The sequence below is a fragment of the Bombus huntii genome, unplaced genomic scaffold (genome assembly GCF_024542735.1).
Source record: "Bombus huntii isolate Logan2020A unplaced genomic scaffold, iyBomHunt1.1 ctg00000146.1, whole genome shotgun sequence".
NCBI classification, from domain to species: Eukaryota; Metazoa; Arthropoda; class Insecta; order Hymenoptera; family Apidae; genus Bombus; species Bombus huntii.
In genome coordinates, this window is record NW_026099391.1 from 1 (window position 1) to 118,300 (window position 118,300).

The 118,300-nt window shown below is 35.5% G+C and overlaps 3 protein-coding genes across 8 annotated transcripts; all 3 read left to right on the forward strand.

Annotated features, from left to right (window-relative positions):
* Positions 1-9,516: 9,516 nt before the first annotated feature.
* On the forward strand, positions 9,517-12,917 carry LOC126877336 (venom serine protease Bi-VSP-like). The gene is made up of 7 exons (XM_050640150.1): positions 9,517-9,575; positions 10,870-10,921; positions 10,993-11,190; positions 11,361-11,456; positions 11,528-11,682; positions 12,011-12,352; positions 12,763-12,917. Exons 2-6 carry the CDS (start codon positions 10,903-10,905, stop codon positions 12,164-12,166), a joined length of 624 nt encoding a protein of 207 aa, XP_050496107.1. The 5' UTR covers positions 9,517-9,575; positions 10,870-10,902; the 3' UTR covers positions 12,167-12,352; positions 12,763-12,917.
* A 24,621-nt stretch (positions 12,918-37,538) lies between these two features.
* Positions 37,539-100,923, forward strand: LOC126877335 (venom serine protease Bi-VSP-like). 6 transcript variants are annotated; one of them, XM_050640147.1, is made up of 6 exons: positions 37,539-37,674; positions 39,092-39,289; positions 39,460-39,555; positions 39,627-39,781; positions 40,110-40,451; positions 100,906-100,923. In XM_050640147.1, exons 1-5 carry the CDS (start codon positions 37,572-37,574, stop codon positions 40,263-40,265), a joined length of 708 nt encoding a protein of 235 aa, XP_050496104.1. In that variant the 5' UTR covers positions 37,539-37,571; the 3' UTR covers positions 40,266-40,451; positions 100,906-100,923. The 6 variants fall into 6 exon arrangements, with proteins under 6 accessions (XP_050496104.1, XP_050496102.1, XP_050496106.1 ...); XM_050640145.1 differs by lacking the exon at positions 100,906-100,923 and adding an exon at positions 99,949-100,072; XM_050640149.1 differs by lacking the exon at positions 100,906-100,923 and adding an exon at positions 69,941-69,956.
* On the forward strand, positions 45,922-69,099 carry LOC126877334 (venom serine protease Bi-VSP-like). The gene is made up of 7 exons (XM_050640143.1): positions 45,922-46,003; positions 66,416-66,706; positions 67,214-67,411; positions 67,582-67,677; positions 67,749-67,903; positions 68,232-68,573; positions 68,984-69,099. Exons 1-6 carry the CDS (start codon positions 45,922-45,924, stop codon positions 68,385-68,387), a joined length of 978 nt encoding a protein of 325 aa, XP_050496100.1. The 3' UTR covers positions 68,388-68,573; positions 68,984-69,099.
* Positions 100,924-118,300: the final 17,377 nt, after the last annotated feature.

The following is a 118,300-nucleotide window of genomic DNA, read 5'->3' on the forward strand; positions in this document are numbered from 1 at the left end:
TTACAGAGTTACAGATTATATTAATTTTATATAGAATATATTTAAGAAAGATATTTTAATTTTTTGCTAGTTAAGTATTGATCGATTAAGTTACTGTACCTTTGTTCCGATAAATGCGTGCCATTTCCTCGAATCTAATATCATAGCAAATGCCAATACCTATTTTGCAGCCCTTCACATCGAACGTCGTTAGGGAGTTACCAGGACTGAGTGAATCACTCTCTCGAAAAGTAATCTTATTAGGAATGTCGATGTCGAATAGATGTACCTAATAACATAAAAATGTGGTCGCTAATTCTATTGCTGCAACTTTTGTAATTTAATATCAAAGTTACCAACTCCTAAACTTTAATTATTTTTTATTTAATAACTGACAGCGTTTTTATCACTTTCTTTGTTAAAAAATCTTATCATTTAATAATGTTTAAAAAGGAGAAAAAATAAGTATAATAATATTTTAAGTATGTGAAAAATTTATACAACAACAAACACATTACAACAAAAATGGGCGTTTCCCGTATCATAACGTATTTTATAAACCGTAAATTATAGAATTGGTTATAGTATACGTATGTACATATGTATATTCCTAAATTATTCCTAGATAGAGTCACTTTCTTCACCCCAATATTTTCAAATTCAAAGCCATAAAGGAATATATTACTTACCTTTCGGTGTTTTGCTATCAAAGTTCCATCGGGACCCCAAATAGTACAGGTATTGTACAATTTAGCGCCCTCTATTTTCAGGCATCGTACCACCAACTACATAGATGTTGTTTTCTTTAGCTGCGTTTCGATGAAGCAACGCTCGTTTCACCATCAGGAATACTCTCGGCGTATTTTGGAAAGTACTCTGCATTGCAATATTTCAATTAATGAAGAATAACTGTCTTTTGTTCCAACCATAAATTAAATTGAAATGTTTGTCAGTTTTTTATTTTTTAAATTATTAAAATAACTAAGTTTTATATTTCGACTTAATTAAATATGCAATTACTTAGCTAATAGTATATATAATAAATTGTTTCTACAGGTTCAAAATGAAAAATGAATATTTAGAAATATTTAATTACGACAATGCTATTTGTGTTAGCATCAGTGGCTTGTTACTCAACGACTTTGCTAGTACTTTTTGAAACATAAAGTTAGTTTTTCAATTAACACTTATACTAGAGGCGGAATTATAAATGCAAAATAATTGATAATACTAATTTATAAGTACCTAATTATTAGTATCTTAAAAAATATATTTATACAAAATCACGATAATCATGAAAATGGGGAAATCCTATATTCTCGAATCAATTCACAATTTATTTTGTATATTAATTAGATTCCGCGCTCATCAGTACGTACTCACTGGCGACATCGAGAAAATGTATCGGCAATTCCTCGTACGACCAGAGGATCGGAAATATCAAAGGATATTATGGCGCAGCGCGAGTGGAGAAACAGAAACATATGAGCTTAACACCGTAATACTCTTATCATAGAAATAGAAGCAGTCCTCAATTCATATAGATATACATGTATATGTGACGAAATATACTAAAGCAATATTGACCCTTTGTCGCTGAAAGTATCAAAACTACAAAACTTCCTTTCAATTTTCAGAATAAGGAAATCAGGATCATGATAAATAATTGGAACATAATTAAAAATAATATATCTTCTCTATAAGATAATGAATACATTGGTTCATTTAATTTTTATGGGATATTCAAACGCTTCTGTGAAATAAAACGTCAAGATTATAGAGTATAAAATTCATAGCTATGAAATAACTAAAACTCTGATGTATTATTAAAAATATACGTTAGGTTGTATGTAGTGATACATACAAAGATTACATGTACAAACCCATAATTAACACAATGCTGACCGCAACCATTCTGCAATCTACCTTGCCCAAAACACTCTTCCAGTCACCTCCAAACTCTTCAATTCTCTCCACCTAACCACCCACAAACCATTCACAAACATGCAATTCCCGACAAAAGAAGAACTTATCGTCAGTTGTCCTTAACATCTCGTTCATTCATTTGGTCCCTATCCCCCTATTTCCTCCCACTGCGATGATCGCACTACATTTTTCCACGTCTCTATTCTATTCTCTGGATGACCTGAATTCTCGAGCAGTCGAGTGACGATTGATCTGTACAATTGATCGATTTCTTTTTACTACAGCCATGCAGAAAATTTCGCCTTGGAAAAGAATGTTGTGATTTCGAATGTCTGGATCACCTGAAGAACGTTACCGGAACTGGTAAAGTTTATGTCGTTGATGATAATAATTCCTCCACGACTCAGCAACAAAAGCTACTCTGGGTGATGAGCTTAATGGTGCTGTTGCGGCTAGTTTAATTTTTCAACAGGGATCCAGATGGCGCCGTTGACGAAATTCTTTCACTATAAACGTCAACGATCACATCAGCCATCAGGGAACGAAGAAGGTACGCTGTAACGTGTCTGAGTAATTATACCTCGAGGAGTACATACAGTTATGTAATGAAGATTCGTATGTGAGTGTTTGTTTTCTTATTTCTTTTCCCTTTGTTTCATTTGAATGGATTTTTGTACTCAAAGAGCGAGGTAAGATTACGTCAGATACGTTTTTACATATGCTAAAAAAATGGAAAATGATGATGATGAATCAATGACACGTAGAAAATAATAATCTATTGTATTGCTGTTATCTAATGGTGTTGTAGTTGACTGTATGGTGGATGTATCTAATGGTGCTGTAGTTGACTGTATGTTGTTCAATATTGCTATGAAGCTCTTCTGATTTATTGTCACTTATACGAAGGATGGAAGTATACGAAATTGATAAAATTATTAATAATATTTACGAAGAGAAAGTAAACTGTTGGATATATGACAAAATAATTCTATTTTTAAATAAGAGGCTGGTCAGCGTGGTTATTTAGTTTACAAAATCAAACGAATTTAATGAATGTAATGGTAAGGAAGTAACTATAAGTGGCTGTTAAACTATTTTTATGCTTGAAAAGTAATTCGCAAAGTAATGTAAAGCAGTACTACTGAGTTGTACATAACCTCTTTCAGAATTTGTTCTTAACCTCTTGCTTCATAGCTTCCTTAATTATACTCCTCAAACTTATTGACTACTTCGATGTTGTTACGAACAGAAACTGATAAAATATTAATCTTAAATATAGATTGAAATGAAAGCTTGTCACGTAAATGTGTGTGTGTGTGTGTGTGTGTGTGTGTGTGTGTGTGTGTGTGTGTGTGTGTGTGTGTGTGTGTGTACTGCTTACTCAAACTATGGATCACATAACCTATACAAAAAAAAAAAAAAAAAAAAAATTATTGTACACTATAAAGCAAGAGGTTAAATCTTTAATCTGTTAAGAATTAAATTTTTTATTGTAACTGCGAAAATTATAAAAGTACCAAGCGAAGCAAGTACGGAATATAGGGATATAGGAAGCGATGGGGAACAGCAAGTAACTCCAACATCGAAATACTACAACGATTCCAATCGAAACGCTAAGAGCCTTAATAGACGCACCTTGGTATGTTACCAAACGAAACCATCCATCGCGACCTCAAGATACCTACAGTCAAAGAGGAAATAGCAAAATATAGCGACAGATATAGCAAAAGAGTCAAGAAACACCGAAACCCCCTAATCACTGGACTACTCGATACGACGACCAGATTCGCAGGCTGAAGAGGCACTACCCGCTAGACCTAAACGTTAGATTCATTTAATTATCCAAATTAAGCTAATGCACTTACTTATAATACTTATAAATTATACCTATCTATAATAAGTATTAACTTATTGTAAATAAACAGCCATGTCACTGCGCCACGCCAGAAAAATTACTGAAAATTCTCAACGCGAGAATTGATTGTAATTCCAACAAATAAATAAAAAAAAAAAAAAGCTGTTGCTGTCCCCAAGCGCCAAAATACGTTCTGACTACTATTTTATGTATCTCACAGAGTATGTCTTCATTCATCATCTCCCATGCCATCCACCAACGTGTTCTTAACATGTTATCTCCTAGTAAAATATTGATATTGAGTCAGATATCCAACTGAATAATCTTTTCGGTGGTCTACTATAAGACATTTAAAAACCAAGGCTCGTACACACGTGTGCTTATACGTCAGATGTAATACTTAACACGAAACCTGCTTATATTAATATTAAATTTATGCATAGTAGGATGTTCGACCTTTGTAAAAATGAAATTATAATACATACAGTTTCACCGTGGAAAAGTGAATCTTTCTAGCATGTCCACGCAAATGCAGCGGAGGGGAGGACTGTGCATGCACCAAACAACTTTACGTTCGTAATTTTTCACACAAATGTACAACTGTAGGGAAATAATTATCTCTGATTTTTCGGATGTTAGGAATCGACAATATCGCATAACGGAATGCTGTGTTCTACGTATTCTATTTTTGTTACGAAAGTGGTACAAACGAAGTCCACGTAAGAATAGTACAACAAAAATCGGTTGAGGTTAGGTTATCGTGCAGATATCGCGGCTTTTGCATTGGAAATCACGCAACTGCCAGTCTCGTCGTTCCTTGTAAACGAAAGAAAGGTATTGTAATCGGTCGGAATTAACATAAAACTCGTCGCATGCGACCATATGGCCTGAATGTTGAATAAACGAGAGTAGAGCGCGAGCTATGTGATTCTAACCGTTTAGCGCGGAAACTAATGATTGTAACCAGAGCCGAGATATATGCCAATATTACTTTGCTCGACAAAGCGTATAAGATGAGGAGAGAATCGCGATAAAGGTAGAACAAGAGACAGATATTCTCTACGTAAAGCAAGTCTGTCAACTAGATTGAAATCCTATAGCTATAACTACAGTGAATCCATATTCTGGCGAATTGTCTTTTCACAAATGAAGCTTCTGAAGAACGGAATTGATACAATAACTACTGTTCATTCATAACTACTGTTGTAAGAATCTATATATTTGTCTATCTATATCTATATATATCGATCTATATATATTTGTCAGAATGTCATTTTATCAAAAAACCCATCCTCTGTAATCATAGTTTAACGAAGCATAATTAATAGAAGAGGTAGAGCGTTAAGTGGAGATGATTTAATCACAGTTAAGTAGATAAATCTCTATATTAGTCTCTTTAATTAAAATGTCCTACGTTTTATTTGCGTCATTTTTTTTCTTCATCCAATTTAAAATGTTTAAATAACAATAGCCTATACAATATAATTTATGTAAAAAAATTGATTATACCATGTTTATTACAGATATTTAACATTTTTGTGTACATACAAAATTTAGATTATACCTCGCTTGAGAACAAAAATTCTATTTGTTTTCCTAACATGTACTAATAATTATTGATCAAACTAGAAAAAGCTGGAGGAGATTACTTAGGAAGATTACTTAGCATCTTATATTCCTGGCAAGAGAAAATGAAAAATTCGTTTCTTCTCTTTGCTTCCCTGTTCCTTCTTTCCTCCTTTTTCCCTTTTTACATCGCGTTGTTTTACATCGCAATTTACATTTATTTGTAAAGTTTGAATCTTCTCGATATTGAAGATGTTGAAGCTGCAAGTATGTATTTCATTTTAATCCATTCGAGACCGAGATTTAATTGTAAGACGATACCTAGGTGTCGGTACGATCTGAATGTTTAGTTAGAATGATTCTGTGTTTTACTCTCTCCAGGGTATCCTTTTCATACTTTGATTTTAAATCGATGACAATCTTAAATAGTATGCCTCATATTTTTAAAATATAAAATTATATACTATGTTATTCTATAATGTATTATGTACAGTCATATATATATATAATAATTCTATATTGAAAAAAATATGAAATTAACATGATATATACATTACTACATAAGTTATATATAAAATATGTATACTATACCCTTGCCTACTGACTGATATGAATTTCTTTCGGTCTCGAATGCGTTAAAAGAGAGCGCAAAGAAGGCGAAATTACTTATTGTAATTAGTAAAACGACCTGAGAGGCAGACAGATACAAGAAAGAAGGAATATTATATTAGCGGCATTATCATGTTTTTGCTCTCTTTAAGTCTTTCATCGAGACAGACAATCTACAGGTATTAATCGACCAATTTCTCCAAGCTGATAACTTCGAATTGATGTTTATATATAAGAAGTGTTATGTGTTAATCTGTCTAAATGTTTAAAAGGTGTTATAAATTAAATGTTGTTAAACGATACGTAATTGCCTTTTGATCGTAAATTTTACTATCAAGGGGTCTTTTATGTATGCGTAATCATTGTGAATTATAACAATTTATGTGATCGATATTAAAGGTGTTTAAAAGCATGTAGTTTTTTTCTATATTACTATTCTCCTATATTATTATCCTATATTATTATAGCATTCCTATATTATTATAATATCCAATTACATGTTGATACACAAGATATACAGATTATTATTTATAACGTTTTGGTTTTCTTAATTGAGTCATTCATTTAGTACAAATGATAAGAAATTAGTAATAATTCACAAAAAAAGGATATCGTAGTAGAAATATTATAAAAAAACATTTTCTGTTTTAGTGTAGAGTTACTCCTTCTTACAGACAGTGTCGTACAAATCTGTACGTCTCTGAGAAAATGTAGGTATCTGAGCCCTTACTTCCTCAACAACTTTTAGATCTGATAGAAAAAAGAAACATACGAAGTAATAAGTAATGCTTACTAATAAATTCAACAAATACAGAGGAAGATGGCTAAATCGATAAATTAACGAGACTAAAAATTAATTACATCATGGATCTCTCGCTTTTAATTTTAAGCTGTAAATTACCGATATCGGTGACTGCCATATTCTCTTGAGTTTCCAAATCGTAAAGAATCTTTCCCCAGGGATTGGTCAACTGTGTATGTCCCCATGCGACGTAACTTGCTTAAGGAACACGAGCCGGTGATATGCAGGCAACGTATAATTGATTATCATTCGCTCTGAAACGCTGAAGTAATGACCAGTGCAGTGGTCCAGTGGTCATATTGAATGCCGCTGGATATATCAGCATTTGGCAACCTAACCCAGAGAAGCAGGAAATATGAAGCCACCGAATACCAATTAACTTCGTAGTTGCACGGTTCACATTCCATCATTTCTGAATATGCGAGGACAGTCCTCTTATTGTGCTTTTAATTCTTTTATTTGTTTCATTTTCAGCAAATATACTGGTTTTTTTAAATTAAGCTTCTTTTTATACAGAGTTACAGATTATATTAATTTTATATAGAATATATTTAAGAAAGATATTTAATTTTTTGCTAGTTAAGTATTGATCGATTAAGTTACTGTACCTTTGTTCCGATAAATGCGTGCCATTTCCTCGAATCTAATATCATAGCAAATGCCAATACCTATTTTGCAGCCCTTCACATCGAACGTCGTTAGGGAGTTACCAGGACTGAGTGAATCACTCTCTCGAAAAGTAATCTTATTAGGAATGTCGATGTCGAATAGATGTACCTAATAACATAAAAATGTGGTCGCTAATTCTATTGCTGCAACTTTTGTAATTTAATATCAAAGTTACCAACTCCTAAACTTTAATTATTTTTTATTTAATAACTGACAGCGTTTTTATCACTTTCTTTTATTAAAAAATCTTATCATTTAATAATGTTTAAAAAGGAGAAAAAATAAGTATAATAATATTTTAAGTATGTGAAAAATTTATACAACAACAAACACATTACAACAAAAATGGGCGTTTCCCGTATCATAACGTATTTTATAAACCGTAAATTATAGAATTGGTTATAGTATACGTATGTACATATGTATATTCCTAAATTATTCCTAGATAGAGTCACTTTCTTCACCCCAATATTTTCAAATTCAAAGCCATAAAGGAATATATTACTTACCTTTCGGTGTTTTGCTATCAAAGTTCCATCGGGACCCCAAATAGTACAGGTATTGTACAATTTAGCGCCCTCTATTTCAGGCATCGTACCACCAACTACATAGATGTTGTTTTCTTTAGCTGCGTTCGATGAAGCAACGCTCGTTTCACCATCAGGAATACTCTCGGCGTATTTTGGAAAGTACTCTGCATTGCAATATTTCAATTAATGAAGAATAACTGTCTTTTGTTCCAACCATAAATTAAATTGAAATGTTTGTCAGTTTTTTATTTTTTAAATTATTAAAATAACTAAGTTTTATATTTCGACTTAATTAAATATGCAATTACTTAGCTAATAGTATATATAATAAATTGTTTCTACAGGTTCAAAATGAAAAATGAATATTTAGAAATATTTAATTACGACAATGCTATTTGTGTTAGCATCAGTGGCTTGTTACTCAACGACTTTGCTAGTACTTTTTGAAACATAAAGTTAGTTTTCAATTAACACTTATACTAGAGGCGGAATTATAAATGCAAAATAATTGATAATACTAATTTATAAGTACCTAATTATTAGTATCTTAAAAAATATATTTATACAAAAATCACGATAATCATGAAAATGGGGAAATCCTATATTCTCGAATCAATTCACAATTTATTTTGTATATTAATTAGATTCCGCGCTCATCAGTACGTACTCACTGGCGACATCGAGAAAATGTATCGGCAATTCCTCGTACGACCAGAGGATCGGAAATATCAAAGGATATTATGGCGCAGCGCGAGTGGAGAAACAGAAACATATGAGCTTAACACCGTAATACTCTTATCATAGAAATAGAAGCAGTCCTCAATTCCCGCCCGCTAACTCCTATCTCCACCGATCCAAATGATCTCCTAGCCCTCACTCCCGGACATTTCCTCATTGGCGATTCATTAATGTGCTTACGTGATCGAGATTTCAGAGACATTCCATCGAACCGACTCTCCAAATGGCAGCATATCCAACAGCTTAAACAACATTTTTGGAACCGCTGGCATAAGGAGTATTTGAACGAGCTAACCAACCGCAATAAATGGAGCAAGGGTGGACACAGCATCCAAAAGGGCACAATCGTCATCCTCAGAGAGGACAACGTTCCCTCCATGCATTGGCTTCTGGGCCGAGTTATCAAGGTTCATCCAGGCGCCGATGGTGTCATCCGGACAGCTACAGTTCAGACGGCAAAGAGCATTTTGGATCGGGGCGTCAAAAGGCTTGTCCCACTGCCAATTCAACCCGATCTCGAGAAACCCGAACAACTAGCCATCGAGACGAAATAAGATGGGAACCTCAACCACACCTCGCTAGTTTGATCGGTACCCTCTCAACGGGGGGAGAATGTTACGCCATGCGGCTTACCATAGGTCATATTCTTAACTATCGATCGCGGCACTATAATGTCGCAGACGGATCGTCGCGTCTGCCCGGCAAACAAACATTGTAGTGGCAAGCGCATGGTTCATTAAGCAGGGCGACTTCCAGAAACGTCGACTCGTGGCCCGTATTTTACCTCGCTGTAAAAGAATGTGGCGTGATCCGAACGTAGTGGGGGTCGCCTTCCAGAAAAAACGAAAAAAATCGAAAGGCGTTCAGAACTTTTCGAGAAGTCGAACCGTCAACACATGTGGTATGTCGCGCATTACTTATCAACCAAAACGCAGTTACATTTTTTTTGTTCCATTTATATCTTTCTAGTTAATAAGTTGTTGAAATAAACATTAATTTATTTGTGTTAATTCTGTGGAATTTCATTGAACTACCCTTATTATCATAATCGAAATAAGGGGATCGATCAGTTCGTGGCGTCGATTATTTAATCGTAATGGGAACTTACAACTCTCGTTGACGTGCTATCTCGCGATCGCGTCTCTCCGCGAACGGTCGAAACAAAATGATTCACTAAAAACTGTCCTGAATTCCTAAGAATTTATTTACCGAAAAACTGACAAAGTGTTTATTTAAAAAATGAGGTTGAAGGTAGTCCTTTTCTTTCATTTCATTCATTTTCATTTTCTTTCTTAAGTATGGCTAACACAATATCTAATCAATTAAAATTTTATATTTTCACGTGAAAAGTTTCTTTAGATAATTATTATCAACATGATGACTCACTCTTACGGATTAATACGTGTCTGTAGGGCAATCCGGTGGACTTGATCGGCTTTTTACTTCGAAAGTTGAGTAATCGGTGTCGCTTTCTTACGCATCTTTGAACTGTATAAATGTTTTAAAATTGTTTGATCCAGAATGTACCACACCGGACAATCAAGAAGGCAGGTGCCTTGACTACAGAAAATGTAAACCTCTGCAAGAAATATGGCAGATACAGTACCGTACAGCCACCGATTTTTATAGACGATCAGTGTGCAGATACCAGGGCAATGTTACGATCGTTTGCTGTCCGAACGATCCAAACAAAGAGAAGAGAGAAATTTTAATAAAAACTGTGTATAAGTATAAGGCTTTGCGACCACCATACTGTGGTTTTAGCAACGTCTCTCATACCAGGGTGGTCGATGGTAAACCAGCTGAACTTGGTACGTTTTATGTCTTTCTTTCCGATTAATAATAAGCCATTTACTGCAAAGAATGAACTTTAAAGGCATTAAACAGCACATCAATGTACATTTCAATTAGACTAAATAATAATGCTATGATTTTATCGGTAGTAACTTTACTTATTAACTTGAATTATTTCTTTCTTTTACTTCATGTTAGGAAGAGTATCTTTTTGCTTGAAATAAAAAATTGATATAGGAGTAATAATATGGATAGAGATCAAAAACTGTTAGGGCAGAAATTACACGTTTGAACTTTATAGTTCAGTATAGTTCAAATAGAAATTATATAGAATTATTTAATAATTTGTATTCCACTGGAATAAAAATTTAATTTCTGTCTTTATCAAATCTCTATTTCAGAGTATTTGTACGTATGTACTTATCGTCTGCTGTATGATCGAATATCGAATAGGTAATAATCGTTGTTACCCGTTATGTGAGAAAAAATTATGTATATTCACAACTATGACTATTGCATTTTAGGCGCTTGGCCATGGATCGCTGCATTAGGTTTTCGTAATCCCCGAAACCCAGACAAACCACTATGGAAGTGCGGAGGTTCCCTGATATCGGCTAGGCATGTTTTGACCGCAGCACATTGTGCACATATGGATGGAATAGAAAACATACACAATCATAATATTGTCATTCTTAGATTGGTGGAGGAGGTGCCATTTTCGAGTAAGTCCTCAAATATATATATATATATATATGCTATTGAGTATTACTGAAGTATCATATCCTGAAATTTCTTACTGTACACATATATTGTGTCATAAAGCGTGTATAATTCTTTCTCATACTTTTGGTCATTCGTTTCCTGCATTTTCATTTATTTTTTTATTTTTCAGGGTACGTATATCCCATTTGTACGAAAGAGCCCCTACGAAAGAGCAACTTCGTCGGCTATAACCCCCTTGTTGCTGGATGGGGAGCATTAAGATATAGTAAGTGATATCAATTTTATAATAAAATTAAATAGTTCCAGTCTTAAATATCTTTCTTATTTTCTTCGTAGGACGACCACGACGTAATGCATTAATGGAAGTACAAATGCCAGTGATTAAGAACGCCGAATGCAAAATAGCTTATTCCAAATTTCCTAATGCACCTGATATCACTGATGGTATAATATGCGCCGAACATGCTCAGGGTGGAGAGGATTCTTGTACGGTAATTAAGTTACAGAGTTACTACAAACTATACGGTATCTGAAGACACGTCGATTCGAATTAACATCAAATCGACGTCTTAAACATTAAAAATAATAGATAAACACAATTTAATAGTTTTGCCCACTTCTCACACCTCGTTATGGTATTTAATCTAATTTCCTTCTAATCTTAGTTTTGCTCAAAATACATATAACATGTACGTTATAAATTGGAGTATTTCAATACACAAATCAATAGAAGATTATTACTGTATATAAGTATAATTTCAATACAATTCGATCGATATATTTCAGTGTCTTTGATTAAAAATTTAACGATCCTTTCAGGCTGACCGCGGCGGACCACTGCTGATACAACATGAATTAACCTCGTATTTAATAGGTATTGTGTCTTATGCTTATAAGTGCGGCACAGCTGGGTATCCCAGCGTTTACACTAGGGTCACATCGTACCTTGACTTCATTCTCCAAGCGATGCAATAATATGATATTACTGTTCCATAAATATCATTGTGTAAAAAACGTAAAGTTGGATTTTCTTATTGTGGAGATAAGAAACAGCTCAAATTTACATTGTTTTGTACGTTACAAATTATAGGCTTAAAATGTACGAAATGTAACTTTGAAACGACACTAATTTTTTACGCACGATAAACCTCCACGACTTAGGTATGTAAAGATGATAAACGTGTATTAATTCTATTAATTTGGTAATAATAAACCAACTTTCTGAGAAGTTCTGTAAATTTCGTTTCTGTTGTATCAAGAGAATAATGGAATATTCCACTTAGATCGTATACTTCTTGTACGTACGTACAAAATTTTCCGGCTAATCTAAAACACTTCATAAGATAGAGAGCTTCTGGAAATTCGGACACAGAGAGTGCATAAAATACAAGATAAGTCTCGTGTCTTTCAAAATTATTTTTTATTCGCTAAAAACGTCCTGTGTACTCATGCAATCACATGCAACCTCGAAACTTCACTTATTTTTTATCACTTTCCAATTCAATACACAGTTTCAGCATTTTTGACTATATGTAAGAGAAATTTCCATTCAGCCAAAGGTGTACTTACAGATTATAGATTCCTATACGACTCTCAGTAAAAATTTATCCGCACTCCAGATAGTTAAAACTTCTGTCGACCGTATTGATCCATCTGCACTCTTCGTATGACGTCAATATCTGTTCAGTGCTGCTGCGCAGGTTTCTTTGTGTTACGTCAATTCGTTTGTGACCGTTGCGCGAGTAATGGCGCTTTGCAATGGTGATTTGCAGGAAAACAGTGCAGGATGCTGTGATTCGTTTCTTGTGGTCGGAGGTTATGTTTGATGCCTATATTTATCAAAGATTTAATGCACATTATGGAGAAAGTGTTTTGTCACGAAGTGTGTTTGAATGGGCACAAAAGTTCAAAGAAGATCGCACGAGTGTTATGAAAAAACAGCTGGACGCCCGTCCACATCCACGATGACAACATTGAACGTGCTCATGAACTTATGCTCTATGGAATAGACGAGTGACACTGGATAATGTGGCAAATCATTTGCAAATCAGCCACGGCTCTGCTTATGCAATAGTGCACGACAGATTTGGATTTTAAAAAGTTTGTGCGAGATGGATGCCGAAAAAGCTGATGAAAAGGTGAAGACGACGATGCATTCGTGGTTCGCAGCTCAGCCCAAAACATTTTTTAATGAGAAAATACAAAGGTCCTTCGGCAAATGGACAAAGTGTATACAGAAATCGAGTGATTATGTCAAAAAATGATGTATGTCTTTTTTGACAATTGCTTAAAATAAATTCTACACCGACAGAGCGGGTAACTTTTTACTCACCCTCGTAAGACACTTAAATTTCCAATCTATTATGATGAATAAAAGAGCTTATACTATTAAATCTAATTGTATTTTGTTGCATGAGAGTACACGTGTATGTGATGTACATTACCTTTATATCCCCTTGAACGCTTCAATATTGCGCATATATACTATATTTTGTACAGCTTCTATAAAATTTCGTATGTTTGTTTAGGCTGTTAATCTAGAGGCTGGAGTACAAAGAAGTGGCACAATGATGTGGGCTGATGACATTTATAATTATCAAGGAATCACCCCTACATTCGCTCAGGTATATATCGTTGACTATAACGTATTTAACATATATGATTGTTAGAATATTAATAATTAATTTTTAATTCTATCAGAATTTTAATGAAACTGTCCCTTGGGAAGGAAGAACTGATACCTTGATATCACGGTTTGTACATCCTATATATACGACAAATTTTAGAACATTATATAACGAAGAACCAGATCGTCGTGGCCATGTGATGTGAATAAAAGGACTTGAATTTGATGATATTTTTATAATGTTAGATAACATAACTAAGTATCTTCACAGTAAGATAGGATGACATGGTTTACATGATCTTAATGTTGTTCACTCGAGTGATGATATTATAAGGAAAAGCGTAATATCACAGGTAGGATGATTCATAATTTAGAACTACTAACTCATGTATGTATTAAAAATTAAAGAAATATATTAAATTTTATAGGATATTTATGTTTAGTAACCAGTAATTCAGAGATTGGTATTCATGGTTACTATAACGAGGCTGTAGAAACGCACCCTTTCTTCTTTGCAAATGGTCCTGTATTTATGTCTAAGCCGAAACTGGAACCTCTGAATAATTTAGATTTATTCTTGTTATTTTCTAAAATACTTATCTACAGTATACCATAAGGAATGATACCGTATCGCACCTAATCAAGTGCCTTAAGAAACATCAACAGGATATCACAGTAAGTAATCCCTTATCGACAGAAGTGTAAGTAAAAGTTATGTGTCATTGTTATACACAATTATGTGTTAGTGTTATACACAGTTATTTATCATTTTCTATTAATTCAGTTGTAGCCACTACAATATCTATGACACTGGTAGTAATTATAAGAACAATAATGATGTTCTATAAGAGGAAATGATGATTAGGAACAAAAACTTACAGGTAAGTCAAAGTATATGTTATTTGCCATTTGAAAAGAAAGTTACTAACTTGGAATTTTTTGATAAATAATAATTGTGCAAAATATATTGGATTTCAAATTTGTCAAAAATTGAAATTTAAGAAGCATTGTAATAATATAACATTAATATTTTGATTTTTCAGGAGATATCATGCGGTGGATGGATAATATGTAAAAAATATTAAGCAGTATATGAATTTTCATATTGCGTAGAGATAACAAAATGAATTTTAAAAAATGTCGACACGGTAATAAGAAATAGCATCGTGACAAAGAATATATAAAGACAGTTTCATTTTTTATAAATAAAAATTTGTTGTTCCAGATTTTGAAATACAGTGAAACGTTTAATTAGTATCTTAATATCTTTAAATAATTATTATTTTAGAATCAATTGTAATTGTATCATACGTACTTTTGAATTCGTGCAAGAACATATGTAATTTTGAAGTAGTTATTATTAGGAAACTGTTAGACGCGAACAGTATGCGAAAAGTTAGTATGCAGTGTAATAATTATCAATCAAAACACAAGAATTAAATTCTTGAGGAAAAAATTTCCGGAATTTCTTATTTACATGATTATAAAGAAATCCATAATAAAAAGGAGCTGCTTTCTAATACTTCTCTTCCTTGTAATGCCTACGTTAACAATAACGAGGTTCGACTTTTTGTTTTTAGAGGGATACTGGAAAATTTGAAAGTACAGTACCATTGGGAAGAAAATCACGATATTGAAAACGATATTTGCAAGTAAATTTCCAAAAAATCTGTTTTCAAATTTTCGCTTTCTATTTCACATTAAAAGAAAGGGAGGGCTGCCTTCTTTTTCTGCAAGACAAAACAAACATTCTGAATCTCGTATCAATGAATGATGTCAATAAGTTATTTTTCTTTTCAGATTGAACAATATTCCAGATTTATTCATAATTTCATACTACGCGAAGAATAGACTTTCATAGGTATATAAAGGAAATATTAAGTATAGGAAAACTCTTTTTCGTTGTAGGTGACATATGCTTCACGGTTGAACACATGTATTTTTGAACACATATAAATGAAAAAGTACTCTTATGGAGAAAAAGAATTGATACCTTCGATTGACATTAGATAATGTATATAAACTTATGAACAATCACTATCACTATCAGTTTGTATTTTAGGTGCACACGCAGATTTGTTGGAGTTCTTATAAAATGTACTTCCTGTACGAACGTTTTATTCTTCCAAATTTTACGATACTATGTCTCATATGATAACTATATGGATTAAACGTAATATAAATGATCCGAAAATAGACTCGAACGACATTAATTGTCTTTCTATTTATACCAATATCGAAAATACAAGTAAAGCTGGAGCAATAGTATGCAAGAATGGACTATTTATTATTTTAAACCAAATCATAGCATATTCAGAATGCACAGTATTATCATGAAATGTAAATGAATCAGTTGTAAACGAACGATTTTACTGTAAAATCGTTGCCGCCTTTTTTTCATCTGAAATATAGCAGCAATGAGTACATTCTTTTAATATATAATAAAACGAGATATCTTTATAAAGTTACATATGTCATCACTGGTAACTGTTATCTCGTATGACGCCAAATATACCGTTAGTATGGAATGATATTTTTATGAAGATATACTTTAATGATAGATTTTATGAATGAAACGTTATATAAGAAAAATTATCTCTTGTTATTCTATGAAGTGTAGTAGCTAATGAAGATTAATTTTACGAAGTATTAGAGCAAAAGAGAATTAAAAAATTAAAAAGATCTAAATAAGATTGTTCGTGTGGCTTAATTATCTCAATTCTGGTACACCACTTGTTACATTCTAACTAATTAGCGCTAAACAATAACTTGCAAATATTAAAGATATTAACACCTAAAGGTTTTCAGGAAATTTTATAATATTTGATTATTGTATATCTAGTCATTGATTGATAAAATTTCTTGTATAAGCATAGATCGAGGTTGACGTCATACGCAGATTGCATATCATTGACAGGTATCGTTTTAATTTATTTTATGGCTAGAATCGTTTGAATATTATACGAATAATTATTTCCATTCGAACGATTAATAAATCACGTACCTATAAAAGATATATTACGAAAAAGAGGTGACGAAACAAAAAAATATTGGAAATTCCGTTGTCATTAGATCAATTACTTTTGCAATGATTTTTATTTCCATGTAATTACATATGAAATGGGTAATTCATTAACATCTCCTCGAATCGAATATAATTCGTTACACTTCACAACGATTCAAATAATGGACGGGAAATATATAATAACTTTCCTGTCCTTGCGTTAAAATAGTACTGTACAAATCAGATGATACAACCTAACCCCAACCTAACCCCAAAAAACCCAATTACATCCACATTGCATGACAGCACACTTGCAATGGATTTTTGTGATTTCAATGTCACAGACAATGACACAACTAATCAGAACACGTTCGAGGCTATAGACATTGAAATTACCGCGTGTTTAATACGTTTAAAGCATAAATCTAAATTTCACGCGATTATTTCTTTGTACATTGTGAAACTCTTAAATTATCTTAATCGAATAAATAATCCTAATGTAATAAAACATCTTGAAATAGACCTAGATATCTGAAACAGAAACTCGAAGGATAAGAAATCCTAAAAGGTACTAATCCTAAAATAACAAACTCCTAAATAATAAACAAGTGATAAAACCTGTTATAAATAATAAACCTTACCTGGAATAATCAAATCCTAACTAATCGAAAATAAAATAAGGCAAGCAATTCTTAATCTTTCAAGTAATTTTTCCGAAAACACAGAAAGATAGAGAAATTAAAAAGACGCAGCACAAATTGCAGCACAATGAAAGTTTCGGAGCGATGAATACGATCGTATTAAACTAAATAATTTTCAAAAGTGAAATTACACTGAAACGTATATCGATGATATTTGTCATTTCTACGATCTGTTTCGCTTGGTCGTGCTTCTTTTCTGATGTAAATTCAATTTATAATACGAACTAAGTTTCCTTTATTATTATTAGTCCTGCGTCTTTTTAATTCGTCACTTCTTTTATTTCAGAACAATGACGGGCTCCAAGATGCTGTTCGGATGTTTGGCGTTAATTGCTTTTCTGCATCCATTAGTTCACGTTTGTACTTCGAGTAGTACAGCTCAAGGTTTGTACTTCGAGTTGTCTTTTTCCATGCACTTCAAATTCCAATACGATCTGGTCACGTGGCCTTCGTACAATTTCGAAATTTTACCTGTTTGGTAATCGTCAATGAAAAAAGAAGTTATGCGTGACCTCAACACATTGAAACAATTTTTATGATTTTTTATTTGCCGGTTGGTCAGCAAGTTAATGGAAAAATTTCACTTAACTATTCGCGTTAATCTCTTCGGTTTAACTTTTGGGAAATGCTTCGTTAGCTTCGGGAATATTCCAACGATTCGTTTTACGTACAAAATAAGCATGATAAATATTACATCACGGTAATGTAATATCGGAATATATTAAAGGTGTAATTTTGTTCGATTAATTATAATTTATTAATAATGGATTGAAAATACAGATATTAGTTAGACAGAGAAACGATGTTTGATTAACAGGAAAACTAAATGCAACGCTCGTATTTACAACAAATAACTTGACAACTATTTGGTAACTCTCTCTCTCTCTCTCTCTCTCTCTCTCTCTCTCTCTCTCTCACTAGCAACTCTAACACTCGACAACACTCGCAACTCAATTCTAACGACTCTATGCTTCGACGTCTCGATCAACTCTGATTCTCGCAACACGCACACTTTTCGATTCGCCTTGAATAGCGAAACCGTCCTTCTTCTAACGTTGTCTATTGTTTCCCTCATACCTATGTAAGAACTACCAACTACGTGCCTTTAGTCACGTAGGCACTCTTAAATGTAAACGAACCACAGAAACACGACGTACACGGTTTTTCTATTTTCAGCCGATCTCCAATCAAAGCTATTCTACGATATTACAATCGGCCTTTCCTGACAATCACATCTGCCCTCAGATGTGCTCATCATCGCCGCTCGCACTTACATCACTATCGTCAGCATTCCACCATTTCATGTGATCGGCTGCCGTGGAAGTTGTACGTGGCCCTTCGTGCTCCCCCTCTCGCTGCACTATGCATCGGTCATTTCGCAGGACTTTTATCACCCGATACGGTCCAAGAAACTTCGGATGCAGCTTTAGCCCGGGACCCCTCTGCATCCTCTCGATTGCCACTAGATCTCCCGTCCTGTATGCTGTCGCCTTCTTGCGTCTCCTGTTATACGCCCGCTTGTTTCGGATTTGGATCTCCTCAATCCGTCTCTTTGCGTCCGCACGCAGCTGATCTCGTTCCTCTTGGAACACCGCGGCCTGTTCGTCCTCGATGCTACTGCTCCTCTTTCGCTCTTCCTCTATCTTCCTCTCCGTTGTTTGTTTACCCATTTCACTCTTGTCAGGGGCTTTGATCGTCGTGGCAGCATCGTGACATTTTCGTAGGCTCGGTTCGTACATGGAAGACGTTAACAACTTACCATCTACCGAGACTATGATCTCTTCTTTTTCGAAGGTCTTCACGTTCATCGTGTCCTCGACAATCCCATCGTCGTCCTCGTCATCCACATCCTCTGTATATCGATATTATTGGAGGGATTCCGCACGTGCGACTTCCCTTGTCTTTTCGTTCGCCTTGCATTCACTCTCTTCGAGTCTATCCGAAAACTTGAAACAACCCTCACATCCGCAACGCTATCCTTCTCAGTAAATTCGCAAATATCATCAACAACATCCTGTTGCTGTTGTTTAGCCAGATTCTTCCTCCTCGTGATGTTCGCTAAGTCCTCCTGCTGGCCGCAAGAATCCGACGAGGACACCATCTCGTGGTCCACTTTACCAATCACCACGTGTCTTGCCACTATTCTCCGTTCCTCCGACACTTGCTGCACAGCTGCCCGATACTTCTTCAAAACTTCTGCTAACTCTTCTTTATTTTCTTCCAATTGCGACAGTAGCTCAGTTCGTTCGCGACTAGCTACATTAACACGATCTTCTGCTTCGGAACGTTGCCGCAGTACTTCCTGCAACGAAGCCTGCGTCTCATTCGGTTCTTGCTCCAGTGCCTGTTTCGCTTTAACTGCAACTGCTCTAGCGCATTCTGCATCTTCTAACTGGTTCTTCAGCTGTCGTAAAGCTGCTTTACCCGTCGAGTCACCTTTCGATCTCTCCAGCATCGTTTGAGCGTCTCTTAGCAATGCTTTGGTTCTCTTCAAATCTCTTTTTAGCCTATGTTGCATGTCCTTAACGTGTGACAAATCTATCTCACTCGCCTGTGTCTCTACATCTATCTTGAGGACTTCCGGACACTCATCGGGATTTTCGTCCTTTATTCTACTAATAAAAGATTCTCCCCTTTTATACTTATTTCAACAGTGTCCAAAAAGTCTGCGCCAATAATAAGCGAATGTTGCATCACTGTGTCTGGAACTACGTGTATGGTTATACAGTACGACTCATTGTCTATAATAATGTTCGTGGAAAATTTCCCGAGCGTAAAATTCCTTCCGGAACCGACACCGCCAAATCCAACGATTTCCCGACTTAATCTGGGCGCTCCGATTTTCACATGCTGATCTGCTCGCATTAGAGTCAGCTCACTACCGGTGTCTATCAACGCGCTCAATTTGAAATTTTCCATCTTAACATCCTTACCACGCCTTGTTTGTAACGACCGAAACACGCTGTAAACTTTTTTTGAGGGCTCACCCAAATTGTCGCAACTTGATGCGATGTGTCCGTACTCCCTACATTTGAAGCAATTGTAGCATCGCGTCTTCCTCGCATCTCCAGATCGACCGGGTTCCTTGTTCCTCTCGGTTTCGGACAGCTTCGCCACCGGCTTTACCCTGTTACTCTTCGGCTCCTCAAATTTCGTCCTCATCTCCATATCTCTTTTTATCGCTTCGTAGCGCCTGAAACGCTCTTTTAATTGCTCGATATTCCTGGCTCCGTATAGCACAGTCTTGTTCGCGACCTCGTCGGGAATGCCTTGAATAATGTAGTCTATCAAGGATTGCGTATCAACCCTTCCTTGTTTTGCAATCCCGCACATGTGATACATATATTGTTGCAGACTCTCATCTGCTTTCTTCTTTCTATGGGATAACTCGCCATGTATCTGTTGGTCGCTTACTACATTTTCAAACTCATTCCTCAACGCCTTTTTTAGCTTTGCCCAGGACTTCGCGCATCGTTTTTGTCGTACGAAGGCCTGAGCGGAGCCTGCGAGTAATTTCTTAGCATAGGCCACCATGTGGGCGTCTGACCAACCCCACACTTCTGCCATTTCCTCGAAGTCTTCCACCCACTGATTTACCCTCAGCAGATCATCCCCGCTGAATTTCTCTAATGAGTCTTCCACGTCTTTAAGACTCAACATCGAACCGACGCATACCTTCTGCTGCTACTCATCGCGGTCCTGATACACCGCTCGCGTGCCTCTCCTGTATTCTCGCGCGCCTTGTTTATCGTCCTCGCCTTCACTTTCGTCGGAGCTCTCTTCTTCCGACGATACATCGTCTCCTTCTAGGGCCGCCTGTAGCCGCGCGCGTAGTTCGGATTTTCTTCCCGTTACCTTCAACCCCAAGCTAACGAGACGCGCTCTCAGCTCTTTCGTCCTCAGCTTCTCGAGGTCTTCCTCTCCCTCTTGACTGCGTTCGGCTCTCTGCTTGCTTCTTAGATCTCGCTGGTTTGTTGGTTCTTCGCCACGCTTCGAATCCTTAGGAGTAGATCGACCAGGTTTGCACGCTCTGTTCAACCTGGCAACCAGCACTGATCTCGCACCGGATATAGGCAGATTCATCTGTGCGAGCTTACTCCTCAGCTCCTCCAGCGTCAAATCCTCTTCACCCGACAATCGTTCGTCTTCAACGTTTGCCATTTTATTCTATTCTTTTCTACTCCCGCAGAAATAGCTCCGTTAAATCGTATCGTTTCTCTGTCTTATTCAATCCCGGACGAGCCCCCACTTGTAATATCGGAATATATTAATAATGGATTGAAAATACAGATATTAGTTAGACAGAGAAACGATGTTTGATTAACAGGAAAACTAAATGCAACGCTCGTATTTACAACAAATAACTTGACAACTATTTGGTAACTCTCTCTCTCTCTCTCTCTCTCTCTCTCTCTCTCTCACTAGCAACTCTAACACTCGACAACACTCGCAACTCAATTCTAACGACTCTATGCTTCGACGTCTCGATCAACTCTGATTCTCGCAACACGCACACTTTTCGATTCGCCTTGGATAGCGAAACCGTCCTTCTTCTAACGCGTTTTTAATACGCGATGGCGCTATCACTTTCTAAAAGCGTCGTCTTTACATTTCCGATGGCCACGGGCACATCCGACTGCCAGATATACAATGTGTTATAAGAGTATCATTACCATACTTTTCATGAAAAGAGCAATTTTTCTTGATAACTATACTCTGTAACATAGATTGAAGTCGCTGATTTGATCCCTCTGATATCGTTGTCTTATGAGAGTCTCGTCTGGTCTTGATTGGTTCTGTTGACTCTTATCGTTGTGAAAAATCGATTCGTTGTGTACCTTTTTTGTATAGAGAATTATTTTGTGGTAGAATATAATGTTGTAATATTTGTGGTCTTTACTTTACTAATTTTGTCACTGAGCCGCTCTTTGGTTAGTTGAGCGATTCATATTCCGCATATATTCCGTACTTGCTTCGCTTGGTACTTTTATAATTTTCGCAGTTACAATAAAAAATTTAATTCTTAACAGATTAAAGATTTAACCTCTTGCTTTATAGTGTACAATAATTTTTTTTTTTTTTTTTTTTTGTATAGGTTATGTGATCCATAGTTTGAGTGAGTAGTACATATATATATATATATATATATATATATCCCCATATATATATATATTTAAGATTAATATTTTATCAGTTTCTGTTCGTAACAACATCGAAGTAGTCAATAAGTTTGAAGAGTATAATTAAGGAAGTTATGAAGCAAGAGGTTAAGAACAAATTCTGAAAGAGGTTATGTACAACTCAGTAGTACTGCTTTACATTACTTTGCGAATTACTTTTCAAGCATAAAAATAGTTTAACAGCCACTTATAGTTACTTCCTTACCATTACATTCATTAAATTCGTTTGATTTTGTAAACAAAATAACCACGCTGACCAGTCTCTTATTTAAAATAGAATTATTTTGTCATATATCCAACAGTTTACTTTCTCTTCGCTTTGTCTCGTATTACGACTTTATAACGGTGTTTCTTTAAACTTTAAACGATCGTAATAAATGTATTTACGGACGATGACTGATATCTGGTCTGTCTTAAAGTTGCAACTAATTAGTACCCCGTTACTTTGGACGTTATGAAATGTTGTATAACCAAAGACTTATCTTCTCTTTTGGTAGTTGCATAAGAGAAGACTGAGCCGTTGAAACGCTCGAATAGATTAGCTGATTCGCTTAACGTATTTTTACTTCCGACGAGCTAAACACAAGAGCAGAAAGCACATAAGGAATAATACAGAAACGTCAAACGTATACAGAAATATATTTCGTAAAAGCATTAGTACGTAACATGTCTTTATAATTCTATTTATGTATAGTAAAATGGCTTGTATCCATTTTCATGAATTATAACTGACATTTCAAAGCATTCATGTAGATATGTAACTCTCGTTAATTAATAATTTAACAATGCGTCATGAAACGTATCATTTTCGTTTCTTCCTTTGTTTCGTTATACACAGGAACGAATTTGTAAATAAAGATGTATAATCAACGATAACATATGACAGCGAGTATAATAACTGTCAGCAAAGGAAGAGGTCGGTAAAATGATTGTGGTTGATTTCAGTGTATCGGTAAATAAGCTTTGACAGACGTTGCCGGGGGACTCGGTGTCGGTGAAACCGCGTCGATGAAATGATTGTCAGTAATTTAAAGATAACCCAATTTATTGATCTGTCTCCCCTTCATGGCGTTGTACGTCTCTCTATAAAACATATTCTACCTCGGAGGGCTGAAAAATTTAACTTGGTCTCACTGGACTGGACTGTAAGTAAGAAAATTGAAATGCAAAATCCACGTGTGAGCGCAACGGTTTAGATGGAAAGTTCGATAGGACAATTATGTATATTAGCCTGAAAGAAAGCTCGTGGCTTCGCACGCAACACGTAATTTCCCTCTCTGAAATAATCCTATTACAACGATACGATTTAAAATTTTCCTTAACAGACCTCGCAATGTAATTCTTCATCTACAATTTTTTATTCGGCCTGAAACAAGAGACTTTCGAAGCCTTATAGAGTCTCGCGAATCTAAAAGTCAGGTTTCAACGTATTTTCGCGTCTTATTCTATAATACTGAAGACATTAAAGGTGTTAACGATTATTGTCTCACTATGTACGTACATCAAACGAGTACTTACGTAAGAGACGAATGGAAATGGAAACAGCCGAGAATAATTGAAGATAATTTGAATACGTTCCAGGCTATAATACAATTTCTCGTGAACCGTAATTGATTCGCAGAAGGGAATTGCTGCTTCTCACGACTAGCAAAGTGTTTCGCAAAAAAAGAAAAAAAAGAAAAATGGTATCGGAAGGATAGAAAAAAAGCGGTGGCCTACATCAAGCAATCTTCATGCCGATAATGCATTTATTATTCAGTTCGTTCATTTTCTATCGCGTAACAGACACTGGGATAACTGACAGAACGAGCGTATAAATCTTGCATCTCTCAACCTGACTTCTCCCAATTCGCATACTTCCATCCTTCGTATAAGTGACAATGAATCAGAAGAGTTTCATAGCAATATTGAACAACATACAGTCAACTACAACACCATTAGATACATCCACCATACAGTCAACTACAACACCATTAGATAACAGCAATACAATAGATTATAATTTTCTACGTGTCATTGATTCATCATCATCATTTTCCATTTTTTTAGCATATGTAAAAACGTATCTGACGTAATCTTACCTCGCTCTTTGAGTAAAAAAATCCATTCAAATGAAACAAAGGGAAAAGAAATAAGAAAACAAACACTCACATATGAATCTTCATTACATAACTGTATGTACTCCTCGAGGTATAATTACTCAGACACGTTACAGCGTACCTTTTTCGTTCCCTGATGGCTGATGTTGATCGTTGACGTTTATAGTGAAAGAATTTCGTCAACGGCGCCATCTGGATCCTTGTTGAAAAATTAAAATAGCCGCAACAGCACCATTAAGCTCATCACCCAGAGTAGCTCTTGTTGCTGAGTCGTGGAGGAATTCTTATCATCAACGACATAAACTATACCAGTTCTGGTAACGTTCTTCAGGTGATCCAGACATTCGAAATCACAACATTCTTTTCCAAGGCGAAATTTTCTGCATGGCTGTAGTAAAAAGAAATCGATCAATTGTACAGATCAATCGTCACTCGACTGCTCGAGAATTCAGATCATCCAGAGAATAGAATAGAGACGTGGAAAAATGTAGTGCGATCATCGCAGTGGGAGGAAATAGGGGGATAGGGACCAAATGAATGAACGAGATGTTAAGGACAACTGACGATAAGTTCTTCTTTTGTCGGGAATTGCATGTTTGTGAATGGTTTGTGGGTGGTTAGGTGGAGAGAATTGAAGAGTTTGGAGGTGACTGGAAGAGTGTTTTGGGCAAGGTAGATTGCAGAATGGTTGCGGTAGCATTGTGTTAATTATGGGTTTGTACATGTAATCTTTGTATGTATCACTACATACAACCTAACGTATATTTTTAATAATACATCAGAGTTTTAGTTATTTCATAGCTATGAATTTTATACTCTATAATCTTGACGTTTTATTTCACAGAAGCGTTTGAATATCCATAAAAATTAAATGAACCAATGTATTCATTATCTTATAGAGAAGATATATTATTTTTAATTATGTTCCAATTATTTATCATGATCCTGATTTCCTTATTCTGAAAATTTGAAAGGAAGTTTTGTAGTTTGATACTTTCAGCGACAAAGGGTCAATATTGCTTTAGTATATTTCGTCACATATACATGTATATCTATATGTCGGAGATGAAAGGACACCGGAACCTTTGGATAGCCCCGCAACATTGCAATCTAAAGTCTACTATAACTGTAACTAAACTATTGTAGTTATTCAATCCGATTGTAATTGTTCGAGATTAGTGACGGTGAGCTTTGGCTCGAGGTGACAGTCTGTCGCCCAACGTAGCCGCGGTCAAGGGATGAACGCTTTGCCTAACAAAGGTATGGAGTAATTCTATAGCTCTCCTTAAAAGAAATATTCGTGGCGACACGCGACAGTAAACATTCCCACGGTTTCTGTCCCGTGGCTCGCCACACGCAGACCCTATTCTTCGAGTAAGATGATTGCCAGATGTCGATGCGTCTCCGCAGTACATGTTCGGCTAGCCCGAGGGCCCGTTATAAATCTTAAGGTTTAGTTAACTAAAGTCCTTCAAACAGACAAACAGTCTTTGTCCCAACTACGGGAAGATAGGGGAGACATATTTTTCAACGAGCGACGTCTCCCACTAGCAACTTTCCCTCGAGGGCGGCTACCATCTTTTTCTAACCACCGATATGGAGATTGACCAATTAGCAGCAACGTCAATTTCCCTTACTTCCTAAACGAAGGCTTTCCTCGACGAATCCGATGATCTCGTGTCCTTAGACACACCCCATTATAGTTTTCCTCTGTGGCATCATCGGGACGGGACGGGCATTCTTTTACGCGCTCCCGTCGACCAAAGAGTAACGTCTTTACGCTCAGCAATTATTTTTACGAATCAGACTTAGATTCAGCGAGAACGCCCATCTGTCATCCCGTTGGCCGCGGATTCGTTATCGAACCGGAGACCATTGTCACTAGTGTCGCGGACGTCTCACCGCCGTGGTAGATTGTCAAACCTGTGTTATTCATACCTGTGTCAATAAATCGTATCTTCGTTACACCGCAACGATGGCTACCTTCAATGAAGACTCCTCAAACACCGACAACCCTATCCCCAATGTCATTCCGACATATATATCCACCGAAAATGCGCTCTTGTAGACAAACGCTCGATTCGCGTCATAGCTTTTAAAGCTTGTCGCATCTCAATCCGTTGGAAAAAGTTTTTCCTGTAGCATATTTTATTTTTACGAACCAACAAGGTCTTTGTTTATTTCCTTCTGCTTTTGCTCCAATTTCCCCATTGTTTTTTCAAGGATAGTATTTCAGAGCCACTAGTCAAGTTTATTGTAACAATAAACGTACGTTTCGGAAACATTTTGTGCTGTGAAACAGAATACACTAAAGTTTGAAGGTCACATCGATTTTCGAAAGTTTATAAATGGAGGTGTATGACAGTATCACCAGCTGTTGCTGTCCAAGTAACTCCAACATCGAAATACTACAACGATTCCAATCGAAAACGCTAAGAGCCTTAATAGACGCACCTTGGTATGTTACCAACGAAACCATCCATCGCGACCTCAAGATACCTACAGTCAAAGAGGAAATAGCAAAATATAGCGACAGATATAGCAAAAGAGTCAACAAACACCGAAACCCCCTAATCACTGGACTACTCGATACGACGGACCAGATTCGATTTCTTTTTACTACAGACATGCAAAAAATTTCGTCTTGTCTTACTTCCTCAACAACTTTTAGATCTGATAGAAAAAAGAAACATACGAAGTAATAAGTAATGCTTACTAATAAATTCAACAAATACAGAGGAAGATGGCTAAATCGATAAATTAACGAGACTAAAAATTAATTACATCATGGATCTCTCGCTTTTAATTTTAAGCTGTAAATTACCGATATCGGTGACTGCCATATTCTCTTGAGTTTCCAAATCGTAAAGAATCTTTCCCCAGGGATTGGTCAACTGTGTATGTCCCCATGCGACGTAACTTGCTTAAGGAACACGAGCCGGTGATATGCAGGCAACGTATAATTGATTATCATTCGCTCTGAAACGCTGAAGTAATGACCAGTGCAGTGGTCCAGTGGTCATATTGAATGCCGCTGGATATATCAGCATTTGGCAACCTAACCCAGAGAAGCAGGAAATATGAAGCCACCGAATACCAATTAACTTCGTAGTTGCACGGTTCACATTCCATCATTTCTGAATATGCGAGGACAGTCCTCTTATTGTGCTTTTAATTCTTTTATTTGTTTCATTTTCAGCAAATATACTGGTTTTTTTAAATTAAGCTTCTTTTTATACAGAGTTACAGATTATATTAATTTTATATAGAATATATTTAAGAAAGATATTTAATTTTTTGCTAGTTAAGTATTGATCGATTAAGTTACTGTACCTTTGTTCCGATAAATGCGTGCCATTTCCTCGAATCTAATATCATAGCAAATGCCAATACCTATTTTGCAGCCCTTCACATCGAACGTCGTTAGGGAGTTACCAGGACTGAGTGAATCACTCTCTCGAAAAGTAATCTTATTAGGAATGTCGATGTCGAATAGATGTACCTAATAACATAAAAATGTGGTCGCTAATTCTATTGCTGCAACTTTTGTAATTTAATATCAAAGTTACCAACTCCTAAACTTTAATTATTTTTTATTTAATAACTGACAGCGTTTTTATCACTTTCTTTTGTTAAAAAATCTTATCATTTAATAATGTTTAAAAAGGAGAAAAAATAAGTATAATAATATTTTAAGTATGTGAAAAATTTATACAACAACAAACACATTACAACAAAAATGGGCGTTTCCCGTATCATAACGTATTTTATAAACCGTAAATTATAGAATTGGTTATAGTATACGTATGTACATATGTATATTCCTAAATTATTCCTAGATAGAGTCACTTTCTTCACCCCAATATTTTCAAATTCAAAGCCATAAAGGAATATATTACTTACCTTTCGGTGTTTTGCTATCAAAGTTCCATCGGGACCCCAAATAGTACAGGTATTGTACAATTTAGCGCCCTCTATTTCAGGCATCGTACCACCAACTACATAGATGTTGTTTTCTTTAGCTGCGTTCGATGAAGCAACGCTCGTTTCACCATCAGGAATACTCTCGGCGTATTTTGGAAAGTACTCTGCATTGCAATATTTCAATTAATGAAGAATAACTGTCTTTTGTTCCAACCATAAATTAAATTGAAATGTTTGTCAGTTTTTTATTTTTTAAATTATTAAAATAACTAAGTTTTATATTTCGACTTAATTAAATATGCAATTACTTAGCTAATAGTATATATAATAAATTGTTTCTACAGGTTCAAAATGAAAAATGAATATTTAGAAATATTTAATTACGACAATGCTATTTGTGTTAGCATCAGTGGCTTGTTACTCAACGACTTTGCTAGTACTTTTTGAAACATAAAGTTAGTTTTCAATTAACACTTATACTAGAGGCGGAATTATAAATGCAAAATAATTGATAATACTAATTTATAAGTACCTAATTATTAGTATCTTAAAAAATATATTTATACAAAAATCACGATAATCATGAAAATGGGGAAATCCTATATTCTCGAATCAATTCACAATTTATTTTGTATATTAATTAGATTCCGCGCTCATCAGTACGTACTCACTGGCGACATCGAGAAAATGTATCGGCAATTCCTCGTACGACCAGAGGATCGGAAATATCAAAGGATATTATGGCGCAGCGCGAGTGGAGAAACAGAAACATATGAGCTTAACACCGTAATACTCTTATCATAGAAATAGAAGCAGTCCTCAATTCATATAGATATACATGTATATGTGACGAAATATACTAAAGCAATATTGACCCTTTGTCGCTGAAAGTATCAAACTACAAAACTTCCTTTCAAATTTTCAGAATAAGGAAATCAGGATCATGATAAATAATTGGAACATAATTAAAAATAATATATCTTCTCTATAAGATAATGAATACATTGGTTCATTTAATTTTTATGGATATTCAAACGCTTCTGTGAAATAAAACGTCAAGATTATAGAGTATAAAATTCATAGCTATGAAATAACTAAAACTCTGATGTATTATTAAAAATATACGTTAGGTTGTATGTAGTGATACATACAAAGATTACATGTACAAACCCATAATTAACACAATGCTACCGCAACCATTCTGCAATCTACCTTGCCCAAAACACTCTTCCAGTCACCTCCAAACTCTTCAATTCTCTCCACCTAACCACCCACAAACCATTCACAAACATGCAATTCCCGACAAAAGAAGAACTTATCGTCAGTTGTCCTTAACATCTCGTTCATTCATTTGGTCCCTATCCCCCTATTTCCTCCCACTGCGATGATCGCACTACATTTTTCCACGTCTCTATTCTATTCTCTGGATGACCTGAATTCTCGAGCAGTCGAGTGACGATTGATCTGTACAATTGATCGATTTCTTTTTACTACAGCCATGCAGAAAATTTCGCCTTGGAAAAGAATGTTGTGATTTCGAATGTCTGGATCACCTGAAGAACGTTACCGGAACTGGTAAAGTTTATGTCGTTGATGATAATAATTCCTCCACGACTCAGCAACAAAAGCTACTCTGGGTGATGAGCTTAATGGTGCTGTTGCGGCTAGTTTAATTTTTCAACAGGGATCCAGATGGCGCCGTTGACGAAATTCTTTCACTATAAACGTCAACGATCAACATCAGCCATCAGGGAACGAAGAAGGTACGCTGTAACGTGTCTGAGTAATTATACCTCGAGGAGTACATACAGTTATGTAATGAAGATTCGTATGTGAGTGTTTGTTTTCTTATTTCTTTTCCCTTTGTTTCATTTGAATGGATTTTTGTACTCAAAGAGCGAGGTAAGATTACGTCAGATACGTTTTTACATATGCTAAAAAAATGGAAAATGATGATGATGAATCAATGACACGTAGAAAATAATAATCTATTGTATTGCTGTTATCTAATGGTGTTGTAGTTGACTGTATGGTGGATGTATCTAATGGTGCTGTAGTTGACTGTATGTTGTTCAATATTGCTATGAAGCTCTTCTGATTTATTGTCACTTATACGAAGGATGGAAGTATACGAAATTGATAAAATTATTAATAATATTTACGAAGAGAAAGTAAACTGTTGGATATATGACAAAATAATTCTATTTTAAATAAGAGGCTGGTCAGCGTGGTTATTTAGTTTACAAAATCAAACGAATTTAATGAATGTAATGGTAAGGAAGTAACTATAAGTGGCTGTTAAACTATTTTTATGCTTGAAAAGTAATTCGCAAAGTAATGTAAAGCAGTACTACTGAGTTGTACATAACCTCTTTCAGAATTTGTTCTTAACCTCTTGCTTCATAGCTTCCTTAATTATACTCCTCAAACTTATTGACTACTTCGATGTTGTTACGAACAGAAACTGATAAAATATTAATCTTAAATATAGATTGAAATGAAAGCTTGTCACGTAAATGTGTGTGTGTGTGTGTGTGTGTGTGTGTGTGTGTGTGTGTGTGTGTGTGTGTGTGTGTGTGTGTGTGTGTGTGTGTGTGTGTGTGTGTGTGTGTGTGTGTGTGTGTGTGTGTGTGTGTGTGTGTGTGTGTGTGTGTACTGCTTACTCAAACTATGGATCACATAACCTATACAAAAAAAAAAAAAAAAAAAAATTATTGTACACTATAAAGCAAGAGGTTAAATCTTTAATCTGTTAAGAATTAAATTTTTTATTGTAACTGCGAAAATTATAAAAGTACCAAGCGAAGCAAGTACGGAATATAGGGATATAGGAAGCGATGGGGAACAGCAAGTAACTCCAACATCGAAATACTACAACGATTCCAATCGAAAACGCTAAGAGCCTTAATAGACGCACCTTGGTATGTTACCAACGAAACCATCCATCGCGACCTCAAGATACCTACAGTCAAAGAGGAAATAGCAAAATATAGCGACAGATATAGCAAAAGAGTCAAGAAACACCGAAACCCCCTAATCACTGGACTACTCGATACGACGGACCAGATTCGCAGGCTGAAGAGGCACTACCCGCTAGACCTAAACGTTAGATTCATTTAATTATCCAAATTAAGCTAATGCACTTACTTATAATACTTATAAATTATACCTATCTATAATAAGTATTAACTTATTGTAAATAAACAGCCATGTCACTGCGCCACGCCAGAAAAATTACTGAAAATTCTCAACGCGAGAATTGATTGTAATTCCAACAAATAAATAAAAAAAAAAAAAAGCTGTTGCTGTCCCCAAGCGCCAAAATACGTTCTGACTACTATTTTATGTATCTCACAGAAGTATGTCTTCATTCATCATCTCCCATGCCATCCACCAACGTGTTCTTAACATGTTATCTCCTAGTAAAATATTGATATTGAGTCAGATATCCAACTGAATAATCTTTTCGGTGTCTACTATAAGACATTTAAAACCAAGGCTCGTACACACGTGTGCTTATACGTCAGATGTAATACTTAACACGAAACCTGCTTATATTAATATTAAATTTATGCATAGTAGGATGTTCGACCTTTGTAAAAATGAAATTATAATACATACAGTTTCACCGTGGAAAAGTGAATCTTTCTAGCATGTCCACGCAAATGCAGCGGAGGGGAGGACTGTGCATGCACCAAACAACTTTACGTTCGTAATTTTTCACACAAATGTACAACTGTAGGGAAATAATTATCTCTGATTTTTCGGATGTTAGGAATCGACAATATCGCATAACGGAATGCTGTGTTCTACGTATTCTATTTTTGTTACGAAAGTGGTACAAACGAAGTCCACGTAAGAATAGTACAACAAAATCGGTTGAGGTTAGGTTATCGTGCAGATATCGCGGCTTTTGCATTGGAAATCACGCAACTGCCAGTCTCGTCGTTCCTTGTAAACGAAAGAAAGGTATTGTAATCGGTCGGAATTAACATAAAACTCGTCGCATGCGACCATATGGCCTGAATGTTGAATAAACGAGAGTAGAGCGCGAGCTATGTGATTCTAACCGTTTAGGCGGAAACTAATGATTGTAACCAGAGCCGAGATATATGCCAATATTACTTTGCTCGACAAAGCGTATAAGATGAGGAGAGAATCGCGATAAGGTAGAACAAGAGACAGATATTCTCTACGTAAAGCAAGTCTGTCAACTAGATTGAAATCCTATAGCTATAACTACAGTGAATCCATATTCTGGCGAATTGTCTTTTCACAAATGAAGCTTCTGAAGAACGGAATTGATACAATAACTACTGTTCATTCATAACTACTGTTGTAAGAATCTATATATTTGTCTATCTATATCTATATATATCGATCTATATATATTTGTCAGAATGTCATTTTATCAAAAAACCCATCCTCTGTAATCATAGTTTAACGAAGCATAATTAATAGAAGAGGTAGAGCGTTAAGTGGAGATGATTTAATCACAGTTAAGTAGATAAATCTCTATATTAGTCTCTTTAATTAAAATGTCCTACGTTTTATTTGCGTCATTTTTTTTCTTCATCCAATTTAAAATGTTTAAATAACAATAGCCTATACAATATAATTTTATGTAAAAAAATTGATTATACCATGTTTATTACAGATATTTAACATTTTTGTGTACATACAAAATTTAGATTATACCTCGCTTGAGAACAAAAATTCTATTTGTTTTCCTAACATGTACTAATAATTATTGATCAAACTAGAAAAAGCTGGAGGAGATTACTTAGGAAGATTACTTAGCATCTTATATTCCTGGCAAGAGAAAATGAAAAATTCGTTTCTTCTCTTTGCTTCCCTGTTCCTTCTTTCCTCCTTTTTCCCTTTTTACATCGCGTTGTTTTACATCGCAATTTACATTTATTTGTAAAGTTTGAATCTTCTCGATATTGAAGATGTTGAAGCTGCAAGTATGTATTTCATTTTAATCCATTCGAGACCGAGATTTAATTGTAAGACGATACCTAGGTGTCGGTACGATCTGAATGTTTAGTTAGAATGATTCTGTGTTTTACTCTCTCCAGGGTATCCTTTTCATACTTTGATTTTAAATCGATGACAATCTTAAATAGTATGCCTCATATTTTTAAAATATAAAATTATATACTATGTTATTCTATAATGTATTATGTACAGTCATATATATATATAATAATTCTATATTGAAAAAAATATGAAATTAACATGATATATACATTACTACATAAGTTATATATAAAATATGTATACTATACCCTTGCCTACTGACTGATATGAATTTCTTTCGGTCTCGAATGCGTTAAAAGAGAGCGCAAAGAAGGCGAAATTACTTATTGTAATTAGTAAAACGACCTGAGAGGCAGACAGATACAAGAAAGAAGGAATATTATATTAGCGGCATTATCATGTTTTTGCTCTCTTTAAGTCTTTCATCGAGACAGACAATCTACAGGTATTAATCGACCAATTTCTCCAAGCTGATAACTTCGAATTGATGTTTATATATAAGAAGTGTTATGTGTTAATCTGTCTAAATGTTTAAAAGGTGTTATAAATTAAATGTTGTTAAACGATACGTAATTGCCTTTTGATCGTAAATTTTACTATCAAGGGGTCTTTTATGTATGCGTAATCATTGTGAATTATAACAATTTATGTGATCGATATTAAAGGTGTTTAAAAGCATGTAGTTTTTTTCTATATTACTATTCTCCTATATTATTATCCTATATTATTATAGCATTCCTATATTATTATAATATCCAATTACATGTTGATACACAAGATATACAGATTATTATTTATAACGTTTTGGTTTTCTTAATTGAGTCATTCATTTAGTACAAATGATAAGAAATTAGTAATAATTCACAAAAAAAGGATATCGTAGTAGAAATATTATAAAAAAACATTTTCTGTTTTAGTGTAGAGTTACTCCTTCTTACAGACAGTGTCGTACAAATCTGTACGTCTCTGAGAAAATGTAGGTATCTGAGCCCTTACTTCCTCAACAACTTTTAGATCTGATAGAAAAAAGAAACATACGAAGTAATAAGTAATGCTTACTAATAAATTCAACAAATACAGAGGAAGATGGCTAAATCGATAAATTAACGAGACTAAAAATTAATTACATCATGGATCTCTCGCTTTTAATTTTAAGCTGTAAATTACCGATATCGGTGACTGCCATATTCTCTTGAGTTTCCAAATCGTAAAGAATCTTTCCCCAGGGATTGGTCAACTGTGTATGTCCCCATGCGACGTAACTTGCTTAAGGAACACGAGCCGGTGATATGCAGGCAACGTATAATTGATTATCATTCGCTCTGAAACGCTGAAGTAATGACCAGTGCAGTGGTCCAGTGGTCATATTGAATGCCGCTGGATATATCAGCATTTGGCAACCTAACCCAGAGAAGCAGGAAATATGAAGCCACCGAATACCAATTAACTTCGTAGTTGCACGGTTCACATTCCATCATTTCTGAATATGCGAGGACAGTCCTCTTATTGTGCTTTTAATTCTTTTATTTGTTTCATTTTCAGCAAATATACTGGTTTTTTTAAATTAAGCTTCTTTTTATACAGAGTTACAGATTATATTAATTTTATATAGAATATATTTAAGAAAGATATTTAATTTTTTGCTAGTTAAGTATTGATCGATTAAGTTACTGTACCTTTGTTCCGATAAATGCGTGCCATTTCCTCGAATCTAATATCATAGCAAATGCCAATACCTATTTTGCAGCCCTTCACATCGAACGTCGTTAGGGAGTTACCAGGACTGAGTGAATCACTCTCTCGAAAAGTAATCTTATTAGGAATGTCGATGTCGAATAGATGTACCTAATAACATAAAAATGTGGTCGCTAATTCTATTGCTGCAACTTTTGTAATTTAATATCAAAGTTACCAACTCCTAAACTTTAATTATTTTTTATTTAATAACTGACAGCGTTTTTATCACTTTCTTTTATTAAAAAATCTTATCATTTAATAATGTTTAAAAAGGAGAAAAAATAAGTATAATAATATTTTAAGTATGTGAAAAATTTATACAACAACAAACACATTACAACAAAAATGGGCGTTTCCCGTATCATAACGTATTTTATAAACCGTAAATTATAGAATTGGTTATAGTATACGTATGTACATATGTATATTCCTAAATTATTCCTAGATAGAGTCACTTTCTTCACCCCAATATTTTCAAATTCAAAGCCATAAAGGAATATATTACTTACCTTTCGGTGTTTTGCTATCAAAGTTCCATCGGGACCCCAAATAGTACAGGTATTGTACAATTTAGCGCCCTCTATTTCAGGCATCGTACCACCAACTACATAGATGTTGTTTTCTTTAGCTGCGTTCGATGAAGCAACGCTCGTTTCACCATCAGGAATACTCTCGGCGTATTTTGGAAAGTACTCTGCATTGCAATATTTCAATTAATGAAGAATAACTGTCTTTTGTTCCAACCATAAATTAAATTGAAATGTTTGTCAGTTTTTTATTTTTTAAATTATTAAAATAACTAAGTTTTATATTTCGACTTAATTAAATATGCAATTACTTAGCTAATAGTATATATAATAAATTGTTTCTACAGGTTCAAAATGAAAAATGAATATTTAGAAATATTTAATTACGACAATGCTATTTGTGTTAGCATCAGTGGCTTGTTACTCAACGACTTTGCTAGTACTTTTTGAAACATAAAGTTAGTTTTCAATTAACACTTATACTAGAGGCGGAATTATAAATGCAAAATAATTGATAATACTAATTTATAAGTACCTAATTATTAGTATCTTAAAAAATATATTTATACAAAAATCACGATAATCATGAAAATGGGGAAATCCTATATTCTCGAATCAATTCACAATTTATTTTGTATATTAATTAGATTCCGCGCTCATCAGTACGTACTCACTGGCGACATCGAGAAAATGTATCGGCAATTCCTCGTACGACCAGAGGATCGGAAATATCAAAGGATATTATGGCGCAGCGCGAGTGGAGAAACAGAAACATATGAGCTTAACACCGTAATACTCTTATCATAGAAATAGAAGCAGTCCTCAATTCCCGCCCGCTAACTCCTATCTCCACCGATCCAAATGATCTCCTAGCCCTCACTCCCGGACATTTCCTCATTGGCGATTCATTAATGTGCTTACGTGATCGAGATTTCAGAGACATTCCATCGAACCGACTCTCCAAATGGCAGCATATCCAACAGCTTAAACAACATTTTTGGAACCGCTGGCATAAGGAGTATTTGAACGAGCTAACCAACCGCAATAAATGGAGCAAGGGTGGACACAGCATCCAAAAGGGCACAATCGTCATCCTCAGAGAGGACAACGTTCCCTCCATGCATTGGCTTCTGGGCCGAGTTATCAAGGTTCATCCAGGCGCCGATGGTGTCATCCGGACAGCTACAGTTCAGACGGCAAAGAGCATTTTGGATCGGGGCGTCAAAAGGCTTGTCCCACTGCCAATTCAACCCGATCTCGAGAAACCCGAACAACTAGCCATCGAGACGAAATAAGATGGGAACCTCAACCACACCTCGCTAGTTTGATCGGTACCCTCTCAACGGGGGGAGAATGTTACGCCATGCGGCTTACCATAGGTCATATTCTTAACTATCGATCGCGGCACTATAATGTCGCAGACGGATCGTCGCGTCTGCCCGGCAAACAAACATTGTAGTGGCAAGCGCATGGTTCATTAAGCAGGGCGACTTCCAGAAACGTCGACTCGTGGCCCGTATTTTACCTCGCTGTAAAAGAATGTGGCGTGATCCGAACGTAGTGGGGGTCGCCTTCCAGAAAAAACGAAAAAAATCGAAAGGCGTTCAGAACTTTTCGAGAAGTCGAACCGTCAACACATGTGGTATGTCGCGCATTACTTATCAACCAAAACGCAGTTACATTTTTTTTGTTCCATTTATATCTTTCTAGTTAATAAGTTGTTGAAATAAACATTAATTTATTTGTGTTAATTCTGTGGAATTTCATTGAACTACCCTTATTATCATAATCGAAATAAGGGGATCGATCAGTTCGTGGCGTCGATTATTTAATCGTAATGGGAACTTACAACTCTCGTTGACGTGCTATCTCGCGATCGCGTCTCTCCGCGAACGGTCGAAACAAAATGATTCACTAAAAACTGTCCTGAATTCCTAAGAATTTATTTACCGAAAAACTGACAAAGTGTTTATTTAAAAAATGAGGTTGAAGGTAGTCCTTTTCTTTCATTTCATTCATTTTCATTTTCTTTCTTAAGTATGGCTAACACAATATCTAATCAATTAAAATTTTATATTTTCACGTGAAAAGTTTCTTTAGATAATTATTATCAACATGATGACTCACTCTTACGGATTAATACGTGTCTGTAGGGCAATCCGGTGGACTTGATCGGCTTTTTACTTCGAAAGTTGAGTAATCGGTGTCGCTTTCTTACGCATCTTTGAACTGTATAAATGTTTTAAAATTGTTTGATCCAGAATGTACCACACCGGACAATCAAGAAGGCAGGTGCCTTGACTACAGAAAATGTAAACCTCTGCAAGAAATATGGCAGATACAGTACCGTACAGCCACCGATTTTTATAGACGATCAGTGTGCAGATACCAGGGCAATGTTACGATCGTTTGCTGTCCGAACGATCCAAACAAAGAGAAGAGAGAAATTTTAATAAAAACTGTGTATAAGTATAAGGCTTTGCGACCACCATACTGTGGTTTTAGCAACGTCTCTCATACCAGGGTGGTCGATGGTAAACCAGCTGAACTTGGTACGTTTTATGTCTTTCTTTCCGATTAATAATAAGCCATTTACTGCAAAGAATGAACTTTAAAGGCATTAAACAGCACATCAATGTACATTTCAATTAGACTAAATAATAATGCTATGATTTTATCGGTAGTAACTTTACTTATTAACTTGAATTATTTCTTTCTTTTACTTCATGTTAGGAAGAGTATCTTTTTGCTTGAAATAAAAAATTGATATAGGAGTAATAATATGGATAGAGATCAAAAACTGTTAGGGCAGAAATTACACGTTTGAACTTTATAGTTCAGTATAGTTCAAATAGAAATTATATAGAATTATTTAATAATTTGTATTCCACTGGAATAAAAATTTAATTTCTGTCTTTATCAAATCTCTATTTCAGAGTATTTGTACGTATGTACTTATCGTCTGCTGTATGATCGAATATCGAATAGGTAATAATCGTTGTTACCCGTTATGTGAGAAAAAATTATGTATATTCACAACTATGACTATTGCATTTTAGGCGCTTGGCCATGGATCGCTGCATTAGGTTTTCGTAATCCCCGAAACCCAGACAAACCACTATGGAAGTGCGGAGGTTCCCTGATATCGGCTAGGCATGTTTTGACCGCAGCACATTGTGCACATATGGATGGAATAGTAAACATACACAATCATAATATTGTCATTCTTAGATTGGTGGAGGAGGTGCCATTTTCGAGTAAGTCCTCAAATATATATATATATATATATGCTATTGAGTATTACTGAAGTATCATATCCTGAAATTTCTTACTGTACACATATATTGTGTCATAAAGCGTGTATAATTCTTTCTCATACTTTTGGTCATTCGTTTCCTGCATTTTCATTTATTTTTTTATTTTTCAGGGTACGTATATCCCATTTGTACGAAAGAGCCCCTACGAAAGAGCAACTTCGTCGGCTATAACCCCCTTGTTGCTGGATGGGGAGCATTAAGATATAGTAAGTGATATCAATTTTATAATAAAATTAAATAGTTCCAGTCTTAAATATCTTTCTTATTTTCTTCGTAGGACGACCACGACGTAATGCATTAATGGAAGTACAAATGCCAGTGATTAAGAACGCCGAATGCAAAATAGCTTATTCCAAATTTCCTAATGCACCTGATATCACTGATGGTATAATATGCGCCGAACATGCTCAGGGTGGAGAGGATTCTTGTACGGTAATTAAGTTACAGAGTTACTACAAACTATACGGTATCTGAAGACACGTCGATTCGAATTAACATCAAATCGACGTCTTAAACATTAAAAATAATAGATAAACACAATTTAATAGTTTTGCCCACTTCTCACACCTCGTTATGGTATTTAATCTAATTTCCTTCTAATCTTAGTTTTGCTCAAAATACATATAACATGTACGTTATAAATTGGAGTATTTCAATACACAAATCAATAGAAGATTATTACTGTATATAAGTATAATTTCAATACAATTCGATCGATATATTTCAGTATCTTTGATTAAAAATTTAACGATCCTTTCAGGCTGACCGCGGCGGACCACTGCTGATACAACATGAATTAACCTCGTATTTAATAGGTATTGTGTCTTATGCTTATAAGTGCGGCACAGCTGGGTATCCCAGCGTTTACACTAAGGTCACATCGTACCTTGACTTCATTCTCCAAGCGATGCAATAATATGATATTACTGTTCCATAAATATCATTGTGTAAAAAACGTAAAGTTGGATTTTCTTATTGTGGAGATAAGAAACAGCTCAAATTTACATTGTTTTGTACGTTACAAATTATAGGCTTAAAATGTACGAAATGTAACTTTGAAACGACACTAATTTTTTACGCACGATAAACCTCCACGACTTAGGTATGTAAAGATGATAAACGTGTATTAATTCTATTAATTTGGTAATAATAAACCAACTTTCTGAGAAGTTCTGTAAATTTCGTTTCTGTTGTATCAAGAGAATAATGGAATATTCCACTTAGATCGTATACTTCTTGTACGTACGTACAAAATTTTCCGGCTAATCTAAAACACTTCATAAGATAGAGAGCTTCTGGAAATTCGGACACAGAGAGTGCATAAAATACAAGATAAGTCTCGTGTCTTTCAAAATTATTTTTTATTCGCTAAAAACGTCCTGTGTACTCATGCAATCACATGCAACCTCGAAACTTCACTTATTTTTTATCACTTTCCAATTCAATACACAGTTTCAGCATTTTTGACTATATGTAAGAGAAATTTCCATTCAGCCAAAGGTGTACTTACAGATTATAGATTCCTATACGACTCTCAGTAAAAATTTATCCGCACTCCAGATAGTTAAAACTTCTGTCGACCGTATTGATCCATCTGCACTCTTCGTAACTCTTCGTATGACGTCAATATCTGTTCAGTGCTGCTGCGCAGGTTTCTTTGTGTTACGTCAATTCGTTTGTGACCGTTGCGCGAGTAATGGCGCTTTGCAATGGTGATTTGCAGGAAAACAGTGCAGGATGCTGTGATTCGTTTCTTGTGGTCGGAGGTTATGTTTGATGCCTATATTTATCAAAGATTTAATGCACATTATGGAGAAAGTGTTTTGTCACGAAGTGTGTTTGAATGGGCACAAAAGTTCAAAGAAGATCGCACGAGTGTTATGAAAAAACAGCTGGACGCCCGTCCACATCCACGATGACAACATTGAACGTGCTCATGAACTTATGCTCTATGGAATAGACGAGTGACACTGGATAATGTGGCAAATCATTTGCAAATCAGCCACGGCTCTGCTTATGCAATAGTGCACGACAGATTTGGATTTTAAAAAGTTTGTGCGAGATGGATGCCGAAAAAGCTGATGAAAAGGTGAAGACGACGATGCATTCGTGGTTCGCAGCTCAGCCCAAAACATTTTTTAATGAGAAAATACAAAGGTCCTTCGGCAAATGGACAAAGTGTATACAGAAATCGAGTGATTATGTCAAAAAATGATGTATGTCTTTTTTGACAATTGCTTAAAATAAATTCTACACCGACAGAGCGGGTAACTTTTTACTCACCCTCGTAAGACACTTAAATTTCCAATCTATTATGATGAATAAAAGAGCTTATACTATTAAATCTAATTGTATTTTGTTGCATGAGAGTACACGTGTATGTGATGTACATTACCTTTATATCCCCTTGAACGCTTCAATATTGCGCATATATACTATATTTTGTACAGCTTCTATAAAATTTCGTATGTTTGTTTAGGCTGTTAATCTAGAGGCTGGAGTACAAAGAAGTGGCACAATGATGTGGGCTGATGACATTTATAATTATCAAGGAATCACCCCTACATTCGCTCAGGTATATATCGTTGACTATAACGTATTTAACATATATGATTGTTAGAATATTAATAATTAATTTTTAATTCTATCAGAATTTTAATGAAACTGTCCCTTGGGAAGGAAGAACTGATACCTTGATATCACGGTTTGTACATCCTATATATACGACAAATTTTAGAACATTATATAACGAAGAACCAGATCGTCGTGGCCATGTGATGTGAATAAAAGGACTTGAATTTGATGATATTTTTATAATGTTAGATAACATAACTAAGTATCTTCACAGTAAGATAGGATGACATGGTTTACATGATCTTAATGTTGTTCACTCGAGTGATGATATTATAAGGAAAAGCGTAATATCACAGGTAGGATGATTCATAATTTAGAACTACTAACTCATGTATGTATTAAAAATTAAAGAAATATATTAAATTTTATAGGATATTTATGTTTAGTAACCAGTAATTCAGAGATTGGTATTCATGGTTACTATAACGAGGCTGTAGAAACGCACCCTTTCTTCTTTGCAAATGGTCCTGTATTTATGTCTAAGCCGAAACTGGAACCTCTGAATAATTTAGATTTATTCTTGTTATTTTCTAAAATACTTATCTACAGTATACCATAAGGAATGATACCGTATCGCACCTAATCAAGTGCCTTAAGAAACATCAACAGGATATCACAGTAAGTAATCCCTTATCGACAGAAGTGTAAGTAAAAGTTATGTGTCATTGTTATACACAATTATGTGTTAGTGTTATACACAGTTATTTATCATTTTCTATTAATTCAGTTGTAGCCACTACAATATCTATGACACTGGTAGTAATTATAAGAACAATAATGATGTTCTATAAGAGGAAATGATGATTAGGAACAAAAACTTACAGGTAAGTCAAAGTATATGTTATTTGCCATTTGAAAAGAAAGTTACTAACTTGGAATTTTTTGATAAATAATAATTGTGCAAAATATATTGGATTTCAAATTTGTCAAAAATTGAAATTTAAGAAGCATTGTAATAATATAACATTAATATTTTGATTTTTCAGGAGATATCATGCGGTGGATGGATAATATGTAAAAAATATTAAGCAGTATATGAATTTTCATATTGCGTAGAGATAACAAAATGAATTTTAAAAAATGTCGACACGGTAATAAGAAATAGCATCGTGACAAAGAATATATAAAGACAGTTTCATTTTTTATAAATAAAAATTTGTTGTTCCAGATTTTGAAATACAGTGAAACGTTTAATTAGTATCTTAATATCTTTAAATAATTATTATTTTAGAATCAATTGTAATTGTATCATACGTACTTTTGAATTCGTGCAAGAACATATGTAATTTTGAAGTAGTTATTATTAGGAAACTGTTAGACGCGAACAGTATGCGAAAAGTTAGTATGCAGTGTAATAATTATCAATCAAAACACAAGAATTAAATTCTTGAGGAAAAAATTTCCGGAATTTCTTATTTACATGATTATAAAGAAATCCATAATAAAAAGGAGCTGCTTTCTAATACTTCTCTTCCTTGTAATGCCTACGTTAACAATAACGAGGTTCGACTTTTTGTTTTTAGAGGGATACTGGAAAATTTGAAAGTACAGTACCATTGGGAAGAAAATCACGATATTGAAAACGATATTTGCAAGTAAATTTCCAAAAAATCTGTTTTCAAATTTTCGCTTTCTATTTCACATTAAAAGAAAGGGAGGGCTGCCTTCTTTTTCTGCAAGACAAAACAAACATTCTGAATCTCGTATCAATGAATGATGTCAATAAGTTATTTTTCTTTTCAGATTGAACAATATTCCAGATTTATTCATAATTTCATACTACGCGAAGAATAGACTTTCATAGGTATATAAAGGAAATATTAAGTATAGGAAAACTCTTTTTCGTTGTAGGTGACATATGCTTCACGGTTGAACACATGTATTTTTGAACACATATAAATGAAAAAGTACTCTTATGGAGAAAAAGAATTGATACCTTCGATTGACATTAGATAATGTATATAAACTTATGAACAATCACTATCACTATCAGTTTGTATTTTAGGTGCACACGCAGATTTGTTGGAGTTCTTATAAAATGTACTTCCTGTACGAACGTTTTATTCTTCCAAATTTTACGATACTATGTCTCATATGATAACTATATGGATTAAACGTAATATAAATGATCCGAAAATAGACTCGAACGACATTAATTGTCTTTCTATTTATACCAATATCGAAAATACAAGTAAAGCTGGAGCAATAGTATGCAAGAATGGACTATTTATTATTTTAAACCAAATCATAGCATATTCAGAATGCACAGTATTATCATGAAATGTAAATGAATCAGTTGTAAACGAACGATTTTACTGTAAAATCGTTGCCGCCTTTTTTTCATCTGAAATATAGCAGCAATGAGTACATTCTTTTAATATATAATAAAACGAGATATCTTTATAAAGTTACATATGTCATCACTGGTAACTGTTATCTCGTATGACGCCAAATATACCGTTAGTATGGAATGATATTTTTATGAAGATATACTTTAATGATAGATTTTATGAATGAAACGTTATATAAGAAAAATTATCTCTTGTTATTCTATGAAGTGTAGTAGCTAATGAAGATTAATTTTACGAAGTATTAGAGCAAAAGAGAATTAAAAAATTAAAAAGATCTAAATAAGATTGTTCGTGTGGCTTAATTATCTCAATTCTGGTACACCACTTGTTACATTCTAACTAATTAGCGCTAAACAATAACTTGCAAATATTAAAGATATTAACACCTAAAGGTTTTCAGGAAATTTTATAATATTTGATTATTGTATATCTAGTCATTGATTGATAAAATTTCTTGTATAAGCATAGATCGAGGTTGACGTCATACGCAGATTGCATATCATTGACAGGTATCGTTTTAATTTATTTTATGGCTAGAATCGTTTGAATATTATACGAATAATTATTTCCATTCGAACGATTAATAAATCACGTACCTATAAAAGATATATTACGAAAAAGAGGTGACGAAACAAAAAAATATTGGAAATTCCGTTGTCATTAGATCAATTACTTTTGCAATGATTTTTATTTCCATGTAATTACATATGAAATGGGTAATTCATTAACATCTCCTCGAATCGAATATAATTCGTTACACTTCACAACGATTCAAATAATGGACGGGAAATATATAATAACTTTCCTGTCCTTGCGTTAAAATAGTACTGTACAAATCAGATGATACAACCTAACCCCAACCTAACCCCAAAAAACCCAATTACATCCACATTGCATGACAGCACACTTGCAATGGATTTTTGTGATTTCAATGTCACAGACAATGACACAACTAATCAGAACACGTTCGAGGCTATAGACATTGAAATTACCGCGTGTTTAATACGTTTAAAGCATAAATCTAAATTTCACGCGATTATTTCTTTGTACATTGTGAAACTCTTAAATTATCTTAATCGAATAAATAATCCTAATGTAATAAAACATCTTGAAATAGACCTAGATATCTGAAACAGAAACTCGAAGGATAAGAAATCCTAAAAGGTACTAATCCTAAAATAACAAACTCCTAAATAATAAACAAGTGATAAAACCTGTTATAAATAATAAACCTTACCTGGAATAATCAAATCCTAACTAATCGAAAATAAAATAAGGCAAGCAATTCTTAATCTTTCAAGTAATTTTTCCGAAAACACAGAAAGATAGAGAAATTAAAAAGACGCAGCACAAATTGCAGCACAATGAAAGTTTCGGAGCGATGAATACGATCGTATTAAACTAAATAATTTTCAAAAGTGAAATTACACTGAAACGTATATCGATGATATTTGTCATTTCTACGATCTGTTTCGCTTGATCGTGCTTCTTTTCTGATGTAAATTCAATTTATAATACGAACTAAGTTTCCTTTATTATTATTAGTCCTGCGTCTTTTTAATTCGTCACTTCTTTTATTTCAGAACAATGACGGGCTCCAAGATGCTGTTCGGATGTTTGGCGTTAATTGCTTTTCTGCATCCATTAGTTCACGTTTGTACTTCGAGTAGTACAGCTCAAGGTTTGTACTTCGAGTTGTCTTTTTCCATGCACTTCAAATTCCAATACGATCTGGTCACGTGGCCTTCGTACAATTTCGAAATTTTACCTGTTTGGTAATCGTCAATGAAAAAAGAAGTTATGCGTGACCTCAACACATTGAAACAATTTTTATGATTTTTTATTTGCCGGTTGGTCAGCAAGTTAATGGAAAAATTTCACTTAACTATTCGCGTTAATCTCTTCGGTTTAACTTTTGGGAAATGCTTCGTTAGCTTCGGGAATATTCCAACGATTCGTTTTACGTACAAAATAAGCATGATAAATATTACATCACGGTAATGTAATATCGGAATATATTAAAGGTGTAATTTTGTTCGATTAATTATAATTTATTAATAATGGATTGAAAATACAGATATTAGTTAGACAGAGAAACGATGTTTGATTAACAGGAAAACTAAATGCAACGCTCGTATTTACAACAAATAACTTGACAACTATTTGGTAACTCTCTCTCTCTCTCTCTCCTCTCTCTCTCTCTCTCTCTCTCTCTCTCTCTCACTAGCAACTCTAACACTCGACAACACTCGCAACTCAATTCTAACGACTCTATGCTTCGACGTCTCGATCAACTCTGATTCTCGCAACACGCACACTTTTCGATTCGCCTTGAATAGCGAAACCGTCCTTCTTCTAACGTTGTCTATTGTTTCCCTCATACCTATGTAAGAACTACCAACTACGTGCCTTTAGTCACGTAGGCACTCTTAAATGTAAACGAACCACAGAAACACGACGTACACGGTTTTTCTATTTTCAGCCGATCTCCAATCAAAGCTATTCTACGATATTACAATCGGCCTTTCCTGACAATCACATCTGCCCTCAGATGTGCTCATCATCGCCGCTCGCACTTACATCACTATCGTCAGCATTCCACCATTTCATGTGATCGGCTGCCGTGGAAGTTGTACGTGGCCCTTCGTGCTCCCCCTCTCGCTGCACTATGCATCGGTCATTTCGCAGGACTTTTATCACCCGATACGGTCCAAGAAACTTCGGATGCAGCTTTAGCCCGGGACCCCTCTGCATCCTCTCGATTGCCACTAGATCTCCCGTCCTGTATGCTGTCGCCTTCTTGCGTCTCCTGTTATACGCCCGCTTGTTTCGGATTTGGATCTCCTCAATCCGTCTCTTTGCGTCCGCACGCAGCTGATCTCGTTCCTCTTGGAACACCGCGGCCTGTTCGTCCTCGATGCTACTGCTCCTCTTTCGCTCTTCCTCTATCTTCCTCTCCGTTGTTTGTTTACCCATTTCACTCTTGTCAGGGGCTTTGATCGTCGTGGCAGCATCGTGACATTTTCGTAGGCTCGGTTCGTACATGGAAGACGTTAACAACTTACCATCTACCGAGACTATGATCTCTTCTTTTTCGAAGGTCTTCACGTTCATCGTGTCCTCGACAATCCCATCGTCGTCCTCGTCATCCACATCCTCTGTATATCGATATTATTGGAGGGATTCCGCACGTGCGACTTCCCTTGTCTTTTCGTTCGCCTTGCATTCACTCTCTTCGAGTCTATCCGAAAACTTGAAACAACCCTCACATCCGCAACGCTATCCTTCTCAGTAAATTCGCAAATATCATCAACAACATCCTGTTGCTGTTGTTTAGCCAGATTCTTCCTCCTCGTGATGTTCGCTAAGTCCTCCTGCTGGCCGCAAGAATCCGACGAGGACACCATCTCGTGGTCCACTTTACCAATCACCACGTGTCTTGCCACTATTCTCCGTTCCTCCGACACTTGCTGCACAGCTGCCCGATACTTCTTCAAAACTTCTGCTAACTCTTCTTTATTTTCTTCCAATTGCGACAGTAGCTCAGTTCGTTCGCGACTAGCTACATTAACACGATCTTCTGCTTCGGAACGTTGCCGCAGTACTTCCTGCAACGAAGCCTGCGTCTCATTCGGTTCTTGCTCCAGTGCCTGTTTCGCTTTAACTGCAACTGCTCTAGCGCATTCTGCATCTTCTAACTGGTTCTTCAGCTGTCGTAAAGCTGCTTTACCCGTCGAGTCACCTTTCGATCTCTCCAGCATCGTTTGAGCGTCTCTTAGCAATGCTTTGGTTCTCTTCAAATCTCTTTTTAGCCTATGTTGCATGTCCTTAACGTGTGACAAATCTATCTCACTCGCCTGTGTCTCTACATCTATCTTGAGGACTTCCGGACACTCATCGGGATTTTCGTCCTTTATTCTACTAATAAAAGATTCTCCCCCTTTTATACTTATTTCAACAGTGTCCAAAAAGTCTGCGCCAATAATAAGCGAATGTTGCATCACTGTGTCTGGAACTACGTGTATGGTTATACAGTACGACTCATTGTCTATAATAATGTTCGTGGAAAATTTCCCGAGCGTAAAATTCCTTCCGGAACCGACACCGCCAAATCCAACGATTTCCCGACTTAATCTGGGCGCTCCGATTTTCACATGCTGATCTGCTCGCATTAGAGTCAGCTCACTACCGGTGTCTATCAACGCGCTCAATTTGAAATTTTCCATCTTAACATCCTTACCACGCCTTGTTTGTAACGACCGAAACACGCTGTAAACTTTTTTTGAGGGCTCACCCAAATTGTCGCAACTTGATGCGATGTGTCCGTACTCCCTACATTTGAAGCAATTGTAGCATCGCGTCTTCCTCGCATCTCCAGATCGACCGGGTTCCTTGTTCCTCTCGGTTTCGGACAGCTTCGCCACCGGCTTTACCCTGTTACTCTTCGGCTCCTCAAATTTCGTCCTCATCTCCATATCTCTTTTTATCGCTTCGTAGCGCCTGAAACGCTCTTTTAATTGCTCGATATTCCTGGCTCCGTATAGCACAGTCTTGTTCGCGACCTCGTCGGGAATGCCTTGAATAATGTAGTCTATCAAGGATTGCGTATCAACCCTTCCTTGTTTTGCAATCCCGCACATGTGATACATATATTGTTGCAGACTCTCATCTGCTTTCTTCTTTCTATGGGATAACTCGCCATGTATCTGTTGGTCGCTTACTACATTTTCAAACTCATTCCTCAACGCCTTTTTTAGCTTTGCCCAGGACTTCGCGCATCGTTTTTGTCGTACGAAGGCCTGAGCGGAGCCTGCGAGTAATTTCTTAGCATAGGCCACCATGTGGGCGTCTGACCAACCCCACACTTCTGCCATTTCCTCGAAGTCTTCCACCCACTGATTTACCCTCAGCAGATCATCCCCGCTGAATTTCTCTAATGAGTCTTCCACGTCTTTAAGACTCAACATCGAACCGACGCATACCTTCTGCTGCTACTCATCGCGGTCCTGATACACCGCTCGCGTGCCTCTCCTGTATTCTCGCGCGCCTTGTTTATCGTCCTCGCCTTCACTTTCGTCGGAGCTCTCTTCTTCCGACGATACATCGTCTCCTTCTAGGGCCGCCTGTAGCCGCGCGCGTAGTTCGGATTTTCTTCCCGTTACCTTCAACCCCAAGCTAACGAGACGCGCTCTCAGCTCTTTCGTCCTCAGCTTCTCGAGGTCTTCCTCTCCCTCTTGACTGCGTTCGGCTCTCTGCTTGCTTCTTAGATCTCGCTGGTTTGTTGGTTCTTCGCCACGCTTCGAATCCTTAGGAGTAGATCGACCAGGTTTGCACGCTCTGTTCAACCTGGCAACCAGCACTGATCTCGCACCGGATATAGGCAGATTCATCTGTGCGAGCTTACTCCTCAGCTCCTCCAGCGTCAAATCCTCTTCACCCGACAATCGTTCGTCTTCAACGTTTGCCATTTTATTCTATTCTTTTCTACTCCCGCAGAAATAGCTCCGTTAAATCGTATCGTTTCTCTGTCTTATTCAATCCCGGACGAGCCCCCACTTGTAATATCGGAATATATTAATAATGGATTGAAAATACAGATATTAGTTAGACAGAGAAACGATGTTTGATTAACAGGAAAACTAAATGCAACGCTCGTATTTACAACAAATAACTTGACAACTATTTGGTAACTCTCTCTCTCTCTCTCTCTCTCTCTCTCTCTCTCTCTCTCTCTCTCTCACTAGCAACTCTAACACTCGACAACACTCGCAACTCAATTCTAACGACTCTATGCTTCGACGTCTCGATCAACTCTGATTCTCGCAACACGCACACTTTTCGATTCGCCTTGGATAGCGAAACCGTCCTTCTTCTAACGCGTTTTTAATACGCGATGGCGCTATCACTTTCTAAAAGCGTCGTCTTTACATTTCCGATGGTCACGGGCACATCCGACTGCCAGATATACAATGTGTTATAAGAGTATCATTACCATACTTTTCATGAAAAGAGCAATTTTTCTTGATAACTATACTCTGTAACATAGATTGAAGTCGCTGATTTGATCCCTCTGATATCGTTGTCTTATGAGAGTCTCGTCTGGTCTTGATTGGTTCTGTTGACTCTTATCGTTGTGAAAAATCGATTCGTTGTGTACCTTTTTTGTATAGAGAATTATTTTGTGGTAGAATATAATGTTGTAATATTTGTGGTCTTTACTTTACTAATTTTGTCACTGAGCCGCTCTTTGGTTAGTTGAGCGATTCATATTCCGCATATATTCCGTACTTGCTTCGCTTGGTACTTTTATAATTTTCGCAGTTACAATAAAAAATTTAATTCTTAACAGATTAAAGATTTAACCTCTTGCTTTATAGTGTACAATAATTTTTTTTTTTTTTTTTTTTTTGTATAGGTTATGTGATCCATAGTTTGAGTGAGTAGTACATATATATATATATATATATATATATATATTTAAGATTAATATTTTATCAGTTTCTGTTCGTAACAACATCGAAGTAGTCAATAAGTTTGAAGAGTATAATTAAGGAAGTTATGAAGCAAGAGGTTAAGAACAAATTCTGAAAGAGGTTATGTACAACTCAGTAGTACTGCTTTACATTACTTTGCGAATTACTTTTCAAGCATAAAAATAGTTTAACAGCCACTTATAGTTACTTCCTTACCATTACATTCATTAAATTCGTTTGATTTTGTAAACAAAATAACCACGCTGACCAGTCTCTTATTTAAAATAGAATTATTTTGTCATATATCCAACAGTTTACTTTCTCTTCGCTTTGTCTCGTATTACGACTTTATAACGGTGTTTCTTTAAACTTTAAACGATCGTAATAAATGTATTTACGGACGATGACTGATATCTGGTCTGTCTTAAAGTTGCAACTAATTAGTACCCCGTTACTTTGGACGTTATGAAATGTTGTATAACCAAAGACTTATCTTCTCTTTTGGTAGTTGCATAAGAGAAGACTGAGCCGTTGAAACGCTCGAATAGATTAGCTGATTCGCTTAACGTATTTTTACTTCCGACGAGCTAAACACAAGAGCAGAAAGCACATAAGGAATAATACAGAAACGTCAAACGTATACAGAAATATATTTCGTAAAAGCATTAGTACGTAACATGTCTTTATAATTCTATTTATGTATAGTAAAATGGCTTGTATCCATTTTCATGAATTATAACTGACATTTCAAAGCATTCATGTAGATATGTAACTCTCGTTAATTAATAATTTAACAATGCGTCATGAAACGTATCATTTTCGTTTCTTCCTTTGTTTCGTTATACACAGGAACGAATTTGTAAATAAAGATGTATAATCAACGATAACATATGACAGCGAGTATAATAACTGTCAGCAAAGGAAGAGGTCGGTAAAATGATTGTGGTTGATTTCAGTGTATCGGTAAATAAGCTTTGACAGACGTTGCCGGGGGACTCGGTGTCGGTGAAACCGCGTCGATGAAATGATTGTCAGTAATTTAAAGATAACCCAATTTATTGATCTGTCTCCCCTTCATGGCGTTGTACGTCTCTCTATAAAACATATTCTACCTCGGAGGGCTGAAAAATTTAACTTGGTCTCACTGGACTGGACTGTAAGTAAGAAAATTGAAATGCAAAATCCACGTGTGAGCGCAACGGTTTAGATGGAAAGTTCGATAGGACAATTATGTATATTAGCCTGAAAGAAAGCTCGTGGCTTCGCACGCAACACGTAATTTCCCTCTCTGAAATAATCCTATTACAACGATACGATTTAAAATTTTCCTTAACAGACCTCGCAATGTAATTCTTCATCTACAATTTTTTATTCGGCCTGAAACAAGAGACTTTCGAAGCCTTATAGAGTCTCGCGAATCTAAAAGTCAGGTTTCAACGTATTTTCGCGTCTTATTCTATAATACTGAAGACATTAAAGGTGTTAACGATTATTGTCTCACTATGTACGTACATCAAACGAGTACTTACGTAAGAGACGAATGGAAATGGAAACAGCCGAGAATAATTGAAGATAATTTGAATACGTTCCAGGCTATAATACAATTTCTCGTGAACCGTAATTGATTCGCAGAAGGGAATTGCTGCTTCTCACGACTAGCAAAGTGTTTCGCAAAAAAAGAAAAAAAAGAAAAATGGTATCGGAAGGATAGAAAAAAAGCGGTGGCCTACATCAAGCAATCTTCATGCCGATAATGCATTTATTATTCAGTTCGTTCATTTTCTATCGCGTAACAGACACTGGGATAACTGACAGAACGAGCGTATAAATCTTGCATCTCTCAACCTGACTTCTCCCAATTCGCATACTTCCATCCTTCGTATAAGTGACAATGAATCAGAAGAGTTTCATAGCAATATTGAACAACATACAGTCAACTACAACACCATTAGATACATCCACCATACAGTCAACTACAACACCATTAGATAACAGCAATACAATAGATTATAATTTTCTACGTGTCATTGATTCATCATCATCATTTTCCATTTTTTTAGCATATGTAAAAACGTATCTGACGTAATCTTACCTCGCTCTTTGAGTAAAAAAATCCATTCAAATGAAACAAAGGGAAAAGAAATAAGAAAACAAACACTCACATATGAATCTTCATTACATAACTGTATGTACTCCTCGAGGTATAATTACTCAGACACGTTACAGCGTACCTTTTTCGTTCCCTGATGGCTGATGTTGATCGTTGACGTTTATAGTGAAAGAATTTCGTCAACGGCGCCATCTGGATCCTTGTTGAAAAATTAAAATAGCCGCAACAGCACCATTAAGCTCATCACCCAGAGTAGCTCTTGTTGCTGAGTCGTGGAGGAATTCTTATCATCAACGACATAAACTATACCAGTTCTGGTAACGTTCTTCAGATGGTCCAGGCACTCGAACTCGCAATATCGCTCTCCAACACGGAATTTCTTGCATGTCTGTAGTAAAAAGAAATCGATCAATTGTACAGATCAATCGTCACTCGACTGCTCGAGAATTCAGATCATCCAGAGAATAGAATAGAGACGTGGAAAAATGTAGTGCGATCATCGCAGTGGGAGGAAATAGGGGGATAGGGACCAAATGAATGAACGAGATGTTAAGGACAACTGACGATAAGTTCTTCTTTTGTCGGGAATTGCATGTTTGTGAATGGTTTGTGGGTGGTTAGGTGGAGAGAATTGAAGAGTTTGGAGGTGACTGGAAGAGTGTTTTGGGCAAGGTAGATTGCAGAATGGTTGCGGTAGCATTGTGTTAATTATGGGTTTGTACATGTAATCTTTGTATGTATCACTACATACAACCTAACGTATATTTTTAATAATACATCAGAGTTTTAGTTATTTCATAGCTATGAATTTTATACTCTATAATCTTGACGTTTTATTTCACAGAAGCGTTTGAATATCCATAAAAATTAAATGAACCAATGTATTCATTATCTTATAGAGAAGATATATTATTTTTAATTATGTTCCAATTATTTATCATGATCCTGATTTCCTTATTCTGAAAATTTGAAAGGAAGTTTTGTAGTTTGATACTTTCAGCGACAAAGGGTCAATATTGCTTTAGTATATTTCGTCACATATACATGTATATCTATATGTCGGAGATGAAAGGACACCGGAACCTTTGGATAGCCCCGCAACATTGCAATCTAAAGTCTACTATAACTGTAACTAAACTATTGTAGTTATTCAATCCGATTGTAATTGTTCGAGATTAGTGACGGTGAGCTTTGGCTCGAGGTGACAGTCTGTCGCCCAACGTAGCCGCGGTCAAGGGATGAACGCTTTGCCTAACAAAGGTATGGAGTAATTCTATAGCTCTCCTTAAAAGAAATATTCGTGGCGACACGCGACAGTAAACATTCCCACGGTTTCTGTCCCGTGGCTCGCCACACGCAGACCCTATTCTTCGAGTAAGATGATTGCCAGATGTCGATGCGTCTCCGCAGTACATGTTCGGCTAGCCCGAGGGCCCGTTATAAATCTTAAGGTTTAGTTAACTAAAGTCCTTCAAACAGACAAACAGTCTTTGTCCCAACTACGGGAAGATAGGGGAGACATATTTTTCAACGAGCGACGTCTCCCACTAGCAACTTTCCCTCGAGGGCGGCTACCATCTTTTTCTAACCACCGATATGGAGATTGACCAATTAGCAGCAACGTCAATTTCCCTTACTTCCTAAACGAAGGCTTTCCTCGACGAATCCGATGATCTCGTGTCCTTAGACACACCCCATTATAGTTTTCCTCTGTGGCATCATCGGGACGGGACGGGCATTCTTTTACGCGCTCCCGTCGACCAAAGAGTAACGTCTTTACGCTCAGCAATTATTTTTACGAATCAGACTTAGATTCAGCGAGAACGCCCATCTGTCATCCCGTTGGCCGCGGATTCGTTATCGAACCGGAGACCATTGTCACTAGTGTCGCGGACGTCTCACCGCCGTGGTAGATTGTCAAACCTGTGTTATTCATACCTGTGTCAATAAATCGTATCTTCGTTACACCGCAACGATGGCTACCTTCAATGAAGACTCCTCAAACACCGACAACCCTATCCCCAATGTCATTCCGACATATATATCCACCGAAAATGCGCTCTTGTAGACAAACGCTCGATTCGCGTCATAGCTTTTAAAGCTTGTCGCATCTCAATCCGTTGGAAAAAGTTTTTCCTGTAGCATATTTTATTTTTACGAACCAACAAGGTCTTTGTTTATTTCCTTCTGCTTTTGCTCCAATTTCCCCATTGTTTTTTCAAGGATAGTATTTCAGAGCCACTAGTCAAGTTTATTGTAACAATAAACGTACGTTTCGGAAACATTTTGTGCTGTGAAACAGAATACACTAAAGTTTGAAGGTCACATCGATTTTCGAAAGTTTATAAATGGAGGTGTATGACAGTATCACCAGCTGTTGCTGTCCAAGTAACTCCAACATCGAAATACTACAACGATTCCAATCGAAAACGCTAAGAGCCTTAATAGACGCACCTTGGTATGTTACCAACGAAACCATCCATCGCGACCTCAAGATACCTACAGTCAAAGAGGAAATAGCAAAATATAGCGACAGATATAGCAAAAGAGTCAACAAACACCGAAACCCCCTAATCACTGGACTACTCGATACGATGGACCAGATTCGATTTCTTTTTACTACAGACATGCAAAAAATTTCGTCTTGTCTTACTTCCTCAACAACTTTTAGATCTGATAGAAAAAAGAAACATACGAAGTAATAAGTAATGCTTACTAATAAATTCAACAAATACAGAGGAAGATGGCTAAATCGATAAATTAACGAGACTAAAAATTAATTACATCATGGATCTCTCGCTTTTAATTTTAAGCTGTAAATTACCGATATCGGTGACTGCCATATTCTCTTGAGTTTCCAAATCGTAAAGAATCTTTCCCCAGGGATTGGTCAACTGTGTATGTCCCCATGCGACGTAACTTGCTTAAGGAACACGAGCCGGTGATATGCAGGCAACGTATAATTGATTATCATTCGCTCTGAAACGCTGAAGTAATGACCAGTGCAGTGGTCCAGTGGTCATATTGAATGCCGCTGGATATATCAGCATTTGGCAACCTAACCCAGAGAAGCAGGAAATATGAAGCCACCGAATACCAATTAACTTCGTAGTTGCACGGTTCACATTCCATCATTTCTGAATATGCGAGGACAGTCCTCTTATTGTGCTTTTAATTCTTTTATTTGTTTCATTTTCAGCAAATATACTGGTTTTTTAAATTAAGCTTCTTTTTATACAGAGTTACAGATTATATTAATTTTATATAGAATATATTTAAGAAAGATATTTAATTTTTTGCTAGTTAAGTATTGATCGATTAAGTTACTGTACCTTTGTTCCGATAAATGCGTGCCATTTCCTCGAATCTAATATCATAGCAAATGCCAATACCTATTTTGCAGCCCTTCACATCGAACGTCGTTAGGGAGTTACCAGGACTGAGTGAATCACTCTCTCGAAAAGTAATCTTATTAGGAATGTCGATGTCGAATAGATGTACCTAATAACATAAAAATGTGGTCGCTAATTCTATTGCTGCAACTTTTGTAATTTAATATCAAAGTTACCAACTCCTAAACTTTAATTATTTTTTATTTAATAACTGACAGCGTTTTTATCACTTTCTTTTATTAAAAAATCTTATCATTTAATAATGTTTAAAAAGGAGAAAAAATAAGTATAATAATATTTTAAGTATGTGAAAAATTTATACAACAACAAACACATTACAACAAAAATGGGCGTTTCCCGTATCATAACGTATTTTATAAACCGTAAATTATAGAATTGGTTATAGTATACGTATGTACATATGTATATTCCTAAATTATTCCTAGATAGAGTCACTTTCTTCACCCCAATATTTTCAAATTCAAAGCCATAAAGGAATATATTACTTACCTTTCGGTGTTTTGCTATCAAAGTTCCATCGGGACCCCAAATAGTACAGGTATTGTACAATTTAGCGCCCTCTATTTCAGGCATCGTACCACCAACTACATAGATGTTGTTTTCTTTAGCTGCGTTCGATGAAGCAACGCTCGTTTCACCATCAGGAATACTCTCGGCGTATTTTGGAAAGTACTCTGCATTGCAATATTTCAATTAATGAAGAATAACTGTCTTTTGTTCCAACCATAAATTAAATTGAAATGTTTGTCAGTTTTTTATTTTTTAAATTATTAAAATAACTAAGTTTTATATTTCGACTTAATTAAATATGCAATTACTTAGCTAATAGTATATATAATAAATTGTTTCTACAGGTTCAAAATGAAAAATGAATATTTAGAAATATTTAATTACGACAATGCTATTTGTGTTAGCATCAGTGGCTTGTTACTCAACGACTTTGCTAGTACTTTTTGAAACATAAAGTTAGTTTTCAATTAACACTTATACTAGAGGCGGAATTATAAATGCAAAATAATTGATAATACTAATTTATAAGTACCTAATTATTAGTATCTTAAAAAATATATTTATACAAAAATCACGATAATCATGAAAATGGGGAAATCCTATATTCTCGAATCAATTCACAATTTATTTTGTATATTAATTAGATTCCGCGCTCATCAGTACGTACTCACTGGCGACATCGAGAAAATGTATCGGCAATTCCTCGTACGACCAGAGGATCGGAAATATCAAAGGATATTATGGCGCAGCGCGAGTGGAGAAACAGAAACATATGAGCTTAACACCGTAATACTCTTATCATAGAAATAGAAGCAGTCCTCAATTCATATAGATATACATGTATATGTGACGAAATATACTAAAGCAATATTGACCCTTTGTCGCTGAAAGTATCAAACTACAAAACTTCCTTTCAAATTTTCAGAATAAGGAAATCAGGATCATGATAAATAATTGGAACATAATTAAAAATAATATATCTTCTCTATAAGATAATGAATACATTGGTTCATTTAATTTTTATGGATATTCAAACGCTTCTGTGAAATAAAACGTCAAGATTATAGAGTATAAAATTCATAGCTATGAAATAACTAAAACTCTGATGTATTATTAAAAATATACGTTAGGTTGTATGTAGTGATACATACAAAGATTACATGTACAAACCCATAATTAACACAATGCTACCGCAACCATTCTGCAATCTACCTTGCCCAAAACACTCTTCCAGTCACCTCCAAACTCTTCAATTCTCTCCACCTAACCACCCACAAACCATTCACAAACATGCAATTCCCGACAAAAGAAGAACTTATCGTCAGTTGTCCTTAACATCTCGTTCATTCATTTGGTCCCTATCCCCCTATTTCCTCCCACTGCGATGATCGCACTACATTTTTCCACGTCTCTATTCTATTCTCTGGATGACCTGAATTCTCGAGCAGTCGAGTGACGATTGATCTGTACAATTGATCGATTTCTTTTTACTACAGCCATGCAGAAAATTTCGCCTTGGAAAAGAATGTTGTGATTTCGAATGTCTGGATCACCTGAAGAACGTTACCGGAACTGGTAAAGTTTATGTCGTTGATGATAATAATTCCTCCACGACTCAGCAACAAAAGCTACTCTGGGTGATGAGCTTAATGGTGCTGTTGCGGCTAGTTTAATTTTTCAACAGGGATCCAGATGGCGCCGTTGACGAAATTCTTTCACTATAAACGTCAACGATCAACATCAGCCATCAGGGAACGAAGAAGGTACGCTGTAACGTGTCTGAGTAATTATACCTCGAGGAGTACATACAGTTATGTAATGAAGATTCGTATGTGAGTGTTTGTTTTCTTATTTCTTTTCCCTTTGTTTCATTTGAATGGATTTTTGTACTCAAAGAGCGAGGTAAGATTACGTCAGATACGTTTTTACATATGCTAAAAAAATGGAAAATGATGATGATGAATCAATGACACGTAGAAAATAATAATCTATTGTATTGCTGTTATCTAATGGTGTTGTAGTTGACTGTATGGTGGATGTATCTAATGGTGCTGTAGTTGACTGTATGTTGTTCAATATTGCTATGAAGCTCTTCTGATTTATTGTCACTTATACGAAGGATGGAAGTATACGAAATTGATAAAATTATTAATAATATTTACGAAGAGAAAGTAAACTGTTGGATATATGACAAAATAATTCTATTTTAAATAAGAGGCTGGTCAGCGTGGTTATTTAGTTTACAAAATCAAACGAATTTAATGAATGTAATGGTAAGGAAGTAACTATAAGTGGCTGTTAAACTATTTTTATGCTTGAAAAGTAATTCGCAAAGTAATGTAAAGCAGTACTACTGAGTTGTACATAACCTCTTTCAGAATTTGTTCTTAACCTCTTGCTTCATAGCTTCCTTAATTATACTCCTCAAACTTATTGACTACTTCGATGTTGTTACGAACAGAAACTGATAAAATATTAATCTTAAATATAGATTGAAATGAAAGCTTGTCACGTAAATGTGTGTGTGTGTGTGTGTGTGTGTGTGTGTGTGTGTGTGTGTGTGTGTGTGTGTGTGTGTGTGTGTGTGTGTGTGTGTGTGTGTGTGTGTGTGTGTGTGTGTGTGTGTGTGTGTGTGTGTGTGTGTGTGTGTGTGTGTGTGTGTACTGCTTACTCAAACTATGGATCACATAACCTATACAAAAAAAAAAAAAAAAAAAATTATTGTACACTATAAAGCAAGAGGTTAAATCTTTAATCTGTTAAGAATTAAATTTTTTATTGTAACTGCGAAAATTATAAAAGTACCAAGCGAAGCAAGTACGGAATATAGGGATATAGGAAGCGATGGGGAACAGCAAGTAACTCCAACATCGAAATACTACAACGATTCCAATCGAAAACGCTAAGAGCCTTAATAGACGCACCTTGGTATGTTACCAACGAAACCATCCATCGCGACCTCAAGATACCTACAGTCAAAGAGGAAATAGCAAAATATAGCGACAGATATAGCAAAAGAGTCAAGAAACACCGAAACCCCCTAATCACTGGACTACTCGATACGACGGACCAGATTCGCAGGCTGAAGAGGCACTACCCGCTAGACCTAAACGTTAGATTCATTTAATTATCCAAATTAAGCTAATGCACTTACTTATAATACTTATAAATTATACCTATCTATAATAAGTATTAACTTATTGTAAATAAACAGCCATGTCACTGCGCCACGCCAGAAAAATTACTGAAAATTCTCAACGCGAGAATTGATTGTAATTCCAACAAATAAATAAAAAAAAAAAAAAGCTGTTGCTGTCCCCAAGCGCCAAAATACGTTCTGACTACTATTTTATGTATCTCACAGAAGTATGTCTTCATTCATCATCTCCCATGCCATCCACCAACGTGTTCTTAACATGTTATCTCCTAGTAAAATATTGATATTGAGTCAGATATCCAACTGAATAATCTTTTCGGTGTCTACTATAAGACATTTAAAACCAAGGCTCGTACACACGTGTGCTTATACGTCAGATGTAATACTTAACACGAAACCTGCTTATATTAATATTAAATTTATGCATAGTAGGATGTTCGACCTTTGTAAAAATGAAATTATAATACATACAGTTTCACCGTGGAAAAGTGAATCTTTCTAGCATGTCCACGCAAATGCAGCGGAGGGGAGGACTGTGCATGCACCAAACAACTTTACGTTCGTAATTTTTCACACAAATGTACAACTGTAGGGAAATAATTATCTCTGATTTTTCGGATGTTAGGAATCGACAATATCGCATAACGGAATGCTGTGTTCTACGTATTCTATTTTTGTTACGAAAGTGGTACAAACGAAGTCCACGTAAGAATAGTACAACAAAATCGGTTGAGGTTAGGTTATCGTGCAGATATCGCGGCTTTTGCATTGGAAATCACGCAACTGCCAGTCTCGTCGTTCCTTGTAAACGAAAGAAAGGTATTGTAATCGGTCGGAATTAACATAAAACTCGTCGCATGCGACCATATGGCCTGAATGTTGAATAAACGAGAGTAGAGCGCGAGCTATGTGATTCTAACCGTTTAGGCGGAAACTAATGATTGTAACCAGAGCCGAGATATATGCCAATATTACTTTGCTCGACAAAGCGTATAAGATGAGGAGAGAATCGCGATAAGGTAGAACAAGAGACAGATATTCTCTACGTAAAGCAAGTCTGTCAACTAGATTGAAATCCTATAGCTATAACTACAGTGAATCCATATTCTGGCGAATTGTCTTTTCACAAATGAAGCTTCTGAAGAACGGAATTGATACAATAACTACTGTTCATTCATAACTACTGTTGTAAGAATCTATATATTTGTCTATCTATATCTATATATATCGATCTATATATATTTGTCAGAATGTCATTTTATCAAAAAACCCATCCTCTGTAATCATAGTTTAACGAAGCATAATTAATAGAAGAGGTAGAGCGTTAAGTGGAGATGATTTAATCACAGTTAAGTAGATAAATCTCTATATTAGTCTCTTTAATTAAAATGTCCTACGTTTTATTTGCGTCATTTTTTTTCTTCATCCAATTTAAAATGTTTAAATAACAATAGCCTATACAATATAATTTTATGTAAAAAAATTGATTATACCATGTTTATTACAGATATTTAACATTTTTGTGTACATACAAAATTTAGATTATACCTCGCTTGAGAACAAAAATTCTATTTGTTTTCCTAACATGTACTAATAATTATTGATCAAACTAGAAAAAGCTGGAGGAGATTACTTAGGAAGATTACTTAGCATCTTATATTCCTGGCAAGAGAAAATGAAAAATTCGTTTCTTCTCTTTGCTTCCCTGTTCCTTCTTTCCTCCTTTTTCCCTTTTTACATCGCGTTGTTTTACATCGCAATTTACATTTATTTGTAAAGTTTGAATCTTCTCGATATTGAAGATGTTGAAGCTGCAAGTATGTATTTCATTTTAATCCATTCGAGACCGAGATTTAATTGTAAGACGATACCTAGGTGTCGGTACGATCTGAATGTTTAGTTAGAATGATTCTGTGTTTTACTCTCTCCAGGGTATCCTTTTCATACTTTGATTTTAAATCGATGACAATCTTAAATAGTATGCCTCATATTTTTAAAATATAAAATTATATACTATGTTATTCTATAATGTATTATGTACAGTCATATATATATATAATAATTCTATATTGAAAAAAATATGAAATTAACATGATATATACATTACTACATAAGTTATATATAAAATATGTATACTATACCCTTGCCTACTGACTGATATGAATTTCTTTCGGTCTCGAATGCGTTAAAAGAGAGCGCAAAGAAGGCGAAATTACTTATTGTAATTAGTAAAACGACCTGAGAGGCAGACAGATACAAGAAAGAAGGAATATTATATTAGCGGCATTATCATGTTTTTGCTCTCTTTAAGTCTTTCATCGAGACAGACAATCTACAGGTATTAATCGACCAATTTCTCCAAGCTGATAACTTCGAATTGATGTTTATATATAAGAAGTGTTATGTGTTAATCTGTCTAAATGTTTAAAAGGTGTTATAAATTAAATGTTGTTAAACGATACGTAATTGCCTTTTGATCGTAAATTTTACTATCAAGGGGTCTTTTATGTATGCGTAATCATTGTGAATTATAACAATTTATGTGATCGATATTAAAGGTGTTTAAAAGCATGTAGTTTTTTTCTATATTACTATTCTCCTATATTATTATCCTATATTATTATAGCATTCCTATATTATTATAATATCCAATTACATGTTGATACACAAGATATACAGATTATTATTTATAACGTTTTGGTTTTCTTAATTGAGTCATTCATTTAGTACAAATGATAAGAAATTAGTAATAATTCACAAAAAAAGGATATCGTAGTAGAAATATTATAAAAAAACATTTTCTGTTTTAGTGTAGAGTTACTCCTTCTTACAGACAGTGTCGTACAAATCTGTACGTCTCTGAGAAAATGTAGGTATCTGAGCCCTTACTTCCTCAACAACTTTTAGATCTGATAGAAAAAAGAAACATACGAAGTAATAAGTAATGCTTACTAATAAATTCAACAAATACAGAGGAAGATGGCTAAATCGATAAATTAACGAGACTAAAAATTAATTACATCATGGATCTCTCGCTTTTAATTTTAAGCTGTAAATTACCGATATCGGTGACTGCCATATTCTCTTGAGTTTCCAAATCGTAAAGAATCTTTCCCCAGGGATTGGTCAACTGTGTATGTCCCCATGCGACGTAACTTGCTTAAGGAACACGAGCCGGTGATATGCAGGCAACGTATAATTGATTATCATTCGCTCTGAAACGCTGAAGTAATGACCAGTGCAGTGGTCCAGTGGTCATATTGAATGCCGCTGGATATATCAGCATTTGGCAACCTAACCCAGAGAAGCAGGAAATATGAAGCCACCGAATACCAATTAACTTCGTAGTTGCACGGTTCACATTCCATCATTTCTGAATATGCGAGGACAGTCCTCTTATTGTGCTTTTAATTCTTTTATTTGTTTCATTTTCAGCAAATATACTGGTTTTTTTAAATTAAGCTTCTTTTTATACAGAGTTACAGATTATATTAATTTTATATAGAATATATTTAAGAAAGATATTTAATTTTTTGCTAGTTAAGTATTGATCGATTAAGTTACTGTACCTTTGTTCCGATAAATGCGTGCCATTTCCTCGAATCTAATATCATAGCAAATGCCAATACCTATTTTGCAGCCCTTCACATCGAACGTCGTTAGGGAGTTACCAGGACTGAGTGAATCACTCTCTCGAAAAGTAATCTTATTAGGAATGTCGATGTCGAATAGATGTACCTAATAACATAAAAATGTGGTCGCTAATTCTATTGCTGCAACTTTTGTAATTTAATATCAAAGTTACCAACTCCTAAACTTTAATTATTTTTTATTTAATAACTGACAGCGTTTTTATCACTTTCTTTTATTAAAAAATCTTATCATTTAATAATGTTTAAAAAGGAGAAAAAATAAGTATAATAATATTTTAAGTATGTGAAAAATTTATACAACAACAAACACATTACAACAAAAATGGGCGTTTCCCGTATCATAACGTATTTTATAAACCGTAAATTATAGAATTGGTTATAGTATACGTATGTACATATGTATATTCCTAAATTATTCCTAGATAGAGTCACTTTCTTCACCCCAATATTTTCAAATTCAAAGCCATAAAGGAATATATTACTTACCTTTCGGTGTTTTGCTATCAAAGTTCCATCGGGACCCCAAATAGTACAGGTATTGTACAATTTAGCGCCCTCTATTTCAGGCATCGTACCACCAACTACATAGATGTTGTTTTCTTTAGCTGCGTTCGATGAAGCAACGCTCGTTTCACCATCAGGAATACTCTCGGCGTATTTTGGAAAGTACTCTGCATTGCAATATTTCAATTAATGAAGAATAACTGTCTTTTGTTCCAACCATAAATTAAATTGAAATGTTTGTCAGTTTTTTATTTTTTAAATTATTAAAATAACTAAGTTTTATATTTCGACTTAATTAAATATGCAATTACTTAGCTAATAGTATATATAATAAATTGTTTCTACAGGTTCAAAATGAAAAATGAATATTTAGAAATATTTAATTACGACAATGCTATTTGTGTTAGCATCAGTGGCTTGTTACTCAACGACTTTGCTAGTACTTTTTGAAACATAAAGTTAGTTTTCAATTAACACTTATACTAGAGGCGGAATTATAAATGCAAAATAATTGATAATACTAATTTATAAGTACCTAATTATTAGTATCTTAAAAAATATATTTATACAAAAATCACGATAATCATGAAAATGGGGAAATCCTATATTCTCGAATCAATTCACAATTTATTTTGTATATTAATTAGATTCCGCGCTCATCAGTACGTACTCACTGGCGACATCGAGAAAATGTATCGGCAATTCCTCGTACGACCAGAGGATCGGAAATATCAAAGGATATTATGGCGCAGCGCGAGTGGAGAAACAGAAACATATGAGCTTAACACCGTAATACTCTTATCATAGAAATAGAAGCAGTCCTCAATTCCCGCCCGCTAACTCCTATCTCCACCGATCCAAATGATCTCCTAGCCCTCACTCCCGGACATTTCCTCATTGGCGATTCATTAATGTGCTTACGTGATCGAGATTTCAGAGACATTCCATCGAACCGACTCTCCAAATGGCAGCATATCCAACAGCTTAAACAACATTTTTGGAACCGCTGGCATAAGGAGTATTTGAACGAGCTAACCAACCGCAATAAATGGAGCAAGGGTGGACACAGCATCCAAAAGGGCACAATCGTCATCCTCAGAGAGGACAACGTTCCCTCCATGCATTGGCTTCTGGGCCGAGTTATCAAGGTTCATCCAGGCGCCGATGGTGTCATCCGGACAGCTACAGTTCAGACGGCAAAGAGCATTTTGGATCGGGGCGTCAAAAGGCTTGTCCCACTGCCAATTCAACCCGATCTCGAGAAACCCGAACAACTAGCCATCGAGACGAAATAAGATGGGAACCTCAACCACACCTCGCTAGTTTGATCGGTACCCTCTCAACGGGGGGAGAATGTTACGCCATGCGGCTTACCATAGGTCATATTCTTAACTATCGATCGCGGCACTATAATGTCGCAGACGGATCGTCGCGTCTGCCCGGCAAACAAACATTGTAGTGGCAAGCGCATGGTTCATTAAGCAGGGCGACTTCCAGAAACGTCGACTCGTGGCCCGTATTTTACCTCGCTGTAAAAGAATGTGGCGTGATCCGAACGTAGTGGGGGTCGCCTTCCAGAAAAAACGAAAAAAATCGAAAGGCGTTCAGAACTTTTCGAGAAGTCGAACCGTCAACACATGTGGTATGTCGCGCATTACTTATCAACCAAAACGCAGTTACATTTTTTTTGTTCCATTTATATCTTTCTAGTTAATAAGTTGTTGAAATAAACATTAATTTATTTGTGTTAATTCTGTGGAATTTCATTGAACTACCCTTATTATCATAATCGAAATAAGGGGATCGATCAGTTCGTGGCGTCGATTATTTAATCGTAATGGGAACTTACAACTCTCGTTGACGTGCTATCTCGCGATCGCGTCTCTCCGCGAACGGTCGAAACAAAATGATTCACTAAAAACTGTCCTGAATTCCTAAGAATTTATTTACCGAAAAACTGACAAAGTGTTTATTTAAAAAATGAGGTTGAAGGTAGTCCTTTTCTTTCATTTCATTCATTTTCATTTTCTTTCTTAAGTATGGCTAACACAATATCTAATCAATTAAAATTTTATATTTTCACGTGAAAAGTTTCTTTAGATAATTATTATCAACATGATGACTCACTCTTACGGATTAATACGTGTCTGTAGGGCAATCCGGTGGACTTGATCGGCTTTTTACTTCGAAAGTTGAGTAATCGGTGTCGCTTTCTTACGCATCTTTGAACTGTATAAATGTTTTAAAATTGTTTGATCCAGAATGTACCACACCGGACAATCAAGAAGGCAGGTGCCTTGACTACAGAAAATGTAAACCTCTGCAAGAAATATGGCAGATACAGTACCGTACAGCCACCGATTTTTATAGACGATCAGTGTGCAGATACCAGGGCAATGTTACGATCGTTTGCTGTCCGAACGATCCAAACAAAGAGAAGAGAGAAATTTTAATAAAAACTGTGTATAAGTATAAGGCTTTGCGACCACCATACTGTGGTTTTAGCAACGTCTCTCATACCAGGGTGGTCGATGGTAAACCAGCTGAACTTGGTACGTTTTATGTCTTTCTTTCCGATTAATAATAAGCCATTTACTGCAAAGAATGAACTTTAAAGGCATTAAACAGCACATCAATGTACATTTCAATTAGACTAAATAATAATGCTATGATTTTATCGGTAGTAACTTTACTTATTAACTTGAATTATTTCTTTCTTTTACTTCATGTTAGGAAGAGTATCTTTTTGCTTGAAATAAAAAATTGATATAGGAGTAATAATATGGATAGAGATCAAAAACTGTTAGGGCAGAAATTACACGTTTGAACTTTATAGTTCAGTATAGTTCAAATAGAAATTATATAGAATTATTTAATAATTTGTATTCCACTGGAATAAAAATTTAATTTCTGTCTTTATCAAATCTCTATTTCAGAGTATTTGTACGTATGTACTTATCGTCTGCTGTATGATCGAATATCGAATAGGTAATAATCGTTGTTACCCGTTATGTGAGAAAAAATTATGTATATTCACAACTATGACTATTGCATTTTAGGCGCTTGGCCATGGATCGCTGCATTAGGTTTTCGTAATCCCCGAAACCCAGACAAACCACTATGGAAGTGCGGAGGTTCCCTGATATCGGCTAGGCATGTTTTGACCGCAGCACATTGTGCACATATGGATGGAATAGAAAACATACACAATCATAATATTGTCATTCTTAGATTGGTGGAGGAGGTGCCATTTTCGAGTAAGTCCTCAAATATATATATATATATATATGCTATTGAGTATTACTGAAGTATCATATCCTGAAATTTCTTACTGTACACATATATTGTGTCATAAAGCGTGTATAATTCTTTCTCATACTTTTGGTCATTCGTTTCCTGCATTTTCATTTATTTTTTTATTTTTCAGGGTACGTATATCCCATTTGTACGAAAGAGCCCCTACGAAAGAGCAACTTCGTCGGCTATAACCCCCTTGTTGCTGGATGGGGAGCATTAAGATATAGTAAGTGATATCAATTTTATAATAAAATTAAATAGTTCCAGTCTTAAATATCTTTCTTATTTTCTTCGTAGGACGACCACGACGTAATGCATTAATGGAAGTACAAATGCCAGTGATTAAGAACGCCGAATGCAAAATAGCTTATTCCAAATTTCCTAATGCACCTGATATCACTGATGGTATAATATGCGCCGAACATGCTCAGGGTGGAGAGGATTCTTGTACGGTAATTAAGTTACAGAGTTACTACAAACTATACGGTATCTGAAGACACGTCGATTCGAATTAACATCAAATCGACGTCTTAAACATTAAAAATAATAGATAAACACAATTTAATAGTTTTGCCCACTTCTCACACCTCGTTATGGTATTTAATCTAATTTCCTTCTAATCTTAGTTTTGCTCAAAATACATATAACATGTACGTTATAAATTGGAGTATTTCAATACACAAATCAATAGAAGATTATTACTGTATATAAGTATAATTTCAATACAATTCGATCGATATATTTCAGTGTCTTTGATTAAAAATTTAACGATCCTTTCAGGCTGACCGCGGCGGACCACTGCTGATACAACATGAATTAACCTCGTATTTAATAGGTATTGTGTCTTATGCTTATAAGTGCGGCACAGCTGGGTATCCCAGCGTTTACACTAGGGTCACATCGTACCTTGACTTCATTCTCCAAGCGATGCAATAATATGATATTACTGTTCCATAAATATCATTGTGTAAAAAACGTAAAGTTGGATTTTCTTATTGTGGAGATAAGAAACAGCTCAAATTTACATTGTTTTGTACGTTACAAATTATAGGCTTAAAATGTACGAAATGTAACTTTGAAACGACACTAATTTTTTACGCACGATAAACCTCCACGACTTAGGTATGTAAAGATGATAAACGTGTATTAATTCTATTAATTTGGTAATAATAAACCAACTTTCTGAGAAGTTCTGTAAATTTCGTTTCTGTTGTATCAAGAGAATAATGGAATATTCCACTTAGATCGTATACTTCTTGTACGTACGTACAAAATTTTCCGGCTAATCTAAAACACTTCATAAGATAGAGAGCTTCTGGAAATTCGGACACAGAGAGTGCATAAAATACAAGATAAGTCTCGTGTCTTTCAAAATTATTTTTTATTCGCTAAAAACGTCCTGTGTACTCATGCAATCACATGCAACCTCGAAACTTCACTTATTTTTTATCACTTTCCAATTCAATACACAGTTTCAGCATTTTTGACTATATGTAAGAGAAATTTCCATTCAGCCAAAGGTGTACTTACAGATTATAGATTCCTATACGACTCTCAGTAAAAATTTATCCGCACTCCAGATAGTTAAAACTTCTGTCGACCGTATTGATCCATCTGCACTCTTCGTATGACGTCAATATCTGTTCAGTGCTGCTGCGCAGGTTTCTTTGTGTTACGTCAATTCGTTTGTGACCGTTGCGCGAGTAATGGCGCTTTGCAATGGTGATTTGCAGGAAAACAGTGCAGGATGCTGTGATTCGTTTCTTGTGGTCGGAGGTTATGTTTGATGCCTATATTTATCAAAGATTTAATGCACATTATGGAGAAAGTGTTTTGTCACGAAGTGTGTTTGAATGGGCACAAAAGTTCAAAGAAGATCGCACGAGTGTTATGAAAAAACAGCTGGACGCCCGTCCACATCCACGATGACAACATTGAACGTGCTCATGAACTTATGCTCTATGGAATAGACGAGTGACACTGGATAATGTGGCAAATCATTTGCAAATCAGCCACGGCTCTGCTTATGCAATAGTGCACGACAGATTTGGATTTTAAAAAGTTTGTGCGAGATGGATGCCGAAAAAGCTGATGAAAAGGTGAAGACGACGATGCATTCGTGGTTCGCAGCTCAGCCCAAAACATTTTTTAATGAGAAAATACAAAGGTCCTTCGGCAAATGGACAAAGTGTATACAGAAATCGAGTGATTATGTCAAAAAATGATGTATGTCTTTTTTGACAATTGCTTAAAATAAATTCTACACCGACAGAGCGGGTAACTTTTTACTCACCCTCGTAAGACACTTAAATTTCCAATCTATTATGATGAATAAAAGAGCTTATACTATTAAATCTAATTGTATTTTGTTGCATGAGAGTACACGTGTATGTGATGTACATTACCTTTATATCCCCTTGAACGCTTCAATATTGCGCATATATACTATATTTTGTACAGCTTCTATAAAATTTCGTATGTTTGTTTAGGCTGTTAATCTAGAGGCTGGAGTACAAAGAAGTGGCACAATGATGTGGGCTGATGACATTTATAATTATCAAGGAATCACCCCTACATTCGCTCAGGTATATATCGTTGACTATAACGTATTTAACATATATGATTGTTAGAATATTAATAATTAATTTTTAATTCTATCAGAATTTTAATGAAACTGTCCCTTGGGAAGGAAGAACTGATACCTTGATATCACGGTTTGTACATCCTATATATACGACAAATTTTAGAACATTATATAACGAAGAACCAGATCGTCGTGGCCATGTGATGTGAATAAAAGGACTTGAATTTGATGATATTTTTATAATGTTAGATAACATAACTAAGTATCTTCACAGTAAGATAGGATGACATGGTTTACATGATCTTAATGTTGTTCACTCGAGTGATGATATTATAAGGAAAAGCGTAATATCACAGGTAGGATGATTCATAATTTAGAACTACTAACTCATGTATGTATTAAAAATTAAAGAAATATATTAAATTTTATAGGATATTTATGTTTAGTAACCAGTAATTCAGAGATTGGTATTCATGGTTACTATAACGAGGCTGTAGAAACGCACCCTTTCTTCTTTGCAAATGGTCCTGTATTTATGTCTAAGCCGAAACTGGAACCTCTGAATAATTTAGATTTATTCTTGTTATTTTCTAAAATACTTATCTACAGTATACCATAAGGAATGATACCGTATCGCACCTAATCAAGTGCCTTAAGAAACATCAACAGGATATCACAGTAAGTAATCCCTTATCGACAGAAGTGTAAGTAAAAGTTATGTGTCATTGTTATACACAATTATGTGTTAGTGTTATACACAGTTATTTATCATTTTCTATTAATTCAGTTGTAGCCACTACAATATCTATGACACTGGTAGTAATTATAAGAACAATAATGATGTTCTATAAGAGGAAATGATGATTAGGAACAAAAACTTACAGGTAAGTCAAAGTATATGTTATTTGCCATTTGAAAAGAAAGTTACTAACTTGGAATTTTTTGATAAATAATAATTGTGCAAAATATATTGGATTTCAAATTTGTCAAAAATTGAAATTTAAGAAGCATTGTAATAATATAACATTAATATTTTGATTTTTCAGGAGATATCATGCGGTGGATGGATAATATGTAAAAAATATTAAGCAGTATATGAATTTTCATATTGCGTAGAGATAACAAAATGAATTTTAAAAAATGTCGACACGGTAATAAGAAATAGCATCGTGACAAAGAATATATAAAGACAGTTTCATTTTTTATAAATAAAAATTTGTTGTTCCAGATTTTGAAATACAGTGAAACGTTTAATTAGTATCTTAATATCTTTAAATAATTATTATTTTAGAATCAATTGTAATTGTATCATACGTACTTTTGAATTCGTGCAAGAACATATGTAATTTTGAAGTAGTTATTATTAGGAAACTGTTAGACGCGAACAGTATGCGAAAAGTTAGTATGCAGTGTAATAATTATCAATCAAAACACAAGAATTAAATTCTTGAGGAAAAAATTTCCGGAATTTCTTATTTACATGATTATAGAGAAATCCATAATAAAAAGGAGCTGCTTTCTAATACTTCGCTTCCTTGTAATACCTACGTTAACAATAACGAGGTTCGACTTTTTGTTTTTAGAGGGATACTGGAAAATTTGAAAGTACAGTACCATTGGGAAGAAAATCACGATATTGAAAACGATATTTGCAAGTAAATTTCCAAAAAATCTGTTTTCAAATTTTCGCTTTCTATTTCACATTAAAAGAAAGGGAGGGCTGCCTTCTTTTTCTGCAAGACAAAACAAACATTCTGAATCTCGTATCAATGAATGATGTCAATAAGTTATTTTTCTTTTCAGATTGAACAATATTCCAGATTTATTCATAATTTCATACTACGCGAAGAATAGACTTTCATAGGTATATAAAGGAAATATTAAGTATAGGAAAACTCTTTTTCGTTGTAGGTGACATATGCTTCACGGTTGAACACATGTATTTTTGAACACATATAAATGAAAAAGTACTCTTATGGAGAAAAAGAATTGATACCTTCGATTGACATTAGATAATGTATATAAACTTATGAACAATCACTATCACTATCAGTTTGTATTTTAGGTGCACACGCAGATTTGTTGGAGTTCTTATAAAATGTACTTCCTGTACGAACGTTTTATTCTTCCAAATTTTACGATACTATGTCTCATATGATAACTATATGGATTAAACGTAATATAAATGATCCGAAAATAGACTCGAACGACATTAATTGTCTTTCTATTTATACCAATATCGAAAATACAAGTAAAGCTGGAGCAATAGTATGCAAGAATGGACTATTTATTATTTTAAACCAAATCATAGCATATTCAGAATGCACAGTATTATCATGAAATGTAAATGAATCAGTTGTAAACGAACGATTTTACTGTAAAATCGTTGCCGCCTTTTTTTCATCTGAAATATAGCAGCAATGAGTACATTCTTTTAATATATAATAAAACGAGATATCTTTATAAAGTTACATATGTCATCACTGGTAACTGTTATCTCGTATGACGCCAAATATACCGTTAGTATGGAATGATATTTTTATGAAGATATACTTTAATGATAGATTTTATGAATGAAACGTTATATAAGAAAAATTATCTCTTGTTATTCTATGAAGTGTAGTAGCTAATGAAGATTAATTTTACGAAGTATTAGAGCAAAAGAGAATTAAAAAATTAAAAAGATCTAAATAAGATTGTTCGTGTGGCTTAATTATCTCAATTCTGGTACACCACTTGTTACATTCTAACTAATTAGCGCTAAACAATAACTTGCAAATATTAAAGATATTAACACCTAAAGGTTTTCAGGAAATTTTATAATATTTGATTATTGTATATCTAGTCATTGATTGATAAAATTTCTTGTATAAGCATAGATCGAGGTTGACGTCATACGCAGATTGCATATCATTGACAGGTATCGTTTTAATTTATTTTATGGCTAGAATCGTTTGAATATTATACGAATAATTATTTCCATTCGAACGATTAATAAATCACGTACCTATAAAAGATATATTACGAAAAAGAGGTGACGAAACAAAAAAATATTGGAAATTCCGTTGTCATTAGATCAATTACTTTTGCAATGATTTTTATTTCCATGTAATTACATATGAAATGGGTAATTCATTAACATCTCCTCGAATCGAATATAATTCGTTACACTTCACAACGATTCAAATAATGGACGGGAAATATATAATAACTTTCCTGTCCTTGCGTTAAAATAGTACTGTACAAATCAGATGATACAACCTAACCCCAACCTAACCCCAAAAAACCCAATTACATCCACATTGCATGACAGCACACTTGCAATGGATTTTTGTGATTTCAATGTCACAGACAATGACACAACTAATCAGAACACGTTCGAGGCTATAGACATTGAAATTACCGCGTGTTTAATACGTTTAAAGCATAAATCTAAATTTCACGCGATTATTTCTTTGTACATTGTGAAACTCTTAAATTATCTTAATCGAATAAATAATCCTAATGTAATAAAACATCTTGAAATAGACCTAGATATCTGAAACAGAAACTCGAAGGATAAGAAATCCTAAAAGGTACTAATCCTAAAATAACAAACTCCTAAATAATAAACAAGTGATAAAACCTGTTATAAATAATAAACCTTACCTGGAATAATCAAATCCTAACTAATCGAAAATAAAATAAGGCAAGCAATTCTTAATCTTTCAAGTAATTTTTCCGAAAACACAGAAAGATAGAGAAATTAAAAAGACGCAGCACAAATTGCAGCACAATGAAAGTTTCGGAGCGATGAATACGATCGTATTAAACTAAATAATTTTCAAAAGTGAAATTACACTGAAACGTATATCGATGATATTTGTCATTTCTACGATCTGTTTCGCTTGGTCGTGCTTCTTTTCTGATGTAAATTCAATTTATAATACGAACTAAGTTTCCTTTATTATTATTAGTCCTGCGTCTTTTTAATTCGTCACTTCTTTTATTTCAGAACAATGACGGGCTCCAAGATGCTGTTCGGATGTTTGGCGTTAATTGCTTTTCTGCATCCATTAGTTCACGTTTGTACTTCGAGTAGTACAGCTCAAGGTTTGTACTTCGAGTTGTCTTTTTCCATGCACTTCAAATTCCAATACGATCTGGTCACGTGGCCTTCGTACAATTTCGAAATTTTACCTGTTTGGTAATCGTCAATGAAAAAAGAAGTTATGCGTGACCTCAACACATTGAAACAATTTTTATGATTTTTTATTTGCCGGTTGGTCAGCAAGTTAATGGAAAAATTTCACTTAACTATTCGCGTTAATCTCTTCGGTTTAACTTTTGGGAAATGCTTCGTTAGCTTCGGGAATATTCCAACGATTCGTTTTACGTACAAAATAAGCATGATAAATATTACATCACGGTAATGTAATATCGGAATATATTAAAGGTGTAATTTTGTTCGATTAATTATAATTTATTAATAATGGATTGAAAATACAGATATTAGTTAGACAGAGAAACGATGTTTGATTAACAGGAAAACTAAATGCAACGCTCGTATTTACAACAAATAACTTGACAACTATTTGGTAACTCTCTCTCTCTCTCTCTCTCTCTCTCTCTCTCTCTCTCTCTCTCTCTCACTAGCAACTCTAACACTCGACAACACTCGCAACTCAATTCTAACGACTCTATGCTTCGACGTCTCGATCAACTCTGATTCTCGCAACACGCACACTTTTCGATTCGCCTTGAATAGCGAAACCGTCCTTCTTCTAACGTTGTCTATTGTTTCCCTCATACCTATGTAAGAACTACCAACTACGTGCCTTTAGTCACGTAGGCACTCTTAAATGTAAACGAACCACAGAAACACGACGTACACGGTTTTTCTATTTTCAGCCGATCTCCAATCAAAGCTATTCTACGATATTACAATCGGCCTTTCCTGACAATCACATCTGCCCTCAGATGTGCTCATCATCGCCGCTCGCACTTACATCACTATCGTCAGCATTCCACCATTTCATGTGATCGGCTGCCGTGGAAGTTGTACGTGGCCCTTCGTGCTCCCCCTCTCGCTGCACTATGCATCGGTCATTTCGCAGGACTTTTATCACCCGATACGGTCCAAGAAACTTCGGATGCAGCTTTAGCCCGGGACCCCTCTGCATCCTCTCGATTGCCACTAGATCTCCCGTCCTGTATGCTGTCGCCTTCTTGCGTCTCCTGTTATACGCCCGCTTGTTTCGGATTTGGATCTCCTCAATCCGTCTCTTTGCGTCCGCACGCAGCTGATCTCGTTCCTCTTGGAACACCGCGGCCTGTTCGTCCTCGATGCTACTGCTCCTCTTTCGCTCTTCCTCTATCTTCCTCTCCGTTGTTTGTTTACCCATTTCACTCTTGTCAGGGGCTTTGATCGTCGTGGCAGCATCGTGACATTTTCGTAGGCTCGGTTCGTACATGGAAGACGTTAACAACTTACCATCTACCGAGACTATGATCTCTTCTTTTTCGAAGGTCTTCACGTTCATCGTGTCCTCGACAATCCCATCGTCGTCCTCGTCATCCACATCCTCTGTATATCGATATTATTGGAGGGATTCCGCACGTGCGACTTCCCTTGTCTTTTCGTTCGCCTTGCATTCACTCTCTTCGAGTCTATCCGAAAACTTGAAACAACCCTCACATCCGCAACGCTATCCTTCTCAGTAAATTCGCAAATATCATCAACAACATCCTGTTGCTGTTGTTTAGCCAGATTCTTCCTCCTCGTGATGTTCGCTAAGTCCTCCTGCTGGCCGCAAGAATCCGACGAGGACACCATCTCGTGGTCCACTTTACCAATCACCACGTGTCTTGCCACTATTCTCCGTTCCTCCGACACTTGCTGCACAGCTGCCCGATACTTCTTCAAAACTTCTGCTAACTCTTCTTTATTTTCTTCCAATTGCGACAGTAGCTCAGTTCGTTCGCGACTAGCTACATTAACACGATCTTCTGCTTCGGAACGTTGCCGCAGTACTTCCTGCAACGAAGCCTGCGTCTCATTCGGTTCTTGCTCCAGTGCCTGTTTCGCTTTAACTGCAACTGCTCTAGCGCATTCTGCATCTTCTAACTGGTTCTTCAGCTGTCGTAAAGCTGCTTTACCCGTCGAGTCACCTTTCGATCTCTCCAGCATCGTTTGAGCGTCTCTTAGCAATGCTTTGGTTCTCTTCAAATCTCTTTTTAGCCTATGTTGCATGTCCTTAACGTGTGACAAATCTATCTCACTCGCCTGTGTCTCTACATCTATCTTGAGGACTTCCGGACACTCATCGGGATTTTCGTCCTTTATTCTACTAATAAAAGATTCTCCCCCTTTTATACTTATTTCAACAGTGTCCAAAAAGTCTGCGCCAATAATAAGCGAATGTTGCATCACTGTGTCTGGAACTACGTGTATGGTTATACAGTACGACTCATTGTCTATAATAATGTTCGTGGAAAATTTCCCGAGCGTAAAATTCCTTCCGGAACCGACACCGCCAAATCCAACGATTTCCCGACTTAATCTGGGCGCTCCGATTTTCACATGCTGATCTGCTCGCATTAGAGTCAGCTCACTACCGGTGTCTATCAACGCGCTCAATTTGAAATTTTCCATCTTAACATCCTTACCACGCCTTGTTTGTAACGACCGAAACACGCTGTAAACTTTTTTTGAGGGCTCACCCAAATTGTCGCAACTTGATGCGATGTGTCCGTACTCCCTACATTTGAAGCAATTGTAGCATCGCGTCTTCCTCGCATCTCCAGATCGACCGGGTTCCTTGTTCCTCTCGGTTTCGGACAGCTTCGCCACCGGCTTTACCCTGTTACTCTTCGGCTCCTCAAATTTCGTCCTCATCTCCATATCTCTTTTTATCGCTTCGTAGCGCCTGAAACGCTCTTTTAATTGCTCGATATTCCTGGCTCCGTATAGCACAGTCTTGTTCGCGACCTCGTCGGGAATGCCTTGAATAATGTAGTCTATCAAGGATTGCGTATCAACCCTTCCTTGTTTTGCAATCCCGCACATGTGATACATATATTGTTGCAGACTCTCATCTGCTTTCTTCTTTCTATGGGATAACTCGCCATGTATCTGTTGGTCGCTTACTACATTTTCAAACTCATTCCTCAACGCCTTTTTTAGCTTTGCCCAGGACTTCGCGCATCGTTTTTGTCGTACGAAGGCCTGAGCGGAGCCTGCGAGTAATTTCTTAGCATAGGCCACCATGTGGGCGTCTGACCAACCCCACACTTCTGCCATTTCCTCGAAGTCTTCCACCCACTGATTTACCCTCAGCAGATCATCCCCGCTGAATTTCTCTAATGAGTCTTCCACGTCTTTAAGACTCAACATCGAACCGACGCATACCTTCTGCTGCTACTCATCGCGGTCCTGATACACCGCTCGCGTGCCTCTCCTGTATTCTCGCGCGCCTTGTTTATCGTCCTCGCCTTCACTTTCGTCGGAGCTCTCTTCTTCCGACGATACATCGTCTCCTTCTAGGGCCGCCTGTAGCCGCGCGCGTAGTTCGGATTTTCTTCCCGTTACCTTCAACCCCAAGCTAACGAGACGCGCTCTCAGCTCTTTCGTCCTCAGCTTCTCGAGGTCTTCCTCTCCCTCTTGACTGCGTTCGGCTCTCTGCTTGCTTCTTAGATCTCGCTGGTTTGTTGGTTCTTCGCCACGCTTCGAATCCTTAGGAGTAGATCGACCAGGTTTGCACGCTCTGTTCAACCTGGCAACCAGCACTGATCTCGCACCGGATATAGGCAGATTCATCTGTGCGAGCTTACTCCTCAGCTCCTCCAGCGTCAAATCCTCTTCACCCGACAATCGTTCGTCTTCAACGTTTGCCATTTTATTCTATTCTTTTCTACTCCCGCAGAAATAGCTCCGTTAAATCGTATCGTTTCTCTGTCTTATTCAATCCCGGACGAGCCCCCACTTGTAATATCGGAATATATTAATAATGGATTGAAAATACAGATATTAGTTAGACAGAGAAACGATGTTTGATTAACAGGAAAACTAAATGCAACGCTCGTATTTACAACAAATAACTTGACAACTATTTGGTAACTCTCTCTCTCTCTCTCTCTCTCTCTCTCTCACTAGCAACTCTAACACTCGACAACACTCGCAACTCAATTCTAACGACTCTATGCTTCGACGTCTCGATCAACTCTGATTCTCGCAACACGCACACTTTTCGATTCGCCTTGGATAGCGAAACCGTCCTTCTTCTAACGCGTTTTTAATACGCGATGGCGCTATCACTTTCTAAAAGCGTCGTCTTTACATTTCCGATGGCCACGGGCACATCCGACTGCCAGATATACAATGTGTTATAAGAGTATCATTACCATACTTTTCATGAAAAGAGCAATTTTTCTTGATAACTATACTCTGTAACATAGATTGAAGTCGCTGATTTGATCCCTCTGATATCGTTGTCTTATGAGAGTCTCGTCTGGTCTTGATTGGTTCTGTTGACTCTTATCGTTGTGAAAAATCGATTCGTTGTGTACCTTTTTTGTATAGAGAATTATTTTGTGGTAGAATATAATGTTGTAATATTTGTGGTCTTTACTTTACTAATTTTGTCACTGAGCCGCTCTTTGGTTAGTTGAGCGATTCATATTCCGCATATATTCCGTACTTGCTTCGCTTGGTACTTTTATAATTTTCGCAGTTACAATAAAAAATTTAATTCTTAACAGATTAAAGATTTAACCTCTTGCTTTATAGTGTACAATAATTTTTTTTTTTTTTTTTTTTTTGTATAGGTTATGTGATCCATAGTTTGAGTGAGTAGTACATATATATATATATATATATATATATTTAAGATTAATATTTTATCAGTTTCTGTTCGTAACAACATCGAAGTAGTCAATAAGTTTGAAGAGTATAATTAAGGAAGTTATGAAGCAAGAGGTTAAGAACAAATTCTGAAAGAGGTTATGTACAACTCAGTAGTACTGCTTTACATTACTTTGCGAATTACTTTTCAAGCATAAAAATAGTTTAACAGCCACTTATAGTTACTTCCTTACCATTACATTCATTAAATTCGTTTGATTTTGTAAACAAAATAACCACGCTGACCAGTCTCTTATTTAAAATAGAATTATTTTGTCATATATCCAACAGTTTACTTTCTCTTCGCTTTGTCTCGTATTACGACTTTATAACGGTGTTTCTTTAAACTTTAAACGATCGTAATAAATGTATTTACGGACGATGACTGATATCTGGTCTGTCTTAAAGTTGCAACTAATTAGTACCCCGTTACTTTGGACGTTATGAAATGTTGTATAACCAAAGACTTATCTTCTCTTTTGGTAGTTGCATAAGAGAAGACTGAGCCGTTGAAACGCTCGAATAGATTAGCTGATTCGCTTAACGTATTTTTACTTCCGACGAGCTAAACACAAGAGCAGAAAGCACATAAGGAATAATACAGAAACGTCAAACGTATACAGAAATATATTTCGTAAAAGCATTAGTACGTAACATGTCTTTATAATTCTATTTATGTATAGTAAAATGGCTTGTATCCATTTTCATGAATTATAACTGACATTTCAAAGCATTCATGTAGATATGTAACTCTCGTTAATTAATAATTTAACAATGCGTCATGAAACGTATCATTTTCGTTTCTTCCTTTGTTTCGTTATACACAGGAACGAATTTGTAAATAAAGATGTATAATCAACGATAACATATGACAGCGAGTATAATAACTGTCAGCAAAGGAAGAGGTCGGTAAAATGATTGTGGTTGATTTCAGTGTATCGGTAAATAAGCTTTGACAGACGTTGCCGGGGGACTCGGTGTCGGTGAAACCGCGTCGATGAAATGATTGTCAGTAATTTAAAGATAACCCAATTTATTGATCTGTCTCCCCTTCATGGCGTTGTACGTCTCTCTATAAAACATATTCTACCTCGGAGGGCTGAAAAATTTAACTTGGTCTCACTGGACTGGACTGTAAGTAAGAAAATTGAAATGCAAAATCCACGTGTGAGCGCAACGGTTTAGATGGAAAGTTCGATAGGACAATTATGTATATTAGCCTGAAAGAAAGCTCGTGGCTTCGCACGCAACACGTAATTTCCCTCTCTGAAATAATCCTATTACAACGATACGATTTAAAATTTTCCTTAACAGACCTCGCAATGTAATTCTTCATCTACAATTTTTTATTCGGCCTGAAACAAGAGACTTTCGAAGCCTTATAGAGTCTCGCGAATCTAAAAGTCAGGTTTCAACGTATTTTCGCGTCTTATTCTATAATACTGAAGACATTAAAGGTGTTAACGATTATTGTCTCACTATGTACGTACATCAAACGAGTACTTACGTAAGAGACGAATGGAAATGGAAACAGCCGAGAATAATTGAAGATAATTTGAATACGTTCCAGGCTATAATACAATTTCTCGTGAACCGTAATTGATTCGCAGAAGGGAATTGCTGCTTCTCACGACTAGCAAAGTGTTTCGCAAAAAAAGAAAAAAAAGAAAAATGGTATCGGAAGGATAGAAAAAAAGCGGTGGCCTACATCAAGCAATCTTCATGCCGATAATGCATTTATTATTCAGTTCGTTCATTTTCTATCGCGTAACAGACACTGGGATAACTGACAGAACGAGCGTATAAATCTTGCATCTCTCAACCTGACTTCTCCCAATTCGCATACTTCCATCCTTCGTATAAGTGACAATGAATCAGAAGAGTTTCATAGCAATATTGAACAACATACAGTCAACTACAACACCATTAGATACATCCACCATACAGTCAACTACAACACCATTAGATAACAGCAATACAATAGATTATAATTTTCTACGTGTCATTGATTCATCATCATCATTTTCCATTTTTTTAGCATATGTAAAAACGTATCTGACGTAATCTTACCTCGCTCTTTGAGTAAAAAAATCCATTCAAATGAAACAAAGGGAAAAGAAATAAGAAAACAAACACTCACATATGAATCTTCATTACATAACTGTATGTACTCCTCGAGGTATAATTACTCAGACACGTTACAGCGTACCTTTTTCGTTCCCTGATGGCTGATGTTGATCGTTGACGTTTATAGTGAAAGAATTTCGTCAACGGCGCCATCTGGATCCTTGTTGAAAAATTAAAATAGCCGCAACAGCACCATTAAGCTCATCACCCAGAGTAGCTCTTGTTGCTGAGTCGTGGAGGAATTCTTATCATCAACGACATAAACTATACCAGTTCTGGTAACGTTCTTCAGGTGATCCAGACATTCGAAATCACAACATTCTTTTCCAAGGCGAAATTTTCTGCATGGCTGTAGTAAAAAGAAATCGATCAATTGTACAGATCAATCGTCACTCGACTGCTCGAGAATTCAGATCATCCAGAGAATAGAATAGAGACGTGGAAAAATGTAGTGCGATCATCGCAGTGGGAGGAAATAGGGGGATAGGGACCAAATGAATGAACGAGATGTTAAGGACAACTGACGATAAGTTCTTCTTTTGTCGGGAATTGCATGTTTGTGAATGGTTTGTGGGTGGTTAGGTGGAGAGAATTGAAGAGTTTGGAGGTGACTGGAAGAGTGTTTTGGGCAAGGTAGATTGCAGAATGGTTGCGGTAGCATTGTGTTAATTATGGGTTTGTACATGTAATCTTTGTATGTATCACTACATACAACCTAACGTATATTTTTAATAATACATCAGAGTTTTAGTTATTTCATAGCTATGAATTTTATACTCTATAATCTTGACGTTTTATTTCACAGAAGCGTTTGAATATCCATAAAAATTAAATGAACCAATGTATTCATTATCTTATAGAGAAGATATATTATTTTTAATTATGTTCCAATTATTTATCATGATCCTGATTTCCTTATTCTGAAAATTTGAAAGGAAGTTTTGTAGTTTGATACTTTCAGCGACAAAGGGTCAATATTGCTTTAGTATATTTCGTCACATATACATGTATATCTATATGTCGGAGATGAAAGGACACCGGAACCTTTGGATAGCCCCGCAACATTGCAATCTAAAGTCTACTATAACTGTAACTAAACTATTGTAGTTATTCAATCCGATTGTAATTGTTCGAGATTAGTGACGGTGAGCTTTGGCTCGAGGTGACAGTCTGTCGCCCAACGTAGCCGCGGTCAAGGGATGAACGCTTTGCCTAACAAAGGTATGGAGTAATTCTATAGCTCTCCTTAAAAGAAATATTCGTGGCGACACGCGACAGTAAACATTCCCACGGTTTCTGTCCCGTGGCTCGCCACACGCAGACCCTATTCTTCGAGTAAGATGATTGCCAGATGTCGATGCGTCTCCGCAGTACATGTTCGGCTAGCCCGAGGGCCCGTTATAAATCTTAAGGTTTAGTTAACTAAAGTCCTTCAAACAGACAAACAGTCTTTGTCCCAACTACGGGAAGATAGGGGAGACATATTTTTCAACGAGCGACGTCTCCCACTAGCAACTTTCCCTCGAGGGCGGCTACCATCTTTTTCTAACCACCGATATGGAGATTGACCAATTAGCAGCAACGTCAATTTCCCTTACTTCCTAAACGAAGGCTTTCCTCGACGAATCCGATGATCTCGTGTCCTTAGACACACCCCATTATAGTTTTCCTCTGTGGCATCATCGGGACGGGACGGGCATTCTTTTACGCGCTCCCGTCGACCAAAGAGTAACGTCTTTACGCTCAGCAATTATTTTTACGAATCAGACTTAGATTCAGCGAGAACGCCCATCTGTCATCCCGTTGGCCGCGGATTCGTTATCGAACCGGAGACCATTGTCACTAGTGTCGCGGACGTCTCACCGCCGTGGTAGATTGTCAAACCTGTGTTATTCATACCTGTGTCAATAAATCGTATCTTCGTTACACCGCAACGATGGCTACCTTCAATGAAGACTCCTCAAACACCGACAACCCTATCCCCAATGTCATTCCGACATATATATCCACCGAAAATGCGCTCTTGTAGACAAACGCTCGATTCGCGTCATAGCTTTTAAAGCTTGTCGCATCTCAATCCGTTGGAAAAAGTTTTTCCTGTAGCATATTTTATTTTTACGAACCAACAAGGTCTTTGTTTATTTCCTTCTGCTTTTGCTCCAATTTCCCCATTGTTTTTTCAAGGATAGTATTTCAGAGCCACTAGTCAAGTTTATTGTAACAATAAACGTACGTTTCGGAAACATTTTGTGCTGTGAAACAGAATACACTAAAGTTTGAAGGTCACATCGATTTTCGAAAGTTTATAAATGGAGGTGTATGACAGTATCACCAGCTGTTGCTGTCCAAGTAACTCCAACATCGAAATACTACAACGATTCCAATCGAAAACGCTAAGAGCCTTAATAGACGCACCTTGGTATGTTACCAACGAAACCATCCATCGCGACCTCAAGATACCTACAGTCAAAGAGGAAATAGCAAAATATAGCGACAGATATAGCAAAAGAGTCAACAAACACCGAAACCCCCTAATCACTGGACTACTCGATACGACGGACCAGATTCGCAGGCTGAAGAGGCACTACCCGCTAGACCTAAACGTTAGATTCATTTAATTATCCAAATTAAGCTAATGCACTTACTTATAATACTTATAAATTATACCTATCTATAATAAGTATTAACTTATTGTAAATAAACAGCCATGTCACTGCGCCACGCCAGAAAAATTACTGAAAATTCTCAACGCGAGAATTGATTGTAATTCCAACAAATAAATAAAAAAAAAAAAAAGCTGTTGCTGTCCCCAAGCGCCAAAATACGTTCTGACTACTATTTTATGTATCTCACAGAAGTATGTCTTCATTCATCATCTCCCATGCCATCCACCAACGTGTTCTTAACATGTTATCTCCTAGTAAAATATTGATATTGAGTCAGATATCCAACTGAATAATCTTTTCGGTGTCTACTATAAGACATTTAAAACCAAGGCTCGTACACACGTGTGCTTATACGTCAGATGTAATACTTAACACGAAACCTGCTTATATTAATATTAAATTTATGCATAGTAGGATGTTCGACCTTTGTAAAAATGAAATTATAATACATACAGTTTCACCGTGGAAAAGTGAATCTTTCTAGCATGTCCACGCAAATGCAGCGGAGGGGAGGACTGTGCATGCACCAAACAACTTTACGTTCGTAATTTTTCACACAAATGTACAACTGTAGGGAAATAATTATCTCTGATTTTTCGGATGTTAGGAATCGACAATATCGCATAACGGAATGCTGTGTTCTACGTATTCTATTTTTGTTACGAAAGTGGTACAAACGAAGTCCACGTAAGAATAGTACAACAAAATCGGTTGAGGTTAGGTTATCGTGCAGATATCGCGGCTTTTGCATTGGAAATCACGCAACTGCCAGTCTCGTCGTTCCTTGTAAACGAAAGAAAGGTATTGTAATCGGTCGGAATTAACATAAAACTCGTCGCATGCGACCATATGGCCTGAATGTTGAATAAACGAGAGTAGAGCGCGAGCTATGTGATTCTAACCGTTTAGGCGGAAACTAATGATTGTAACCAGAGCCGAGATATATGCCAATATTACTTTGCTCGACAAAGCGTATAAGATGAGGAGAGAATCGCGATAAGGTAGAACAAGAGACAGATATTCTCTACGTAAAGCAAGTCTGTCAACTAGATTGAAATCCTATAGCTATAACTACAGTGAATCCATATTCTGGCGAATTGTCTTTTCACAAATGAAGCTTCTGAAGAACGGAATTGATACAATAACTACTGTTCATTCATAACTACTGTTGTAAGAATCTATATATTTGTCTATCTATATCTATATATATCGATCTATATATATTTGTCAGAATGTCATTTTATCAAAAAACCCATCCTCTGTAATCATAGTTTAACGAAGCATAATTAATAGAAGAGGTAGAGCGTTAAGTGGAGATGATTTAATCACAGTTAAGTAGATAAATCTCTATATTAGTCTCTTTAATTAAAATGTCCTACGTTTTATTTGCGTCATTTTTTTTCTTCATCCAATTTAAAATGTTTAAATAACAATAGCCTATACAATATAATTTTATGTAAAAAAATTGATTATACCATGTTTATTACAGATATTTAACATTTTTGTGTACATACAAAATTTAGATTATACCTCGCTTGAGAACAAAAATTCTATTTGTTTTCCTAACATGTACTAATAATTATTGATCAAACTAGAAAAAGCTGGAGGAGATTACTTAGGAAGATTACTTAGCATCTTATATTCCTGGCAAGAGAAAATGAAAAATTCGTTTCTTCTCTTTGCTTCCCTGTTCCTTCTTTCCTCCTTTTTCCCTTTTTACATCGCGTTGTTTTACATCGCAATTTACATTTATTTGTAAAGTTTGAATCTTCTCGATATTGAAGATGTTGAAGCTGCAAGTATGTATTTCATTTTAATCCATTCGAGACCGAGATTTAATTGTAAGACGATACCTAGGTGTCGGTACGATCTGAATGTTTAGTTAGAATGATTCTGTGTTTTACTCTCTCCAGGGTATCCTTTTCATACTTTGATTTTAAATCGATGACAATCTTAAATAGTATGCCTCATATTTTTAAAATATAAAATTATATACTATGTTATTCTATAATGTATTATGTACAGTCATATATATATATAATAATTCTATATTGAAAAAAATATGAAATTAACATGATATATACATTACTACATAAGTTATATATAAAATATGTATACTATACCCTTGCCTACTGACTGATATGAATTTCTTTCGGTCTCGAATGCGTTAAAAGAGAGCGCAAAGAAGGCGAAATTACTTATTGTAATTAGTAAAACGACCTGAGAGGCAGACAGATACAAGAAAGAAGGAATATTATATTAGCGGCATTATCATGTTTTTGCTCTCTTTAAGTCTTTCATCGAGACAGACAATCTACAGGTATTAATCGACCAATTTCTCCAAGCTGATAACTTCGAATTGATGTTTATATATAAGAAGTGTTATGTGTTAATCTGTCTAAATGTTTAAAAGGTGTTATAAATTAAATGTTGTTAAACGATACGTAATTGCCTTTTGATCGTAAATTTTACTATCAAGGGGTCTTTTATGTATGCGTAATCATTGTGAATTATAACAATTTATGTGATCGATATTAAAGGTGTTTAAAAGCATGTAGTTTTTTTCTATATTACTATTCTCCTATATTATTATCCTATATTATTATAGCATTCCTATATTATTATAATATCCAATTACATGTTGATACACAAGATATACAGATTATTATTTATAACGTTTTGGTTTTCTTAATTGAGTCATTCATTTAGTACAAATGATAAGAAATTAGTAATAATTCACAAAAAAAGGATATCGTAGTAGAAATATTATAAAAAAACATTTTCTGTTTTAGTGTAGAGTTACTCCTTCTTACAGACAGTGTCGTACAAATCTGTACGTCTCTGAGAAAATGTAGGTATCTGAGCCCTTACTTCCTCAACAACTTTTAGATCTGATAGAAAAAAGAAACATACGAAGTAATAAGTAATGCTTACTAATAAATTCAACAAATACAGAGGAAGATGGCTAAATCGATAAATTAACGAGACTAAAAATTAATTACATCATGGATCTCTCGCTTTTAATTTTAAGCTGTAAATTACCGATATCGGTGACTGCCATATTCTCTTGAGTTTCCAAATCGTAAAGAATCTTTCCCCAGGGATTGGTCAACTGTGTATGTCCCCATGCGACGTAACTTGCTTAAGGAACACGAGCCGGTGATATGCAGGCAACGTATAATTGATTATCATTCGCTCTGAAACGCTGAAGTAATGACCAGTGCAGTGGTCCAGTGGTCATATTGAATGCCGCTGGATATATCAGCATTTGGCAACCTAACCCAGAGAAGCAGGAAATATGAAGCCACCGAATACCAATTAACTTCGTAGTTGCACGGTTCACATTCCATCATTTCTGAATATGCGAGGACAGTCCTCTTATTGTGCTTTTAATTCTTTTATTTGTTTCATTTTCAGCAAATATACTGGTTTTTTTAAATTAAGCTTCTTTTTATACAGAGTTACAGATTATATTAATTTTATATAGAATATATTTAAGAAAGATATTTAATTTTTTGCTAGTTAAGTATTGATCGATTAAGTTACTGTACCTTTGTTCCGATAAATGCGTGCCATTTCCTCGAATCTAATATCATAGCAAATGCCAATACCTATTTTGCAGCCCTTCACATCGAACGTCGTTAGGGAGTTACCAGGACTGAGTGAATCACTCTCTCGAAAAGTAATCTTATTAGGAATGTCGATGTCGAATAGATGTACCTAATAACATAAAAATGTGGTCGCTAATTCTATTGCTGCAACTTTTGTAATTTAATATCAAAGTTACCAACTCCTAAACTTTAATTATTTTTTATTTAATAACTGACAGCGTTTTTATCACTTTCTTTTGTTAAAAAATCTTATCATTTAATAATGTTTAAAAAGGAGAAAAAATAAGTATAATAATATTTTAAGTATGTGAAAAATTTATACAACAACAAACACATTACAACAAAAATGGGCGTTTCCCGTATCATAACGTATTTTATAAACCGTAAATTATAGAATTGGTTATAGTATACGTATGTACATATGTATATTCCTAAATTATTCCTAGATAGAGTCACTTTCTTCACCCCAATATTTTCAAATTCAAAGCCATAAAGGAATATATTACTTACCTTTCGGTGTTTTGCTATCAAAGTTCCATCGGGACCCCAAATAGTACAGGTATTGTACAATTTAGCGCCCTCTATTTCAGGCATCGTACCACCAACTACATAGATGTTGTTTTCTTTAGCTGCGTTCGATGAAGCAACGCTCGTTTCACCATCAGGAATACTCTCGGCGTATTTTGGAAAGTACTCTGCATTGCAATATTTCAATTAATGAAGAATAACTGTCTTTTGTTCCAACCATAAATTAAATTGAAATGTTTGTCAGTTTTTTATTTTTTAAATTATTAAAATAACTAAGTTTTATATTTCGACTTAATTAAATATGCAATTACTTAGCTAATAGTATATATAATAAATTGTTTCTACAGGTTCAAAATGAAAAATGAATATTTAGAAATATTTAATTACGACAATGCTATTTGTGTTAGCATCAGTGGCTTGTTACTCAACGACTTTGCTAGTACTTTTTGAAACATAAAGTTAGTTTTCAATTAACACTTATACTAGAGGCGGAATTATAAATGCAAAATAATTGATAATACTAATTTATAAGTACCTAATTATTAGTATCTTAAAAAATATATTTATACAAAAATCACGATAATCATGAAAATGGGGAAATCCTATATTCTCGAATCAATTCACAATTTATTTTGTATATTAATTAGATTCCGCGCTCATCAGTACGTACTCACTGGCGACATCGAGAAAATGTATCGGCAATTCCTCGTACGACCAGAGGATCGGAAATATCAAAGGATATTATGGCGCAGCGCGAGTGGAGAAACAGAAACATATGAGCTTAACACCGTAATACTCTTATCATAGAAATAGAAGCAGTCCTCAATTCATATAGATATACATGTATATGTGACGAAATATACTAAAGCAATATTGACCCTTTGTCGCTGAAAGTATCAAACTACAAAACTTCCTTTCAAATTTTCAGAATAAGGAAATCAGGATCATGATAAATAATTGGAACATAATTAAAAATAATATATCTTCTCTATAAGATAATGAATACATTGGTTCATTTAATTTTTATGGATATTCAAACGCTTCTGTGAAATAAAACGTCAAGATTATAGAGTATAAAATTCATAGCTATGAAATAACTAAAACTCTGATGTATTATTAAAAATATACGTTAGGTTGTATGTAGTGATACATACAAAGATTACATGTACAAACCCATAATTAACACAATGCTACCGCAACCATTCTGCAATCTACCTTGCCCAAAACACTCTTCCAGTCACCTCCAAACTCTTCAATTCTCTCCACCTAACCACCCACAAACCATTCACAAACATGCAATTCCCGACAAAAGAAGAACTTATCGTCAGTTGTCCTTAACATCTCGTTCATTCATTTGGTCCCTATCCCCCTATTTCCTCCCACTGCGATGATCGCACTACATTTTTCCACGTCTCTATTCTATTCTCTGGATGACCTGAATTCTCGAGCAGTCGAGTGACGATTGATCTGTACAATTGATCGATTTCTTTTTACTACAGCCATGCAGAAAATTTCGCCTTGGAAAAGAATGTTGTGATTTCGAATGTCTGGATCACCTGAAGAACGTTACCGGAACTGGTAAAGTTTATGTCGTTGATGATAATAATTCCTCCACGACTCAGCAACAAAAGCTACTCTGGGTGATGAGAGCTTAATGGTGCTGTTGCGGCTAGTTTAATTTTTCAACAGGGATCCAGATGGCGCCGTTGACGAAATTCTTTCACTATAAACGTCAACGATCAACATCAGCCATCAGGGAACGAAGAAGGTACGCTGTAACGTGTCTGAGTAATTATACCTCGAGGAGTACATACAGTTATGTAATGAAGATTCGTATGTGAGTGTTTGTTTTCTTATTTCTTTTCCCTTTGTTTCATTTGAATGGATTTTTGTACTCAAAGAGCGAGGTAAGATTACGTCAGATACGTTTTTACATATGCTAAAAAAATGGAAAATGATGATGATGAATCAATGACACGTAGAAAATAATAATCTATTGTATTGCTGTTATCTAATGGTGTTGTAGTTGACTGTATGGTGGATGTATCTAATGGTGCTGTAGTTGACTGTATGTTGTTCAATATTGCTATGAAGCTCTTCTGATTTATTGTCACTTATACGAAGGATGGAAGTATACGAAATTGATAAAATTATTAATAATATTTACGAAGAGAAAGTAAACTGTTGGATATATGACAAAATAATTCTATTTTAAATAAGAGGCTGGTCAGCGTGGTTATTTAGTTTACAAAATCAAACGAATTTAATGAATGTAATGGTAAGGAAGTAACTATAAGTGGCTGTTAAACTATTTTTATGCTTGAAAAGTAATTCGCAAAGTAATGTAAAGCAGTACTACTGAGTTGTACATAACCTCTTTCAGAATTTGTTCTTAACCTCTTGCTTCATAGCTTCCTTAATTATACTCCTCAAACTTATTGACTACTTCGATGTTGTTACGAACAGAAACTGATAAAATATTAATCTTAAATATAGATTGAAATGAAAGCTTGTCACGTAAATATGTGTGTGTGTGTGTGTGTGTGTGTGTGTGTGTGTGTGTGTGTGTGTGTGTGTGTGTGTGTGTGTGTGTGTGTGTGTGTGTGTGTGTGTGTGTGTGTGTGTGTGTGTGTGTGTACTGCTTACTCAAACTATGGATCACATAACCTATACAAAAAAAAAAAAAAAAAAAATTATTGTACACTATAAAGCAAGAGGTTAAATCTTTAATCTGTTAAGAATTAAATTTTTTATTGTAACTGCGAAAATTATAAAAGTACCAAGCGAAGCAAGTACGGAATATAGGGATATAGGAAGCGATGGGGAACAGCAAGTAACTCCAACATCGAAATACTACAACGATTCCAATCGAAAACGCTAAGAGCCTTAATAGACGCACCTTGGTATGTTACCAACGAAACCATCCATCGCGACCTCAAGATACCTACAGTCAAAGAGGAAATAGCAAAATATAGCGACAGATATAGCAAAAGAGTCAAGAAACACCGAAACCCCCTAATCACTGGACTACTCGATACGACGGACCAGATTCGCAGGCTGAAGAGGCACTACCCGCTAGACCTAAACGTTAGATTCATTTAATTATCCAAATTAAGCTAATGCACTTACTTATAATACTTATAAATTATACCTATCTATAATAAGTATTAACTTATTGTAAATAAACAGCCATGTCACTGCGCCACGCCAGAAAAATTACTGAAAATTCTCAACGCGAGAATTGATTGTAATTCCAACAAATAAATAAAAAAAAAAAAAAGCTGTTGCTGTCCCCAAGCGCCAAAATACGTTCTGACTACTATTTTATGTATCTCACAGAAGTATGTCTTCATTCATCATCTCCCATGCCATCCACCAACGTGTTCTTAACATGTTATCTCCTAGTAAAATATTGATATTGAGTCAGATATCCAACTGAATAATCTTTTCGGTGTCTACTATAAGACATTTAAAACCAAGGCTCGTACACACGTGTGCTTATACGTCAGATGTAATACTTAACACGAAACCTGCTTATATTAATATTAAATTTATGCATAGTAGGATGTTCGACCTTTGTAAAAATGAAATTATAATACATACAGTTTCACCGTGGAAAAGTGAATCTTTCTAGCATGTCCACGCAAATGCAGCGGAGGGGAGGACTGTGCATGCACCAAACAACTTTACGTTCGTAATTTTTCACACAAATGTACAACTGTAGGGAAATAATTATCTCTGATTTTTCGGATGTTAGGAATCGACAATATCGCATAACGGAATGCTGTGTTCTACGTATTCTATTTTTGTTACGAAAGTGGTACAAACGAAGTCCACGTAAGAATAGTACAACAAAATCGGTTGAGGTTAGGTTATCGTGCAGATATCGCGGCTTTTGCATTGGAAATCACGCAACTGCCAGTCTCGTCGTTCCTTGTAAACGAAAGAAAGGTATTGTAATCGGTCGGAATTAACATAAAACTCGTCGCATGCGACCATATGGCCTGAATGTTGAATAAACGAGAGTAGAGCGCGAGCTATGTGATTCTAACCGTTTAGGCGGAAACTAATGATTGTAACCAGAGCCGAGATATATGCCAATATTACTTTGCTCGACAAAGCGTATAAGATGAGGAGAGAATCGCGATAAGGTAGAACAAGAGACAGATATTCTCTACGTAAAGCAAGTCTGTCAACTAGATTGAAATCCTATAGCTATAACTACAGTGAATCCATATTCTGGCGAATTGTCTTTTCACAAATGAAGCTTCTGAAGAACGGAATTGATACAATAACTACTGTTCATTCATAACTACTGTTGTAAGAATCTATATATTTGTCTATCTATATCTATATATATCGATCTATATATATTTGTCAGAATGTCATTTTATCAAAAAACCCATCCTCTGTAATCATAGTTTAACGAAGCATAATTAATAGAAGAGGTAGAGCGTTAAGTGGAGATGATTTAATCACAGTTAAGTAGATAAATCTCTATATTAGTCTCTTTAATTAAAATGTCCTACGTTTTATTTGCGTCATTTTTTTTCTTCATCCAATTTAAAATGTTTAAATAACAATAGCCTATACAATATAATTTTATGTAAAAAAATTGATTATACCATGTTTATTACAGATATTTAACATTTTTGTGTACATACAAAATTTAGATTATACCTCGCTTGAGAACAAAAATTCTATTTGTTTTCCTAACATGTACTAATAATTATTGATCAAACTAGAAAAAGCTGGAGGAGATTACTTAGGAAGATTACTTAGCATCTTATATTCCTGGCAAGAGAAAATGAAAAATTCGTTTCTTCTCTTTGCTTCCCTGTTCCTTCTTTCCTCCTTTTTCCCTTTTTACATCGCGTTGTTTTACATCGCAATTTACATTTATTTGTAAAGTTTGAATCTTCTCGATATTGAAGATGTTGAAGCTGCAAGTATGTATTTCATTTTAATCCATTCGAGACCGAGATTTAATTGTAAGACGATACCTAGGTGTCGGTACGATCTGAATGTTTAGTTAGAATGATTCTGTGTTTTACTCTCTCCAGGGTATCCTTTTCATACTTTGATTTTAAATCGATGACAATCTTAAATAGTATGCCTCATATTTTTAAAATATAAAATTATATACTATGTTATTCTATAATGTATTATGTACAGTCATATATATATATAATAATTCTATATTGAAAAAAATATGAAATTAACATGATATATACATTACTACATAAGTTATATATAAAATATGTATACTATACCCTTGCCTACTGACTGATATGAATTTCTTTCGGTCTCGAATGCGTTAAAAGAGAGCGCAAAGAAGGCGAAATTACTTATTGTAATTAGTAAAACGACCTGAGAGGCAGACAGATACAAGAAAGAAGGAATATTATATTAGCGGCATTATCATGTTTTTGCTCTCTTTAAGTCTTTCATCGAGACAGACAATCTACAGGTATTAATCGACCAATTTCTCCAAGCTGATAACTTCGAATTGATGTTTATATATAAGAAGTGTTATGTGTTAATCTGTCTAAATGTTTAAAAGGTGTTATAAATTAAATGTTGTTAAACGATACGTAATTGCCTTTTGATCGTAAATTTTACTATCAAGGGGTCTTTTATGTATGCGTAATCATTGTGAATTATAACAATTTATGTGATCGATATTAAAGGTGTTTAAAAGCATGTAGTTTTTTTCTATATTACTATTCTCCTATATTATTATCCTATATTATTATAGCATTCCTATATTATTATAATATCCAATTACATGTTGATACACAAGATATACAGATTATTATTTATAACGTTTTGGTTTTCTTAATTGAGTCATTCATTTAGTACAAATGATAAGAAATTAGTAATAATTCACAAAAAAAGGATATCGTAGTAGAAATATTATAAAAAAACATTTTCTGTTTTAGTGTAGAGTTACTCCTTCTTACAGACAGTGTCGTACAAATCTGTACGTCTCTGAGAAAATGTAGGTATCTGAGCCCTTACTTCCTCAACAACTTTTAGATCTGATAGAAAAAAGAAACATACGAAGTAATAAGTAATGCTTACTAATAAATTCAACAAATACAGAGGAAGATGGCTAAATCGATAAATTAACGAGACTAAAAATTAATTACATCATGGATCTCTCGCTTTTAATTTTAAGCTGTAAATTACCGATATCGGTGACTGCCATATTCTCTTGAGTTTCCAAATCGTAAAGAATCTTTCCCCAGGGATTGGTCAACTGTGTATGTCCCCATGCGACGTAACTTGCTTAAGGAACACGAGCCGGTGATATGCAGGCAACGTATAATTGATTATCATTCGCTCTGAAACGCTGAAGTAATGACCAGTGCAGTGGTCCAGTGGTCATATTGAATGCCGCTGGATATATCAGCATTTGGCAACCTAACCCAGAGAAGCAGGAAATATGAAGCCACCGAATACCAATTAACTTCGTAGTTGCACGGTTCACATTCCATCATTTCTGAATATGCGAGGACAGTCCTCTTATTGTGCTTTTAATTCTTTTATTTGTTTCATTTTCAGCAAATATACTGGTTTTTTTAAATTAAGCTTCTTTTTATACAGAGTTACAGATTATATTAATTTTATATAGAATATATTTAAGAAAGATATTTAATTTTTTGCTAGTTAAGTATTGATCGATTAAGTTACTGTACCTTTGTTCCGATAAATGCGTGCCATTTCCTCGAATCTAATATCATAGCAAATGCCAATACCTATTTTGCAGCCCTTCACATCGAACGTCGTTAGGGAGTTACCAGGACTGAGTGAATCACTCTCTCGAAAAGTAATCTTATTAGGAATGTCGATGTCGAATAGATGTACCTAATAACATAAAAATGTGGTCGCTAATTCTATTGCTGCAACTTTTGTAATTTAATATCAAAGTTACCAACTCCTAAACTTTAATTATTTTTTATTTAATAACTGACAGCGTTTTTATCACTTTCTTTTATTAAAAAATCTTATCATTTAATAATGTTTAAAAAGGAGAAAAAATAAGTATAATAATATTTTAAGTATGTGAAAAATTTATACAACAACAAACACATTACAACAAAAATGGGCGTTTCCCGTATCATAACGTATTTTATAAACCGTAAATTATAGAATTGGTTATAGTATACGTATGTACATATGTATATTCCTAAATTATTCCTAGATAGAGTCACTTTCTTCACCCCAATATTTTCAAATTCAAAGCCATAAAGGAATATATTACTTACCTTTCGGTGTTTTGCTATCAAAGTTCCATCGGGACCCCAAATAGTACAGGTATTGTACAATTTAGCGCCCTCTATTTCAGGCATCGTACCACCAACTACATAGATGTTGTTTTCTTTAGCTGCGTTCGATGAAGCAACGCTCGTTTCACCATCAGGAATACTCTCGGCGTATTTTGGAAAGTACTCTGCATTGCAATATTTCAATTAATGAAGAATAACTGTCTTTTGTTCCAACCATAAATTAAATTGAAATGTTTGTCAGTTTTTTATTTTTTAAATTATTAAAATAACTAAGTTTTATATTTCGACTTAATTAAATATGCAATTACTTAGCTAATAGTATATATAATAAATTGTTTCTACAGGTTCAAAATGAAAAATGAATATTTAGAAATATTTAATTACGACAATGCTATTTGTGTTAGCATCAGTGGCTTGTTACTCAACGACTTTGCTAGTACTTTTTGAAACATAAAGTTAGTTTTCAATTAACACTTATACTAGAGGCGGAATTATAAATGCAAAATAATTGATAATACTAATTTATAAGTACCTAATTATTAGTATCTTAAAAAATATATTTATACAAAAATCACGATAATCATGAAAATGGGGAAATCCTATATTCTCGAATCAATTCACAATTTATTTTGTATATTAATTAGATTCCGCGCTCATCAGTACGTACTCACTGGCGACATCGAGAAAATGTATCGGCAATTCCTCGTACGACCAGAGGATCGGAAATATCAAAGGATATTATGGCGCAGCGCGAGTGGAGAAACAGAAACATATGAGCTTAACACCGTAATACTCTTATCATAGAAATAGAAGCAGTCCTCAATTCCCGCCCGCTAACTCCTATCTCCACCGATCCAAATGATCTCCTAGCCCTCACTCCCGGACATTTCCTCATTGGCGATTCATTAATGTGCTTACGTGATCGAGATTTCAGAGACATTCCATCGAACCGACTCTCCAAATGGCAGCATATCCAACAGCTTAAACAACATTTTTGGAACCGCTGGCATAAGGAGTATTTGAACGAGCTAACCAACCGCAATAAATGGAGCAAGGGTGGACACAGCATCCAAAAGGGCACAATCGTCATCCTCAGAGAGGACAACGTTCCCTCCATGCATTGGCCTCTGGGCCGAGTTATCAAGGTTCAACCAGGCGCCGATGGTGTCATCCGGACAGCTACAGTTCAGACGGCAAAGAGCATTTTGGATCGGGGCGTCAAAAGGCTTGTCCCACTGCCAATTCAACCCGATCTCGAGAAACCCGAACAACTAGCCACCGAGACGAAATAAGATGGGAACTTCAACCACACCTCGCTAGTTTGATCGGTACCCTCTCAACGGGGGGAGAATGTTACGCCATGCGGCTTACAATAGGTCATATTCTTAACTATCGATCGCGGCACTATAATGTCGCAGACGGATCGTCGCGTCTGCCCGGCAAACAAACATGGTTCATTAAGCAGGGCGACTTCCAGAAACGTCGACTCGTGGCCCGTATTTTACCTCGCTGTAAAAGAATGTGGCGTGATCCGAACGTAGTGGGGGTCGCCTTCCAGAAAAAACGAAAAAAATCGAAAGGCGTTCAGAACTTTTCGAGAAGTCGAACCGTCAACACATGTGGTATGTCGCGCATTACTTATCAACCAAAACGCAGTTACATTTTTTTTGTTCCATTTATATCTTTCTAGTTAATAAGTTGTTGAAATAAACATTAATTTATTTGTGTTAATTCTGTGGAATTTCATTGAACTACCCTTATTATCATAATCGAAATAAGGGGATCGATCAGTTCGTGGCGTCGATTATTTAATCGTAATGGGAACTTACAACTCTCGTTGACGTGCTATCTCGCGATCGCGTCTCTCCGCGAACGGTCGAAACAAAATGATTCACTAAAAACTGTCCTGAATTCCTAAGAATTTATTTACCGAAAAACTGACAAAGTGTTTATTTAAAAAATGAGGTTGAAGGTAGTCCTTTTCTTTCATTTCATTCATTTTCATTTTCTTTCTTAAGTATGGCTAACACAATATCTAATCAATTAAAATTTTATATTTTCACGTGAAAAGTTTCTTTAGATAATTATTATCAACATGATGACTCACTCTTACGGATTAATACGTGTCTGTAGGGCAATCCGGTGGACTTGATCGGCTTTTTACTTCGAAAGTTGAGTAATCGGTGTCGCTTTCTTACGCATCTTTGAACTGTATAAATGTTTTAAAATTGTTTGATCCAGAATGTACCACACCGGACAATCAAGAAGGCAGGTGCCTTGACTACAGAAAATGTAAACCTCTGCAAGAAATATGGCAGATACAGTACCGTACAGCCACCGATTTTTATAGACGATCAGTGTGCAGATACCAGGGCAATGTTACGATCGTTTGCTGTCCGAACGATCCAAACAAAGAGAAGAGAGAAATTTTAATAAAAACTGTGTATAAGTATAAGGCTTTGCGACCACCATACTGTGGTTTTAGCAACGTCTCTCATACCAGGGTGGTCGATGGTAAACCAGCTGAACTTGGTACGTTTTATGTCTTTCTTTCCGATTAATAATAAGCCATTTACTGCAAAGAATGAACTTTAAAGGCATTAAACAGCACATCAATGTACATTTCAATTAGACTAAATAATAATGCTATGATTTTATCGGTAGAACTTTACTTATTAACTTGAATTATTTCTTTCTTTTACTTCATGTTAGGAAGAGTATCTTTTTGCTTGAAATAAAAAATTGATATAGGAGTAATAATATGGATAGAGATCAAAAACTGTTAGGGCAGAAATTACACGTTTGAACTTTATAGTTCAGTATAGTTCAAATAGAATTATATAGAATTATTTAATAATTTGTATTCCACTGGAATAAAAATTTAATTTCTGTCTTTATCAAATCTCTATTTCAGAGTATTTGTACGTATGTACATATCGTCTGCTGTATGATCGAATATCGAATAGGTAATAATCGTTGTTACCCGTTATGTGAGAAAAAATTATGTATATTCACAACTATGACTATTGCATTTTAGGCGCTTGGCCATGGATCGCTGCATTAGGTTTTCGTAATCCCCGAAACCCAGACAAACCACTATGGAAGTGCGGAGGTTCCCTGATATCGGCTAGGCATGTTTTGACCGCAGCACATTGTGCACATATGGATGGAATAGAAAACATACACAATCATAATATTGTCATCTTAGATTGGTGGAGGAGGTGCCATTTTCGAGTAAGTCCTCAAATATATATATATATATATATGCTATTGAGTATTACTGAAGTATCATATCCTGAAATTTCTTACTGTACACATATATTGTGTCATAAAGCGTGTATAATTCTTTCTCATACTTTTGGTCATTCGTTTCCTGCATTTTCATTTATTTTTTTTATTTTTCAGGGTAACGTATATCCCATTTTGTACGAAAGAGCCCCTACGAAAGAGCAACTTCGTCGGCTATAACCCCCTTGTTGCTGGATGGGGAGCATTAAGATATAGTAAGTGATATCAATTTTATATAAAATTAAATAGTTCCAGTCTTAAATATCTTTCTTATTTTCTTCGTAGGACGACCACGACGTAATGCATTAATGGAAGTACAAATGCCAGTGATTAAGACGCCGAATGCAAAATAGCTTATTCCAAATTTCCTAATGCACCTGATATCACTGATGGTATAATATGCGCCGAACATGCTCAGGGTGGAGAGGATTCTTGTACGGTAATTAAGTTACAGAGTTACTACAAACTATACGGTATCTGAAGACACGTCGATTCGAATTAACATCAAATCGACGTCTTAAACATTAAAAATAATAGATAAACACAATTTAATAGTTTTGCCCACTTCTCACACCTCGTTATGGTATTTAATCTAATTTCCTTCTAATCTTAGTTTTGCTCAAAATATACTATAACATGTACGTTATAAATTGGAGTATTTCAATACACAAATCAATAGAAGATTATTACTGTATATAAGTATAATTTCAATACAATTCGATCGATATATTTCAGTGTCTTTGATTAAAAATTTAACGATCCTTTCAGGCTGACCGCGGCGGACCACTGCTGATACAACATGAATTAACCTCGTATTTAATAGGTATTGTGTCTTATGCTTATAAGTGCGGCACAGCTGGGTATCCCAGCGTTTACACTAGGGTCACATCGTACCTTGACTTCATTCTCCAAGCGATGCAATAATATGATATTACTGTTCCATAAATATCATTGTGTAAAAAACGTAAAGTTGGATTTTCTTATTGTGGAGATAAGAAACAGCTCAAATTTACAATTGTTTTGTCGTTACAAATTATAGGCTTAAAATGTACGAAATGTAACTTTGAAACGACACTAATTTTTTACGCACGATAAACCTCCACGACTTAGGTATGTAAAGATGATAAACGTGTATTAATTCTATTAATTTGGTAATAATAAACCAACTTTCTGAGAAGTTCTGTAAATTTCGTTTCTGTTGTATCAAGAGAATAATGGAATATTCCACTTAGATCGTATACTTCTTGTACGTACGTACAAAATTTTCCGGCTAATCTAAAACACTTCATAAGATAGAGAGCTTCTGGAAATTCGGACACAGAGAGTGCATAAAATACAAGATAAGTCTCGTGTCTTTCAAAATTATTTTTTATTCGCTAAAAACGTCCTGTGTACTCATGCAATCACATGCAACCTCGAAACTTCACTTATTTTTTATCACTTTCCAATTCAATACACAGTTTCAGCATTTTTGACTATATGTAAGAGAAATTTCCATTCAGCCAAAGGTGTACTTACAGATTATAGATTCCTATACGACTCTCAGTAAAAATTTATCCGCACTCCAGATAGTTAAAACTTCTGTCGACCGTATTGATCCATCTGCACTCTTCGTATGACGTCAATATCTGTTCAGTGCTGCTGCGCAGGTTTCTTTGTGTTACGTCAATTCGTTTGTGACCGTTGCGCGAGTAATGGCGCTTTGCAATGGTGATTTGCAGGAAAACAGTGCAGGATGCTGTGATTCGTTTCTTGTGGTCGGAGGTTATGTTTGATGCCTATATTTATCAAAGATTTAATGCACATTATGGAGAAAGTGTTTTGTCACGAAGTGTGTTTGAATGGGCACAAAAGTTCAAAGAAGATCGCACGAGTGTTATGAAAAAACAGCTGGATGCCCGTCCACATCCACGATGACAACATTGAACGTGCTCATGAACTTATGCTCTATGGAATAGACGAGTGACACTGGATAATGTGGCAAATCATTTGCAAATCAGCCACGGCTCTGCTTATGCAATAGTGCACGACAGATTTGGATTTTAAAAAGTTTGTGCGAGATGGATGCCGAAAAAGCTGATGAAAAGGTGAAGACGACGATGCATTCGTGGTTCGCAGCTCAGCCCAAAACATTTTTTAATGAGAAAATACAAAGGTCCTTCGGCAAATGGACAAAGTGTATACAGAAATCGAGTGATTATGTCAAAAAATGATGTATGTCTTTTTTGACAATTGCTTAAAATAAATTCTACACCGACAGAGCGGGTAACTTTTTACTCACCCTCGTAAGACACTTAAATTTCCAATCTATTATGATGAATAAAAGAGCTTATACTATTAAATCTAATTGTATTTTGTTGCATGAGAGTACACGTGTATGTGATGTACATTACCTTTATATCCCCTTGAACGCTTCAATATTGCGCATATATACTATATTTTGTACAGCTTCTATAAAATTTCGTATGTTTGTTTAGGCTGTTAATCTAGAGGCTGGAGTACAAAGAAGTGGCACAATGATGTGGGCTGATGACATTTATAATTATCAAGGAATCACCCCTACATTCGCTCAGGTATATATCGTTGACTATAACGTATTTAACATATATGATTGTTAGAATATTAATAATTAATTTTTAATTCTATCAGAATTTTAATGAAACTGTCCCTTGGGAAGGAAGAACTGATACCTTGATATCACGGTTTGTACATCCTATATATACGACAAATTTTAGAACATTATATAACGAAGAACCAGATCGTCGTGGCCATGTGATGTGAATAAAAGGACTTGAATTTGATGATATTTTTATAATGTTAGATAACATAACTAAGTATCTTCACAGTAAGATAGGATGACATGGTTTACATGATCTTAATGTTGTTCACTCGAGTGATGATATTATAAGGAAAAGCGTAATATCACAGGTAGGATGATTCATAATTTAGAACTACTAACTCATGTATGTATTAAAAATTAAAGAAATATATTAAATTTTATAGGATATTTATGTTTAGTAACCAGTAATTCAGAGATTGGTATTCATGGTTACTATAACGAGGCTGTAGAAACGCACCCTTTCTTCTTTGCAAATGGTCCTGTATTTATGTCTAAGCCGAAACTGGAACCTCTGAATAATTTAGATTTATTCTTGTTATTTTCTAAAATACTTATCTACAGTATACCATAAGGAATGATACCGTATCGCACCTAATCAAGTGCCTTAAGAAACATCAACAGGATATCACAGTAAGTAATCCCTTATCGACAGAAGTGTAAGTAAAAGTTATGTGTCATTGTTATACACAATTATGTGTTAGTGTTATACACAGTTATTTATCATTTTCTATTAATTCAGTTGTAGCCACTACAATATCTATGACACTGGTAGTAATTATAAGAACAATAATGATGTTCTATAAGAGGAAATGATGATTAGGAACAAAAACTTACAGGTAAGTCAAAGTATATGTTATTTGCCATTTGAAAAGAAAGTTACTAACTTGGAATTTTTTGATAAATAATAATTGTGCAAAATATATTGGATTTCAAATTTGTCAAAAATTGAAATTTAAGAAGCATTGTAATAATATAACATTAATATTTTGATTTTTCAGGAGATATCATGCGGTGGATGGATAATATGTAAAAAATATTAAGCAGTATATGAATTTTCATATTGCGTAGAGATAACAAAATGAATTTTAAAAAATGTCGACACGGTAATAAGAAATAGCATCGTGACAAAGAATATATAAAGACAGTTTCATTTTTTATAAATAAAAATTTGTTGTTCCAGATTTTGAAATACAGTGAAACGTTTAATTAGTATCTTAATATCTTTAAATAATTATTATTTTAGAATCAATTGTAATTGTATCATACGTACTTTTGAATTCGTGCAAGAACATATGTAATTTTGAAGTAGTTATTATTAGGAAACTGTTAGACGCGAACAGTATGCGAAAAGTTAGTATGCAGTGTAATAATTATCAATCAAAACACAAGAATTAAATTCTTGAGGAAAAAATTTCCGGAATTTCTTATTTACATGATTATAAAGAAATCCATAATAAAAAGGAGCTGCTTTCTAATACTTCTCTTCCTTGTAATGCCTACGTTAACAATAACGAGGTTCGACTTTTTGTTTTTAGAGGGATACTGGAAAATTTGAAAGTACAGTACCATTGGGAAGAAAATCACGATATTGAAAACGATATTTGCAAGTAAATTTCCAAAAAATCTGTTTTCAAATTTTCGCTTTCTATTTCACATTAAAAGAAAGGGAGGGCTGCCTTCTTTTTCTGCAAGACAAAACAAACATTCTGAATCTCGTATCAATGAATGATGTCAATAAGTTATTTTTCTTTTCAGATTGAACAATATTCCAGATTTATTCATAATTTCATACTACGCGAAGAATAGACTTTCATAGGTATATAAAGGAAATATTAAGTATAGGAAAACTCTTTTTCGTTGTAGGTGACATATGCTTCACGGTTGAACACATGTATTTTTGAACACATATAAATGAAAAAGTACTCTTATGGAGAAAAAGAATTGATACCTTCGATTGACATTAGATAATGTATATAAACTTATGAACAATCACTATCACTATCAGTTTGTATTTTAGGTGCACACGCAGATTTGTTGGAGTTCTTATAAAATGTACTTCCTGTACGAACGTTTTATTCTTCCAAATTTTACGATACTATGTCTCATATGATAACTATATGGATTAAACGTAATATAAATGATCCGAAAATAGACTCGAACGACATTAATTGTCTTTCTATTTATACCAATATCGAAAATACAAGTAAAGCTGGAGCAATAGTATGCAAGAATGGACTATTTATTATTTTAAACCAAATCATAGCATATTCAGAATGCACAGTATTATCATGAAATGTAAATGAATCAGTTGTAAACGAACGATTTTACTGTAAAATCGTTGCCGCCTTTTTTTCATCTGAAATATAGCAGCAATGAGTACATTCTTTTAATATATAATAAAACGAGATATCTTTATAAAGTTACATATGTCATCACTGGTAACTGTTATCTCGTATGACGCCAAATATACCGTTAGTATGGAATGATATTTTTATGAAGATATACTTTAATGATAGATTTTATGAATGAAACGTTATATAAGAAAAATTATCTCTTGTTATTCTATGAAGTGTAGTAGCTAATGAAGATTAATTTTACGAAGTATTAGAGCAAAAGAGAATTAAAAAATTAAAAAGATCTAAATAAGATTGTTCGTGTGGCTTAATTATCTCAATTCTGGTACACCACTTGTTACATTCTAACTAATTAGCGCTAAACAATAACTTGCAAATATTAAAGATATTAACACCTAAAGGTTTTCAGGAAATTTTATAATATTTGATTATTGTATATCTAGTCATTGATTGATAAAATTTCTTGTATAAGCATAGATCGAGGTTGACGTCATACGCAGATTGCATATCATTGACAGGTATCGTTTTAATTTATTTTATGGCTAGAATCGTTTGAATATTATACGAATAATTATTTCCATTCGAACGATTAATAAATCACGTACCTATAAAAGATATATTACGAAAAAGAGGTGACGAAACAAAAAAATATTGGAAATTCCGTTGTCATTAGATCAATTACTTTTGCAATGATTTTTATTTCCATGTAATTACATATGAAATGGGTAATTCATTAACATCTCCTCGAATCGAATATAATTCGTTACACTTCACAACGATTCAAATAATGGACGGGAAATATATAATAACTTTCCTGTCCTTGCGTTAAAATAGTACTGTACAAATCAGATGATACAACCTAACCCCAACCTAACCCCAAAAAACCCAATTACATCCACATTGCATGACAGCACACTTGCAATGGATTTTTGTGATTTCAATGTCACAGACAATGACACAACTAATCAGAACACGTTCGAGGCTATAGACATTGAAATTACCGCGTGTTTAATACGTTTAAAGCATAAATCTAAATTTCACGCGATTATTTCTTTGTACATTGTGAAACTCTTAAATTATCTTAATCGAATAAATAATCCTAATGTAATAAAACATCTTGAAATAGACCTAGATATCTGAAACAGAAACTCGAAGGATAAGAAATCCTAAAAGGTACTAATCCTAAAATAACAAACTCCTAAATAATAAACAAGTGATAAAACCTGTTATAAATAATAAACCTTACCTGGAATAATCAAATCCTAACTAATCGAAAATAAAATAAGGCAAGCAATTCTTAATCTTTCAAGTAATTTTTCCGAAAACACAGAAAGATAGAGAAATTAAAAAGACGCAGCACAAATTGCAGCACAATGAAAGTTTCGGAGCGATGAATACGATCGTATTAAACTAAATAATTTTCAAAAGTGAAATTACACTGAAACGTATATCGATGATATTTGTCATTTCTACGATCTGTTTCGCTTGGTCGTGCTTCTTTTCTGATGTAAATTCAATTTATAATACGAACTAAGTTTCCTTTATTATTATTAGTCCTGCGTCTTTTTAATTCGTCACTTCTTTTATTTCAGAACAATGACGGGCTCCAAGATGCTGTTCGGATGTTTGGCGTTAATTGCTTTTCTGCATCCATTAGTTCACGTTTGTACTTCGAGTAGTACAGCTCAAGGTTTGTACTTCGAGTTGTCTTTTTCCATGCACTTCAAATTCCAATACGATCTGGTCACGTGGCCTTCGTACAATTTCGAAATTTTACCTGTTTGGTAATCGTCAATGAAAAAAGAAGTTATGCGTGACCTCAACACATTGAAACAATTTTTATGATTTTTTATTTGCCGGTTGGTCAGCAAGTTAATGGAAAAATTTCACTTAACTATTCGCGTTAATCTCTTCGGTTTAACTTTTGGGAAATGCTTCGTTAGCTTCGGGAATATTCCAACGATTCGTTTTACGTACAAAATAAGCATGATAAATATTACATCACGGTAATGTAATATCGGAATATATTAAAGGTGTAATTTTGTTCGATTAATTATAATTTATTAATAATGGATTGAAAATACAGATATTAGTTAGACAGAGAAACGATGTTTGATTAACAGGAAAACTAAATGCAACGCTCGTATTTACAACAAATAACTTGACAACTATTTGGTAACTCTCTCTCTCTCTCTCTCTCTCTCTCTCTCTCTCTCTCTCTCTCACTAGCAACTCTAACACTCGACAACACTCGCAACTCAATTCTAACGACTCTATGCTTCGACGTCTCGATCAACTCTGATTCTCGCAACACGCACACTTTTCGATTCGCCTTGAATAGCGAAACCGTCCTTCTTCTAACGTTGTCTATTGTTTCCCTCATACCTATGTAAGAACTACCAACTACGTGCCTTTAGTCACGTAGGCACTCTTAAATGTAAACGAACCACAGAAACACGACGTACACGGTTTTTCTATTTTCAGCCGATCTCCAATCAAAGCTATTCTACGATATTACAATCGGCCTTTCCTGACAATCACATCTGCCCTCAGATGTGCTCATCATCGCCGCTCGCACTTACATCACTATCGTCAGCATTCCACCATTTCATGTGATCGGCTGCCGTGGAAGTTGTACGTGGCCCTTCGTGCTCCCCCTCTCGCTGCACTATGCATCGGTCATTTCGCAGGACTTTTATCACCCGATACGGTCCAAGAAACTTCGGATGCAGCTTTAGCCCGGGACCCCTCTGCATCCTCTCGATTGCCACTAGATCTCCCGTCCTGTATGCTGTCGCCTTCTTGCGTCTCCTGTTATACGCCCGCTTGTTTCGGATTTGGATCTCCTCAATCCGTCTCTTTGCGTCCGCACGCAGCTGATCTCGTTCCTCTTGGAACACCGCGGCCTGTTCGTCCTCGATGCTACTGCTCCTCTTTCGCTCTTCCTCTATCTTCCTCTCCGTTGTTTGTTTACCCATTTCACTCTTGTCAGGGGCTTTGATCGTCGTGGCAGCATCGTGACATTTTCGTAGGCTCGGTTCGTACATGGAAGACGTTAACAACTTACCATCTACCGAGACTATGATCTCTTCTTTTTCGAAGGTCTTCACGTTCATCGTGTCCTCGACAATCCCATCGTCGTCCTCGTCATCCACATCCTCTGTATATCGATATTATTGGAGGGATTCCGCACGTGCGACTTCCCTTGTCTTTTCGTTCGCCTTGCATTCACTCTCTTCGAGTCTATCCGAAAACTTGAAACAACCCTCACATCCGCAACGCTATCCTTCTCAGTAAATTCGCAAATATCATCAACAACATCCTGTTGCTGTTGTTTAGCCAGATTCTTCCTCCTCGTGATGTTCGCTAAGTCCTCCTGCTGGCCGCAAGAATCCGACGAGGACACCATCTCGTGGTCCACTTTACCAATCACCACGTGTCTTGCCACTATTCTCCGTTCCTCCGACACTTGCTGCACAGCTGCCCGATACTTCTTCAAAACTTCTGCTAACTCTTCTTTATTTTCTTCCAATTGCGACAGTAGCTCAGTTCGTTCGCGACTAGCTACATTAACACGATCTTCTGCTTCGGAACGTTGCCGCAGTACTTCCTGCAACGAAGCCTGCGTCTCATTCGGTTCTTGCTCCAGTGCCTGTTTCGCTTTAACTGCAACTGCTCTAGCGCATTCTGCATCTTCTAACTGGTTCTTCAGCTGTCGTAAAGCTGCTTTACCCGTCGAGTCACCTTTCGATCTCTCCAGCATCGTTTGAGCGTCTCTTAGCAATGCTTTGGTTCTCTTCAAATCTCTTTTTAGCCTATGTTGCATGTCCTTAACGTGTGACAAATCTATCTCACTCGCCTGTGTCTCTACATCTATCTTGAGGACTTCCGGACACTCATCGGGATTTTCGTCCTTTATTCTACTAATAAAAGATTCTCCCCCTTTTATACTTATTTCAACAGTGTCCAAAAAGTCTGCGCCAATAATAAGCGAATGTTGCATCACTGTGTCTGGAACTACGTGTATGGTTATACAGTACGACTCATTGTCTATAATAATGTTCGTGGAAAATTTCCCGAGCGTAAAATTCCTTCCGGAACCGACACCGCCAAATCCAACGATTTCCCGACTTAATCTGGGCGCTCCGATTTTCACATGCTGATCTGCTCGCATTAGAGTCAGCTCACTACCGGTGTCTATCAACGCGCTCAATTTGAAATTTTCCATCTTAACATCCTTACCACGCCTTGTTTGTAACGACCGAAACACGCTGTAAACTTTTTTTGAGGGCTCACCCAAATTGTCGCAACTTGATGCGATGTGTCCGTACTCCCTACATTTGAAGCAATTGTAGCATCGCGTCTTCCTCGCATCTCCAGATCGACCGGGTTCCTTGTTCCTCTCGGTTTCGGACAGCTTCGCCACCGGCTTTACCCTGTTACTCTTCGGCTCCTCAAATTTCGTCCTCATCTCCATATCTCTTTTTATCGCTTCGTAGCGCCTGAAACGCTCTTTTAATTGCTCGATATTCCTGGCTCCGTATAGCACAGTCTTGTTCGCGACCTCGTCGGGAATGCCTTGAATAATGTAGTCTATCAAGGATTGCGTATCAACCCTTCCTTGTTTTGCAATCCCGCACATGTGATACATATATTGTTGCAGACTCTCATCTGCTTTCTTCTTTCTATGGGATAACTCGCCATGTATCTGTTGGTCGCTTACTACATTTTCAAACTCATTCCTCAACGCCTTTTTTAGCTTTGCCCAGGACTTCGCGCATCGTTTTTGTCGTACGAAGGCCTGAGCGGAGCCTGCGAGTAATTTCTTAGCATAGGCCACCATGTGGGCGTCTGACCAACCCCACACTTCTGCCATTTCCTCGAAGTCTTCCACCCACTGATTTACCCTCAGCAGATCATCCCCGCTGAATTTCTCTAATGAGTCTTCCACGTCTTTAAGACTCAACATCGAACCGACGCATACCTTCTGCTGCTACTCATCGCGGTCCTGATACACCGCTCGCGTGCCTCTCCTGTATTCTCGCGCGCCTTGTTTATCGTCCTCGCCTTCACTTTCGTCGGAGCTCTCTTCTTCCGACGATACATCGTCTCCTTCTAGGGCCGCCTGTAGCCGCGCGCGTAGTTCGGATTTTCTTCCCGTTACCTTCAACCCCAAGCTAACGAGACGCGCTCTCAGCTCTTTCGTCCTCAGCTTCTCGAGGTCTTCCTCTCCCTCTTGACTGCGTTCGGCTCTCTGCTTGCTTCTTAGATCTCGCTGGTTTGTTGGTTCTTCGCCACGCTTCGAATCCTTAGGAGTAGATCGACCAGGTTTGCACGCTCTGTTCAACCTGGCAACCAGCACTGATCTCGCACCGGATATAGGCAGATTCATCTGTGCGAGCTTACTCCTCAGCTCCTCCAGCGTCAAATCCTCTTCACCCGACAATCGTTCGTCTTCAACGTTTGCCATTTTATTCTATTCTTTTCTACTCCCGCAGAAATAGCTCCGTTAAATCGTATCGTTTCTCTGTCTTATTCAATCCCGGACGAGCCCCCACTTGTAATATCGGAATATATTAATAATGGATTGAAAATACAGATATTAGTTAGACAGAGAAACGATGTTTGATTAACAGGAAAACTAAATGCAACGCTCGTATTTACAACAAATAACTTGACAACTATTTGGTAACTCTCTCTCTCTCTCTCTCTCTCTCTCTCTCTCACTAGCAACTCTAACACTCGACAACACTCGCAACTCAATTCTAACGACTCTATGCTTCGACGTCTCGATCAACTCTGATTCTCGCAACACGCACACTTTTCGATTCGCCTTGGATAGCGAAACCGTCCTTCTTCTAACGCGTTTTTAATACGCGATGGCGCTATCACTTTCTAAAAGCGTCGTCTTTACATTTCCGATGGCCACGGGCACATCCGACTGCCAGATATACAATGTGTTATAAGAGTATCATTACCATACTTTTCATGAAAAGAGCAATTTTTCTTGATAACTATACTCTGTAACATAGATTGAAGTCGCTGATTTGATCCCTCTGATATCTTGTCTTATGAGAGTCTCGTCTGGTCTTGATTGGTTCTGTTGACTCTTATCGTTGTGAAAAATCGATTCGTTGTGTACCTTTTTTGTATAGAGAATTATTTTGTGGTAGAATATAATGTTGTAATATTTGTGGTCTTTACTTTACTAATTTTGTCACTGAGCCGCTCTTTGGTTAGTTGAGCGATTCATATTCCGCATATATTCCGTACTTGCTTCGCTTGGTACTTTTATAATTTTCGCAGTTACAATAAAAAATTTAATTCTTAACAGATTAAAGATTTAACCTCTTGCTTTATAGTGTACAATAATTTTTTTTTTTTTTTTTTTTTTGTATAGGTTATGTGATCCATAGTTTGAGTGAGTAGTACATATATATATATATATATATTTAAGATTAATATTTTATCAGTTTCTGTTCGTAACAACATCGAAGTAGTCAATAAGTTTGAAGAGTATAATTAAGGAAGTTATGAAGCAAGAGGTTAAGAACAAATTCTGAAAGAGGTTATGTACAACTCAGTAGTACTGCTTTACATTACTTTGCGAATTACTTTTCAAGCATAAAAATAGTTTAACAGCCACTTATAGTTACTTCCTTACCATTACATTCATTAAATTCGTTTGATTTTGTAAACAAAATAACCACGCTGACCAGTCTCTTATTTAAAATAGAATTATTTTGTCATATATCCAACAGTTTACTTTCTCTTCGCTTTGTCTCGTATTACGACTTTATAACGGTGTTTCTTTAAACTTTAAACGATCGTAATAAATGTATTTACGGACGATGACTGATATCTGGTCTGTCTTAAAGTTGCAACTAATTAGTACCCCGTTACTTTGGACGTTATGAAATGTTGTATAACCAAAGACTTATCTTCTCTTTTGGTAGTTGCATAAGAGAAGACTGAGCCGTTGAAACGCTCGAATAGATTAGCTGATTCGCTTAACGTATTTTTACTTCCGACGAGCTAAACACAAGAGCAGAAAGCACATAAGGAATAATACAGAAACGTCAAACGTATACAGAAATATATTTCGTAAAAGCATTAGTACGTAACATGTCTTTATAATTCTATTTATGTATAGTAAAATGGCTTGTATCCATTTTCATGAATTATAACTGACATTTCAAAGCATTCATGTAGATATGTAACTCTCGTTAATTAATAATTTAACAATGCGTCATGAAACGTATCATTTTCGTTTCTTCCTTTGTTTCGTTATACACAGGAACGAATTTGTAAATAAAGATGTATAATCAACGATAACATATGACAGCGAGTATAATAACTGTCAGCAAAGGAAGAGGTCGGTAAAATGATTGTGGTTGATTTCAGTGTATCGGTAAATAAGCTTTGACAGACGTTGCCGGGGGACTCGGTGTCGGTGAAACCGCGTCGATGAAATGATTGTCAGTAATTTAAAGATAACCCAATTTATTGATCTGTCTCCCCTTCATGGCGTTGTACGTCTCTCTATAAAACATATTCTACCTCGGAGGGCTGAAAAATTTAACTTGGTCTCACTGGACTGGACTGTAAGTAAGAAAATTGAAATGCAAAATCCACGTGTGAGCGCAACGGTTTAGATGGAAAGTTCGATAGGACAATTATGTATATTAGCCTGAAAGAAAGCTCGTGGCTTCGCACGCAACACGTAATTTCCCTCTCTGAAATAATCCTATTACAACGATACGATTTAAAATTTTCCTTAACAGACCTCGCAATGTAATTCTTCATCTACAATTTTTTATTCGGCCTGAAACAAGAGACTTTCGAAGCCTTATAGAGTCTCGCGAATCTAAAAGTCAGGTTTCAACGTATTTTCGCGTCTTATTCTATAATACTGAAGACATTAAAGGTGTTAACGATTATTGTCTCACTATGTACGTACATCAAACGAGTACTTACGTAAGAGACGAATGGAAATGGAAACAGCCGAGAATAATTGAAGATAATTTGAATACGTTCCAGGCTATAATACAATTTCTCGTGAACCGTAATTGATTCGCAGAAGGGAATTGCTGCTTCTCACGACTAGCAAAGTGTTTCGCAAAAAAAGAAAAAAAAGAAAAATGGTATCGGAAGGATAGAAAAAAAGCGGTGGCCTACATCAAGCAATCTTCATGCCGATAATGCATTTATTATTCAGTTCGTTCATTTTCTATCGCGTAACAGACACTGGGATAACTGACAGAACGAGCGTATAAATCTTGCATCTCTCAACCTGACTTCTCCCAATTCGCATACTTCCATCCTTCGTATAAGTGACAATGAATCAGAAGAGTTTCATAGCAATATTGAACAACATACAGTCAACTACAACACCATTAGATACATCCACCATACAGTCAACTACAACACCATTAGATAACAGCAATACAATAGATTATAATTTTCTACGTGTCATTGATTCATCATCATCATTTTCCATTTTTTTAGCATATGTAAAAACGTATCTGACGTAATCTTACCTCGCTCTTTGAGTAAAAAAATCCATTCAAATGAAACAAAGGGAAAAGAAATAAGAAAACAAACACTCACATATGAATCTTCATTACATAACTGTATGTACTCCTCGAGGTATAATTACTCAGACACGTTACAGCGTACCTTTTTCGTTCCCTGATGGCTGATGTTGATCGTTGACGTTTATAGTGAAAGAATTTCGTCAACGGCGCCATCTGGATCCTTGTTGAAAAATTAAAATAGCCGCAACAGCACCATTAAGCTCATCACCCAGAGTAGCTCTTGTTGCTGAGTCGTGGAGGAATTCTTATCATCAACGACATAAACTATACCAGTTCTGGTAACGTTCTTCAGGTGATCCAGACATTCGAAATCACAACATTCTTTTCCAAGGCGAAATTTTCTGCATGGCTGTAGTAAAAAGAAATCGATCAATTGTACAGATCAATCGTCACTCGACTGCTCGAGAATTCAGATCATCCAGAGAATAGAATAGAGACGTGGAAAAATGTAGTGCGATCATCGCAGTGGGAGGAAATAGGGGGATAGGGACCAAATGAATGAACGAGATGTTAAGGACAACTGACGATAAGTTCTTCTTTTGTCGGGAATTGCATGTTTGTGAATGGTTTGTGGGTGGTTAGGTGGAGAGAATTGAAGAGTTTGGAGGTGACTGGAAGAGTGTTTTGGGCAAGGTAGATTGCAGAATGGTTGCGGTAGCATTGTGTTAATTATGGGTTTGTACATGTAATCTTTGTATGTATCACTACATACAACCTAACGTATATTTTTAATAATACATCAGAGTTTTAGTTATTTCATAGCTATGAATTTTATACTCTATAATCTTGACGTTTTATTTCACAGAAGCGTTTGAATATCCATAAAAATTAAATGAACCAATGTATTCATTATCTTATAGAGAAGATATATTATTTTTAATTATGTTCCAATTATTTATCATGATCCTGATTTCCTTATTCTGAAAATTTGAAAGGAAGTTTTGTAGTTTGATACTTTCAGCGACAAAGGGTCAATATTGCTTTAGTATATTTCGTCACATATACATGTATATCTATATGTCGGAGATGAAAGGACACCGGAACCTTTGGATAGCCCCGCAACATTGCAATCTAAAGTCTACTATAACTGTAACTAAACTATTGTAGTTATTCAATCCGATTGTAATTGTTCGAGATTAGTGACGGTGAGCTTTGGCTCGAGGTGACAGTCTGTCGCCCAACGTAGCCGCGGTCAAGGGATGAACGCTTTGCCTAACAAAGGTATGGAGTAATTCTATAGCTCTCCTTAAAAGAAATATTCGTGGCGACACGCGACAGTAAACATTCCCACGGTTTCTGTCCCGTGGCTCGCCACACGCAGACCCTATTCTTCGAGTAAGATGATTGCCAGATGTCGATGCGTCTCCGCAGTACATGTTCGGCTAGCCCGAGGGCCCGTTATAAATCTTAAGGTTTAGTTAACTAAAGTCCTTCAAACAGACAAACAGTCTTTGTCCCAACTACGGGAAGATAGGGGAGACATATTTTTCAACGAGCGACGTCTCCCACTAGCAACTTTCCCTCGAGGGCGGCTACCATCTTTTTCTAACCACCGATATGGAGATTGACCAATTAGCAGCAACGTCAATTTCCCTTACTTCCTAAACGAAGGCTTTCCTCGACGAATCCGATGATCTCGTGTCCTTAGACACACCCCATTATAGTTTTCCTCTGTGGCATCATCGGGACGGGACGGGCATTCTTTTACGCGCTCCCGTCGACCAAAGAGTAACGTCTTTACGCTCAGCAATTATTTTTACGAATCAGACTTAGATTCAGCGAGAACGCCCATCTGTCATCCCGTTGGCCGCGGATTCGTTATCGAACCGGAGACCATTGTCACTAGTGTCGCGGACGTCTCACCGCCGTGGTAGATTGTCAAACCTGTGTTATTCATACCTGTGTCAATAAATCGTATCTTCGTTACACCGCAACGATGGCTACCTTCAATGAAGACTCCTCAAACACCGACAACCCTATCCCCAATGTCATTCCGACATATATATCCACCGAAAAAAGAAACATACGAAGTAATAAGTAATGCTTACTAATAAATTCAACAAATACAGAGGAAGATGGCTAAATCGATAAATTAACGAGACTAAAAATTAATTACATCATGGATCTCTCGCTTTTAATTTTAAGCTGTAAATTACCGATATCGGTGACTGCCATATTCTCTTGAGTTTCCAAATCGTAAAGAATCTTTCCCCAGGGATTGGTCAACTGTGTATGTCCCCATGCGACGTAACTTGCTTAAGGAACACGAGCCGGTGATATGCAGGCAACGTATAATTGATTATCATTCGCTCTGAAACGCTGAAGTAATGACCAGTGCAGTGGTCCAGTGGTCATATTGAATGCCGCTGGATATATCAGCATTTGGCAACCTAACCCAGAGAAGCAGGAAATATGAAGCCACCGAATACCAATTAACTTCGTAGTTGCACGGTTCACATTCCATCATTTCTGAATATGCGAGGACAGTCCTCTTATTGTGCTTTTAATTCTTTTATTTGTTTCATTTTCAGCAAATATACTGGTTTTTTTAAATTAAGCTTCTTTTTATACAGAGTTACAGATTATATTAATTTTATATAGAATATATTTAAGAAAGATATTTAATTTTTTGCTAGTTAAGTATTGATCGATTAAGTTACTGTACCTTTGTTCCGATAAATGCGTGCCATTTCCTCGAATCTAATATCATAGCAAATGCCAATACCTATTTTGCAGCCCTTCACATCGAACGTCGTTAGGGAGTTACCAGGACTGAGTGAATCACTCTCTCGAAAAGTAATCTTATTAGGAATGTCGATGTCGAATAGATGTACCTAATAACATAAAAATGTGGTCGCTAATTCTATTGCTGCAACTTTTGTAATTTAATATCAAAGTTACCAACTCCTAAACTTTAATTATTTTTTATTTAATAACTGACAGCGTTTTTATCACTTTCTTTTGTTAAAAAATCTTATCATTTAATAATGTTTAAAAAGGAGAAAAAATAAGTATAATAATATTTTAAGTATGTGAAAAATTTATACAACAACAAACACATTACAACAAAAATGGGCGTTTCCCGTATCATAACGTATTTTATAAACCGTAAATTATAGAATTGGTTATAGTATACGTATGTACATATGTATATTCCTAAATTATTCCTAGATAGAGTCACTTTCTTCACCCCAATATTTTCAAATTCAAAGCCATAAAGGAATATATTACTTACCTTTCGGTGTTTTGCTATCAAAGTTCCATCGGGACCCCAAATAGTACAGGTATTGTACAATTTAGCGCCCTCTATTTCAGGCATCGTACCACCAACTACATAGATGTTGTTTTCTTTAGCTGCGTTCGATGAAGCAACGCTCGTTTCACCATCAGGAATACTCTCGGCGTATTTTGGAAAGTACTCTGCATTGCAATATTTCAATTAATGAAGAATAACTGTCTTTTGTTCCAACCATAAATTAAATTGAAATGTTTGTCAGTTTTTTATTTTTTAAATTATTAAAATAACTAAGTTTTATATTTCGACTTAATTAAATATGCAATTACTTAGCTAATAGTATATATAATAAATTGTTTCTACAGGTTCAAAATGAAAAATGAATATTTAGAAATATTTAATTACGACAATGCTATTTGTGTTAGCATCAGTGGCTTGTTACTCAACGACTTTGCTAGTACTTTTTGAAACATAAAGTTAGTTTTCAATTAACACTTATACTAGAGGCGGAATTATAAATGCAAAATAATTGATAATACTAATTTATAAGTACCTAATTATTAGTATCTTAAAAAATATATTTATACAAAAATCACGATAATCATGAAAATGGGGAAATCCTATATTCTCGAATCAATTCACAATTTATTTTGTATATTAATTAGATTCCGCGCTCATCAGTACGTACTCACTGGCGACATCGAGAAAATGTATCGGCAATTCCTCGTACGACCAGAGGATCGGAAATATCAAAGGATATTATGGCGCAGCGCGAGTGGAGAAACAGAAACATATGAGCTTAACACCGTAATACTCTTATCATAGAAATAGAAGCAGTCCTCAATTCATATAGATATACATGTATATGTGACGAAATATACTAAAGCAATATTGACCCTTTGTCGCTGAAAGTATCAAACTACAAAACTTCCTTTCAAATTTTCAGAATAAGGAAATCAGGATCATGATAAATAATTGGAACATAATTAAAAATAATATATCTTCTCTATAAGATAATGAATACATTGGTTCATTTAATTTTTATGGATATTCAAACGCTTCTGTGAAATAAAACGTCAAGATTATAGAGTATAAAATTCATAGCTATGAAATAACTAAAACTCTGATGTATTATTAAAAATATACGTTAGGTTGTATGTAGTGATACATACAAAGATTACATGTACAAACCCATAATTAACACAATGCTACCGCAACCATTCTGCAATCTACCTTGCCCAAAACACTCTTCCAGTCACCTCCAAACTCTTCAATTCTCTCCACCTAACCACCCACAAACCATTCACAAACATGCAATTCCCGACAAAAGAAGAACTTATCGTCAGTTGTCCTTAACATCTCGTTCATTCATTTGGTCCCTATCCCCCTATTTCCTCCCACTGCGATGATCGCACTACATTTTTCCACGTCTCTATTCTATTCTCTGGATGACCTGAATTCTCGAGCAGTCGAGTGACGATTGATCTGTACAATTGATCGATTTCTTTTTACTACAGCCATGCAGAAAATTTCGCCTTGGAAAAGAATGTTGTGATTTCGAATGTCTGGATCACCTGAAGAACGTTACCGGAACTGGTAAAGTTTATGTCGTTGATGATAATAATTCCTCCACGACTCAGCAACAAAAGCTACTCTGGGTGATGAGCTTAATGGTGCTGTTGCGGCTAGTTTAATTTTTCAACAGGGATCCAGATGGCGCCGTTGACGAAATTCTTTCACTATAAACGTCAACGATCAACATCAGCCATCAGGGAACGAAGAAGGTACGCTGTAACGTGTCTGAGTAATTATACCTCGAGGAGTACATACAGTTATGTAATGAAGATTCGTATGTGAGTGTTTGTTTTCTTATTTCTTTTCCCTTTGTTTCATTTGAATGGATTTTTGTACTCAAAGAGCGAGGTAAGATTACGTCAGATACGTTTTTACATATGCTAAAAAAATGGAAAATGATGATGATGAATCAATGACACGTAGAAAATAATAATCTATTGTATTGCTGTTATCTAATGGTGTTGTAGTTGACTGTATGGTGGATGTATCTAATGGTGCTGTAGTTGACTGTATGTTGTTCAATATTGCTATGAAGCTCTTCTGATTTATTGTCACTTATACGAAGGATGGAAGTATACGAAATTGATAAAATTATTAATAATATTTACGAAGAGAAAGTAAACTGTTGGATATATGACAAAATAATTCTATTTTAAATAAGAGGCTGGTCAGCGTGGTTATTTAGTTTACAAAATCAAACGAATTTAATGAATGTAATGGTAAGGAAGTAACTATAAGTGGCTGTTAAACTATTTTTATGCTTGAAAAGTAATTCGCAAAGTAATGTAAAGCAGTACTACTGAGTTGTACATAACCTCTTTCAGAATTTGTTCTTAACCTCTTGCTTCATAGCTTCCTTAATTATACTCCTCAAACTTATTGACTACTTCGATGTTGTTACGAACAGAAACTGATAAAATATTAATCTTAAATATAGATTGAAATGAAAGCTTGTCACGTAAATATGTGTGTGTGTGTGTGTGTGTGTGTGTGTGTGTGTGTGTGTGTGTGTGTGTGTGTGTGTGTGTGTGTGTGTGTGTGTGTGTGTGTGTGTGTGTGTGTGTGTGTGTGTGTGTGTGTGTGTGTACTGCTTACTCAAACTATGGATCACATAACCTATACAAAAAAAAAAAAAAAAAAAATTATTGTACACTATAAAGCAAGAGGTTAAATCTTTAATCTGTTAAGAATTAAATTTTTTATTGTAACTGCGAAAATTATAAAAGTACCAAGCGAAGCAAGTACGGAATATAGGGATATAGGAAGCGATGGGGAACAGCAAGTAACTCCAACATCGAAATACTACAACGATTCCAATCGAAAACGCTAAGAGCCTTAATAGACGCACCTTGGTATGTTACCAACGAAACCATCCATCGCGACCTCAAGATACCTACAGTCAAAGAGGAAATAGCAAAATATAGCGACAGATATAGCAAAAGAGTCAAGAAACACCGAAACCCCCTAATCACTGGACTACTCGATACGACG

Coding starts and splice junctions, on each gene's coding strand:
- LOC126877336 (XM_050640150.1), top strand. Junction 11,191..11,360: donor GGAGGAGGTGCCATTTTCGA/GTAAGTCCTCAA, acceptor TTTATTTTTCAG/GGTACGTATATCCCATTTGT. Junction 11,683..12,010: donor GTGGAGAGGATTCTTGTACG/GTAATTAAGTTA, acceptor CGATCCTTTCAG/GCTGACCGCGGCGGACCACT.
- LOC126877335 (XM_050640147.1), top strand. CDS start 37,572: ATGTGGCGTGATCCGAACGTAGTGGGGGTCGCCTTCCAGAAAAAACGA. Junction 39,290..39,459: donor GGAGGAGGTGCCATTTTCGA/GTAAGTCCTCAA, acceptor TTTATTTTTCAG/GGTACGTATATCCCATTTGT. Junction 39,556..39,626: donor ATGGGGAGCATTAAGATATA/GTAAGTGATATC, acceptor TTTTCTTCGTAG/GACGACCACGACGTAATGCA.
- LOC126877334 (XM_050640143.1), top strand. CDS start 45,922: ATGACGGGCTCCAAGATGCTGTTCGGATGTTTGGCGTTAATTGCTTTT. Junction 46,004..66,415: donor TCACGTTTGTACTTCGAGTA/GTACAGCTCAAG, acceptor TGTTTGATCCAG/AATGTACCACACCGGACAAT. Junction 67,904..68,231: donor GTGGAGAGGATTCTTGTACG/GTAATTAAGTTA, acceptor CGATCCTTTCAG/GCTGACCGCGGCGGACCACT.